Source organism: Cnephaeus nilssonii, assembly GCF_951640355.1.
Source record: "Cnephaeus nilssonii genome assembly, chromosome: X".
NCBI lineage: Eukaryota > Metazoa > Chordata > Mammalia > Chiroptera > Vespertilionidae > Cnephaeus > Cnephaeus nilssonii.
Window position 1 is genome coordinate 109,034,625 of NC_137071.1, and position 144,179 is coordinate 109,178,803.

Consider the following 144,179-nt stretch of genomic DNA (forward strand, 5'->3'; position numbering starts at 1 on the left):
CCCAGACCCAGGATTCAGCTTCACCTGGACCCAGGGGCGCATGGCCTCACCCGGACCCAGGGGTGCGTGGCCTCTCCCGGGCCTGGGACCCAGCCTCACCCAGATCCAGGGGCACATGGCCTCGCCCAGACCCAGGATCTAGCTTCCCCCGGACCCAGGGGCACGTGGCCTCTTCCAGACCCAGGGTCGCGTGGCCTCACCCGGATCCAGGAGCCCACGGCCTCACCCGGACCCGGGGCCAGGCTCACCCGGATCCAGGGGCCCACGTCCTCACTTGGACCCGGGACCCAGGCTCACCTGGATCCAGGGGCCCACGGCCTCACCTGGACTCGGGACCAAGGCTCACCCGGATCCAGGGGCCCACGGCCTCACCCGGACCCGGGAGCCAGGCTCACCCGGATCCAGGGGCCCACGGCCTCACCCGGACCCGGGACCCAGCCACACCCGGATCCAGGGGCACATGGCCTTGCCCGGACCCGGGATCTAGCTTCCCCCGGACCCAGGGGCACGTGGCCTCTCCCAGACCCAGGGTCGCGTGGCCTCACCTGGATCCAGGGGACCACGGCCTCACCCGGACCCGGGACCCAGCCTCACCCGGATCCAGGGGCACACGGCCTCGCCCAGACCCAGGATTCAGCTTCACCTGGACCCAGGGGAGCATGGCCTCGCCAGGACCCAGGGGCGCATGGCCTCACCCGGACCCGGAACCCAGCCTCACCCTGACCCAGTTCCCAGCCTCACCCGGACCCAGGGGCGCGTGGCTTCACCCGGATCCGTGACCCAGCGGGGTTTCGTCTTCTTGATCCCAATTCCTGTTGGTCAATTCCCTCTCAGCAATTCCTTCGGCCATTTTCTCAGAGCTCCAGGGCAGCCACCACAGAACTCGTTGGGCGGCGGGCTCGGTGAAGCTCCAGTGTGCCCGGTGCGGGGCGGCGGGCTGGTCCGGGGTGGCTGCGTCGGCCCTTGGGTCTGCAGCGGTGGCCGGTCGCTGAGCGTGCGCACCTGGCCGCTTCCGGGGCGTTGAGATTCTTGAAGGAATCGGAGGTCAGCAAGCGCGGAGTCTCCCACCCCATGTCTCCCAGGGGCTCGTCTGTCCGTGCTCGGCAGCGAGTGGAGCCTTCCCCTCAGCCGGAAACCGCTGGGGGAACTGCGCCGAGCACGTTCCAGGCCGCCATTGTGTCGCCTGAGCCATAGTTTTTAAAGTGTGGTCTTTGGGTCACCGGCATCAGCTTCATCCCGCGTACCCCTCTCTTTTATTCTAGTTGTAGAGCATCTGCTCAGTCAGCCCTCCGGTGGTTCTGGATGGTGTCTGCTCTGCTCTCCCGTCGTAGTCTCAAAATTGTTGTGGTAGGCAGCAATCAGGCTTCTGCCCTATGCCTCCATCTTGGTCCTTGTTTGTATAGTTAAGTCTTGATTGTTGTTGGTGTCACTGGGAGGAATTGTCCTCCAGGCCACTTGGCTGTGCGGACCCTCTGTGTCTATAAAGGAAGAGTTGCTGTGCGGGAGACACGTTTATGTGCCAGGTCTTGGTGCAGCAAGGCTTTGGCGCTCACTGCGTCTGCCTCTTGAATGTGTCCCTTATGCGAGTGGTTGAAATCTGGTGTCATCTCACACCGACCACTCGATGCCCTCACTTCTGGGTCTCCAATGGAGTGTAGGTCAGCTACTGCCTGAGGCCCCTCAGCAGGAATTACAGCATCCCTTATATTCGTGACCTGTTTCGGTGTCTTCCCCTTTTGGCTGCCTCCCTATCGCTCAGCTTCCCCAATCTCCCTAGGTGGTCGCTCTTGATACCCCCCTTTGTGGGCTGAGTGCAAAGTTTTGGTGTTGTTAAGCCTTGATTGCTGTTAGTACACTGGGAGGATGTGACCTCCAGTCCAATTGGCTGTGAGGATCAGCTGTGTCTATGCCGGGAGACAGCCCCATTCAACTAGATTTGCAAAATTGTAAAAGCCTCTGTGTTCAGCTTGGATGGGGCGGAGTTACAGGGCGGAGCCTACCGCCTTGGCTTCCCGTCAGCCCCGCCCTATGAGGTTCCTGTGTCTCAGTGTCCCTCTGTACTCCCAGCAAACACCTCTGAGAGAAAAGCGCCCTGGAGTTTCGCGCGCTGCCAAACAGTCTAGTCTCTCCCCCAATGAATCTGGATTCCCAGATTCTCGCCCGGAACTGGGTTTCCGTGTAGTCAGAACTGGGACTCACTGCAGTCTGGCGCTTTTGTCTCCTTCCCACCAGGGCGACTCAGCGGCACAGTCAACAGCCCCTCCTCCGCGCACAATCCCGTGCGCGCCTCCGGTGCTCTACTCTTCACCGCCTCTCTGCACCTCTGCCCCACAGCCCAGCTTTCCCAGCATGAGCCTGGCTTCCCCGGGTCTCTCCCAGAACTGGGGTTCAGTGCAGTTGGAACTGGGGTTCAGCACGGTCAGGAGCTTTTGTCTCCCTCCCGCTAGGGCAATCCAGTGGCACAGGCAACAGTCCCTCCTCTGCGCACATTCCCGTGCACGGCTCTGGGGCAACTCCTCTGTGCCTCCGCCCCACAGCCCAGACTCCCCCAGCCTGAGCCTGGCTTCCCAGGGTTTCGCCCGGAACTGGGGTTCAGTGCAGTCGGAGCTGGGGTTCAGCACAATCTGGTGCTTTTATCTCCTTCCCGCCAGAGAACGCCAGCTAGGCTGTCAGCAGCCCCTTCCTCTCTGGCTCCTTCTTCCCCGCACGCGCGCGGGCTCGTGTCTCCGCCCGTGTCTCCATACCTCAAGCTTTTACGGCTTCTCTGATTTTCCTTGTGGATTTCTCTTTCCTTATGGTTGTGGGCATTTCAGTCAGCCAGCTTTCCTGTGGTTCTGGATGATGTCCGTTTTGACTTTTAGTTGTGTTTTTGAAATTGTTGTGCCAGGCTGTAGGTTAGGTGTTTAACCTATGCCGCCATCTTGGTTTCTCCCCAGGCAGATGTTTTGATAAATTCTCTGAGTGATGAACATTGGCAGCCTTTCAGACTATAACTTCAGCCATCAAAGATCAAACTGTATACCCCAAAAGCTTTTTCTTGGATGGTCCAGGTGGTAGTGGAAAAACATATCTGTATAAATTTTTAATACATTATATTAGAGGTCGTGGTGGTACTGTTTTACCCACAGCATCTACAGGAATTGCTGCAAATTTACTTCTTGGTGGAAGAACCTTTCATTCCCAATATAAATTACCAATTCCATTAAATGAAACTTCAATTTCTAGACTCGATATAAAGAGCGAAGTTGCTAAAACCATTAAAAAGGTCCAACTTCTTATTATTGATGAATGCACTATGACATTCAGTCATGCTATAAACACCATAGACAGATTACTAAGATAAATTATGAATTTGAATGTTGCATTTGGTGGGAAAGTTATCCTTCTCGGAGGGGATTTTCGACAATGTCTCAGTATTGTACCGCATGCTATGTGATCGGCCATAGTACAAATGAGTTTAAAGTACTATGATGTTTGGGGATGTTTCAGAAAGTTGTCTCTTAAAACAAATATGAGATCAGAGGATTCTGCTTATAGTGAATGGTTAGTAAAACTTGGAGATGGCAAACTTAATAGCAGTTTTCATTTAGGAATGGATATTATTGAAATCCCCCATGAAATGATTTGTAATGGATCTATTATTGAAGCCACCTTTGGAAATAGTGTATCTATAGATAATATTAAAAATATATATCTAATCTTGTGATTCTTTGTCTAAAAAATAAGCATGTTCAAAAATTAAATGAAGAAATTTTGGATATACTTGATGGAGATTTTCACACATATTTGAGTGATAGATTCCATTGACTCAACAGATGATGCTGAAAAGGAAAATTTTCCCATTGAATTTCTTAATAGTATTACTCCTTCAGGAATACCATGTCATAAATTAAAATTGAAAGTGGTGCAATCATCATGCTATTGAGAAATATTAATAGTAAATCGAGTTTTTGTAATGGTACTAGATTTATAATCAAAAGATCATAACCTAACATTATCAAAGTATTAACTGGATCTGCAGAGGGAGGGTTGTTCTGATTTCAAGAATTGATTTGTCCCCATCTAACACTGGCCTCCCATTTAAAGTAATTCGAGGACAGTTTCCCGTGATGCCAGCATTTGCAATGACTATTACTAAATCACAAGGACAAACTCTAGACAGACTAGGAATAGTCCTACCTGAACCCGTTTTCACACATGGTCAGTTATATGTTGCTTTCTCTCGATTTTGAAGAGCGTGTGATGTTAAAGTTAAAGGTGTAAATACTTTATGCTAAGGGAAATTAGTCAAGCACTCTGAAAGTGTTTTCACTCTTAATGTGGCATACAGGGAGATATTAGAATAAGTTTAATCACTTTATCAGTCATTATTTGCATCAATGTTGTTTTTATATCATGAGTTTGTTGTTGTTATATCATTTTGTTATTGTTTATTTATTAATAAAATTATGTATTATTTTCATATACATTGTACTCATTTCCTTTTATCTCTCACACTTTTATTACAGAGAAAGGGCAAATAGCAATATTAAAATATTTCCTCTAATTAATTCCCTTTCAATGTGCACGAATTTTGTGCACCAGGCCACTAGTGTGTGTGTGTGTGTGTGTGTGTGTGTGTGTGTGTGTGTGTGTATATATATATATATATATATATATATATATATATATATATTAATAATTCAATGTTTTAGCACTGTATAGGCCAGAGTCTTTCTAAAGGGACTTTAAATAAATGAGACATATGAGGAAATACACACCATATATTTCCAGGATTTTACCTTTAAGAAATATAAATATTTTGGACACACCTCAAGGGTTTTCTTCACTCAATTTACCAAAGAGGGTCTTCCTGGTTCCACCTACCATGTAAGAGCATGCTTACCAGGAGGATTAATTTCCTTCTTGATACTAAAATTAAGGGACAAATCAAGCTCTTCAGAAAGCTCCCAAGAGCTCAAAATATACTTAATGGAATGGATAGTTCTTATAGATAAGAAATGCTATTATACATATCAGACATTGTACAGTGGTGGACATTGTACACAGCATGGACTTGGATTCAAAATTTTAATCTGGGATCTATCACTGATTCATTGTGTGACACTGGTAATTTTCTTAACTTGTTTATACCTTAGTTTTCTCAATTATAAAATCAAGATAATTATAGTATCTACTAGAGGCCTGGTGCATGAAAATTCATGCACTGGAGGAGGGGGTCCCTGAGCCCAGCCTTCCCCCTCTCACAGTCTGGGAGGTCTCATGGGTGGGAGGTGGCCCAGCGATCAGGGGAAGGCGATGTCTCCATCACACCTCAGCTGCTGCCACTGCTGGCAGCACTAGCCTTGGATGGCCCTGGTTACCTGAGCCTCAACCGGCTCTGTGGGGCTGGGTAGCCGCCATACAAGGCTTGCCTGTACCTTGGGCTGGCCCTGGGCAGCTGGGCAGCTGACAGCCAAGGCTTGCCTACACCTCGGGCCGGCCCTGGGCAGCTGGGGGCTGAGGGGACTGGGGGACTCCAGAGACAGGTGCAGGCCAAGGCCGGGCCTGCCTTTCCACGTGCCTGCCACCCCAGCGGGGCTGAGGGGACTGGGCGCCACCATCTTGTGGCTGTGGGCACTGCCCTCTTTGAGGGAATGACAGTCAATTAGCATATTCCCTCCTTATTGGCTGTGGATGCCACCATCTTTGAGGGTGGGGCAGTCAATTAGCATATTCCCTCCTTATTGGCTGTGGGCACCACCATCTTTGCAATGGCATGAGGGTCAATTAGCATATTCCCTCTTTATTAGATAAGATCTCATAGGGTTTTGTGCTATGTTCATATTAACTATTATTATTTTTAAACAAGGCCTCACTTGGGAAACATCACCCATGACAATGTGACCATATTGGTTGTCTTTCTTGTCTGCAGGGTGGAAGGGTTAATAAATGAGGACAGGGAAGAGGGAATGTAGTGAGATTATACTGTGAGCCTTCTGAAAGCAGAATTTGCATTTTATTTTTTTATAACTCCAAAACTTGGCTCAGTTTCTCACACATGGCAGGAACTCAATGAATATTTTTTGAATAAAATTGATTTTACTCACCTGAATAGCATAAAACTCCCCAAACACTAAGGTGTCAAAGAGTGGTATTGTTATAGTCCCTTATGTGTTGTAGGATCATCAGCTCACTAAAGGGTTGGAGTCTTTCCAGCAGAGTGAGTTACAGGTGCATCCGGAGATCCATGTCAAAACAGACCATTCTACATGTAAATGCTGATTTGTTCTAAAAGAGAAAAACGGCTTCTTTTCTTCTTGCCAGATTATACTTTTTTCACTCGCTCTTACAATGGGTTATATCTTAATTATGCTAAACATTTTAGAAACCAGAACTTCAAATGGTCCAAAGTATGAACAGAAAAGAAGAATCTTAAACATCCTCTGCTGCTACCTTCTGAGTTTATTCATTCTGGTTCAAAAGAAGTGATTTAACTGAAGAGACTTCAAGGACCAGGTCCCTAAAAGACAACTAAATCCTGCTACTGAGTTAAGTTGTATATTCATTTGGGAATGTTATTTCTAAGTTATTAAAATAAAAGTAGCTTTTGTCCACTAATTCCAATACTTATGGTATTAGTTACAATAAAATAAAACTTTGACCAACACCATTAACTCCATTTCCCCTCTTCAGTTATCAGAGTAGAGTCTTCCCTAGGATGATTATTCATAGTCCTGTGTTTCTTGAGAAGATTTCCAATACAGTAACTGAAGAAGATAATGAATGAATAGAAAGGAGAAGTGGCCGCCATCTATTGGGACTCTATGAAAGCTTTAAGTCAAGCATTCATGTAAATAAAATTCTGTAAACAGTGTTTACTAGAGGTATCTTCTTCCTCTTTACTTTTCTCTAACTTCCCCATGCTCATCCCAGCCATGTTTCATTTGAACAGTTTTTGGAAATCCTATTTTTTTTCTAAAACTTTAACTTTCCTCCATTAGTTTTGAGGTATCATACAAACTGCTGCTGTCTAAAAATAATTCTGCATCCTCTCATTCACTGCCTTTTTTTATTTACTTCGTCTGCATGTGCCTAATAGTTCTATTTTATTGATTATTTGCCCAGTGTGCTCTGAATATATGATGTACTTTTTAAATATTTTTACATGTATCCTTGTTAAAAATTCCAACTTAGATATCAATATTTTAGGGGATAGGAATGAGCCATCTTTAAAAATACTAGAGCTGGTGCTAATCAAAATGTTTGCAATGTTAATATTGAATGTGAACTGTAATTGAAAAAATGTTTGCTATGATATAAGAATAGAATAATAGAATTTAGAGTAAATATTTAGTATTGGTTGGGAATTTATTCAAACCAGCTCTTATTGTGCATGTACTCTGTGTCGGGATCTATGCTAGGGAGATGGGGATGAGTGAAACAAATTTCCTGCTCTCAATAAGGTTCTGATCTATTTGGGGATAACACTGCAAAATAACTATTCCATCAAACAACATGAAATATGTTAAATTTAGGGTTGAACAAAATGCTATTAAGCAAAAGAAATGGGATATAAGTCACCCATCTGGGGTTAAAGAGAATGGGATGAGCACTAGGAAGAGCTTCACTGAAGAAATGGCATTAGATCTGGTCATTATTTTATTTTATTTTTTTATTGAGGTATTATATGTGTACATATCTTGCCATTGCCCCCCCCCCCCACCCCACACCCATACATGCCCTCACCCCTCAGAGTTTTGCGTCCATTGGTTAAGATCTGGTCCTTGAAGGATAAACGGTACTGCAGGCAGAGAGAACAGGATATACAGTGGCATATATGCATAAAAGGTCCTCAGAAATAAAGTACAGTTTATCCTTGAACAATTCAGGGGTTAGGAGCACTGACCTCTGTACAGAAAAATATCTATGAATAACTTTTGACTCACCCAAAACTTAATTTCCTTGTTGTCTCTCAGTATTTACAGGCACTTGGTTCCAAGATTCTCCACAGATTCAAAAATCCACAGATGCTCAAATCCTTTATATAAAATGGGTCAGAGCAATGTACACTATTGTCTTTCTGGAGCATGGGGTTTGTGGAGATGGGGTAGACAATGAGGATAAAAAAGGTTATCAGTGATCTCAATTAATTTTTCATATCCTATAGACAATAGAGAGCTACTGGGTGTTTCTAATCTTGCAGAGGGAGGATTAACATGATGGTATTTTTCCTTTAGCATAATCACTCTGGAGACACTGATTGGATGGTCAGTTTAGAGAGAAATAAGACTGGACTAGAGACAATTAGGTAGACCTTTGTGACATTTATCCTGTTAAGGGATGATGAGCCTATGAACTAGGACAGATGCACCGAGAACAAATAATAGGGGATGGATTTGGAAGACATTTAAAAGCAAGAATCAAGATTTACTGAGTGAGTGGTTGTCTAGGATAAATCAGAAGATGTAGAGACTAACTTTGAGGATAATGAACATACTATCATGTAGCATTTGAAATGTGCTTTTAACTTTTTAACATATAACATCTATGATCTCATTTGATCTTTCAAACATTCTGAGGTAGGTTAAGGGATATACCATATTTTCCCCTGTTTAATAGAAGCAGTCCAGAGAGGTTAACTGATTCAGCCAGTTTCATAACTCATTCATGGAAGAACCCAGACTAGAATCCAGACTTTCTAGTGCGTAATCATGTGCTTTTTCCACTCCATCATGATGTTATACTGAAAAAGTGCTTGACCTGATGCTCATACTTAACCAGAAGTAGTTACTATGCATATTACTAGTGTGGAAAAAATAGGAGAGAAGACACCTAGTGAGATGAGCACCACCTACATTTGAGTCATTGAGAGTTTAATAATAAGAATGACTCTAAATAACAATAATAAAAATAGGGACTGTTTACTGAAGATATGCTATGTCCCAACCATAGTTCTCAGCATTTTATGTAAATAAACTGATTTAATCATCTTAACAACCCTCTGAGGTCAGTCTTGTGATTATCTTCCTGTTATAGAAGAGGAAATTGAGGCAGAAAGTTGCCCAAGGTCATCTATATAATAAAAGCCTAAGCGACCATTATGGCAGAAAGACCAGAACGACCATTCGCTATGATGCACACTGGCCACCAGGGGGCACACGCTCAATGCAGGAGCTGTCCCCTGGTGGTCAGTGTAATCCCCAGCTCATGGCTGGTGAGCACAGCAGCGGTGACAGGAGCCTCTCCTGCCTCCGCGGCAGCGCTAAGGAGCAGTGAGTCTGGCAGTAAGGAGCAGCGAGCAGGCGGGTGGGTGGTAAGGAGCAAGGGGTCCTGGACTGCAAGAGGGTGCAGGCCAGGCTGAGGGACCCCCCAAGTGCATGCAGTTTGTGCACCAGGCCTCTAGTATAACTATAAAGTGTCAGTGTGAGATTTTTAATCTAGACAATCTGAAAACAGTGTTTTGTCCGTTCTCCCCTCAACAACCATCTTGCCTTCTCCTTATTCCACTTTTCCAAGTATTTCCTGAACCCATCAGGCTTCCATCAGAAAAAGCATGTAAGCATCAGAATTGTAATATTTTAAATTTTTTAAATTTAATTTAAAGTTAAATTGAAGTGTAATTGACATAAAACATTATATTGGTTTCAGGTTTACAACATTATGATTCGATATTTACATACACTTCAAAATGATCACAATAACTCTAGGAGAATTATATTTCTAATCCCAGTCCTGTCAATAACTGTTGATTTTAACAATATTACAGCCTCCTTAAATCTTTTCATCATCAGTAAATGTCAGTTTTATATTATTGATAAATAATACCTGTTTGCTTATCTCATTATTTGATGATTTGAGATAATATATGTTAAAGAATAAGAAAAATTGTAAAATGGGTAAAGTACTTTATAAATTCACACAGTAATGTTGCCTATGTACATCTTTCTTCCCCCAGGGATAGTTAATTCTTTAAGGGTAGAAAATAAATATGCTTCCATTGCCACATGCTGTATGGCATGAGATTATTAAATAAGTAATGAATGAGTGATATATGTATGGATGTTTGAATGCACCAATGAAAGAGCAACCTTGGGATCTTATATTAAGGAAGCAAGTAGGCACTTCAATTTTTGGCATTTTAGGCTCATTTGGTCCAGACATTATAATGACAGATAAAGTTTATCATTCTCTAACTATAGGATAGGCACTTTTCTAAATTCTTTACATGAACTGAACCATATACTTTTCATAACCAAGCTATGAAGCCATATCAATACCTTTTCAGCTCTCACCTGTACAACTTAGAAACTACTTTTTTCACACTCCCTTAACAGTAAAAATCAGTTTTGGATTTCACCCATAAGAGATATTTACAGGAAACTTGGCTAGCATAACAGAAGTGGACACCAGCATTGCTCCTCCGGACATCATATTTAGATGTGTAGACTTTGGCAAACAGAGTTTAAAGCAGTTTCAGAGAATTCTCAGTAGCATGGGGTTTGTGGATTTCTGCAATTCCTGCAACTGAATGAGGTTGTTGGCAATATTCTCTTACCCTCCCTCCCACAGCCCTTCCAAAAATTTTTGTAGGCCTCTAATTTCTGTCTGAATAAATAACTAGAATGGTTTCTATCAACACGATCAAACTGTTCAGCACAGGTAAGTGCTATTATTAGCTTACTTAGGTATAGAGATGAAAGCATAGAGAGTGACTATTTATACTTCACTGCCTTTCCTCAAATGAAATACTAAATTCTGTGAATGGGACATGGTGTCTTTTTCTTAAATCCCCTTTGGAGAGTATCATTTGAAGCTGTTTTATAGTTGCAAACTTTCACCTCAATTTCTGACATAATTATCTTAGTTTCAAACCAATCTTTATTTGCTTTCCAGAGTGAAGCAAGGTACACTTCATTCCCCAGCTGCCTGAGATGTGGGTTGCATAGTGGAATGTTATGTTGGCTGTGATTGATCATGTGGAAAAATGATATTCAACCTTAGGTGTTTTCAACAATCCAGAATTGATTTTATTTCAAAACACCCATATAAAGTTTATTTTTATTTTTGAAATAACTTAATATCAATGTTAAATTAGATGACCTTTGGGCTTTAGATGCTTAGAAACAGAATGTTAGTACTGGAAGGGTCATAGCTGTGCTAACTAGCTGCTATGTATGCCTACTTTTACAGTCAAAACTCACATTTAAAGTCAGGCAGATAGATCTATAAATATTGATTTGGAGGAATTTCCATAATATATTGTCAAGTGGGAAAAAGAAAGTTGCAGAGTAAATTGATGATATTATTTTATTTTTTTAAGAAAAGATATATAAAATAAAACCTAGACATAGAAATTTAGAACTAGAGAGGTTCTTAGGTTACAAAACTCAACCTTCTTATTATATTGATGAGTAAATTTGAGGCTCATGGAGTGATATAACTAAGGGCCTATACATAGTTCGTTGCAGAATCAATTCCACAGCCTCCATCTTTAGACTCTCACTATGTCACTCTGTTTGTAGGCTGTGCCTGCACCAAGTCAATAAAGAGATAAAACACTTACCAACAGAGCTACTGTTTTGTGATAGGGGCACCATTAATGAAAACATGATTCTCATTTCAAGCTGTAAACAGAACTATAATAGAGAGTGCAATATTTTGCCCCCAAATGTGGAGTCATTAAAATGAGTACTCTTAATATTCCTTCTAATTTCTGAATTTCTCTCTACTTGAAGGCTTTAATGCTTTTTTCTCTACAATTTTATTAATTTTACCAATTTCACTTTATATCACAACTAGAGGCCTGGTGCACAAAAATTCATGCACTCTGGGGGTGGGGGGAGTCCCTCAGCCCAGCCTGCACCCTCTCACAGTCTGGGAGCCCTCAGGGGATGTCTGACTGACAGCTTAGGCCCACGCCCCACGAGGAGTGGGCCTAAGCCACAGTCTGCCCTCCCTCTGTGGGAGGTGACCTGGCAGGCTGATCAGCGGAGGCCCCCATTGTCTTGCCACTGCTGCTACCAGTGGCCTCCCTCTGCAGGAGGGACCCCTGATCGCCCCTCCACCAGGCCCCTCCGCAACCACTGGTCACCACACCCCCATAGCAGTCCCCTCCCTCTGCCCGCTGGCATGTGCCTTGGCTGGCCTGGCGCTGCCTTTTCATGAACCCCACCTCCCATTGACCAGTCCTTCTGCCATTAGGTCTATTTGCATATTACACTTTTATTATATAGGATATTACTTTTTCCTGTGAAGTTATTTTTTACTGAACTTATTGGGGTGGCACTGGTTAACAATATTACATAGATTTTGGGTGTATAATTCTATATTACATTATCTGTACACTGTATTGTGTGTTCACCACCCCAAGTTAAGTCTCTGTCCATCACCATTTATTCCCCCTATACCCTCCTCCATCTCACTCCACCAACCTCCCCTCTCCCCAGAAATCACCACACTGTTGTCCATATCCATGAGTTTTTTCTCTTTTATTTCTTTCACAATGTAAATTTGAAATTTTTATTTTAATAGTAAGAACTATTTTGCATAAAGTCTAAAACTTGCCCTAGCAACTAGCACAGTGCCTGGCTGAAAGTAGAAAGTTAATATTTGTTGAATAAATACTAGTAAATCAAAGATGGAAGTCATTTAGCTTTTTCCTAAATATATATATATATATATATATATATATATATATATATATATATATATATATATTTCTTGATATTAAAGCATGGTTTCAGCATCTGAGAACACCATAAGCTTTAAAAAATGTATAATAGATAGAACTTGAACAAATGTTACATTTCTTTGAAAATCAGGCTATTTTGATAAGTGATTTATTCATTATCACTTTTCTTTAATTTAGTTAGTAAACATGTGAGACAAGTTCCTTGTATGTCTGGCATTCCCTTTGCTGCACCACAAAATGTCACATCTATTCCCAGCAGTCAGCGTCTGAGTAATGAACTGGATATGTGTTTGCTCAGTAGTGCCTTGCTTCACATCTAGGTGCTGTGCATCATAGATTTTTCCTGCTAATCTGTCTCTGTTTCTCCATCAAGCTGTTTGGCAGATGACTTCATTATGTTTGTTGGAATTAACCAAAGTAAAGCGAGACCAGGAGGAAGGATATCTGAAACTTAGCCCTAGACTGCTTCCAAAAATATTCATGATCCTGGGAAATTTACACTCCGTTTACTGAGCCTCTGTTACCTCATTTAAGATGAGAGATATGTAGTAGATCATTGTTTGCCAAAACCTTTTCTTTTATTTTTAGGACTTTGTTTTCAAATGAAATTGTTCACAGAAAACTTTACCTTCATTGACAGGTTCATGGTACCATAACTGAACCCAAAAGACTATGTGAACTAAAGTTTAAAAATAACTGCATTATGTACATGAACAATAGATTTTTTAATGAGATAAATTTGTACAACGGATTATTATTCAGCAATAAAAAGGAACAAACCACTGATACATGCAATGACATGGACGAATCGCAAATGCATGCTAACAGAAAACATACACAAAAAGTACATACTGCATGATTCCATTTATAGTCAATTCTAGAAAATCAAAAGTAACATACAGAAAAAGAAATCAGATCAGTGGTTGCCAGGGATCTGGAATGAAAGGAGAGGGTGAACTACAAAAGGGGACAAGGAAACTTTTGGCGATGATGGAATTATCAGGCAGTTTGATTGTGGTGCTGATGCTGTGGGCATCTGTCAAAATGTGTAAAAGTGCACACTGGTGACATTGGTTAACAGCATTATATAGGTTTCAGGTGCACACTTTTACACATTGTCTGTACATTGTATTGTGTGTTCACCACCCCAAGTCAAGTCTCTGTCCATCATATTTTATTCCCCCTGTACCCTCTTCCACCTCCCTCCACCAACTCCCCCCCCTCCCTGGCAATCACCATATTGTTGGATAAAGTTTATTGTATATAAATTATATCATGAAAAAGTTGATTACAATCACTGCATTAAGTAATCTCTGATGTCTCTATAGTTTAGATACAGTGAATGCGACCTGGAATCAGCCAGACCTAGATTTAAATACTGGTTCTGCTGTTTACTGGCTTTGTGGCTATGGGAAAATCACTTAACCTTTAGGATCCTCAGTTTCCACACACCTAATATTGATAATAGTACTACTTCATCTAATTGTTGTAAGAGTTATATGTGATAAGTACTCAATAAATATTAACTGCATTAATTATTCTGTGATTCCAATCTGAAAAAGCTCAATGTGATCTGCATTATAATTTTGATTCCACTACCAATTATGTATAACTTTAGAAAAGTCTGAACTCCTCTGAGTCTCAATTTTGTCATCATTAACATGAGGAGCATTATGGAATATCTCTTAGCAATGTCATAGATTTATTAGAAATATAAAACAAAATAATAGATTTGAAATAAGTTTAGAAAAAGAAAAACACTCCACACAAATGTACAAAATGGTTGTGATACAATTTTCTTATGATTCTGAGGTTAAGTGGAACAAAAAAATTATGCTTTCACAACAGGACTTGCCCTCAGTAAAGTTGGACAATTTCTGACATTTGTCGTCTGACTTTTTATTATACCATTTTGTCCTATTTTGAAATTTCAGTTATGTCTTTGCCTCCTGATAATAGTCATAATAGATTCTCTTGTTCCTTACGTCTCTTCTGTCTATGAGAAAATGATTCTGATAAGATTAGTTACCTGTAGTTGAGTAGCTTAATGGGTGACCACTAATGTGTTATATGTAAAGAAAGAGTAAAAATAATGTCTATAACAGAAATTCAAGTCTCATGAGATATAATATTTGGAATAGGAATACTTCCTAAAGCCTTTTATGACAATCACCTGCTCTATCAAGGGTAAAGTCAGACACTTTAAGCATTTTTTTTTATCATCAGTGGAGATATAGCTAAGTGTTATTTTAGAAGTTTAGGAGCAAAAAAGGCTTATTTTCTTTTTACCATAACTTTTCTTAGTGCCTCTTTAACATCTTTGTTTCTCAGGCTATATACTAGAGGGTTCAGCATGGGTGTCAAAGCCCCATAAAACACTGATATAAACTTGTCTAGGTCAGGGGATAACTTGGATTGCTGTTTCATATACATGGAGATGGCTGCCCCATAGAAGATTGTCACCACAGTCAAATGAGAACCACAGGTAGACAAGCCTTGAGCCTACCCTGGGCTGAGTGAATTTTTAAGACAGCAGTGGCAATTTGGCAATTTGGACATAGGAGAGGAGAATAAACCAAAAGGGTAGCAGCAGGGTGAAGATACCTGTGATGAGGATCATAAGTTCATCGAGATTGGTATCAGAACAGGCCAACTTGAAGAGGGAGAGAATCTCACAGACAAAATGATTAATGACAGTGCCACAGAAGTGAAGATGTAGAGATAAGGTGACCACGGCAGTGAGCACAAGTGATGCCCCCCATGAGGTAGCAGCCAGCCAGACACACTGGGCCATTCATGACCATAGAGTAGCGCAGGGGATTGCTGATAGCAACCACACGATCATAGGCCATCACAGCAAGTAGGAGGCACTCTTCTGTAGCCAAGAACAAAGAGACACTCTTTTGGGTCAAACATCTTGGGTAAGAGAGTTATAGATGTGTAGAAAAACAATGCAACAAGGCCTGGGGCATGGAGACTGTTCCATAGCAAAGGTCTGAGAAAGACAGGTTACTAAGGAAGAAGTACATTGGAGTGTGGAGGTGTGGGTCAAAATGGATAAGAATGATAATAAGTCCATTCCCAAACAATGTACTGAGGTAAGTTATTAGAACCAACATGAAAAATGGGACTCACCACTCAGGATAGTTAGAGATTCCAATAAGGAGAAACTCAAGCACTGCTGTAGCATTGTTCATGGCCATTCTTCCCCCTTGCCTAATTTTACCTGAAAGAATGAGAATAAAGATGGAGGGATGCTGTGAGAAAGGGGGAAATAATTAGGATATATAAGAACATTCTCTTCTTCCTTTCTGAAGATATAAAATACAAATGGGACAGGAAAATGAGAACAGAAGTAAAGCTAAAAATATCCCCCTCCTCTGCAAAATATCAAATCCTCCATCCTTTGAAAAGAGTTGTATGAAAAGTTCTCCATCTTCTACTAACAGATGCCTTCTTGGATCATTTTCTGAAAGAAGAAAAGAGGAAAAGGAGATCATCTTCTTGTTTCTCTCACTTGTTCATTTTATAAGACAAATCTGATTCATAAGTCACTTTGAGTTACTAATCTCCACCAAGGGGTGACCTCTAACAGGCTTAGCTAAAATATTGACTATTCTTGTGTTTGTCTGTCACTTCTAGATTTTCATGCCTCCATTTTCCCATTGTGTTAGTATCTACCATGGTGCTTGACACATAGTGCTGCAAAGTACTTCTTTGATTTGAATGAATATTCTGTAAATGGAGTATTTCATGGTACCCTTGAGGTATGTGAAAACTTTCTGCTAATATCCGAGGTTGAAGTTATGTTTCCAGCCTCCATGTTTTCTGTTCTGTGTTTGCTGAGCCCCAGTTTGAACTGTGAAAATCTAATGTGATGTTTCTAAAAGTATGGGTGATAAGGAGAGGGCTTGAGTAACCAGCCTACTTTTAAAAACTTTCTGTTTTCACCTCCTTTCTCCTCAGTCTGCTTTATTTTTATAGCATATTCCAAGATCTGAAATTACATTAATGATTTGATTACTTGTTTATTTTTTCTCACACTCAAATGTAAATTATTAATTAATGAATATATAAAGTCCTAGGCTGTCACATATATGAAAAAATATAACTTCTTCTTGCCATTTGGACTGCTATCCTTTATTTTAATCATTACTCATCTCTCATCTCACTTTTTTTAGTAACTTCCTTATTGATTTCTTTGTTTCTATCTTTGCCGCCATTCAGCTTAAATGATTCAGTTAAATTGCAAGTCAGATCAGGTCACTCTTCTATTACAAAATGTCAGTAGCTTACCATTTTAACCTGATTAAACACTAATCTTCTTATAATGACCTGTTAGGCCCTATGTGCTTTGTGTTCCTACAACTCCATTCCTACCACTCTTTTTCTTGCTCACTTTGCTCCAGTCACACTGGCCTCCTTAAATACTCAGCTCATCTCTGTCTCAAAGTCTTTGATCTTTTTATCTTGCTGCTCTATATTTATGAAACCCAGATCCTTGCATGACTTACCTTCTCATTTACCTCAGGCCTTTACTCACAAGGCATCTTTTTAGTGAGTCCTTCTTTGGCCACGCTGCCTAAAAGTTCATCTCTAGCCCCTGAAATTTTGTATCTTCATTTCTTACATTATTTTACTCCTTAGAATTATTACTTCTAGCACATTGTATATTTTTATTTATTACATTTATTGATTGTTTAAGCTAAAATGTATGCTCACTGAAGTCAGGGATTTCTGTCTGTTTAACTTGCTAGTGTATGCCCAAAACCCAAAATATTGTCTGAAAGGTGCATGAAAGGTGCTCAAGAATTATTTGTTGAATGAATGTATGAATGGATCTCTTTGATTCATGATAAAGAACAACCTCTCTTTTTTCTACCTGTTTCTTCTCTAGCCATTACTGTTTATATGCCAAGCACCCCTTAATGTATATGTGCTCCTTCATGAAACTGCCTCTGTTTCCCCCAGCCCCGTAATTTCTTCCTTGAAACTTCTGCTACTCACTGGCTATTTCTGAATAAGTTTCTTCCCCTCACTGACCAAAATTTTCATTTGAAATCTTGCTGAACTAAGTGATCAATATGTGTCCTCCTAGCTTTAACATGCTAGGATTCTTTGATTTCTCTCAAAATAACTACAAAAACAACAACATCACAACCCAAACAAATGTTAACACTCCTCAGAGTATGAGGAATCGATTACATTTTCCTCCATTGTTGGAAAAGCTAGAGAAGGGATTTTCTAAGGGATGGAGTTCCGCTAACCATCTCTGAAACAGGAGAACCATTTGTCCTGAAAAGTCTTTAGCAAAGAAGATTCCACAATTCCCCCATACAAGTTGCCTATCCTTGTTTCTTCTCTACCCTGTTCAGCATCTCAGGCTAAGTACACAAGAACTGTAAAGCCATAGATATGAAATCAAATGCCACTTGTGAAGTGATAAACACGTGTAAGAGATGGACAAGATAGTTACTTGCCTTCACAGGAGTGTCCTCAGAGCTTAAGAGATCTAATACTAGTTCTGCTTTCATTTATCCTGAGACCCTGAGAAAGAGGTTTACCCTTGGATTGCCTCCACCTTTCCTAGTGAAAATTGAGATAATTGTCTCCACAGACAAAAAATGCAGGAAGATGAGAGATATATGGCTATATGAAACAATGCCCTGAAGACGGTTATATTTTAAGTTAGTACAATAATCCCTTACATTTCTTTAAATGGTGTGTATTTAACTCTCAATTATTTATACATGGGTCACTCACAATTAATATCTAGAAAGATGATAGGCAGGCTGCAGCTGGGAGAATAAACTGGTTTTTCATTAGAGTAGACAGGTGATTATTATGCCATTTAAAGGTTTCTGTTGTTCCTAGAACTCTATAAAACACACTGATTGTGCTGGTAAACATTAAATATTGATGACTAAATGTTTTCTCTCCTTTTATGAATCTATTATTACTAATGAGCTATAGGATGCATTTTCTTTCTCTATATTGTGGGAATATTAATAATAAAAACATAGTATATCTATCAGTCTCTCATGAGCCAGTAGAATAAATTGATGAGCTATTTGAATAAAAATTGATCACTCTTTGGCTATGGGAATACTTATTTTTATTTATTTAAATAAATCTTTATTGTTCAGATTATTAAAATTGTTCCTCCTCCCCCATGGCTCCCCTCCACCCGGTTCCCACCCCACCCTCTGCCCTTACCTCCCCCACTGTCCTCATCCATAGGTGTACAATTTTTGTCCAGTCTCTTCCCGCAACCCCGTCACCCCTTTCCCCCTGAGAATTGTCAGTCAACTCCCTTTCTATGCCCCTGATTCTATTATATTCACCAGTTTATTCTGTTCATCAGATTTTTTATTCACTTGATTTTAGATTCACTTGTTGATAGATATGTATTTGTTGTTCATAATTTTTATCTTTACCTTTTTCTTTTTCTTCCTCTTCTTAAAGAATACCTTTCAGCATTTCATATAATACTGGTTTGACAGTGATGAACCCCTTTAAATTTTTCTTATCTGTGAAGCTCTTTATCTGACCTTCAATTCTGAATGATAGCTTTGCTGGGTAGAGTAATCTTAGTTGTAGGTTCTTGCTATTCATCACTTTGAATATTTCTTGCCACTCCCTTCTGGCCTGCATAGTTTCTGTTGAAAAATCAGCTGACAATCGTATGGGTGCTCCCTTGTAGGTAACTGTTTTTCTCTTGCTGCTTTTAATATTCTCTCTTTGTCTTTTGTTCTTTGCATTTTAATTATGATGTGTCTTCATGTGGTCCTCTTTGGATTCCTTTTGTTTGGGGTTCTCTGTACTTCCTGGACTTATAAGTCTATTTCTTTCACCAGGTGGGGCAAGTTTTCTGTCATTATTTCTTCAAATAGGTTTTCAGTATCTTGCTCTCTCTCTTCTTTTGGCACCCCAATAATTTGGATGTTGGTACCCTTGAGGTTGTCCCAGAGGCTCCTTACACTATCTTCATATTTTTGGATTCTTTTTTTCTTTTTTCTTTTCCGGTTAGGTGTTTTTTGCTTCTTTGTACTTCAAATCTTTGACTTGATTCTTACGATCCTCTAGTCTGCTGTTGGATCTCTGTATATTATTTTTTATTTCAGTCAGTGTATGCTTAATTTCTAGTTGGTCTTTTTTCATATCCTCAAGGGTCTCATTAAATTTATTGGCCTTTTCTAGAAGATTCTTGAGTAACCTTATAACTGTGGTTTTGAACTCTATATCCAGTTGTTTGCTTTCCTCCATTTCTTTAATTTGTGACCTGTTTCTTTGTCTCTGCATTTTGGCTGCTTCCCTGTGTTGATAGAGTGGCTTTGTGTGCTAGGTGTCCTATAGGGCCCAGTGGCTCAGCCTCCCCAGTTACCTGAGGTGGACACTCTTGGTGCACCCCTTTGCGGGCTGTGTGCACAGTCTTGTTGTAGTTAAGCCTTGATTGCTTTTGGTATCACTGGGAGGAATTGACCTCCAGGCCAATTGGCTGTGAGGATCAGCTGTGTCTATGATGGGAGAACTTCTGTGCTGGAGGCACCCTTATGATGCAAGGCTTGCTTCAGTGGGGCTTTGGTGCTCACTGAGTCTGCCCCCTGAGTGTGTCCCTTATGGATCTGAGGAGTTGTAATCTGGATGGTCCTACTCTGACCACTGTGTACACTGGCTCTTGAATCTCCAAGGAGGTGCTAATTTAGCCTCTGCCTGAGGCTACCCAGCAGGACCTACGGAGAGATCTGCAGATTCCTCTTCTTTGGATTTTGGAGGTGCCTAGATGAGGCCCAGCTGTGAAGCAATGCAAGCTGCTGCGGGGCCTTCGGCCTTCTTTTGGATGTTCTGGGTCTCACTGACTCAGCTGCAGTGTGTTAGGTAAGTTTAGTTTTCAAAGGATCAGGCCATTTATATGCAAAAGCCTCTGCACACAGTTTGGATGGGGTGGTGTCTCAGCGCAGAGCAAACAGCAATGGCTTCCTGTCAGCCCTGCCCTAAGAGGCCCCCGTGTCTCAGTGTCCTGCAGTAGTCGCTGCAAGCACCTCTGAGAGAAAGCCGCCCTCGTGTTCTGCCCACTACCAGGCAGTCCAGTTTCTCCCCGTATGAGTCTGGGTCCCCAGATTCTCGCCCACAACTGGAGTTCAGAGCAGTTGGGAGCTTTTGTCTCCCTCCTGCTTGAAAAAGACAGACGCGTACTCAGTTGCCAGCCCTCTCCGTGCGAGCCTCTGTACCTCTGCCTTTACTTCCGCAGCTCCTCTGAGTCTCAGTGTGCTTTTCTCTTCCCTTCTAGTTGTAGAATTTCCACTTAGCCAGCCTTCCTGTGGTTCTGGATGATGTCCGTTTTGCCTTTTAGTTTTAGTTTTGAAGTTGTTGTGCGAGGCAGCAATTTCAGGTGTTTACCTATGCCGCCATCTTGATTTCTCCTGATTTGGGCATACTTATTTTTAAATGGTATTAAGCTTACTGATAGATATTGGGATCAAACTCATGTTCTTGCTTCCATTAGTACTGTGTTTAGACTTATGGAACTAAAATTGATGACAATTTTTCTTCACACTTGAAGGCTACTCAACATCTAAATTGAATGGCCTGTTTTTCAACCTAGTCTGGGCTCTGCCCTGAAAAAACAGTGCTGATTGTCTCATCCTAGAATAATCATGAAAAAATTCCTGGCAAACTGAGCCTAGTATGTTTCCCATCTTTCTCTTAGTCTTGTCACCTACAATAATTTATACAACCTAGCTTTCCTTTCAACTAATTACTGCCCCTTACCTTACTGGAGGTTTCCCATGTCTGATAAATGGTTAGAGATTGAATAAAAAGGGGAACATGAAGAAAACAATTTGAACCTTTTTCTGTTACTGACTCACCATTGGAGGTCCCTCTCAAGTACCAGTAGATGGAACAGAATGAGAATGCACAAAAGAACAACTTTCCAAAAGTTTTCAGGTTTGGAACAGTGATGATCTCCCAGCAAACTCTTCTGTCCAGATTTCAAAAACCTTTCCAGCATCTCAAACTCTGAACATACTTTTCTCTGAACAAATGACTAGAAACCTCTGAAGAAAGAAGATTCTTTTGGATTAGGTCAAATTGCAATTGCTAAACCTTTTTAAAAAAATATATTTTATTGATTTTCTACAGAGAGGAAGGGAGTGAGATAGAGAGTTAGAAACATCGACGAGAGAGAAACATCGATCAGCTCCCTCCTGCACCCCCCCCACTGGGGACGTGCCCCCAACCAAGGTACATGCCCTTGACCGGAATTGAACCCGGGGCCCTACAGTCCCCAGGCTGACGCTGTATCCACTGAGCCAAACCGGTCAGGGCATCAATTGCTAAACCTTTTGATGTGCAGCCCTTGGTGATGGCATCTAATTAAATTATTTAATTTCTTAGGTAAACATTTCTTTCACTGACATTTAACCCACATACATCCTTGTTCAGTCTCCCCTAGAAAACTTAAAAGGAGGATTGATGATTTGAATGATTTGCATCAAGACCCTTAGGTTATTTCAATTTTCAACCTGCTAGATAAGACATATTTTGCCTCTTGGGAATATTTATCTATCTATTTTCTTATCTTGGTAAACTGGAACACAATTAAACCAAATTTTCACTTTCTTTAAAAAGAGGGAAATGATTACAAAGCCAGGGTTTAAAATAAATTGGAGGATTTCTAGTAGATGTCCTGGGCTCTGCACATATCTTACACAGTTTCTTGCTCTTTCACCACCATCTATTTTCAGTGCCAGAGAGTGGACATATACTACCTAAAGACTCTAAGGTCCTGTGCATCCCTCTGTCAACAAAAATATCTAATGGCGCTTACTCTACCCATGCAGGCTGGAAAATAGACCCAGGCATTTCAAAAGCATATCCTGGAGTTGAAGCCTAAAAGTCTTTAGGTTACCTCTCACTTATCCAGAAAATATAACTACCACAACCTGCCTTTAATTGAGCGGTTTGATTTATTGAAATTGTTCCATTTCTCCTTTTCTCTCCATCTCGGTTCAAAATCCATCAATCTATCTGTTTATCTGGAAGCAGCCACCAGAGCTATATCTCTGGGAACATACTTTGCTCTGAACTAATTCTATAAATCCTACATCCTCAGCCTAATCATAATGTCTGGGGTCCAATTCTCTTCAGATTCAATTCTAAATGCAGGGAGTAAGTTGGTGAGCTACTCAGTTAACTTCAATAAGATGAAGTTCCAAAGTGCCACCAGACTATTTATCTCATGAGTAGAGTTCAAAGTTTCTGATCTTAACCAGAAAGAAATTATTAACTTCCAAGAGCTTCAGGAACCTCATCCCAAATAGGCAATTAAAATTTGCCAAACCAGAGCGATTGGGGAAAACCGATAAAAAGTAGCATTTTTGTGGAGGGGAAACAAATAAAAAAAGAGAGAAAGGAGACTTTTGAGACCATGAGACTTTCATATACCACTCATGGCTTTCCAGAGAACTAAGAAATAATTCTTTCTTTAACATTTTGGTCCATAGTCTCTTCACATTCTTTCTGATTCAACTGGTGTCATGACAGAGCCTGCAGCTGGTAGAGAACTGTCTATAAGGGGAGCTGAGAGAGGGTGAGCACAGCAGGGAGTGCATGTGTTATTGATTTCAACAATGAAATAACCCTTACGTCTGCCTTTCCATTCCTACTTCCACCTCCCCGGTCTGTGCAAACAGCCTCCGTGGGCCCTTTTTTCAACTGCATAAAGTCTGTATTTCTTCATCTGACATGCAAAGTAAACTATAGCAGTTCCTCATCTATCATTTAACATGCATTCATTCATTACATAGTTCCCACCTTCATGAAACTTATTGTCTAGTGGAGGAAACTGACTTTAAACAAGCAATCAAGAATGTAAACATGCACCTGTAGTAAGTGCTATGCAGATAAACTACACAGTGATATATGTTATTGATTCCCACATCCACCTCTGTCTCCCATGACTCCTCAGCAGATTTTATCCACTTGATTCAGGTTAGTTTCTTCATTATTTCATGAATACCTCATACGAACTCCCACTCTTTCTTCACAGATGGTCCTGATGTATCTAACAGTTATAATACACTTAATTCTAGATAAACTTTCCCTAACCAAAGCATTCTTTTTTCAATAGTGAGTCAAAAATATCTTTCTTGTATATGGAAGACAACTATAGAAATTATCTTAAGGCCTACTAAAAGGGTGGCAGGAAAGATTCGGTCTAAGGTAAAAAGGGAAATATTTGTGGATTCTGTAGCTTAGGATAGGGATGTATCTTAACAGTCTAATGAAGGCCCTAGAACAATAAATACCAGGAACTAATGTGGGCCAAGAAAAAAGGCAGTGACTAAGCTAATAAGAATATGTTTCTCTGCTTTAGAAAGATTGTGACTAGTATAAGACCACTTCAGTAATTCTGTTTCTGGTACACTCTTGAAAAACCCTTAATCAGAAGATGAGCTAAAAAAAGTGTGTAGTGGATTCCAAAGAGCTAACTATAGTACAGGCAGTTCCTAGTCACAGTCTCTAGGTGCCTGTCTGGAGTTATACATAAATACATAATCCTAATTTGGAAAGTGACAACTCTGCTTTCTCCCTTCCCCTAATATTATGAAGTAGGCCTCAGCCATGAATTAAGATCCATGGATTAGCAGAAAAAAAAGGGAGATGAGGTTTTCGAGAGGAATGACCTACCAAACATCTCATAATAGTCTTGAAACAGATTTGTAAGGAAATTTATCTCAACATTGGAAAATTATGTGCCCATCTTAAATTGGAAAAATGTTCTTTTCACCTGTGATGCTTTGGATTGGTCTCAAACAGAACACTTCTAATAGCTTTGAATGTCAGAGATCCCTCAAAGCTCTGGGGGCATTATTAGCCTTTGGGTACTGCTCAATAATTAAAAACTCTTTCTTGAAAACCCCAAAAGATGCCACACTGGGCATTGTTAAGAAGTTGGAAGACTTGGAAGTTAACTTCACCTGAAACTTTCAGCCCCATAGTAACATACTAATTGTAAATAATGCAAAAAATGTAGAATGCTTTCACAAGGTGAGAGTGAAGAAACTTAGAACACTTAACAAGAATGAAAAAAAAAATTCTGTACAAACAGAAGCCAAGCAGTGGGTTATTTCAAAAACTTTCTATAAGATTGACACAAGAGAGTTGTACTAAATGCACTCATATAAATGACACCCAATTTAGCATATGATACTTTATAATAAATTATGCCAGTATAAAAATGCAAATAATCTGTGGGAAAATCTGGGTTCTAATCTTGGCTTTGTTACAAAGTTGCTTTATTATGTAGTAAGTCTATTAACCTCTTCCCATTTGTGAAATGGTGAAAAATAACTCCTACCCTGGGTACTTCATATGGGTGTTACCAGGACCAAATTAAATACTGAGTGAAAAGGACACTTTAATATAAAGAAATATGCATGTTCATGGAATTATTTTAAACCGAGGGTCTGAAAGAAATAAAAGCAAGTCTATTGACCTCAGGATAAGGTCTAAATTTCATGTAGAAGACACTGTGCCTTATTTGATTTTGGGAGGAGATGTATTTCCATACAGATATAGATTATCTCATTTAATTTCACAATAGACCTACAAAATACATAATAACACCTTATTTTTATAGATTAAGAAACAGGTTCAAATAAATGAAATGATTTAAGTGGAAAGCAATAAGCAATGTGCCTAGAATATAATAGCCACTCAATAAATGGCAAATAGTGTTATGGACATTATTTATCACACAGTCATTTGATGTATTCAGGTCAGAAATATAGATCACTGATGAGGAATGTGAAAATGAAAGTCTTATTAATTCATCATAGCTGGTAGAAGGGTAGGGATATAATCGCTATGCAGAAGTCATGTTTCCAGAAAATTCATATTTCTTGATCTATTGATTGATTAATTGATTGACTTTGTCATGAAATTTTAAATTACTTGATCTAATAACTGACTTATTGGTTCAGTCATTCACTCATGTATTTACTTATTAGATAAACATATTAACTATGTACTATGGCTTCAGACAATATGTCAGAAACTCAATGTACAAAAATAATTAAGTCTAGTTCCCTTAACTTCAATGATTTTATCCTTTAGTAAGGAATACATATATCTAAAATGGTTCATGCAAAAAAAAAGTATTACAGGTGCTTTAATAGGAATAAAAGCTATAACGAGAAAGAGAAGAGGGACTAGTCACTTCTGCTGGGATGAAGATTGTCAGGAAAGGTTAATTGGTAAGGCAAAGCTTGAGTGAGTCTTTAAGATAAGTATATGCTTGCCAGAAAGCATGTTGGAAGGTATAAAGGAAAACCAGAGAAAACTATAAACATGTACCAAGGCCCAGGGATATAACACCTCCTTCCTAGTTTGGAAACAAAAAGCAGCTCAGCATGGCTAGAGCAGACCTTGTAAAATAAAATGGGGCTAGCAGAGTTAGGCATAGGTCAGGTAATGACTGGTATTGTTCACCATGTTAAGAACTTGGACTTTGTTTAAAGATAATGGAAACCCACTGAAGAGTTAAAAGAGTATGTGTCTGGTTTTTGCTTTTAGAAAAATCACCCTGGCAGTATTGTAGAAGATGGAATAGGGGGGCAAGTTTGGAGACAGCAAGACTCATTGGAAATTTGAAAAAGTAGTTCAGATGAAGCTTGAATCAAAGCTTTAGTTGTATCTACATGTGTAAAATGGGAATAATAATAATTCATAGGGTTTAGTAAAGTTAAAATAGAAAAGTGCCTGACACTTAGGATGCAATCTATAAGTTTTTGATAACAACAAAAGAAGGTAAGCTCCTTGAAAGTGGAATTTTGACTGTCTTATTTACTAATTTTCTATCTGGTACACATCCTCAATATGTTTTTTGAAATATTAATGAATTAATGTTAATTTGTTACTTCTCTCTCTCTCTATTTTTTACTTCAAGTAAAGGGTAATTCTTGGAGAGATTATGCAGAATTTGCACCCTTTTTTACTTTATTTTTACTGTTTACACTATTACAGATGTCCCCATCCCCTCCCCTTTACCATCTTCCCAACCCCGCCCTCATTCCCCCTTTCCTCTGGTCATCACCACACTGTTGTCTATGGGTTATGCATAAATATTATTTGGCTAATCTCTTCACCTTCTTTCATCTAGTCGGAGTTTTTTTGTTTTGTTTTGTTTTTCAAATAATTTTATTGAGATATAACTTACTATCATACAATTCACCCATTTAAAATGTACAATTCAATGATTGTTAGTATATATTCATAGAAATGTTAAACTGTCACAACAGTCAGTTTCAGAATTTTGTGTCACCTCAAAAAGAAACCCCATTTTCTACTCATTCCTTCATCTACCTCTCAGACCTAATAGTTCCTGTCTGCAGATTTACTCATTCTGGATTTTCATATGAATGGAGTCATATACTATGTAGACTTCTGTGATTGTATTCTTTTACAAAGCATAAGGTTTTGGTGGTTTACCCAAGTTGCAGCACATATTAGTACTCCATTCTTTTATGGACAAATAATATATACATGCAACCATTTTATTTATCCATTTGTTCAATGATGAACATTTTGGTTGTTTCCAGCTTTTGGTTACTATAAATAATGGTGCTATAAAATAGTGTACAAGGTTTTGTGTGACACATATTTTAATTTCTTTTGGGTACATACCTAGAATAGAATTGCTGGGTCACATGGTAACTCTATGTAAAATTGTTTGTTGTACTTCCAAATTGTTTTCTAAAGTGACCACCTTATTTTACATTCACACAAGCAGTGTATGAGGGTTCTGATTTCTCCACATCCTCATCAACATTTGTTATTTTCTGCCTTTTTTATTCCAGCCATCCTGGTGAGTGTGAAGTGGTATCTCATCATTGTTTTGATTTGTATTTTCCTGATGAATAATGATGTAGAGCATCTTTTCATGTGCTTACTTATTGTTTTGGACATTTGTATATCTTCATTGGAGAGTTGTCTATTCACATTCTTTGCCAATTTTTAAATTGGCAAATTTGTTGTGGAAATGGCTATCTCTCTGGAGGTTCTTTTTATTATTATTAAGGTATTATATATGTGTCTTTTTTCCCCCATTGTCCCTCACCCCCTTCTCGTGCCTTCACCCCCTAGTGTCTGTGTCCATTGGTTATGCTAATATGCATACATACAAGTCCTTTGGTTGCTCTTTTCCCCTTCCCCCTACCCTCCCCTGCCTTCCCTCTGAGGTTTGACAATCTGATTGATGCTTCTCTGTCTATGGATCTGTTTTTGTTCATCAGTTTATGTTGTTCATTATATTCCACAAATGAGTGAGATCATGTGATACTTATTTTTCTTCAACTGACTTATTTCGCTTAGCATAATGCTCTCCAGGTCCATCCATGCAGTTGCAAATGGTAGGAATTCCTTCCTTTATACAGTAGCATAGTACTCCATTGTGTAGATGTACCACAGTTTTCTAATTCACTCATCTGCTGATGGGCACTTAGGCTGTTTCAAAATGTTAGCTATTTAGGGCAATGGAAACTAAAGTGAAAATAAACAAATGGCACTACCTCAAAATAAAAAACTTCTGCATAGAAAAAGAAATATCCTTTCTGATTGGTGTTTCTAGTTTCTTGGGATATAATTCCTAAAAGTGGGATCACTGGATCAAATGGGAGTTCCATTTTTAGTTTTGTTTTAGGAAATTCCATACTGTTCTCCACAGTGGCTGCACCAGTATGCATTCCCACCAGCAGTGCACGAGGGTTCCTTTCTCTCTGCAAACTCACCAGCACTTGTAATTTGTTGATTTGTTGATGATAGCCATTCTGACAGGTGCAAAATGGTACCTCATTGTTATTTTGATTTGCATCTTTCAGATGATTAGTGACTTTGAGCATGTTTTCATATGTCTCTTGGCTTTCTGAATGTCCTCTTTCAAAAAGTGTCTATTTAGGTCCTTTGCCCATTTTTTTATTGAATTGTTTATCTTCCTTTTGTTAAGTTGTATGAGTTCCTTGTGAATGTTGGAGATTAAAGCCTTATCGGAGATAACATTGGCAAATATGTTCTCCCATGCAGTGGGCTTTCTTGCTGTTTTGTTGATGGTTTCTTTTGCTGTGCAGAAGCTTTTGTTTTGATGTAGTTCCATTTGTTTATTTTAACTTTAGTTTCTGTTGCCCTAGGAGCTCTATCGGTGAATATATTGCTTTGGCATATGTCTGAGATTTTGCTGCCTGTGGATTCCTCTAAGATTTTTATGGTTTCCCATCTTACATTTAAGTCCTTTATCCATTTTTGAGTTTATTTTTGTGTATGGTGTAAGTTGGTGGTCTAGTTTCATTTTTTTGTATGTATCTGTCCAATTTTTCCAACGCCATTTATTGAAGAGACTGTTTTGACTCCATTGTATGCTCTTGCCTACTTTGTCAAATATTAATTGAGCATAGTGGTTTGGGTCAATTTCTGGGTTCTCTATTCTATTCCATTGATCTATATGTCTCTTCTTGTGCCAGTAATAGGCAGTTTTGAGAACAGTGGCTTTGTAATATAGCTTGATATCTGGTATTGAGATCCCTCCTACTTTGTTCTTCTTTCTCAGTATTGCTGAAGCTATTCTGGGTCTTTTTTTATTCCAGATGAATTTTTGGAGAGTTTGTTCTAGGTTTGTGAAATATGTCATTGGTATTTTAATGTGGATTGTATTGAATCTATAGATTGCTTTGGGTAGTATGGACATTTTAATGATGTTTATTCTACCAATCCATGAACATGGTATGTTCTTCCATCTGTTTATGTCTTCTTCTATCTCTTTTTTCAGTGTCCTGTAGTTTTCTGAGTATAGGTCTTTTACCTCAGTAGTTAAGTTTATTCCTAGGTATTTTAATTTTTTTTGGTGTAATGGTAAATAGGATTGTTTTTTTTTTAAATCTCTCTTCCTGTAAGTTCACTATTGGTGTATAAAAATGCCATAGATTTCAGGTCATTAATTTTGTATCCTGCTACCTTGCTGAATTCATTTATTAAGTTTAATAATTTTTTGATGGAGTCTTTAGTGTTTTCTATGTACAGTATCATGTCATCTGCGAATAATGACAGTTTTACGTCTTCTTTTCCAATTTGGATACCTTTTATTCCTTTTTCTTTTCAAATTGTTATGGCTAGCACTTTCCGTATTATGTCAAACAGGAGAGGTGATAGTGGGTATCCCTGTCTTGTTCCTGTTCTTAGGTGAAATTGTTTTAGTTTTTGCCCATTGAGTATGATGTTAGCTGTAGGTTTGTCATATAAGAATTTTATTATGTTGAGGTATGATCCCTCTATTCCCACTTAGCTGAGGGTTTATATCAAGAAAGGGTGTTGGATTTTGTCAAATGCCTTTTCTGAATCAATTGATATGATTATGTGATTTTTATCTCTCAATTTGTTTATGTGATGTATGACATTTGTTGATTTGTGGATATTGTACCAGCCTTGCATCCCCAGTATAAATCCTACTTGGTCATAGTGTATGATGTTTCTGATGTACTGCTGGATCCGATTAGCTTGAATTTTGTTGAGGATTTTGGCATCTATGTTCATGAGGGATATTGGCCTGTAATTCTCTTTCTTTGTGTTGTCTTTATCTGGTTTTGGTATTACGGAAATGCTGGCTTCATAGAATGAGCTTGGAAGTGTTCCCTTACTTCCTCTTGAATTTTTTGGAATAGTCTGAGGAGGATAGGTTTTAGTTCTTTGAATGTTTGGTAAAACTCCCCTATGAAACCTTCTGGCCTGGGCTTTTGTTTGTTGGAAGCTTTTTGAAGACTGCTTCAATTTCCTCCATAGTTATTGGCCTATTGAGATTTTTAGATTCTTCCTGATTGAGTTTTCGAAGTTTGTCTTTTTCTAGGAATATGTCCATTTCCTCTAGGTTGTCTAGTTTGTTGGAGTAGAGTTGTTCATACATATTTCTTTTTTAAAAAAATATATATTTTATTGATTTTTTACAGAGAGGAAGGGAGAGGGATAGAGAGCTAGAAACATCGATGAGAGAGAAACATCGACCAGCTGCCTCCTGCACAGCCCCCACCAGGGATGTGCCCGCAACCAATGTACATGCCCTTGACCGGAATCGAACCTGGGACCCCTCAGTCCGCAGCCCGACGCTCTATCCACTGAGCCAAACCGGTTTCGGCAGTTCATACATATTTCTTACAATCCTTTATATGTCTGTGGATCTGTTGTTACTTCACCTCTTTCATTTATTATTCGGTTTATTTGGGTCCTATATCTTTGCTTCTTGGTGAGCCTGGCTAGAAGTTCATCAATCTTGTTTATCCTTTCAAAGAACCAGCTCTTAGTTTCCTTGATCTTTGTATTTTTTTGTCTCTATGTCATTTATTTCTGCTCTGATCTTCATTATCTCCTTTCTTCTGCTCATTCTGAGCTTTTCTTATTGCTCTCCTTCTAATTCTTTAAGTTTTAGGGTTAAATAATTGATTATCATTTTTTCTTGTTTTTGAGGTAGGCCTGTGGAGCTATAAACTTCCCTCTCAGGACTGCTTTCACTGTGTCCCATAGATTTTGGATTGTTGTGTTTTCATTGTCATTCGTTTCCAGGGTGTTTTTAATTTCTTCTTTGATATCTTTGGCAACCCAGTCATTGTTTAATAGCATGCTATTCAGCTTCCAAGTGTTTGAATTTTTTTATTGTTTTATTGTAGTTTATTAATATTATGCCATTGTGATCTGAGAAAATGCTTGATATGATGTCCATCTTCTTGAATTTGGAGAGACTTTGTCTGTGACCCAATATTTGGTCTATCTTTTAAAATGTCCCATGTGCACTTGAGAAGAATGTATATTCCATGGCTTTGGGGTAAAATGTTTTAAAGATGTAATTAAGTCCATCTGATCTAGTGAGTCATTTAGGACTGCTGTTTCTTTGCTGTGTTTTGTTGTTGTTGTTGTTGTTGTCTAGAGTATTTATGCAGTGATGTCAGTTGGGTATTAGAGTCCCCTACTATGATTGTATTGTTGCTGATCTCTCCCTTGATATATTCCAGAAGATTTTTTATGTATTTGGGTGTTCCTAAATGGGTGCATATATGTTTATCAGGGTTATATCTTCTTGTTGTATTGATCCTTTCAGTATTATGAAGTGGACTTCCTTATCTATTGTTATAGCCTTCACTTTGAGGCCTATTTTATCAGATATAAGTATTGCTAACCCAGCTTATTGTTCATTTCCATTTGCCTGGAAGATATTTTTCCATCCATTCACTTTCAGTCTGTGTGAGTCCCTTGTTCTAAAGTCGGTCTCTTTAGACAGCCTATATATGGATCCTGTTTTCTTTTCCATTCAGCTATTCTATGTCTTTTGATTGGAGCATTTAGTCCATTTACATTGAAAGTTATTATTGATAGGTACTTGTTTGTAGCCATTTTTATTTTTTGTGCCTGTGCTCCTTCTTCCATTTTTATTTCTTCTTTTTACACCAGCCCCTCTAGCATTTCTTGCATTGTTTTCTTGGTAGTGATAAATCGCTTAGCCCCCCCTCCCCCCCTTTTTTGTCTGTGAAGCTCCTTATTTCCCCTTCAATTTTTAATGACAGCCTTGCTGGATAGAGTATTGTTGGATTCAGTCCTTTGCTTTGCATCACTTTGTAAGCTTCCTTCCATTGTTTTCTGGCCTGCTGTGTTTATGTTGATAAATCATTGGATAATCTAATGGGTGATCCCTTGTACGTAACTTTCTGTCTCTCTCTTGCAGCCTTTAAGATTCTCTCTTTTCCTCAACATTTGCCATCATAATTACAACATGTATTGGTGTGAGTCTTTTCAGGTATTTTGCTTGGGACTCTCTGTGCTTGTGTGACTTTTTTCTTCCCCAAATCAGGGAAGTTTTCTGACATTATTTCTTTAAATAGGTTTTCTAACCCTTTTTCCTCCACTTGTCATTCTGTTACCCCTATTATTCGTATGTTGCTTCATTTCATGTTGTCACAAAGCTCCCTTAGGCTCTCTTCCTGTCTTTTAATTTTTTTCTCCAATTGCAGTTCTGTTTGGGTGTTTTGCTTCCCTGTCTTCTAGTTTGCTATTTCGGTATTCTGCTTCTCCTAGTATATGGTTGAAACATTCCATAGTGGTTTTGTTTTGTTTTTATTGTAGCTATATCAGCCTTTATTTCCTCTTGATTCTTACATAACTTGTTGATTTTTTTTCATTCATCTGGTTTATGAACTGTATGACCCTTATTCTGAATTCTTTTTCTGACATGTTGCATGCCCCTGTTTCACCTAGCTCCTTTTCTGGCGATTCCTCTTCTTTCCTCTGGGTATTTGTCTCCCCATTTTTGCTCTCAACAAAGGATATAGGTGTTGAGTTGTGCGGAGGCTGCTCCTCAGGTGGCAGCAGCTACTCGGGCTGCAGTTTCTTCTCAGGTGGTTGTGGCAGCAGCTACTCCTCAGTTTTCTGTGGCTCCTCTGGTGGGTGCTGCTCGCACAGCTTGCAGCAGTGGTGGCTCCTCCAGCTGGCAGGGGTGAGTTGCTTGCGTGACTGCTGCTCCTAAGATGGGGGTGGGCTACGCGTGGCTGCTGTTCCTCAAATGGTGGTGGGCTACACACAGTTACTGCTCCTCAGAAGGGAGCGGGCTGCTTGTGGTCTGCTCCTTGCCTGCCGGCAGCCCAGACTATACTGCTACTCCTCAGATGGGTGTGGGCTGCTCACAGGGCTGCTGCTCCTTGGATGGGGGCGGGCTGCTTGCACAGCTATGGCTCCCCAATGAGGGCATCTGAGTCAGCAGGTCCCTTGCAGGGGTTGCTGTAGAGTCCTGGGTGGTGTCTGAGGGCAACCTGGGTAGAGGTGAGGTTTGACTCCCAGTCACAGCAGCTCTCCCCTTCAATATGGTGTGACATCTTCAGTAGAGCCAGCCACCCCAGGACTGTTTGCAATGGTGGTAGAGGCTGCCTGGCAAGGCGAGCCCGTTCCACCAGCCTCCGATGGTCCTGCGGGATCTAACTGTCCCTCACTCATGTACATAGACATACACACACACCACACGTCCATACACTCCCCTTTTTCTCCCTCACTCACTCACACTCTCTTCCTCACTGCCGCCATCTTCTTGCCTCTATAGTTGGGTATGGAGTGTTATTGACCCATTCGTTGATGGAGTCTCCTCTCTGGGTGTCTGGTTATGTGTCTCGCTCTCTACCACATTACCAAATCTGCCCTTAGCCTATTTACCCACTGTCAATCTTAATCTCTCAAGCAGCTGTTTCTAACAAGGCTATAGTTGGGCAGGTTGCCATATCGCTTTCAGGGACTGAAAGGTCTCTCTTCAGGCCAGTCTCTGAGAGCTCTCAGGGACTATTCAGACTTTTTTTTTGTATCCTTTGTAACACTCAGGGTGTAGTCTGGATGTGGCTGTATTGGTTGACTGGAGATTGCAGGGAGGGGCTATCTTTTAAGGAGAAAATGGCTGCTTAGGTCCAGAGTGTCAGGTATGTTCCAGTGCCAAACTCCTGGCCACCTCTCCCAGACCTGCTCTTCTCCCCAGCCTCTCCCCAGATTCCACAAATCTTCACCTCCACCTGCACTTCAGCCATGGGTGAGTGTATTTGAAAGGTCCTATGAACTGGGTTTAGCAAATAAAAGCAAAGACCAAAAAGAGGGGAAACCACTGCAAGTTTCTCTCCCCCTGGCATTGCATGGTTTGGGAAGTTGTTAAGGCTGCCCCCTCCAGGCTCAGCCTCTCATGGATGTGGGATGAGATCTAGAATCCCCTGCCTCCAGCAGCCCTGTGGACTTCCTTTCCACAGTCATATGTTATGCCTGTCCCTAATGGACACAGCTTTGTTGCCATGTGGCTTCCTTCTGACCCTCTGGGCTTGGAGATCTCCAAATTCTCTCCAGCCCAGATCCCAGATTTTACTGTTCTCCAGGTGTCCTCTGTCCTTCCCAGCTGTGAATTGTCTCAACAGCTGTGTCTACTTTGCTAATTCTGGGTGGATGTTATTCTATTTACTTGCTCTTTCTATCTGTTCTGGATTAAGGCTCAGGACGCATCTGCCTATTCCACTGCTATTTTGTCTCACTTGGTTCTTTTTTTTTTTTTTTAAGAAATGTTTTTATTGATTTCAGAGAGAGGAAGGGAGAGGGCTAGAGATAGAAATATCAATGATGAGAGATAATCATTTATTGACTGCCTTCTGCACATCCCCTACTGGGGATTGAATCTGCATCCTGGGCATATGCCCTGGCCTGGGAATCAAACCATGAACACTTGGTTCATGAGTCAATGCTCAACCACTGAGTCACACTGGCCAGGCTCTGTAGCCTCTTTTATAAGGCACTAGTTCCATTAATATGGGCTCCTCCCTCATGACCTAAGCACCTCTCAAGTCTTCACCTCCTAATACCATCATTTTTGATGAACAGGATTTCAACATATGACTTTTGGGGGAATATATTCAGACCATAGAAAGCACTTGCATTTAGGTCATTAATACATTTCAAGTTACTTTTTGTATATAGTATGAGGTGTGTTCAAGTACATTTTTTTGGTTGACTTTTCTTTTAAAAAATATTTATTGTTGAGAGTATTACAGATAGCCCCCTTTCTTTACTTCATTGCCCCTTTTCACCCAGTTCTTGCCCTGGCCCAAGGCTTCACCACTCTATTGTCTGTACCCACGAGTAATGAATATATGCATATAAGTTCTTTGGCTATTCTCTTCCTGCCCTTCCTCCTCCTTTCCCTCTGAGATTTGTCTGTCTGTTTCATGTTTCTATGCCTCTGGTCCAATTTTATTCATTAGTTTACTTTGTTCATTAGATTCAACATATAAATGAGATCATGTGATATTTGCTTCTCTCTCACTGGATTGCTTCACTTAGCATAATAATCTCCAGGTCCATACATGGTGTTGCAAAAGATGAGATTCCTTTTTATTTTTTACAGGTGCATAGCATTCCATTGTGCAAATATACCACAGTTTTTTTATCCACTCATCTACTGATGGACACCTGGGGCATTTCCAGAACTTAGCTATTATAAATAACACTGATATGAACATAGGGGTGCAAATATTCTTTCTGATTGGTGTTTCTGGATTCTTAGGATATATTGCTAGAAGTGGGATCAATGGATCAAATGGCAGTTCCATTTTTAATTTTTTGAAACAACTCCATACCGTTTTCCATAGTGGAGCACCAGTTTGCATTCCCACCAGCAGTGTACTAGGGTTCCTTTTTCTCCACATCTTTGCCAGCACTTGTCATTTGTTGATTTATTAAAGGTAGTCATTCTGGCAGGTGTGAAGTGATACCTCATTGTCATTTTAATTTACATCTCCCGTGATGATTAGTGACATTGAGAATTTTTTCATATGTCTCTTGGCTATTTGTATGTCCTCCTTGGAGAAGTGTCTATTCATGTCCTCTGCCATTTTTTTTAATTGGATGGTTTGCCTTCCTTTTGTTGAGTCATAGTAGTACTTCATATATTTTAGAAATTATCAGCTAATCAGATGTATCATTTGCAAATATATTCTCCCATACAGTGGGTTCCCTTTTCATTTTGATGCTGGTTTCTTCTGTACATCCTTTTTTATTAAAATTTTGGGGGTGACATTGTTTAAGAAGGTTATATAGGTTTCAAGTCTACATTTATATTATATGATACATAATCTGTATATTGCATAGTGTACCCACCACCAAATTCAAATTATCTTCCGTCACCACATATTTGGCCCCCTTTACCCTTTACTACCCTCCAAGTCTCCCTTCCTTAGTAACTATTATTGTCTATGTCTATGAATTTGTGATTTTTTGTTCATTTGCTACTTTCAGTTTTATATCCCACATATGAGTGAAATCCATCCCCTCTGCTCTCAGCTACATTCTTTTCATATGGATATGCTCGAGACTTTCCAGCAATGTTTGTTGAAAAGACTATTCTTCCCTCATTCATCAATCTTGGTACCCTTGTTAAAAATCAGTTCAGCATAGTTGCATGGGTTTATTTTATACTCTGGGTTCTATTCATTTATCTATAAAGTATATCTTTATGTCAGTAACACAGTGTCTTGATTACCTCAGCTTTGTAGTGAGTCTTAAAATTAGGAAGTGTGAGTCCTGCCATTTTGTTTTTCTTAGAATTGTTTTGGCTATTCTGAGTACCTTGAAATTATATATGAATTCCAGGATTAGCTTGTAAATTTTTACAAAGAAGTAAACTGGGATTCTGACAGGAATTGTATATAATCTATAGACAAGTTTGGGGAGTATAGCAATCTTAACAATTTTAAGTCTTCTGATCCATGAACATTTTGTGTGTGTGTGTGTGTGTGTGTGTGTGTGTGTGTGTTTACTTTTTTAGATTTTCTTTAATCCATGTTATAGTTATCACAATATAAGTTTTGCATGTTTTGTAGTTGCATATTCCTAAGTATCTTATATATTGTGATCCTATTGTTAATGGCATTATTTTTTAAATTTCATTTACAGATTGTTTATTGTGAGTTATTTTTGTATATTAATCTTATAGCGTTCAAACTTGCTGAATTTGTTTATTTATAGTGTATTTCCCAATGGCCTTTTTAGAATTTTCTATATTAAGATTTGAGAATACAGATAAATTTACTTATTCTTTTCCAGTATGTATGCCTTTTATTTATTTTAATAGCCTGATTTCCCTATCAAAAATCTCCAATACAATGTTGTATAGAAATAGCAGGAGTTGACATCCTTACATTGCTCCTGATTTAGGGGGAAAGCATCCACACTTTCCCCATTAATTATGATGTCATCTTTTAAGTTTTTCATAGATTCCCTTTATGAGACAGAGAAAGTTCCCATCTGTTCCTAGTTTGTTGGATTTTTTATCATGGAATGGAATGTTGAGTTTTCAATAAAGAAATATTACAGGCTTTTAATTAGATTCTTCTCATTATTCCTGTTTGCAAATAGATTGGATGAGTACATTTTATGACTTTTTTCTTTGTATGGGATATTAGATAACATTATTTTTTAGTCTCACAATAATGAACTTTAAGGGACTGTGCCATATCCTAGTTTTGTTAAGAATATTGTATTAGCTATTACTAAAATTATTGGGCTCCTAGTTGGACACTGACAAACATTTGATGTATAACACTTTTCATTACAATATTTTCTCCAGTAGATTTTGGCCTGTGATACACTCCACAGAAAAGTCCATAACATGATTAAACATTTGTGTAAATGTTCTCATCAGTTCCTGATCTTCCATGTTTACTGGGAAATAGAAACAGGGATAAATTGAGTTAGGGGTCAAATGACTTAAATTGAATTAATCCCTCTGTTCCAGGAAGCTGGGAGACCTTTTCTTATCCTGTCCTTCTTGACAGGATTACTGGAAAGAAAAAGAAATCAGGAGTCAATATTATCCTTCCTAAGGTGAAAACAGAGATGGGTCAAGGAACTTAGTCACCCTGTCTATCATTTTATTATTGAGTTCTCATCACTTCAGTTGGAAAAAAAAAAAGGAAGCACTTAAGCTAAAGCTCCCAAAAATTGTTTGAACTGTGTCTTAGTCAGTTTAGGTTGTCATAATAAATGCCATAGACTGTGTGGTTTAAACAATAAATACATATATTTCATAGTTCTGGATTCAGGAAAATCCAAGGTTAAGGTGCCAAATGAGTGTGTTAATGGTGAGGACCCTCTTTCATCTTTGTATACAGACTCCTTTTTTGCTATTAACTTCACTTGGTGGAGAGAAATAGATCATCTTGCTCATGTCTCTTATAAGGGTACTAATCTCATTCATGAAGGCTTCGCCCTTACAACCTAATTATTTTTAAAAAATTTTGGAATATATTTTATTTAACCCATAGATCCAAAAGTTATATTTTTAACTTTTGAAAGGCTCTATCTCCACATAACATAGTTATTAGGTTTCAACATATGACTTTTTGGAAAGCATAAACAAGCTGAATGTTTAAAAAGAAAGAAATCTGTAATTAATACATCATTTCCCTCAAAGATGTACGTTATGGCTAATGTGAGAAGGGTTGAGGCAAAAAGATTTTAATTCTTCTTTACTTGACTTTTAATTACACTTGATATCTGAGCATAACACTAGCAATAAGAACAATTAATATTTACATAACCTTGTTCAATTGATAAAGCATTTTTGTATTTACCTAAATTCCCTTAATGTCAAAGCCAAGAAACATCTATTTCATAATGTGGTGGGAGGGACAACTTGAGGTGTGCTTATAGAAAATGATGGAAGTTCCCCATATTAGGGATTGAGATTAAATATTTTAAAAATTTATCTTTATTGTTGAAAGTATTGCAGATGTCCCCTTTTCCCCCCATTGACACTTTCACTCTACACCCGACCCCCCCAGAACTTCACCATATTATTGTCTGCGTCATGGGTTATGCATATATGCATATAAATTCTTTGGTTAATCTCTTCCTGCTCCTCTCTCCCCTTCCCTCTGAGATTGGACAGTCTGTTCCATGCTTCTCTGTATTTGTATCTATTTTGTTCGCCAGTTTATTTTGTTCATTAGATTCCACATATGAGTGAGATCATGTGATACTTGTCTTTCTTTGACTGACTTATTTTACTTAGCATAATACTCTCCAGGTTTATCGATACCACTTCAAAGGGTAAGAGATCTTTCTTTTTTTACAGCTGCATAGTATTACATGATATAAATGTACCACAGCTTTTTTATCCACTCATCTACTGATGGGCTATTTCCAAGTTTTAGGTATTGTAAATAGTGCTGCTATAAACACAGGGGTGCATATATTCTTTCTGATTGGTGTTTTGTAATTTTTAGGATATATTCCTAGGAGTGGGATCACTGAAATGACAGTTCTATTTTTAATTTTTGAGGAAACTCCATACTGTTTTCCACAGTGGCTGCACCACTCTGCATTCCCACCAGCAGTGCACGAGGGTTCCTTTCTCTCCACATCCTCACCAACATTTGTCGTTTGTTGATTTGTTGATGGCAGCCATTCTGACAGGTGTGAGTTGATACCTCATTGTAACCTTAGTTAGTTTGTATCTCTCTGATTATGAGTGATGTTGAGCATTTTTTCACATGTCTATTGGCCATCTGTACATCCTCTTTAGAGAAGTGTCTATTCATGTCCTCTGCCCATTTTTTAAATTGGATTGTTTGTATTCCTTTTGTTAAGCTGTATTAGTTCTCTATATATTTTGGAAATTAACCCCTTATCAGATGTGTCATTGGCAAATATATTCTCCCATGCAGTGGGCCCCCTTTTACATTTTTATAGCTTCTTAGCCTTTTATTTTGATGTTTACTCACAGCATCCTTAGATTTCCATAATAACCCTTAAGGACCTTATAGTCAGTATACTTAAGCATATTTAATGTCTAAACACTAGTTATTGTTGCTGTTTTAATATCTATATAAAGTTTTTACTAACTCATAGCAAAATAATCAAACTCTGCCATTTAGGGAAGCCATATATTTGCCCTTTGTCTGAGGTTGTAGATCTTGGCTTCTTCCAGTCATCTCAGTGAAAAGTGAAAGAACTAATTTACTTTCCTGTTTGGTCCCCATCAAGTTCACCTGGGGTTTATGCTTTTTAATGGAACAGACCAAGTCTATTGCAGCGAAAACTTCCTTGAGTGGATGCAATACTAGATAAAAGTCTGCACTAAACATTTGAACCAAACAAATTCAAGGGCTCAGCCTGAAGCATAAACAAGTTAGTTTGCACTTTTTCTAAGAATTGGTTTTAGGTTTTGTCTGGAAAAACTATTTTTATGAACCCAAGTCCATCAGATTGGACAATACATTATATAGACTGTCTGAGGTCACAAATTAGTATTTTAAAATTGAGATGAAATAGTTCCCTCAGGAAAAATACCTTTCTGATTCTTTACAGATGTAGACTCTGGGGTTTGTAGGCTTTTCATTTACCCTTTCACACATTCATTCAAGCATTTATCAAGGGCCTATTGTTTTCTCAGCCTGCCTCCAATTGTTTCTTTAAAAGGTGACCCATTTAGAAGGCTCCTAAAAATACTGGTGCATTGATTGATATTTCTAAGTGCAGTGTGAATGGGTGAAATCAGAAGGTTATTTGAAAGGACTTTGGAAATAGACTCATCACTGTTGCCATTTCCTCTGTTGAGAATTTGCAGTGAACATCCTAAAAACTAGGGGCCATGAGAAATGCCACCTGTGATGCCCTGCACTTTCTCTCACAAATTCACAATATATGCCAAGAATGGTGTTCACAATTCCCAAGCTTGCTTATCCACATGGTGCCTATTCTTGCCCTCTGGTTTTAGCGTTTTTTGTCACATAGGTTCTTGGCAGTTAACCTTGCTGCTTCCCAGGAGTCTGCGTATGGAAGGTTTTATACTTCTTATAAAAGTCAGCATGGAATTTCAGAGACCAGTGAAGGAGAAATGTCCACAGCAGGTGTTTTGGCTCTTCTCTTCTTCTTCTTCTTATTTTTTTTTTGTGGGGAGGGGGGTATCAGAGATGACAACTTTTTGTTTAAAAGAAAATCCTTGATTTCTTTGAGAATTTGTGCACATTTAAGTATTTATTTTATGTGAATTTATCTTTCCTGCCCATTAAGTAGAACCTATTTCTGTCTCCACATATACTAGTATATCAAGCTACCACATTTTTAATTAAAATATTTAAATATATTGGATAATGTTTTAATCCAGTGTGGGCAGTTGCATTCTTGATGTCACTTCACCATATTTTCCAAATATGATAAAAATGTCAGAATAACTGTAAAAGTGAGAACACACTTGCAGTAGCAATGATAAATAGAGAATAAAACTATATAAGTGAAAACTATTAGAGGACCAAATAAATTGATGGTAATTTGGGAAAATAAATAGCACATGGTCTGGTGTTTATGATTAAAGTGGATTGAGGCAAGGATCCTGCAATCTAAGTTAGAAAAAGAAGAGGGTAACTGGCAAAGCAATTATTATTTTCTTCCTATGAAACCATGGAAAAAGCTAATGCTCAGAACTAACAGAAACTTGCATTGTAAAAAAAAACATGGGGCAGAACATGGATGTTGTGTACATTTATTCATTTACTTGCAATATACCCTGTGGCTCTTCATCTTGGTCAATGGAAGAGAAGTAAATATGACTGTGACCTGTGGAGATTTACTACTTCCTCAGAACACATACATATCTCCAGGGTAGAATATTGGAGAGAAATGCTTCTTAGAGAATAAAATAAAATTTCTGGTTATTCAAGCTCACTATTTTATCACCAATATTAACAGTATATTTTAACATAAAATTGGTCCTTATTGAGAATAAGTAACAATCAAAATGCAATCAGCAAGACATATCTGCTGAAATATTATAATGGAGATGAGGGAAAAAAACATAACAAATGAGAGGCAATTGAATCATCTATAATAAGAAATATGCCACAAAGCAGAAGAAAATTTGAACAAATACATCTCTCTAAAACCAAATAAATTAAAGATTTTTAAATATAGACCTCAAAGATAAGATACACAATTTTAAAAAAAATATAATAATCAGAAAACAAGAAATGATAAGTGGACTGGTAGAGCTTCAGAAAGATATATAACATGAAAAAAATAACAAGAGAACTGAAAAGCACAATAGCAGTAACAGATATTAGAGGTTAGAGACTGCTGAACATAAAATCTGAATCACTGCATACACATCCACATCACTGGCTTGAAACAGATCAAGTTAAAATGAAAAAGTGAAAGGAACTGAGATATGGACCAAAAATTATAAGTACAAAAAATATTAGAGATCAAACAATGAATAATTGTTACTTCTGAAAAAGAGAACGGAAAAAATAAAAAAATATAGTAGTAATCAAATAAGATCATAACCTGCATAATTAAAATGAATATCCTGTCCCCGCTGATAATTTGCAAGGGGATTCCTGAAAACTAAGGGCCATGGGAAACGCCACCTTGCTGGCTCTGTATGGGGTTCACACTGCCCATGTTTGCTTATTCACATGGAACCTCTTATTTCCATTCAGTTTCAACTTTTGTATCAGATAGTAAAATATCAAAACCAAGGTACAATCTGCTAAAGTTACATTACTTCAAGTGTAAAGAAAAGATGTCCTGGGTACCCAGGCTACTCTCCACTCTCAATCAAATTAACTGTAAGGCAAAAAGAATCAGGCTGGTATCAGACTTCTATGTAAAAGTAACCAATATTAGAAGATAGTGAATGAATGCCTAAGATGTCTTAAGGGGAGGAAAATGAGACCAAAAATCCATACACAGGCAAATTGTCACTCAAGTATCATGATTACAAATATTTTAAACATGCAGGAATGCAAGTGTAATAGTTTCCTATTGCAGCTATAACAAATTATGACAAACTATAAAATTTAAACAATATAAATTTATTACCCTATACATTCTGTATTTCAGAAGGCTAGGTGTAGCATACCTGCGTTGGTTTTTATGCTGAGAGTTTTACAAGTTCATGTGATTACTTTGGGCCCATCACAATAACTGAAAATATTTCCATATTAATATCAGCTGATTAGTAATTGTAATTCTATCAGCAAAGTCTCTCTTGGAACTTAACATAACAATTTATCAGAATCCCAGTATTAGGGCATAGATAACTTAAGAGGGGGGTCATTATTCATCCTACCAGAGTAGGTAATAAAATCCCCATAAATCTTTCTTTATGGAAGATTCAATCACAAGATACAAGTGAGGAAACTTTTTTAAAAGGATTGGTGATGAACATAGAATACATTAAAAATACAATGTGGCCTGGCTGGCATGGTTCAGTGGTTGAGTGTCAACCTATGAACCAGGAGGTCATGGTTCGATTCCCAGTCAGAGCACATGCCAAGGTTGCAGGCTCAATCCCCAGTAGGGGTCATGCAGGAGGCAGCTGATCAATGATTCTCTCTCATCATTGATGTTACTAACTCCCTCTCCCTTCCTCTCTAAAATCAATAAAATAAAATAAAAATACAATGTGTATATATGGTTCTAAACCAGGATATAAAAGCAATTGAAAAAAAACCTTAGGAAAAGGTTTTCAAAATATTTTTATTATCAAAATATTAGAGCTTTGACTCACTAAGGGGTTATTGCTTGTTTACATCACTTTGTGCTATAGGTTAAGTGACTCTTTTAATTGGCACTTCTCCACATAGTGACCTAGGAATTCAAGAATTCTCAATGTGTGGTTCTGCTGTCTTGGAGCCATTCACTTTCAAGTAAATGCATAGAGGAGGTGGGGGAGAGAGAGAGAAGAGAGAAGGAGAAACACACACACACACACACACACAGAGAGAGAGAGAGAGAGAGAGAGAGAGAGAGAGAGAGAGAGAGAGTTGCATAGGATATTTTAAAAGCCAGAATATGAAGTTGTAGAAATCATTTCTGCTCATATTTCTTTGATATAACTGGTATCATGGTCCAACCTAACTGTAAGGGAAACTAGGAAGTGTAGACTTTCTGTGTTCCTACGAAGAAGAGGTGAGATTGGTGTATATCCACTTTCTGCCACAATAATACTTAATTACTAGTATATAGAAATGATGTTAATATTCATTCTGATCTAAATCAGCAGGTACAAACTGGAAGAGCAGTTGGGAGCATAATAAGTATAATTATTCCTTTACCTTTCACAGTGACTGCTTAAAAAGCTGATAAAATAAAATTGTTTTTAATATATCATTTGTATATGTAATCTTTAGAACTAGTAATATGAACATAAACAACTGAAATCAGGAGGTGGAGGTAGATTTAGAGTTTGGAGAAGTATTATGTAGTTATTTTCTCATCTGCCATAGTGGATAGTCACAAATATATTCACTACAGTTGATAATTAAGGAAATCATGATTCAAGTTTATTGTATAAAACTAGTTATTAGAGTAGCATTTAAAACTAAAAAGTGTATAAACTTCAGAAGGTAAAACAAAATTAAAAGGAAAAAAGTAGATAATATAGAAAAAGACAAAACATAAACATTCTAAACAAAGAATAACAGAAAGAAACATACTGAAAATTAGCATATCAAAAAGGAGAAATCATGCAATACCTTAATCAATAAAGAAATTATTTTTAAAAAGTAGAAATTAGACAATAAGGGACAGCTTATTCCAGCTTTGAGCCAGGGAGAGATCAATAAAAGATCCCAGGCACCCTGAGGTCCACCTTCACCTGTTGGCTGCTCTGCTACCCTTTGGATTTGCCTGGTCTTCCTCGAGAGCCTTCTGTAGAAAGACTATCCTATATAATAAAGAGGTAATATGCATATTGACCCTCATGCCCTCACAAGATGGCTGCCTACAACCAGGTCATTGGGGGGGGAGGGGTTAGTGAGGGATGACCAAATGACTGAACAAGCAGGCTGTGTTGGGGAGACCAGGTCGGCAGGAGGAGCAGTTAGGGGCGACCAGGCTGGCAGGGAGGGATCAGTTGGGGGCAACCTGGCGGGTTTAATTTTATTTATTTATAGAGTAGGCCCAAGGTGCCCTCAACCAACAGACGCTTCCACAAGATATAAACTCTATACAGTGGGGGTCAGAAGGTTAGTACTAGTGGGTATCCTGCTTTTGGGCAGCCCAGTCAGGCACTCAATGAGGGGAGAAAGTGGCCCCTACTCCAGAGGTATACCACTCAGTCTCTGCCTAAGTCTTCAACCATTGCTTCCCCTGAAAGAGCAAACCACAGGTTCAGGTTGGGTGTTGCCAGCTACTGTCACTTCTGCAGGAGTAAACTCAGCAGGGCGGAGCCTTCTGGATTTGGAGGGGCAGGTCAAATGAATCTCCTGTTGAAGGAATGGCATTGGCTGTGCTCACTATCCTAATAAAAGGGTAATATGCTAATTAGACTGGATAGACCGGACGTCTTCCTACGTCATTCCGGACATCTTTCTTGACAAAGCTGGAGGCGGGACCAACCTGCAAATCACTAGAGGCCCCTTGCCCAGGCCAGTCCTGCCCCCTAGCAGGGACTCCCACCCCAATGGGGGACATGGTCAGCTGCAAAACCCAGCAGCCCCTCGCCCAGGCTGGTCCTGCCCCCCAGTTTGGACCCCCATCCCGATCGGGGAGGTGGCCAGCCTGCAAACCCCATGGCCCCTTGCCCTGGCTGGCCCTGCCCCCAATCGGGGACCCCCTACCCAATCTGAGGCCCCCTTCAGGGCAGGCCAGTTGGCCCCCACCTGTGCACCAGGCCTCTATCCTATATAATAAAAGGGTAATATGCAAATTGACCCTAACGGCAAAATGACCAGAATGACCTCTGGACCAGTCACTATGAGGCGCACTGACCACCTCTTGGTACCTTTCTCTGGCCAGCAGGATCTGATTGCCTGATGGTCACCTGCGGCAGGGACAGGGGTGGAGAGCGGACTGGAACAGCCGACCTCGGTCCCTTCCCCCGGCCATCAGGCACTGATCACCCGATAGTGAATGGAGAACCAGGGGTGGGTGGCAGCGGGGGGCGGGGCTGACTCAGGCAGCTGGGGAATATGGTCCTGATCACAGGCCAGGCCTAGGGACTGTACCCATATATGAATTTCCGGGCCTCTAGTCTATAATAATAAAAGTGTAATGTGCTAAATAGACCGGAAAGCCAAATGACCTTCTGGACATCCTTCTGGACGTCCTTCCAGACAACCTTACAGACAAAGCTGCAGTGGCGGGGGCCAAGGCAGAAGCAGTTAGGGGCAATCAGGCAGGCAGGTGAGCAGTTAAGAGCAATCAGACAGGCAGGCAGGTGAGCGGTTAGGAGCCAGAGGTCCTGGATTATGAGAGGGATGTCTGACTGCTGGACATCCCCCTAGGGGTCCTGGATTGTGATAGGGTGCAGGCCAGGCTGAGGGACCCCTGTGTATGAATTTCATGCACCGGGTCTCTATAGGGGGATAAGAATGGCACCCTACAGCCATAGTTACACCACCCAATGCCTGTCTAAGTCTCTGATGAGAACCTCCAGGGAGATGCACTCCAAAGTTAACAGCTCTTTGCAGCACTCTTATCCCCCCATGGAACTGAGCTCAGCAAGGCAAGGCCACCAGGAGTTGAAGGAGAGGCCAAGTGAATCAACAGGTGTGGTGGGTGTGCCAACTGTGCATGCGAGATGGGGAAGAATGGCCACCATTTCAAAGCTATACAGCTCAATTACTCTCTCAATCTCCACCAGGAGCTTCTCCAGAAAAAAGATCACACCAAAGGTCCCTATTGGGTGCAGCCAGTAGACCTTTCTACAGGCAGGGTGGTGTCCTCAGTAGTTAGAGGTCTGAACAGTGCACTCCCCAGGCTGGTACTTTAACAATAGGAGTGCTCAACACTGGGAAGATAGAAACTGCATTTATAGCAGAACCCCTTCTCTCCAAGGGAGACTGAATCGCCACTGATTTTCACCACCATATGTGATGTGGACTCCTCTTCCTGTCTCTGGTGCCCTGGGTTGAAGATCTCTCCCTGAGGGGAGGAAGTTTTGAAGCCAAGATATCCCTCAGGCTTCTTAGCTACCCCACGTGGGTGCAGGGGCCAGACCTTTCTGCATCTCTACCCTTCTTGCCAGTCTCTATGTGGATTATTCTATAAATCCTTAGTTATAATATTTCTGTTCAGCTAGCCTTCAGTTTATTATTCAGGTTGATTACTCTATAATTTATCTGTTAATTGAATTTGGCGCCAGGAGAAAGTTAGTGTTGCTTCTACATACTTTGCTGCCATCTAGGAATCTACAATGTTGTTTCTTAAAAAGTCTGACATATCTGATTCAAGAGCACCTGAATTTTTCAAAATTGTTTCTCTAACCCAGACATGTTGAAAATGAGGTCTAGGAATTTGTACTCTTATCAAGTTTCCAAAGTGATTCTCATGCACACAGAAATTTGAGAACCACTAACATAGACTAGAAAGAAAGGTTTTCAATGTCTTACTAAGTCCAAATATCACCAATACCAAAATCTGACAGATATTATAAAAGAAAAAAGCCCACATATCAATTTTACTCATAAATATTGATGTGAATATCCTACATAAAATTTAAGCAAATATAAATTTTAAAAATACAAATGGAGCTCATTCCAAGAAAGTAATGATAGTTCAATAGTAAGGAATCTATTAATATGATTCACTATATTAGCAGAATGAATTCTAAATTCTTCAATATTACCAATCAGGCCCTCCATGAATACTTCAGCAGATACAATTTTTTCCACTCAGTGTGTCACACATTGAACTCTAGCAATAATGAATAGCTTTATCACTTTGCCCTCATACTCACCATCTTGTTTCTCATTACATGGAATCTCTCATGCTGTTTCTCCCACCCCAAATCCACATGCATTTTGTTCCAAATTATTTCATTTTTTATGATTTACATGTAAATATCTGTACATGTTTAATGCATACAATACAATGAGTTTGGGGGTAAGTATACACCTGTGAAACTATCACACCTAGTAAGGCCATAGACATATTCATGACCTCCCACTACTATTATTATTGTTGTTGCTATTATTATTTGTGTGTCTGTGTAAAAATATTTAACATATGATCTTCTCTCTTAGCAAACTTTAAATATGCAATATAGTATTATTAGCTATGGGAACTATGCTGAATTGATCCCCAGAACTAATTTATCTTGCATAACTGAAACTTTGTACCATTTGGTCACAATCTCCCCAGTTTCCCTCTCCACATAACCCCTTGGCAACCATCATTCCACTCTCTGCTTCTATGAATTTGACTATTTTAAATTTTACATAAGTGAAATATTACAATATTTGTCTGTCTGTGTCAGGCTTATCTCACTTAGCATAATGTCTTCCAGATCCATCTGTGTTGTTGCAAATGGCAGGATTTCCTTCATTATTTTATTATTTTTTTATTGTCTAAAGTCTTACATATGTCTCCTTTTTTCCCAATTGAACCCCCCCAGCTATTCACACTCCAGGCAAGCCCCTACCAACCCAGTGTCTGTGTCCATTGGTTATGCTAATATGCATGCCTACATACAAGTCCTTTGATTGCTATATAGATATACAATATTTTCTTTATTCATTCATCTGCTGATTGATATTTATATTGTTTCCATATCTTGGCTATTGTCACCCGCATTCTTTAATCAGTTTAGGCACCACAAACTCAAACACAGCATCTTTTGTTCTGTTGCTTAGAATATTGTATGCATATCTCTAATATTCTATCTATAGCAATATATGTGTGTATATATATATATGTATACACACACACATATATCTATATATATCACATAGTACTGTAACAATACATTTAACTTAAGGTCTCTTAAAAAAATGAGTACTCTTTAAAGGCAGTCTGCATAAACCACTGTAACCACAGCACAATCCCTGCAATAGAGTCTATATATTTATTAAATATATATGAATGCTGAATAAATGAATGTTAATGAAAGGCAAATTCATTTCATATGGGGCCAAATGCACATTCAGTATGAATTTTTCATTTCTCATCTGATTGTCAATATGTTAATATACTTCATAATATTTATTGATTTTTAAGGGCCATTAACCCTTGACTTCTTGGGATAAATTCAGTTTGGTCATTGATTATTCATATTTTTATGTATTGTTTGACTCAACACTTTTTAATTATGAGATTTTTTAAATCTATCTCATCAGTTACAATGGCCTATGATTTTCTCATCTCACATTATCTTTTGTGGTTTGGAAAGCAAGATTATAATGACTTCATAGAATGACCTAGGGAATATTCCCTATCTTATTTTCTAGAAAATATTATTTAAGATGGGCATAATATGGTCCTTTATATTTTGGTAGAAAACACGAGCAAAAACATTTGGGTGTAATGTTTTCTTTATGAGAAAGTTCTTAATCACTGATTCAATTTTTAAATAGTTATTACATTATTAAGACTGAATATTTCTAACAAGTTTAGGTAATTTGTATTTGTTTAAAACTTTGTCTAAGTTTTTAATTTTTGGCATAAACTTGTTCATAATATCTGATTCAAGAGCACCTGAATTGTTCAAAATTGCATTTCTAACAGATTTTAAGTTTATCCTATCTAATAAAAGAGAAACATGCAAATTGACCATACTCCACTATGCCCACAAGCCACGCCCACAAGTCAATCAGGAGCAAGTATGCAAATTAACCCAACAAATATGGTGGCAGCCACAGAGCTGGAGCAATCAGGAGGCTTGGGTTGTCCCTGGTGATGGAGGAAGCCAAGCTTCCCGTCCGCCCTGGCCTGCCCTGGCCTTCACTCAAGGCTACAAAGTTTCAATTATAGAAGATAAATAAATCCCAGATACCAAGGCCTTCACTTGGGTTGACCGGGGGCATGGCTGGTCTGCAAACCACCACAGGCCCCTTGCCCAGGCCACCCCATATCCCAAAGGAACCCCCACCCTGATCCAGGACACCCATCAGGGCAAACCAGCCGGCCCCCACCTGTGCACTAGGCCTCTATCCTATCTAATCAAAGAGTAATATGCACATTGACTATCACTCCAACACACAAGATGGCTGCCCCCATGTGGACACAAGATGGCCACCACAAGATGGCCAGCAGGGGAGGGCAGTTGGGAGGGACCAGGCTGGCAGAGGAGGGCAGTTGGGGGAGATCAAGCCTGCAGGGGAGGACAGTTAGGGGTGACCAGGCTGGCAGAGGAGGGAAGTTGGGGGCAACCAGGCCTGCAGGGGAGAGCAGTTGGGGGGGATCAGGCCTGCAGGGGAGGGAAGTTAGGGGTGACCAGGCCTGCAGGGGAGGGCAGTTAGGGGCAATCAGGCTGGCAGAAGAGCATTTAGGCATCAATCCGGCTGTTAGGGGAGTGGTTAGGGGGTGATTAGGCTGGCAGGCAGAAGCGGTTAGGGGCAATCAGGAAGGCAGGAAGGCGAACAGTTGGGAGCCAGCAGTCCTGCATCATGAGAGGGATGTCCGATTGCCCTTGAGGGGTCCCAGATTGGAGAGAGTGCAGGCTGGGCTGAAGAACACACATGCCCGTGCACAAATTTTGTGCACAGGGCCTCTAGTAATCTATAATAATAAAAGCGTAATATGCTAATTAGACCAGACGTCCTTCCAGACGACCTTCTGGACGAAGCCGGAGCTGCGAGGGAAGCCTGGGTAACAGGTGCCAGAGGGAAGCTGGTGCCAGCAGCCAGGGGAAGGAAGGCCTATTCTTGCACGAATTTTGTGCATTGTGATTCTAGTTATATAATAAGATAATTATATACTTAACATCATTATATACTTGAAATCAATATTGCATTTATAGTGATGCCTCACCTTTCATTTCTAAAATTGTAGTTTTTCCTTCTATCTTTTGTTTGGAAAAATTTTACCAAAGATTTGCCAATTTTATTAATCTTTCCAAAGAAGCAATGTTTGTTTTGTGTATTATTTTTTTCTCTCTTTGTTTTCTATTCAGTTGATTGTTATTCTTGTTCTCTTATATCTTTCCTTTTACTATATTTTGTATTCTTGTTCTTTATCCAAATTTCTTAAGTTATACCCTGAGCATATTAATTATGAGATAATTTAAGGAGATTAATTTATTTTATTTAATTTTCTAATAAAAACATATAAGGCATAACATTACTTCTAAGTATTACTATCTAAAACTAACAGATTTTATGTGAAAATGTTATTATTGTTTAGTTCTAAGTATTTTAAAACTTCCATTATTGTTCTTCCTTAATCCATGACTTATAAATTTGCTTTTCCATTTCCAAATGTAAGGGAATTAATTTTTTTCTTTTTGTTATTGACATCTAACTTAATTATGTTTTAGTCTGATACCAGTTCTCTGAAACTTGACTTCCTATACCCTTTAGTATAATCAATAGTAATTGTTCTGTGTATGTATGAGAGTTATTGGTATTTTTGTAATTGTTGGATACAGAATTCAATTTAGGTTGATTAGATTAAGCTTGTTAATTGCATTTTACAAATCATTAATGATTTTTATCTGAATTACTTGTCAAGAATAAGAAAATGTTGTGTTAAAATCACATTGATGTGATGTTAGCACTGGTCATTTCTCTGTATATCTATTAATTTTTGCTTTGTGCATTTGAAGTTAATTTACTAGTATATAGAAGCTCAGCATTGTTTATTGTGAAAGTAGCAAAATAGTTTATGTAGCAAATTTTTCCTTCTGTAGTGATGATATTTTAGTTTTTTATTCACAATATAGATACATAAGTATTTTGGTCAGTATTTGCCTGGAATATCTTTTCCCAACATTTTACTTTCAAAGTATCCATGCTGTTATGCTATAGGTGTATGACTTACAGCAGCATAGACATAAATTTTATTGTTTGCTTTAAAACTAATGTAAAAGATGTCTTTTAACTGATAATTTTGGTCCACTGGAGTCTTTTGTAATCCTATCTAATAAAAGAGTAATATGCAAATTGACCATACCTCTGCTACACCCACAAGCCACTCCCACCAGCCAATCAGGAGCAAGTATGCAAATTAACCCAGCCAAGATGGCTGCAGCCACGGAGAGAGCAGGAGGCTTGGGTTTCCCCAGCAATGGAGGAAGCCAAGCTTTCTGGCTGCCCTGGCAGGCCCAGGCCTCTGCTTAAGGCTACAAAGTTTCAATTATAGAAGATAAATAAATCCCAACAAAAATGGTGGCAGTCACATAGCTGGAGAGAGCAGGAGGCTTGAGTTGCCCCTGGCGATGGAGGAAGCCAAGTTTTCCAGCGGGCCCAGGCCTCCACTCAAGGCTACAAAGTTTCAATTATAGAAGATAAATAAATCCCAACAAAAATGGCTGCGGCCATGGAGCGAGCAGGAGGCTTGGTTCTGCTCAAGGCTACAAAATTTCAATTATAGAAGATAAATAAACCCCAGATACCAGGGCCTTCACTTGGGTCGCCGGGGGGCATGGCCAGCCTGCAAACCACCACAGGCCCCTCACCCAGGGTGCCCCACGCCCCAAGGGAACCCCCAACCTGATCCAGGACACCCTTCAGGGCAAACCAGCTGGCCCCCACCTGTGCACTAGGCCTCTATCCTATCTAATAAAAAAATAATATGCAAATTGACTGTCACTCCAACACACAAGATGGTTGACCCCATATGGTCAAAGGTGACTGCCCCCATGTGTACACAAGATGGCCACCACAAGATGGCCAGCAGGGGAGAACAGTTGGGAGGGACCAGGCCTGCAAGGGAGAGCAGTTGTGGGCAATCAAGCCTGCAGGGGAGGGTAGTTAGGGGTGACCAGGCCAGCAGAGGAGGGAAGTTGGGGGCGACCAGGCCTGCAGGGAAGGGCAGTTGGGAGGGACCCAGGCTTGCATGGGAGAGCAGTTGGGAGGGACCAGGCCTACAGGGGAGGGCAGTTAAGGGCAAGCAAGCTGGCAGTGGAGCAGTTAGGCATCAATCAGGCTGGCAGGGGAGTGGTTAGGGGGTAATCAAGCTGGCGGGCAGAAGTGGTTAAGGGCAATCAGGAAGGCAGGCAGGCAAGCAGTTGGGAGCCATCAGTCCTGGATTGTGATAGGGATGTCCGACTACCCGTTTAGGCCTGATCCTACCTGGATCCGGCCTAAACTGGCAGTCAGACATACCTTGAGGGGTCCCAGATTGGAGAGGGTACAGGCTGGGCTGAGGGACACACACACCCATGCACGAATTTCATGCACCAGACCTCTAGTTGTTATTATATTTGACAACAATTGTTTAGACAATCTCATTTTTTGCTTCAATTGTTTTTACTCTTTATAATTTATTTTTTTACTGCTATGTGTGCGTGTTTATTGAGTGCTTGTTTGTGTGTATCAGGCGTCCTCAAACTACAGCCCACAGGCCACATGTGGGTGTTTTTGCCGTTTTGTTTTTTTACTTCAAAATAAGATATGTGCAGTGTGCATAGGAATTTGTTCATAGTTTTTTTTTAAACTATAGTATATCCCTCCAATGGTCTGAGGGACAGTGAACTGGCCCCTGTTTAAAAAGTTTGAGGAACCCTGGTGTGTATATTTCCCCTTGTGCCATTTTTTGTATCTTCATTTTTTGGGAAGTTATGTTTATTCTCAACATTTTAGTACTTACCTTGAAAATTACCCATGCTTATTTACCTTGACAAAGCATGACATTAAAAAGGCCTTAATTTTCATTCTTACTGACCAGTATTTTATTACTTACCTTTTTATAACCCCACAAAGTACTACAATTCATTATCATTTATAAAGAAAATGATTGTATAAATTTTCAAAAATAGTTATCTTTTTATTTGGTCAGAATTTCTTCTTGCATCCTAGATGTTCCTTCTACTGTTGAACAGTAGGGAAGGCAGGGGAGGGTGGTGGGAAGAGATCAACTATGAACTTGTATGCATATATGCATGACCCATAGGCACAGACAATAGGGTGGTGAAGGCCTGGGGAGGTAGGCGGGAGTGGGCTAGAAGAGGTCAATGGGAGGGGGGGGAATTATGTAATACTTGCAAGGAAAAAGATTTTAAAAAAGAATACTCTTTTCTGAAATATATATTTTAGAAACCCCTATTTGATCCTTTTACTGGTAACTCTCTTAAAAAATATATATCAATACATGACCTATGAAAAAAATACTGAAGGAAAATCAAAGTAAGAAGATATGTGTGTAAGGAGAGAAGAACTCCTGATTCATCTATTCTGGATACCCCTCTTGGGTGGCGATGTGACTGTTTATGATTCCACATGGTATCAATGAGCTATTTTCAGAATGTTGATCCTGAATTTATGAGGACAAGTTTGGACTGAGATGTCCACACTATCTTATTGAGTTCTTCTTTGAAACAGAGAGGGAGAGGAAGTGAATCAGGGACTGAGACTGTGACTAGCACAGTGGCCAGAACAAAGCCCAGTGAATTGTTCAGGGATACAAATTGCCACCTGAGCCAATTTCACTCGACAGCCAAGCTAGCCAAGAGATCTGCCACAGAAAAGAATCTCTGGTTAGTGTAGGTGGAGCTATGGTTATCTCTCTTTCTCTGTGGTGGCAGGCAAGTGGGGAAGTAGCTGTGGCTAAGCAGATCCATGAGGACTCAAAGGGGAGCTCATTGGACATCTCCATGAGTAGACCACTGATAAAGCCTGCAGCAATCTGGTCTGAGTGGATTCTGGTATTGGTAAAAACGGATGGATTCTGCCTAAATTGTTTATTCTCTTTCTCCTATGAAAAGTTTCCTATTTCTCTGACTAGAATATGTGTTGCAGTGACTCAGCATGGTTTAATTACCTCTGTCCTTGGTGAACCTGCATCCCAAATGTTTAGAACTCAGGGGCCAGCCTCCCTACCTCCAGGTCAGGGAAGATCATTCACTGGCATTATTCAAAGGAAGACAAGGCCATTTGAATAGGAAATTCTCATCTCTAGGTGAGTGTAGAAACTGTGACAGAAAGGAAAATAATTGCATTTTCTCCCAAAGCTGCTGGAAATAATTTCTACTTTAATGGTGAAAACCGGACTCTTTTCATCTCTGGATGTTTTGCATTACAGACTGTAATGAATGAGAAAATGTCTTTCTTTTAATAGCTAATCCTCTGATGCTTCGTGCCTGGCAAGGTAAGTTGATGTGGCAAATTATCATTGTTGAAGAGAAACAGCCAGGAACAACATCCTTGCTTTGTCTACCGTGTCATTTAGCTTTTGTCGGTTTTGCAAGAACATTGGCACTTGTATGCAACAGTACATTATTTGAAAGAGTGGTGGTCACCAGGCATAGCTCTACCCAGATGCAGGAAGAGAGAGGAGATATCTTGCCTCAACTTCTCCCAGTTGTACCAGACTCTTTTAACTGAATCCATTGGTGTCACCTTTGTTAACAGTCCACCTCCCTCTTCTTCAGGCCATCTTCCCCCTCACCCCTCCCACACCCAGCAACTCACAGGAATCCTTTGGAGCTGGAATTAGTCTTTGTACTATAGTGAGCATGATCTAAGGATTTTTTCTCAAGGGCAGGGTTTCACTAGAGAGAAGGCCTGTGCATGAGTGGGCAGAGGAGATGACAGAGTTAAATGGGTACTCAGATGATCTGCCTAGAGTTGTGATGTTCTCTGGGATCAGTACTGAGCACTTGCATAATTTTACCTTGGTCTCTTCTTCCACCTCCTCTTCCCTTAGGGGCTGTGTTTTCCCTTTGTGGCATGGTATATTTCTTTCCGGTGTGTCAAAGTAAAGTTGAGGGGGTGCCCTTTGAGGTAAAATGTCTGCCATACTCTTCTTTCTTACATGAGCTGAAACTGCCCGTAACCTTTTTGGTTCACATTCCATACATGTGAGAAAGTTTTCATGTTTACAATGAATCTTTTATGATTTTTTATATGTTCATTTAATTGGGAAGTCTTATTTTACAAGTGTTTCTGAAAGTCCTTCATTTCATATATTTAACATTTTAATAAATTTAGATTTATACATATGCTACTATATTTATGACAGTTTTCAATGGAATCATATTTTCTTGATCTTTCAGCAAACATTATTTTTATTTTAATAGGGCTGTGATTCTTATCAGTATGGATATAGGTAATCTTTTTCATACCATCATCAATGTATAGTTTTTAGATTGTGACTTAAGCAAATACAGGTTTATTTTTTCTTTTCTTAAGCTAGCACATTCCCTAGATTGGCTCCTTATTTTGCTTTGAAAACACATCTCTGAGAAATGCTCTCTATAGAAAAGTACATTTTTGTGGGTTACATAGACTTTCTCTTGTATGTAAATTTCATGACCCATTGAATTTATGGATACTCTAGGAAGATCTGTATTAAGTTAACCTGAATTTATATTTCAAATGCCTATGCTGTGAGTGGCTCATTAAAGGAGAAGAAAGAAAAATGCTTTTGCTTATACACATTCAAAACTTGTAATTTATTTAATTCTGTGTACCTTTACTTTCTTGCCCAGTAAAAAAGGGAAAAAATGTAAAGCTAAAACAACTGCTTGATAGTATAATTTCTTCAAATAAAGTTTGGCATCTTGTTATAATTTCTACATGATTCCAAAAGTAATATTAGAAATAATAACCCTGGCTGGGTGGCTAAGTTGATTGGAGCATCATCCCATACACAAAAGATTAAGGGTTCAATTACCAGTCAGGGCACATAAACCTAGGTTGCATGGGGGCAACCAATCAATGTTTCTCACATCTATGTTTCTCTCTCTCTCTCTCTCTCTCTCCAAAATCAATAAATACATATCCTCAGGCGAGGATTAAAAAAACAGCACAGAATACATAACAAATATAAAACATAGTATTCAAATAACATATTTAGCTCCAATAATAGAGAACCCACGTTGAGGTCTTATCTCTGTCACAGTTGCTGTGGTCACCTTAGGAGCTGGAATAACCTGAACTTACAAACTCCTCCAATGAGATTTTTTTTTTGCTCCTTCTTACATACATTATAACCGAATATTAAGTATTGGTGGTAAGAAATATTTTGATAGGCGTTTTTAAATCAAGGATTTCAGTAAAAGAGAATCACAGAATGTTCAGGCCAGAAGCTACATTTGAAAACATCTTGTCTAATCTCATTTGTAATGGGAACATCTTGAGAATAAAGATGCAAAGGTACCCATGGAGACTGGCAGTATCCAGACCAATGCTCCATGACAACAGGTAATTGGTCTAGTGTACATACTATGGATCCATCTCATGACAGCAAGCTCTATTATGGTGCTCATGACTGAGTCTATTAAATTCTATCCTCAATCCCAGCCCTCGTTCTCCTTCCACACTATAGTGTAATACTACTAAGTAATGTGCTTTAGTACCTTGATGACTTCCTACTGAAGCAGAATTTTTTTAAAAACATTGAGAGGTTTTGCATTTGACAATGAATCTGAGAGAGATATATGTCACTTAGGTATGTCATATTTGACACATAATAAATTTTCAAAGTCTAATAATATAAATTTAGTCATAGTAAAGTTAAAGTTTACTATAAATGTAAAGTTAAATATAAATTTTAATTTCTGTCCAGTAATTCTGTATGGCCCTTAGTTTTGAACCATAGTAATTTTTAAGAATTATTTTTCATATCATAATTTAAGTAAACATATGCTTCTAGAATATAAACCCTTTGGTTTATATCCAACTCATACTGGTCATCTCTGACTCTATCCTTTATGGAAACCTCTGTATTAGTGGTTCCCATCATTGTCCATCAGAATCACTTATGAAAACTTTTAAAAATGGTATGTTCTAGGTACTGTATACATTCACTTATATAAAATTCGAAGACAAAAAAATACAGTGAAACCTAGGTATAATGGACTAATTTGGGTGAGGTGGTGTACATTAAAGTCGAAAGTCCATTATATAATAAAGTAGGTTTTCTTAATGCCTATGTTAAAAACTTGACAAATTAGTGAATTTACTCATTTTTACTTATGCAGGCACAGTTGTGTAATTAAAATTAAGTATGCATGAAAAGTTTAATTTAACAGAGAAGTTTTCTGTATGTATTACTGTAATTTTAAATTTATACTGAATAGGTCTAGTAAATGCATGCATTCACCAGTCACCACAAGTAAACAAATGCCCATGGCTGGGGCGTGACTCAGTGCAAGTGGAAACATTGGTCAGTGTGCATTAAAAATGCTGCAGAATGTCATGACACACAACAACAGAACCAATTACCGCACATGATGCGTTGTGATCACATGCTAATCATTGACTGAGCATTGTCTCTTGGATTTTAATATGTAGACTATAGTTGTAGATATGTAATATTTATTTATGTTAGTGAAACTACTACAGTGTTTTTTACAACATATGGCCTATTCACCAAAATGTGTTAAAAATAAAAATGAATTAATAACAAAAATAGCCTGTTAATTTAAATATAAGCAACTCTAGGTTAAAAGCATTTTAACATCAACAGGTTAATTTTCACATGTGAAAAAAGGACTAGAAATCTTGTCTGTTAGATCTGAAGTCCATTAAATTGGGGTCCACAAAATTGAGGGTTTACTATACATAGTAACAGAAAATAGATCAGTGATTGCCTGGTTCCAATGATGGGATAGACCAGTGATGGCGAACCTATGACACGCGTGTCAGCACTGACACGCGTAGCCATTTCTGAAGACACGCAGCTGCTGAGGCGGCCGCATGCTGAGGATGAAACATTTGCTGCTCCTGAGGATGAAACATTTGCGACTCTAGTCACAAATGTTTCATCCTCCCCTATTAGACACTCTGTGCCGGAGGTCTGTAGGCCAAAACAACAGAAGTCCAGCACAGAGCGTCTCGTTCTGGGACTTCCGGTTGAGCCAGGATCTTTGCCCTCACTTCCGCTGGCAGAGCAGAAAGCAGCAGAACGCAGCGGGGGACGCATCTCTGGGGGCCCTGCCATTACCAGTAACCAAATAACAGTTAACCACAGCAACCATTATCTACTGTTCTGGGGTGTCATGGATTTCTAATCCATCATTACTGAGATAAGTGAGTGGGAGGCTGGGAGAGGGGAGGGTTTGTGGCGTGCTATGGGTGCCGTTTCCCAGCATTAGGAATAGCGGCAGCCATTTTAATTCAAATAAGGAACACCATCTTGCTCCATAGTGCAGACTCCATTTCACCACTATTACTGTTGTGCATCCTTATTAACCCCTATTTCTGCTTATTAACCCTGCGTTTTCCTAAAAGACAGTTATATGCACCATTTTGTGGTTAGTTAGGCTAGTTAACCCCTAATTGCCTGCAGGCCTAACAAGCTATCTATAATTCTATCTTCTGTCACTGCTCCCCTGATGGAGAACCCAAAAAATAAAAAAAACTAAGGTTAAGTAAAGGAAGTGGTAGTAGCAGTGGCCGACCCTTTCAAGAGACATGGACCAAGATGTATGGCTTTATAGAAAAAAATGGCAGATCATTTTGCATTCTATGTACTGAAACGGTAGTAAGCAGAACGTGGAATATAAATAGACATTTTGAAACTAATCATTCCCAGCTCTTGGAAAAAAGTGAGGATGAAAGGAAGGAATACATTTCCAGGCAGCTACACCTTTAGAAGAGCCAATCTAATTCCAACCTTAAATTTATGAAAGGCTCTACAAATTTAACATCTGCAAGTTTGAGCATTGCTCACTCTATAGCTCAGCATGGAAAAGTGCTCAGTGAGGGAGAATTTATTAAAGAAACTCTCCTAAGATGTGCACCAGTTCTATTTCATGATATACAGAATAAAGATGCAATTACTAAGAGAATATCTGAGTTACCACTCAGTAGAAATATAATAAAAGACCGAATAATGAGACTGAACACAAACGTACAACATCAATTAAAGAGAGACATAAGGAAGTGTAAATATTTTTTGATCTCTCTTGATGAAACTACTGATGTCACATCACATGCTCAGTTGGCCATTATTGGTCGATATTCTGATGGTCTCACAATGAGAGAAGAGTTGATAAAGTTAGTATCAGTGTTAACAAGTAAATCAGGAAGCGAAATATGTATGGTTGTTATACAAACATTTCGTGACCTAAGCATTGATATCTCTAAAGTTGTGTCAGTGACGACAGATGGGGCACCAAATATGGTGGGGGAAAAATTTGGATTTGTCAAATTGTTTACAGAAGCTATTGGGCATCCGATTGTGCCTTTTCATTGTATTATCCATCAGGAGGTTTTATGTGCCAAGGCAGGATTCACCGACTTAAACAACTTAATGTCAGTTGTTACAAAAATAGTTAATTTAATAGCTGCTCGCCCCCTTCACAAGCGAGAATTTTCGGCACTTTTACTGGACGTTGATTCCACCTACAGTGGACTGCTGATGTACAATAATGTAAGATGGCTGAGCCGAGGCAAAGTTGTTGAGCGCTTTGTGGAGTGCTTTGAAGAAATTAAGGTATTTCTTGACGATAAGGATCTGGGAAACTTTCCTCAGCTTAATGATGATAAGTGGGTCAACACCCTGATGTTTTTTACAGATCTCTCTGTTCATATTAATGAACTGAACTTAAAGTTACAAGGTTTTGGCAAAAGTATTGATGTTATGTTTGGATACATAAAAGCTTTTGAAAGTAAAGTTAAAATTTTCAAGCGAGATGTAGAAACTAAAACTTATAAGTATTTTCCTCGAGTAACAAAGTATTTTGAGAAGGCCAGTGCAGCTGTACAAAATGAAATGGAACTCTTGCATATGAAGTACCAGCATGTTTTAGACTCGTTACTTGACCAGTTTAGTGATAGATTTAGTCAATTTATAAGTCTAGAACAGACCATGAAAATAATTAAGTATCCTGATGTAGTAGTCTACAGTAGTTTGGAATTAAATGGTTTCCAATGGATGCAAATTGATGATTTGGAGATGCAACTTGCAGAATTTCAAGACAGTATCTGGGCTCAGGTGTTTGTCGACTTGAGGTCAAAGCTTGAGAATCTGGAAAGGTGCCGCTTGGATAATCAAGAGGAGTGCCACTACGAACAGGAAAGTTGGAGTGCCTGGAACCGACTACCAGACACTTTTAGCACCCTGGAAAATATAGCAATGGCTTTACTCACAATTTTTCCCTCTACATACTTTTGTGAGGCCTTATTCTTAGCGTTAAATAATATCAAAACCAACAAAAGAAACAGATTGACAGATGAAGTTAGTAGCGCTTGCTTGGGCTTGAAGTGTACAAAATACCAACCTTCAATTGAAGATTTAGCCAATGAAATTCAGCAACAAAAAAGTCACTAATAAGCAGGTTAGTTAAAGAATTCCCCCTCCCCCTCACTTATCTTAGTTCCCGGCACCCCACACAAGCTAAATAATATCAAGACCAACAAAAGAAACCGACTGACAATGAACAAAGAAGTCACTAAGCAGGTAAGTTAAATATTTAGTTTTTGGTTTATTAAATACAATTGTATATAACAATTATACATTTATGTTATTTAAACTATAAATATCACGAAATAATGTTTTTTCCTCAGTGACACACTACCCGTGTTATGCTCAGTTTTTTGGCGAAGTTTGACACACCAAGCTCCAAAGTTTGCCCATCACTGGGATAGACTGACTGTGATGAGGCAAGATAGAACTTTCTGGAGTGATGTAAATGTTCTATATTTTGATTGTGAGGTGGTAGTCACACAACTATATACATTTGCCCCGCTCATTCAACTGTACACTTACATTGGGTACATTTTTGGATGAAACCTATACCTCAATGAAGTTCATTTTTCTTCAAACAAAAAAAAATGTGATAAGGATCCACATGCAGAGATTCAGATTAACTAGACCCAGTGTGGGGTTCTGGTATCAATACATGGAATTCTGATGAGCAGACATAATCCAGAACTTCTCTTCTAGATACTAGAGTGTAAGGTGTGCTTTCTTTTGTTAGCCTGCAAGATTTCAAATCAAGATTGCTTATATACTCCATTTAAAATAACAACATGAAACATCATTTTAGAGATGTGTTTCAATTAATTAAGCTCTGTTATAGTGTTAGCATATATTCTTTGACCTCTGGTGAAAGGCAAAACAGACACTTATTTTCCCTCTTAGCTTTTTGCTTCATCCACTCTCAAAAATGTAGGCTATTTCCCTTTCCTAGACTATTGGTTCATCTTTATTGTTTTGAGTATATACTGTTTCAATAATAAACAATGGAGTCAAGTTAATGCTGAATGCTTTAGAGGTCCTTTCTTTGGATGTACCAGAACTGCTCTCTCCAGCTGCTATGTACAAAGTTTGTTGAAACCAAGTAGTGTCTGCATGCTACACAGGTGGAGTTATCAATACTGTCTCTTTAGGATGTTTGACCTTTATATTTGACTTCTAAAAGTCTAAATTATGAGCAGGTTCTTTTGTGAAATTTCCCCACTCCTGATACTCTCCTGCTTAGACACCCACATAATGAATTATTTGTTCTCTTTCATCAAGGGCTTCATTCAAATGATCCTTGTCTCCTACATGTTCATTGTTGCCACCCTCCTGAGGATCCTCTTTGCTGCAGTCAAATCCAAATACCTTTCCACTTTTTCTTTACACTTGACAGCTGCCATATATATGTGCAATATTATTCCAACTATTCTCTGGACCAAGAAAGGGCCATATCCATTTTCTACATGATAGTAATTCTGTGTTAAATGCCATTATTTATTGCTTAAGAAAAATTCAAGTGAGGGATTTCTTGAAAAGGCTTCTTTTCTATAAGGTTCAAGGTCAGTATTGATACAAACTACACAAGAAGATGCTTAAGAAATGTCTTATTTTTCTTAATGTTTAAGGTGTAATTATATTACCTTGGACTAAATCTTTCCTCTGATTCTATATACTACTCTTCTCTTTTTCCATATTTACATTTTTTCAAGTTATCATCTTTCTTTTTTTGTAAAGCTTTTTAAATACCCTTATCTTTGAGGTAAGCTTAGATGTGACTTGGAACAGAGTTAATTTTCTTTTGGACCCTCAGTATCTAAATGTATAAGAAGGAATGAAGCCCTGGATAGTATTGTTCAATGGTTAGAGCATCATCCCATGCACCAAAGGGTCTCAGGTTTGATTCCTGGTCAAGGGCACATACCTGGGTTGCAGTTTTAATTCCAGCCCTGGTCTGGGCGCAAGTAGGAGGCAACCAATTAATGAATCTCTCTCATATTGAAGTTTTATCTCTCTGTCTAAAAATCAATGTAATAAACATCCTCAGGTGAGTATTAACAAAACAAAAAAAGAAAGAATAAAGAGAGGATATTTACATTTACTAAGCATGTATCAATGCCAGGCATTTTTTATAGAACATTTTATTAAACTTCTGAAAAAATAATTGAAATAAGTATTATTTACCTTATTTTTCACAAGAAGAAATTTGAAGACTAAATAAGCAAAGTGACTTACCCAAGGTCATACAGCTAAGAAACAAAAGCCAGATCCACTTGTTTCTGTTTTATTGATTTAGTTTTTAAAAAAATCTTTCCTTCACCATAATTTCCAGTAGATATTCTGTTCTGTGCTGGATCAGAGTGTAAAAACATCATTCATTTATCAGTATATTTAATTAATGTGTTTTTCCTTTTGTTGTTGAGTAGTCTGCATCAAGATTGCTTGTCTTAGACTACTGTACACTCCCAGTGATAGGAACCATTGTTGTTATCTCACATTAAGGTCATAGTGAGTAGATATATATGTAATAAAGGCATTAGTTTCTTCATTTCTTCATATAATATCCCATAAAGTTGTCACATGCCTTCTTGGGGGGTGAGGGATTTTTGAGGCATCTCAAATCATCTATCTAATAAAGAGGTAATATGTAAATTAGGCTGGAACTCCGTAACAGGTCACGACCAGACAGGAGGAGGTTGCGTGCGCAGGTGAGGCCCAGAGCAGACATGGAGACAGAGGCAGGGGGGGCCTGCCTGAACTGGCGCAGCAGCTCAGGCAGCCCTGGAGTGGACACAGGTAGGGGGTCTGGGGGACGCTGCGAGTCAGGTGTGGGTCCTGGCCCCCCGTGGCATCAGTCTTGCCTGACTCCCGTGACAGCTGGCGCAGTGCAAATCAGGAGTGTGTCCCGGTCCCCCACGGGGTGCCTCCTCACATGGCAGGAGGTGGGGCACCTCCTCGAGTGATTTCAATCATGCTGGGCCTCTAGTATCCTATGAGCCACTACAGTTTTTATCTATGAACTAGAGGCCCAGTGCACAAAAATTCATGCACTGGGGAGAGTTCCTCAGTCCAGCTTGCCCCCCCCATCACAGTCCAGGAGCCCTCAGGGGATGTCCTACTGATGGCCAATCAAGGGAAGGCACCACCCCCATCACCCTGCTGCTGCTGCTGCCACTGCCAGCCCCCTTGGTCCTCGCAGCTGCTGCAGCTTTGTCTGGAAGGATGTCGGGTCTATCTGGTCTAATTAGTATATTACCCTTTTATTAGTATAGATAAATTTGTTCTGGCTGTGAATACACATTCACATTTTTTAAAATATATTTTATTGATTTTTTACAGAGAGGAAGGGAGAGGGATAGAGAGCTAGAAACATCGATGAGAGAGAAACATCAATCAGTTGCCTCCTGCACACCCCCCACTGGGGATGTGCCCACAACCAAGGTACATGCCCTTGACCGGAATTGAACCTGGGACCCTTCAGTCTGCAGGCCGACGCTCTATCCACTGAACCAAACTGGTTTGGCACACATTCACATTTGTTGATGTGTAGGGATCATATGATTGATTTATCTAAAATTCCAGACTCAGGCATAGTCCTACCCAAAATCTTGCACCTATAGGCACATTTTTGTTTATTTAGTTTGCAAGCACTTTTAGCTTCTACTTTGTGAAAGGCATCAAGGTGGGCATTTGGGTCTCAGGGGTAAAAAAGACAGCTTCTGCTCTCTAGAAACCACATGTTCTAAGAGCTCCTTTTCCTCTAGAGTGGGAAGGTTAGCATCATGGAGACAGGGCCTTATCTTTGATAGCCCCACTTTCAATTCAGACACTACAGAATATTTTCTGTCATCTCAACAAACTTTTAGGTTAAACACTATTTGGTTTGGCCTCTTATGGCCTTAAGGTATGACCAGGGAACTGAAATATTTTCTTGGTATATCAATTATCCCATTCCATTACTTCCTTATCTGTATACTCCTGTTTTTGCTTGTCCCTCATCAACTTGTTAAGTGTGTTTAATGGGGTAGGGATAAATTATATATACCAGCAACAACAAACTTTGGTAGTTTAGAAAGGGCAAGGGAAGAGAAGTGATATTCTGTAGAACACAGGTCACCTGTAGTATCAACTGCTGTTATATATTCTTCCTTCCTAGTAGAGACTAACTTTCTATATATGAGCCAAGATAAGGTAAGCTGTGTATGAAAAGTAAGCCCTCAGGTCCCCTGAATCAATTTGAATCAGAGCAGCTTATATCTTTTAAATATACACTAACCTCTTTCTTAACTGATCTTGATGTAAATATATCTCTAGATTAAAGACACTCTCTATTCTCTGTGCACAACATTCTGGTTAATGGTCATGCCTTGATGAATATTTATAGCTAGTCAATTACTCTCTATATGCCTACATTGGTCCTGTACCACCAATTCTGTGTTACCTTACTGAGAGTCAGTTGTGTTTTCCAAAAGTTGTGTGTGTCAGTTGAACTTGTTTATGATTGGGGACAAAAATTAAAAGCTACCCAAAGAGATATATGCATTTAGCTTTCTTTGAGTTATCTTTAAGTTCTTGTTTCACCTTAAAGAAACTGAAACTGGAAGTCAAAGATGATTCATTATGGATGAGGTTTATGCAAGAATGATACACAGAACTCAATCAGTCAATCCATAGTCACAGAAAGGGTCATGGCCTTACATTAACAAATTAGGTAAGGAGTATATGGTTATGTTGAATATGTCAAAATAGAGTACTCTGAAAAGTAGTGGGTAAAGGGTATGTGTGTGTGTTTATTGACTCTGCTATAATTTATTTTAAATCTTAATTAACTAATATCAAACCTATTGCATTGGCCAAAAAGTTATTCACCATACAAAATCTTGTTTAAGATTTTTTAAAGAAGAAGATAAAGGAGGAAGAGGAGGAGCAGAAGAAGAAAAAGAAGAATCTAGTGCTTCCAGTTTTTTTTTCAATGTCCAAATTTTTGCAGACTGATACTTTTGTAAAATAATATAAAAATTTCATGGCAGCATAAAATTGCTCCATGCTTCTAAATGTTCATCTCAATTTCTTTTTTTAAATTTTATTTTTCAATTACAGTGTACATTAAATATTATTTTATATTAGTTTCAGATGTACATTACAGTGATTAGACATTTATAAAACTTACAAAGTGATCAACCCAATAAAACTAGTACCCATCTGACACCATACACAGTTATTACAATATTATTTACTATATTCTCTATGCTGTATTTTATATCCCCATGACTATTTTATAACTACCAATTTGTACTTTTCAATCCCTTCATCTTTTTCACCCAGCCCTCCAACACCCCTCCCCCTCTGATAACCATCGGTCTGGGTTCTGTATCTATGAGTCTGATTCTGTTTTGTTTATTTGTTTATTTTGTTCTTTAGGTTCCACATATAAGTGAAATCACATGGTATTTGTCTTTCTCTGTCTGACTTATTTGACAGTATAATACCGTACTGGTGCATTCATGCTGTCTCAAATGGTAAGCTTTTAATCTCAATTTCTAAACTTATTAATCAGTAACATATAGTTTTGTGATTAGCACAGGTCTGCAAACTACACTTTGAGTAGCACTGACTAGACTATTGTGGTGCCTGAGTAAGCACAAAATCATAAACTCTGAAGGTGTCATGGAATAAAGATGCTAGTTTCATCCAACATCCCATTATTTAACTCAATGCGATACATTTTAGCAGTACCAAATGCATGACAAGCCTGAAGTTTCATCCGTGATCAAACATTAGGATATTACACAGATACATCATAAAAGGGCCAAGATATCCTATATTAGCTCCCATACTCACACAAAAATCCTTATGTCTCAAGCTTTCAAATTCTTGTGTAACTTTCTTTTGCTATATTTTGGACTCCTGGCACCTACCTAATGTGGCACTTTCACAGACTTCTGTTTTAGAATATTTTAACCTCAAACATGTTTCATATTGTCAATGGAGGTAGCTAGGAGGCAAAAGTTAGTATACTGTTTCATGGATTGTTTCAATGTGACATTAAAACTCAGAGAGATTGGTTGATTCATCTAGTATTACTCAACAAGTTAGCAGAAGATAAACTAAAACTAAACTTTCTGTTTTGAAAGATGGCAACTTTTTAAATTCAATTTGGCTTACCGAACACCTTCTCTGTTCCAGGCATTATACCAGGCTAGGGCTGCAGAGATTAATTAAATGGTGCTGACTGTTAACTTCTTGGTTAACATCAATGAATATTCTGATAATTATAATTCATTGTGATAGGTGATAAAATAGCAACATAAAGTGCTTACAGGAGCCTAGAGGAGAGAAGGGAATGATTATGAAAGAATTCACAGAGAATGTAAGAAGAAAAAGTGTAACAGGTATTGCAGGGAGAAGATGTAACATGCACAAAGGCAAGAGTCATGTAAGTTAATAGACAGCTCAAAAAATTAAGTGTTCAATGTAGCTGGAAAATGGAGTGTTCTAAGGATAGTGGGGAAAGTGAACAATGGTTCATACTTCTGGAAATGTGGAGTTCAGGTGGTAGAGGATTTGAAATGCTGAAAATTTTTTAACTTTGGTGGAAAGCCTCTGTAGGACAGAGAACAGACCAAATGACATGATTGTTTTTGCCTTTGTTTTTCTTCTACAAGTATATCTTTTACCTTTCTTAGTACATGAAAGTGACATATTATTTACCTCAGAGTGTTATTGTGAAAATCAAGTTATTGTTTGGAAGTTGTGAATTTTAACAGGGTATTATCTATGATATTTTGAGCTATTATCATCAATTCTTTCCTTCCTACCTTTGTCCCTCCCTCTTTCACCCCTTCCATCCTCCCTTCCTTCCTTCCTTCCTTCCTTCCTTCCTTCCTTCCTTCCTTCCTTCCTCCCTTCCTTCCTTCCTTCTTCCTGTTTCCTTCCTTCCTCCTATCAATGATCTAACATGTAAGGTTCAGTAGAGAGGAAAAGGAAGAACACCCCAAAATTATAGAGAAACTATTAAGTCCTGACTATATAACCATTACCTTATTTAGAGAAAACTTTGCATGTAAGTGGTGAAGGACTGTGGAACAAAAGAACATTTTTGTTTTTTTATGTTTTTTTGTGGAGATGTAAGTCTGATCTATAGTCTTAGACCTGGATTTGGAGAAAGAAATGGATGGGTAAAAACTTCCAAGGTAAAAACTTCCACAGTAGCCTGAGGCTTTGTATCTTCTATGTGCTCAGTGAAGTCTAAAAAGTTGATAAAGGTGTCTTTAATGTCCAAAATACATTTTTCTGCTGAATAGTTTCCTCAGTGCTCCTTTCATGTCCTTGTTTCTTAGACTATAGATGAAGGGGTTCATCATGGGAGTTACAATTGTATACATGATGGCAGCCACCTTATCCCTTTCTGCTGAGTAGTGAGGAGAGGGGAGGAAGTAGACTGCAATGATGGACCCATAGAAGAGGGACACAGCTGAGAGATGGGAGCTACAAGTGGAGAATGTTTTCCACTTCCCCTTGGCTGAAGGAACCCGAAGAACAGTACAACCAATAAGGGCATAGGAGACAATAATAAAGGTGAAGGGTATAAAGATTACTGCTCCACCAATGACTAAGATTGTCAAGTGGTTGATTTGGGTGTCTGAGCAAGCAAGCTTTAAAATGGGTTCCAGGTCACAGAAGAAGTGTGGGATTTCTCTCTTATCACAGAAAGTCAAGAGGTTCAGCAAACTGAGATGCAGTATTGAGACAAGAATGGAGATGACCCATGGGGTCACTACCAACAGGGCACAATGCTTGGGACTCAGTAATGCAGCATAGTGTAATGGATAACAGATAGCAATGTACCGGTCATATGCCATGGCTGCCAAGAGGAAATTGTCTAGGTCCACCAACAACATAAAAAAGTACATTTGTGAAAGGCATCCTGAAAAGGAGATGGCTGAGCTCTGGCTTTGGATGTCTACCAACATTTTGGGGATTGTCGTGTTTGTGAAGCAGATATCAGTGAAGGATAAATTGGCAAGGAAGAAATACATGGGGCTTTGGAGGCGAGCATCATTGATAATGGCCAGGATGATAAGTAAGTTTCCTACCATAGTGACCAGATACATGCACAGTAACAGCATAAAGATGAGTTGCTGCTGTTCAGAATCTGCTGAGAGTCCCAGGAGGAAGAATTCAAAGACAGTTTGGTTTCCTTGATGCATGGTTCTACTGTGTCTAAAAATGAAAAAGTTCAACTTTACTATGAAATGGTAACATGACATTAAAGCCATTCAGAGTACATTGTACTACATTATAGAACTAAATAAGACCTTGGAACCACATAGTCCTGGGTCATATTCTCTGCCTACTAAAATACAAGTTCTACAAGGGTATACATTATACAGTTTACCTATTATGTTCAATCTGTACACCATTGCTAAAGACAGTGCCCAGCACATAGTAGGTGCTTAATAAAGATTGGCTGGATTTATAGAAGAATGACTTAATAAATGAATATTCTGAATTTACCACTCACTATCTTCATAACCTTGTTATTTGTACTTTTCTAAGTCTATTTCATCAATTTTAAAATGTGGAAAATGTATACTTTTTTTGTGAGGATTGCACAGACACATGTAAAATGCCCATGTCTGTATTTTAGTTATTGCTGCACAAATAGTAGCTGTTATCATCACTAATTTGGAAAAATCTCAGACTGACAGCAAAAAGAAACATTCAAAGAATATATAATCTAGCCTTATCTTTAGGAAGTTGAGCATTCAATATGCATGTGATTGTTTAGCTGATCATGTTTTAGTGTTCCAGAGACAAATATGTCAGTCTCCCTCCAACACCTGAACCAAAATTTAATCTTTTAGTAGTAGGTATTCCTCATAACTTCTTAAACTTTTCAGTTTTCACATCTCCACAAGGAGAAATTAGTTATGTGCATTAAATGCTGCTGAAAAGTCACATAGAAATGTTCACTGAATTAAGCAATACAGAGGTAAAGTTTAATTTCTTTAACAATGCCATTTATAGTAGAGTTTATTGGGCATAAGCCAAAATGAAGAAAGTTTAGGGGTAACACTTTAAAAGCTAGTGTTTAGTATTTGAAATTTGGAGGTTTCATGGTTATAAGATATCAGGTGAAAACTTTCAGGGAGAAAGCCTCACTGAAATAAAATATTATCCTAAGTCCAAAACAAAACAAAGTAAAAGAGCTAGAGTTTATTGAGGGCTTACTATGTTGCAGGCCCTCTGCTAAATGTTTTAGTGTGGATTTTCTTATTAAGTAGTCACTGCAATCCTTTGGGTTAAGTAGGACAACTAATAAGATGTTTCATTTACAAATGAAGAAATTGATATTAAGGAGATTAAATAAGGAGATCAATATTTAATTGATAAGATTTATCAATTAAATATTGATAAAATGATATATAGTAGTGTAGTAGAGTCAAAATTCTGAACTCAGTCTGATTTCAGAGCCTTGTTGTTTAACCTCTATGCTATATTGCCACTATACTGCTTATGCATTCGCATTTGTGAAGAGCATCATCTATGTTCTAGGCATATAAGAGCTTGCTCAAAGTCGCAAAGTTAGTAAGTGATGGAGCTGTATTTTGAATCTTTATGCCAAAGCATTTTTGCCACATATATGTAAGTCCAAATGAGAGCAAATGGGCTTATACAATGTGAAGCTTTGTCTTTGCTTATTCCAAATTGCCCCTTATCTATGTTGCTGAGGGATCCATTTTACATACTTGCTGCTTACTCAAAGATCTGCCACATCTTCATATCGTCTTTGCAGTCTAACACAACTGGACTGACATTGTATAAATTCATGAACTTCTGCTTGTTTTCAGTTTAACTTTGTACTCTGGGGGGAAAAAAAGAGGTTGGCAGCACTAATGAATAGTTGCAGCAAAATTGCAGGAGAAATGTTGCAGTTATTTAACAACACTTTTTTTTCTCAAATACTACAACAGTACTGATTTGTATACTAACAAATAAATACACTAATTATAAATCATGCAGGATCAGGTCTGGTAGGACCTCTGCTAGACAACATTTAACCATTTCATATATACAGGATTTACTGAAAATATAAACTGACTTATTATGCACATATAATCTATAGATTTTTCACTAACTCAGAATGTATTAGTAAAGTTTGACTGTCCAAGGACCATATTGACTACTTCCATTTAATTGCTTGTTCTCATATACTATCCCCAAGCTGGCACTATCTTTTAAAGTGAAGAAATTTATCTTCAGTGTTTAAACATTTATATTCAAGTTACTAATGCTCTTGAAGTGAATGTGGGGAGCAAATATTTGTTTATTTGACTTGAGGGCCCCCTTCTATGGAACTTACCCAGATGTTTTGTGGATATTTCCAAAGTTATTCCAGAAAGCAAGAGTTCCACTGCCTTAACTTCAAAAAAAATCAGTGATGTTTCCAGCCACAGATGTGAACAGTTCCTCCTCCTAAATTATAAAAAGACAGAGAAGAACGTAAGAATAGAACTGAAAACCTCAACTGGTGGTATTGTCTCTGCTGCTGGATTTAGAAAAAGATCACCCTAGGGCTCAGGACACAATCCTCTAGGCTCTTTATTAAAAACCACTCGCAATTCCATCCTCTATGGATTGAGTCCTCCCAACTGGGATATATTGATATTTACCAATTTCTTGGGAGTGTGTGTGTGTGTGTGTGTGTGTGTGTGTGTGTGTGTGTGTACACAAACCTATGCACCTATTGAAAATTTACTTCAGGTAGAAAACTAAAATTAAAATATCAGCTTTTTGGAGAAAAACATCATTACTAATAGTTGCCTTTTGCATCGCCACATACTATAATAACAAACTAACTCAGGTGATATTTGAAGAGTATTAATAATGAAAACAACACTACAGAATGCTTGTCAGGCACTGTCCTAAGTCCCTCATACATGTTAATTAACTTATTTTCATAATAAAGTTATGAGGTGAGTAAAAGTATGTTCCCCTTTTCACAGATGAAGAAACTAAAACTGAAAAAAAGGTAAGTGATTTGCCCAAGGTCATACAACCAGTTGACGTTAGAACCAAGGTTCATACCAGAAACTCTTGTTCTTGATCCCATTGTCTTAACCACTAAATTACACTATCCTTTAGTAACCATAGGGGAGCTCTAGAATAAAAAACAACATTCTGATAACTTGATTATAAATGGCCTCCTCAAACTTCTCTCCCATCATTCTCTCTCCCCAGAAATTTCAGCAAAGGTCCTCACCTTCTATACAGATCTACCTCCAAACCTAGAGACTGTAGAAATTTTGACTACCCTCTTCTTTCTTAATGTTACTATGGAGGAATATCCTTCCTTCCATTAAAGGCCAATCTCTTCACCTGTATCCTGGATCCCTTTCCCTTCTGTCTTCCCAGGAGACTTATGCCATCATTTAACTTCTTTCCTGTATCTTTAACCAACCCTTCCCTGGATTATTCTTTTGTGTTTGGTTTTTTTAAAACATGGTATAGTCTTTCCTATGTTCAAACAAACAGACAAGCAAACCCCTGTATCCCTTAGCCCCATCAGTTACTGAACAATCTCACTCATACCATTGAACACAAATTTCTTGAATTGTCTACATTTCTGACTCCATTTCTTCACCTCAACCCACTCCAATCTGTCTTCTGCCCCCACACAACTCCACTGAAATAGCTCTTGATAAGGTCACAATGACACTCATGTTGCTAATTCCACCCTTTTTGACAACAATATTCACCTCAGATGATCACTCTCTCTCTCTCTTAATGTTCTCTATTTCTTTAGGTTTTTAGAATCCTCACTCCCCTGGTTTTTCTTCTATCTTTCTGACCATTTATTTCTTCAGCTCCTCTCATGGCTCTTCCATATAACCTTTAAATGTTTATTGTGATGTCAAAGGGCTTATCTTTGCCCTCTGTACTGTTTGACTTAAATAAAATTATGCACTTCAGTCACTTCAGTTACCATATTAAAGCTGATGAATCTGTTTCCTATCTTTAATTTAGCTGCTGCTTCTGCACTCCACCAACTATTTGTTATATCCACTTGTATATCTTATAAGCACCTCAAAGTCAGTATTTCTAAAACCAAACTCATCATTTACCCACCCCAGTGCCTGAAACCAATATTGGCCCTTCTCTATTATTCCTTACCTCAAGCAAATAAAACATTATCAATTTTTGTCATTCTTGATATCTTCCATCTTTTTTTCATAGATCCCATTATTAAAGTCCTATAGATTCCCCTTTAAAATATTCTTCAAATGTATTTACTGCTTTCCATCACTGTATTCCAAACTACTGTCATGTTTCTGTATCTACTTTTGTTCCCTCCAAACATCTCCAGGTTAATAATTTTCAGTGACTTCTTATTCTCTTACTTTAGGGTCCAGATTTATTAATGTAGCCTATGATGCTTGGCCTTCTTAATCCTCTATTGTGCTACTCTCCCCTTCTTTCAGTTCCTTGTAAGCTCATGTTTTTTCATTCCTTCCTGTTTGATTGTTTTTATATGCTTACTAGAGGCCCGGTGCATAAAATTTGTGCACGGGGGTGTCCCTCAGCCCAGCCTGCACCCTCTCCAATCTGGGACCCCTCGAGGGATGTCCGACTGCCCAATTAGGCCCGATCCGGGATCGGGCCTAAACGGGCATTCGGACATCACTCTTACAATCCAGGACTGCTGGCTCCCAACTGCTCGCCTGCCTGCCTTCCTGATTGCCCCTCTCTGCTTCTGCCTGACAGCCTGATCACCCACTAACCACTGCCCTGCCAGCCTGATTGATGCATAACTGCTCCCCTGACAGCCTGTTTTCCCCTAACTGCCCTCCCCTGAAGGTCTGGTCAGCCCTAACTGCCCTCCCCTGCAGGCCTGGTCTCCCCCCAACTACGCTCCCCTGCAGGCCTGGTGGCCCCCAACTTCCCTCCTCTGCCAGCTTGGTCACCCCTAACTGCCCTCCCCTGCAGGCTTGATCGCCCCCTACTGCCTTCCCTTGCAGGCCTGGTCCCTCCCAACTGCCCTCCCCTGCTGGCCTGATCACCCACAACTGCCCTCCCTTGCAGGCCTGGTCACTCCCAACTGTCCTCCCCTGACGGCCATTTTGTGGTGGCCAACTTGTGTCCACATGGGGGCAGGATCTTTGACCACATGGTGGCAGCCATCTTGTGTGTTGGAGTGATGGTCAATCTGCATATTACTCTTTTATTAGATAGGATAGAGGCCTGGTGCACAGGTGGGGGCTGGCTGGTTTGCCCTGAAGGATATACAGGATCAAGGTGGAGTTTCCCTTGGGGCATGGGGCAGCCTGGCGAGGGGCCTGTGGTGGTTTTCAGGCCAGCCAAGACCCCTGGTGACGCAAGCAGAGACCCTGGTATCTGGGGTTTACTTATCTTCTACAACTGAAACTTTGTAGCCTGGAGCGGAGCCAAGCTTTCTGCTTGCTCCATGGCGGCAGCCATTTCTGTTGGGATTTATGTATCTTCTATAATTGAAACTTTGTAGCCTTAAGCGGAGGCCTGGGCTGGTCAGGGTGTGCGGAAAGCTTGGCTTCCTCCATTGCTGGGGGCAACCTTAGCCTCCTGCTCTTTCCAGCTCCATGGCTGCTGCCATTTCTGTTTGGATTTATGGGTCTTTTATCATTGAAACTTTGTAGCCTTGAGTGGAGGCTTAGGCTGGCAAGGGCAGGCAGAAAGCGTGGCTTCCTCCATTGCTAGGGAAACACAAACCTCCCTCCTGCTCTCTGTGGCTGTAGACATCTTGGTTGGGTTTATTTGCATATTCGCTCCTGATTGGCTGGTGGGTGTGGCTTGTGGGTATAGCGGAGTATGGTTAATTTGCATATTACTCTTTTATTAGATAGGATATTCTCTGTCTGGAAGGCAATAACCTCTGTATCAGGCTAACTAATATTCCTACTTTGGATCTCAATTGAAATGCTCCTTCTTCAGGTCAACCTTCTCTGACCTCTCTAGACTATGTCAGACCCTTGCAATGACATCTCATAGCCACTTGTACTTCTCCTATGATTACCATTTATTGTAACTACTTATCTTTCCTGTTGTCCTGTAAATTCTGTCAGCAACTAGGTCTATCTTTTACTGTGGGATCATGGAAGACTTTAAAGGGAAAATGACTTTTTAAATAAGCCTTGAGGAATTAAAAGGGAATGTAAGCATTTTAGCAATTTGAAACACCATTTGTAAAGATATAGAAGGGAAAATATGAGCCCTTTAAATACAAGATGTGTGTAGTAACTTAGAGTTGTCCAGTGTGCCTGTAGCACAGGAGAGACTGGTAGAAGATGAGACTAAAAGGTGTAGGTTGGGTATGATTGTAAATGTGTTTGTGTATACCCATCTGATTAATATTTGGCAGCATCTAAGAAAAACAGCGAGTATAATTTTTTTGTTGGAGAAAATTCAGAGTTCAGAGCAAACTAACAGGTACTAGGGAATGACTAGCATCAGAAATACAAAGCAAAATGGCTATATATAATTACTCCTTTTCTTTGTGGTTTCATTTCTCTGTTTGGAGGCTCTGTAGATACCTGATTTTCTATTTCTAGTGTCCATACTAGTAGAACATGCATGGGGTCTGCCTGAATTTCCAAGGCATTAGAAAAATGGCCGAGTATAAAGATAGAGGAATGAGGGGATGTGTCAAGCTCTTGCAGAACTTTCAACACAATTCTCCAGTTCAGTAGATAAATGACATCTCTTCATGCCCCTTGTGTATTCCTTTTTCAGTTTGATAAATACATCACAACTTTCATTGGATTTTCCATTTTCTCAGGAATCTTGGACTTTCCTAGAGGAGATTTAGAAGTCTTTAGGCAATTGGTATTCAATATTGTAATGTCTGATGTTTTTAAGGGGCATATTTAGAAACAGAGAATGTCGGCACTGACCTTTTCTTTGAGTGGCTGCCTATGCAAACGTCATAGCAAATGCATTTAGGAATTGCTCATTCGCGGGGGCTGTTCAGAGGCAGGAGAAGGAAAGTGTCATGGGAAATGACAACAGCAGCAAAACAGTACAGAAAAGAGCAGGGGCGTTCAAACATGATGAATGGGATCATTTTTGCTTGAAAAGACTGCTAGTTTACAGGAAGTACGAGGGACAGAAATACATTAAAAAAAGATTGATGCTTCTTGATGTGGAGGATAGATCCATGGATCCTTAAATTCTTAGTTGAATATTTGTTTATTTTGACACAGAGGACTGTAAACTCGGCCATGATTTTAGTTTCACTTCCATTCTCAACTAAGTGAATGATCTTCAGAAAGTTAAATAAGAGGATTAAATTATGTTATCTCTACACTCCCTTCTTACTCTGACATTTCACAATTCTATGATTTCTAATTGAGTATTTTTATACATCTTGTGGTGGAAAAGTGATCATATATGACTAGAAGATGGGTAGTAGAAATAGTACAATTTCTTTTCAACTAACAGTGGGTTTTGTGTATGTGTTCTGATGTATAATTCATGGTTTCACAATTTTCATTTTAGAAAGAGTTTGTGACAATAAAATTACATTCTGCCTAATTGGTTCACCAATACTATGTGTGTGGGTAGTGGCCCTAGTATAAAAGAGTGTTTTAGTTAAAAGAGACCATCTGGAGGTGGTAGTACAGGTAGGTTCCTGTTTGATATGGGGAAATGGAAAAGGGGAGATGAAGATTAAGCATAGTTTTAAATAATGTAATTAATAAAAGTTTTGGAAAAACACTATGAACAGTTATCAGCTTGTCAACTAAATCAGAGACACTCTCTACTTATACCCTCATTGACATCTTTTTCAAGGTGGGCTACCATACTATCCTTTTCTTTATTGTTTCACTAATGAGAGAAGGAGGCAGTATTAAAGTTCTTCTTCAGTAGTAGGAAAATGAAATAATGTGAAAGAAGCAGCCAGTTGGTCTCCTCTAATTCTCATTCAGTTGGCAGTAGAGGTCCAAGGATGCAAGGACTCCCCTTCTTACCTTATTCTTTTCCTCTCACATAAACATATTTAAAAGAAAAATTTAAAAATTGGAAAAAATGAAACACTGAAAGGAGTGGGAGAGGAAGGGCTAGTTTACTATTAGTGTCTTTGCTCCATCCAATTATTACCTTTTTTTTTTGCAGCTACAAAAGGGATACACTGAAACATAGTGGGTCTATTGAAGGGTGGTGTGGCTCAGTAGTTGAGCAATGACACATGCACCAAGAGGTTGCTGATTTGATTCCCAATCAGGGCACATGCCTGGGTGGCAGGCTCAATCCCCAGTAGGGGGCAGGAAAGAGGCAGCCAATCGAGGTTTCTCACTCATCAATGATTCTGTCTCCGTCTCCCTTCCTCTCTCTCTCTAAAATAAATTAAATATCTATATATTAAAGGGGGATACACTGGAACATAGAGTGTCTATTGAAGGAAGGCCAGGAGAGAGATATTTGGGCATCAAAATTAAACCACATAGCTTCTATTGTTGCAGAGAATCATTGCACCTGGTGTCGCATTTTACTATTCAGCATGCTATGTTTGATGTATAAGTGATATTTTGCCAACCGTAGCTCTTATGCTTCCCCATGACATTAAGTTATTGTGTCAGTGATAAGAAATGCAGGAAAATGAAATTTAGAAGACAAAGCACAGGTAATCAAATCTGTACTCAGAAGCAGCTATATGAAACAAACAAATAAGTTAGGGAGAGCACATACTTACTTGCACAATGACAACTGTGCATCTCAAAGTAGTGTTTTCAAAGCAGTAACTAAACAAAGGTAAACTATAGAATACAAAGTAAAGTAATTGATTAGTCAGAGTTGGATTTTTACCATAAAAGGTTTCTTGTGTAAAGCATAAGTTCTGGAAAATTGACAGTTCCCACACCCATAATTTCTTCATAATCAGTTGATCATTGAGACTTTTTTTCTAGTTGATGCTTTTATCTCCCCAGAAATCTTGATAATTTCAACTGTTTGAATTATTGGTCTATGTTCAGTAATATTTATTGTTATGTTGGTCTTAAGGAGCATGCTGTCCTTGAAGACAGCTGGCAAGAGAACAAGGTGCTTTCAAGCTCTTAATTGGCCTAGGAAAGGATAAAATTTGCCACCTGATGTACCAAGGGAACAAGTGTATGGTGTACTTCTTCCCTAAGAAGATGTAAAGTTGGTGGAGAATGGGGATATTCCTGATTTTCAGTTATTTAGACAGTGTCTGGAAATATAGAATTGAACTGGGAAATATAGAGTAAGGGTCACAGTGACCCAGATTTTTAGCAATCCTTAAATCTCTGTTGCAATCTCTCAGAACTAAACTAAGGTATAGGACTCTTGGAATAATAGTATTCAGATGAAAAAGTATATTGCTGGGGGACAAGATTTCTGTGTCCCAAAACTGGCTTGAAATCTTATTTTCAGTGTAACTTTCAACATATTACTTCCCTAATATGAATGTTGGATTTATTATCTATTAAAAACAAAGGAATTCTTTTCCTGGCTATGTAATTTGATCCCAGTAGTTGACTTGAGAGCACAAAAATCTTTATATTTACCACATGGAGGTTTAGAAAGATAGTAGGGAAGAACAAAGTTGGAGGGATCACAATACCAGATATCAAGCTATATTACAAAGCCACTGTTCTCAAAACTGCCTGGTACTGGCACAAGAAAAGACATATAGACAATGAAACAGAACAGAGAACCCAGAAATCGACCCAAGACATTATGCTCAATTAATATTTGACAAAGGAGGCAAGAGCATACAATGGAGTCAAGACAGTCTCTGCAATAAATGGTGCTGGGAAAATTGTTCAGATACATGCAAAAAAATGAAACTAGACCACAAACTTACACCATACACAAAAAGGAACTCAAAATGGTTGAAGGACTTAAATGTAACATGGGAAACCATAAAAATCTTAGAAGACTCCATAGGCAGCAAAATATCAGACATGTGTCATATTCACCGATACAGCTCCTAGGGCAATGGAAACTAAGGAGAAAATAAACAAATGGGACCACATCCAAATTAAAAGCTTCTGCACAGAAAAACAAAAACAAACAAACAAGCAAAAAAAATCAACAAAACAACAAGAAATCCTACTGCATTGGAGAACATATTTGCCAATGCTATCTCAGATAAGGGTTTAATCTATAAAATTTATAGGGAACTCATAGAACTTAACAAAAGGAAGATAAGCAATCAAATAAAAAAATGGGCAAAGGACCTAAATAGACACTTTTCAAAAGAGAACATACAGAAGGCTGAGAGACACAATAAAAAAATGCTCAAAGTCACTAATCTTCTGAGAGATGCAAATCCAAACAACAATAAGATACCATTCCACACCTGACAGAATGGCTACCATCAATAAATCAACAAAGGACAAGTGCTGGAGAGGATATGGAGAAAAAGTAACCCTTGTGCACTGCTGGTAGGAATGCAGACTGGTGCAGCTACTGTGGATAACAGTATGGAGATTCCTCAAAAAATTAAAAATGGAACTCCCATTTGACCCAGTAATCCCACTTTTGGGCATATATCCCAAGAAACCAGAAAGACCAGTCAGAAAGGACATATGCAGCCTATGTTCATAGCAGCACAATTTACAATAGCTAAGATTTGGAAACAGCCTAAGTGCCCACCAGCAGGTGAATGGATTAAAAAACTGTGGTACATCTAAACAATGGAATCCTATGCTGCTATAAAAAATAAGGAACTTTTACCATTTGCAACAGCATGGATGGACCTGGAGAGAATTATGCTAAGGGAAATAAGCCAGTCAGAGAAAGATAAATATCACATGATTTCACTCATATGTGTGATATAATGAGCAACATAAACTGATGAACAAAAATAGATCCAGAGACTAAGAAACACTGAACAGACAGTCCAACCTCAGAGAGAAGGCAGGGGAGGGGCGTAAGAGATCAACCAACCAAAGGACTTGTATGCATGCATGTTAGCATAACCAATGGACATGGACACTGGGGCGGTGGGGGCTAGTCCTGGGCGGGGGAGTGGCGGGCGGGGGGGGGTCAATCGGGAAAAAGGAAACATATGCAATACTTTAAACTATATTTAAAAAGATAGTAGAAAAACAAACAAAAAAGGTAGTAGGATGGAGAGGGGAGTGATGGGATTTGAATAATTGGAAATGTAGGAGTGTTTCAGTGAGTTCCAGTTAGGTAAATTTCAAGGGGAATGTCAATGTAGATTCTACTCACTCAATGGCATCATCTAGCCGGTCTGCCTGACGTTGCCTCTTTTCTCTATCAGTTTATTACATTTGTGGATTGAATTGTGTCATCTCCACCCCCCACCCACCCACACACACCAAATTCATATATTGAGGCCTAACTCCCAATGTGGTGGTATTTGTAGACTGAACCTATTAGGTTTATATGAGGTCATAAAGGTGGGATTTGATCTTGATGGCATTAATACCCTCATTACGAAGAGACACCAGAAGGCGCTCTTCTCTCTCTCTCTCTCTCTCTCTCTCTCTCTCTCTCTCTCTCTCTCTTTCTCTCTCTCTGCCATGTAAGGACACAGTGAGAAGATGATCATCTGTAAGCCAGGGAGAGAGCGCTCACTAGATACTGACCATGCTGGCACCCTGGTCTTAGACTTCCAGCCTCCAGAACTGTGGGAAAATAAATGTCTGTTGTTTAAGCCAGCCAGTGGTATTTTTTTATGGCAGACTGAGGTCCTAAACAGGACCTGTCATATAAAAAAGGGAATCTAATACTATCAATGTGAGTTTATGTACTTAAGAATCCATTACAGCCTGGTTTTTTTCAGTGGGGCAATACAAGTTATTTGTTCCATTGTTATAGTGAGGAACTGGGCTTGGTTACCTTCCTTTGGCAACCTCCCCCGCCTCCCCACACATACACATTCCCTCTCACACCAGTTGTGCATTTCTTCCTCACTAGTGTGTCTTTTCTTCATGTTTGCTATCCTCACTCATGGAAACAAAGAAACTGTAGGATTTTATGGCAGACTTCAAACTATTGTTTTCTCTTCAGGTGTGACTTAGTTGAGCCTAATTACCTTTTTTTCCTCCTCCATGGGTTATCTTTTGGATTCCATAATATATGGCCACCATGTAAAAATGTGTATTTGCAACTCCATTCTCTTACTCTGTTAAGGACTATGAGCTCTTGATGGTTAATTCATTCATAAATTACTTCAGGCAATATTCATTGAGCATTTATGGCATTCAAGTTTGTCTTATAGGTGCTATAAATAAGAAAGACAAATTTATTTATTTATTGCCATATAGTACTTATATTTCAGTGGGTGAAGATGGATAGTAAGTATATAGAGAAATGAATTTAAAACATAATCTTAGTTGGTAATAACTTCTATGAATAAAATGAAATAGAGAATTGCTAGGTCAGTGACTGCTTTTAGAGAGATGATTAGGGAATTTTTCTCTGAGGAGGTGACAAATGAGCTGAGACCTAATTGATGAGTGATGAAAAAAAGATAGTGAATTAGAGGTAGATACTAGTGCAAAAACCCTAAGTTGGAATTGTACTGGGCATATACACAGAACATGAAGAAAAATCAGTGTGGTTGAAAATAGTGAGAGAGACAGATGACGATGTCAAAAGATATTCAGGGTCCAGAATGCTATGGTGAAGAATTTGGATATAATTTTAAATATAGTGGAAAGCCACTGAGGGGATTAAAAATGGAAGAAAAGGTATCTGATTTGTACTTTGCAAAGATGCTTCTGGCTGCTATCTAGAGGATGAGCTTTAGGGGACTGAAGTGAAGTCAGAGAGCCCAGTTATAGGCTATTGTAGTTCTCCACAAGAAAGAGAATAGTGGATTATGCTAAGATGGTACAGTGGAGGTAGATAAAAGTACTTGGATGTCCTTTTAGAATAGAATAAGCATAGTTTTGTGGATCAGATACAGTGGTTGTATGCAATGCCTGACTATGGTCATCTCTCTCTTTGGCCTTTACTCATCTTTGCCTCCCTACTCAACTTCTGTTCTTCAAATATAATCTTTTATTGGTTTTCAGTGTACTTATATTTCAACTAGAGGCCTGGTGCACGAATTCGTGCATGGGTGAGGTCCCTCAGGGTGGTCTGCGGGGATCGGGCCCCAGCTGACGCCCCCAGGCTCAAAGCCCCACCTAGGGCCCCCAGCCTCGTAGCCCTGCAGCCCGCTGTGGCCTGGCACTCAGCCATGGTCTGGTGCCCTACCCTCACCTGCTCTACCACCCCACCTGCAGGGAAATCAATAGGGGCTGCCCCCCCCCACCACCCCTAGTCACCATCTGCCAGATGATTGGTCGGGGCCAGGCCCCGCGCCTGGCTCTCTCGGCTCCTGGGAGCCAGGCGATGGTCCTGCCCCCCAACCACTGCCACTGGTTGCCATCTGCCAGGGAGATCAGGCCCCCACTAGCACCTGCCTTGGCCTGGAGCCACCCAATCACCTGCTTTACCATCCCGCCGTGGTCCTGCTCTCATTGGGGCCCATCAGGGCTGGCAGCACCTCCACTGCCACCCACTGCCAGCGCCAAGATGCCAATGCCCACCATGTTCCGCACTGCCCCCTGGTGGTCAGCGAATGTCATAGGGAGTGGTCGAACTCCCAGTCGAAGAATTTGCATATTAGGCTTTTATTATATAGGACATGGCGTGCTTTAATGTGTGTCTACTTTTATTAATCGTGCTGAGTACTGAGTTGTTCATTTAAATCGAAACTATTTAGTTCTAGGAATTTTCCTTAAATTATTATTATTTTATTGATTTGAAAGACAGGGAGAGAGAGAAACATTACTTTATTGTTTCACTTATTTATGCATTCATTGCTTGTATCTCGTATACACCCTAATTGGGGATTAAACCCACAACCTTGGCATAGCAGGATGATGCTTTAACCAACTGAGTTAGCTGGCCAGGGCCTAAATAATTGTGTGTGTGTGTGTGTGTGTGTGTGTGTGTGTGTGTGTGTTTTAATAATTTTCTCTGCTTTCTTTCATGAAAACCTATCTTTCTTACATTGGACTTCCTAGTTTGATTTTCTAAATATATATTTTAAAATGTTCTATCTGTTTTTTTATTGGTCTTATTTTTGTGAGACTCTCTCAACAGCATGTTTATTTCTGTTGTCATTTAAAATATCTGCAGCTCTTTTTTTAAAAAAATATTGACTTTTTTGAGGTGATATTGGTTAATAAAATTACACAGATTTTGGTTGTACATGTCTATTATACATCTTCTGTATATTGTCTTGAGTGTTCACCACACAAGTCAAGTCTCCTTCCATCACCATTTATCCCCCCTACACCCTCTTTTCCCTCTCTCCACACCCTTTTTCTATGGCAATCACCATACTGTTGTCTGTGTCTATGAGTTTTTATTTAATGTTTATTTTTATAGTATACTGTTCTTACTTATCTTTTTTTTACAAAGGATTCTTTTATTGTTTTTTATTGCACAACTATGAAACATGTTCTTGGCACAAGTTGTTGGACGTTATGAGACACTGAGATACCTTTTAATCTCCCTTTCTTGGCCCTATTGGTACCTATTTAAACCCTTATAGAAATGATGTCTAATATTTATACTATTTACCAACATTGTTTAAGGATAGTAGTCATAAATCCCTTAGTACATTTCAGTTCCAAGAAATATGATGCCTTTAACAAGATAGCATAAACTGTATTGATTTAGTTTAGCCTCAAAGATCAATTAATAAATAATAGATGATACAAAAAAAATTTAAAAAAATAAATAAATAATAGATGATAAAAATCTATTTGAGAGTAGGTGAAAGGGTCAGGTCATAATTTTTTATACTGTTCTTATTTAATGACTACAATATATTTTCTCATTTCTGAAGAATTAATGATTTTTTAAAGTTCTCATCTACCTGAAATACATTTCCCCTAATTTGCGCCCCCCCCCTATTTGTTTTGATCTTTTCTTTTCATTATATATATACTAGGGGCCCAGTGCATGAAATTCGTGCACTGGGGAGGGGTCCCTCAGCCCAGCCTGCCCCCTCTCACATACTGGGAGCCCTCAGGGGATGTCCTACAGATGGCTTAAGCCCGCTCCCCATAAGGAGCGGGCCTAAGCCGAAGTCTGGCCTCCCGCTGCCCCCACCTCCAATCCCAGGCTCAGCCCCTTCCCAAGCCAAAAGCCTCTACCCCAGGCTTTAGGCTTGGGAAGTGGTTCCTCCACGCACCTCCAATAGTAGGCTTGGCCCCTTCCTAAACCTAAAACCTACACCCCAGGCTTTAGGCTTGGAAAGGGGTTCCCCCTGGCACCTCTGATAGTAGGCTTGGCCCCTTCCTAAGCCTAAAGCCTCTGCCCCAGGCTTTAGGCTTGGGAAGGGGTTCCCCCCCAGCACCTCCCCAAACTTAAAGCCTCCGCCCCAGGCTTTAGGCTTGGGAAGGGGTCCCACCCCCCAGAACCTCCAATCACAGGCTTAGCCCCTTCCCAAGCCTAAAGCCTCCGCCCTAGGCTTTAGGCTTGGGAAGGCGATCCCCACCCACACCTCCGATCGCAGGCTCGGCCCCTTCCCAAGCTTAAAACCTCTGACTGATGGCCAGCTGGGAGTGACCTGGGTGCCAATGAGATTCCCCAGACCCAGGTATGTATGCAAATTAACCGCCATTTTTGTTGGGTTAATTTGTATACTCACTCTGATTGGTTGTGGGTGTAGCAAAGGTACGGTCAATTTACATGTTTCTCTATTATTAGGTAATATATATATGTATACTAGAGGCCCAGTGCACGAAATTCATGCATGGGGGGTGTCCCTCAGGCCAGCCTGCACCCTCTCCTATCTGGGACCCCGAGAGGGATGTCCAACTGGCTGTTTAGGCCCGATCCTACTGGGATCAGACCTAAACGGGCAGTTGGACATCCCTCTCACAATCCAGGACTGCTGGCTCCCAACCGCCCACTTGCCTCTGCCTGATTGCCCCTAACTGCTTCTGCCTGCCAGCGTGATAACCCCCTAACTACTCCCCTGCCAGCCTGATTGCCCCTAACTGCCCTCCCCTGCCAGTCTGGTCACCCATAAAGGCCCTTCCTTGCCAGCCTGGTCTCACCCAACTGCCCTCCCCTGCAGGCCTGGTCTCCCCCAACTGTCCTCCCCTGCCAGTCCGGTCACCCCTAACTGCCCTCCCTGCTGGCCTGGTCACCCCTAACTGCCCTCCCTTGCCAGCCTAGTCCCCCCCCCAATTGCCCCCTACTGCAGGCCTGGTCCCCCCCAACTGCCTTCCCCTGCAGGCCTGGTCCCCCCCCAACTACTCTCCCCTGCAGGCCTGGCCCACCCCCCCAACTGCCCCTCCCTTCAGGCCTGGTCCCCCCAACTACTCTCCCCTGCAGGCCTGATCCCCCTCCAAGTGCCCTCCCCTGCTGGCCCAGTCACCCCTAACTGCCCTTCCTGCTTGCTTGATCGCCCACAACTGCCCTCCTCTGCAGGCCTTGGTCCCCCCCCAACTGCCCTCTTCTGCCGGCCTGGTCACCCCCAACTGCCCTCCTCTGCTGGCCTGGTCACCCCTAACTGCCCACAACTGCCCTCCCCTGCAGGCCATCTTGTGGCATCCATCTTGTGTCCACATGGGGGCAGCCATCTTTGACCACATGGGGCAGCCATCTTGTGTCTTGGAGTGACCATCAATTTGCATATTACTATTTTATTAGATAGGATATATATATAATAATTTATGTCTTGAGTTCCTTAAATATTTGGCTATATTTGAATGGGACACAAAAAGATTGATTAAAAGTTTTTGTCATGGTAGGCCTTACTCTCAAATAATGTGGCTGGATCCTTTTCATTGGTGAACTTCTAATTCTTTTTAGGTCACTTTCCACACATCTGGTCAGATTCTCTCAGAAAATAATCTTCCAATATTCTATCTGGGGATTACAAGCCTCGGCTATAGGTTTCTGGGAACCAAGTAGGAAAAGAGGTCTGATGGTCTCAACATACTGTATATAGCTAGATTTTCACCTAATCTCACCCTCATTTCTATCTGAGACAGCTTGTCCAAACACCTTCTATTTTAATTATCAGAGAATAAGTCTCTGGTCTTCTGTGAGAGGGAAGTATATAGGAGAATCACCCAGCTGTGAAGAATAAAAGAGTGGATTCGGATACCTAATTACTTCAGAAACCACCTTTCAAAAAGTTCACATGATTTTGGCTCCACTTTCAATCTCAGTTACAGAAGTACTTGATGCTGACTTGATGTTGCCAATTTCAGAGCCTCTTGCTAGATCACTGGTACAAATTATAGTGTTCATTTTTTCACTGCTGATTTAGGATTTAGGTTTCTTGGGTCTGCTAATCAGTATTTGCTCTTTTGCTTTTCTTTTCCTAAAATGCTGTTGTTTTCATATTCTTTCCTGTTTTTCTTTTACCTTATGACTTATGTCTCTAAAATAGTCCTTTTATGTAATGTATAGATAAACATGAGTGTCTAATCCACTACATCTAGCTAGAAACCCTTTTTAATTAGTCATCATGGCATTTAACATACTTGTAATATTTTACAATATATTATATATGTATATATGCTTCTTGAAAATAGGGATATTGTCTATCTTGATCACTATGTATTCCTAGTGCTTAGGACATAATAGACATTCTGTAAATATTTTTTAGTAAGTTAATCTGACATATTTTATTATATGGAGGAAATTATATTTGTTGTCATATCATCTAACAGTGTTTGTGCCAAAAAATGAAAATAATTATATAGCAAATTGGTCAAATCAAAATGAAATAATTAGTGATTCAAGGGGAAAAAGTTATATAAGATAAGATACATGATAATGGTACATAAATTTTCCCTTTTTAATTTAAAAATATCAACTGGCTATACATAATATATTTAATTAATAGGAATAAAAAAAGCCAAATGGAGATCAGTTAGCAGATTGTTGTAGTAGTCCAGGTGAGAAAAGATTATGACCTAGCAGAGGGGGTAGAAAGAATTGAACAGAGTGAAGAGGAATTTATAAGATAGAATTCAAGGACTTGGTTACCTTTGGAGAAAGGAGGAGTGGAGAAAGGTGGAAGTATAAAGGTATTAAAGGTGGATTTTAAAACTGTGGTACATTTACACAATGGAATACTACACTGCAGTAAAAAAGAAGGAACTCTTGCTATTTGCAACAGCATGGGTGGACCTGGAGAGCATAATTCTAAGAGATAATCCAGATGGAGAAAGATAAATATCACATGATCTCACGCATTTGTGGGATATAATGAACAATGTAAACTGAGGAACAAAACTAGAGCAAGAGACATGGAAGCATTGAACAGACCATCCAATCTAAGAGGGAAGGCAGGGGAGGCGGGGTAGGAGATCAAAGGAATCATATGCATGCATATGAACATGACCAATGGACACAGACAATAGGGGGGTAAGGGCATGTGCTGGGGGGTGGGAGCAGCCGGGAAGAGGTCAATGGGGGAAAATGAGATATATGTAATACTTTAAACAATAAAGAATTTAGAAAAAAATAAATTATAGGTTTCAGTCTTGATAGAGAGTGGCACCCACTCTTCAGGTGGTCCTACTAACGGGAAGAGAACAAGGGTAGATATGGGGTGGCAAGCATTGATATTAACCTGCCCTGCTTTTCTGCAACTACCCAAGTGTTTTTATTTGGCTATTTTGCCTCAGAATTTAGCAAAACATGTTTTAGCTTGAATTACTCAGATTTGTAATAATCTGTTTTGCTTTCTTGCCCAGATGAGCTAAGTAATAGAATGAATGAAAATTATTATTATTATTATTATTATTATTATTATTATTATTGCCTTACCCTGCAAACTGTTAGTAGCAGTACAGCCTAGTCTAAAGAGTATCAGTTGGGTGTGTAAAATCTACTGATCTGAGGATGAGTTGACCTGGGTTCTAGATTCAATTCTGTCATTAACTCATTGTGCAACTTTGGACTGGTCATATAATTTTGGTTTCCTTATATGTAAAATCAGGTTTCTAAAATAGCAATTACACTCTTGGTAATGTAGTCTTTGACTGGGGAAGTAGAGAAGATCCATGATTATTTTATTTTATGTACTAGAGGCCCGGTGATTGAATTCGTGCATGGGTGGGGTCCAGCTGGCCCACCCCAATCAGGGCCGATTGGTCCAGGCCTGCCAGGGGCAAGGGCCATGGGCAGTTGGCTGGCCAGCCCCACCCCCTGGTTGAACTCCTGGTCGAACTCCCAGTCGAATTCCCAGTTGAGGAGACAATTTGCATATTAGCTTTTTATTATATAGGATTTTTATTTAAAAGCGTATCTACTAGATAAAATATTTACATGTTTATTTTGAAAGCTAGAAATATATTTATAAATAGGTAATGTACAAATATTGTCTAAAGAGAATTTTACAGTGTGCTAGCCTATATAGCTGCTAATAATGGTTACCATTTATTGAGAGGCTATCATGTGTCATGTGCTTTACCTATGTGTTCTTATTTAATTATCACCATAACCATATGAGGTTAGTATTACTACTTCCTTTTTACAAGGAAGGTAAGGATTGGAGAGGTCAACTAGGTGAAAGTAACACTGATAGTGGTAAATCCAAATTCAGACTGAAGTTTGTTTTACTGAAAACCAATATATTTCCAACTTGATGATACATTTTGTAGAGTCAGCTGCCTTTGAAACATGTCTGTGAGCCTAAACTCACTGAATCTTAGAAGTGGTGAAAAACCTGTAAATTGTTCAGTCCAGTATCTTGTTTTACAGAAAAAAAAACTGAGGGCCAGAAATGGAGAGTTATTAGCTAAAGTTTGGATGCCTAGTTAGGGGCAAAGCTGAGGCCAGAGCTCATCTCTTTAGATAATCTGCTCATTGTTCTTTCTAATTTGGGGCCTCAAGATAGGGTCTGATCTTAATCAGCCCAGATATGTAAGTGTATACCAAAAGTGGCCTACTAATCTCACTGGGTATTAGAAAAATAAAAGTCTAGTAATAGATTTGAGTGGAATTTGAATTTAAAATATTAGTGGCATGAGTTTTTCTAACATTTGCACAAACATAAGATTTTATTAAGGAAGGAGAGCCTTTTTACCTAGTAACCTTCCAATTAGCTTCAGATTCTCTCAGGGGAGAATGATTCTGTATTACATGATGTATATTGTTTGCATTATACCACACAGTTGGCCCATGTGTAGCTATTTATATGGATGGCATTCCAAGAAGCTAAAGGCCGCAGTCCTTCCAGAAGAAACAATTGGGGAAGATGGGTGAAATGATGATGGGATCCTTGATAAACGTAACAAGACATTGTAGGTAAGTTTAGTGGCATTTTGCATTTTTTTGAAAGCCTCCATTTGCAGTAGAGGGGAGCAAGCCATGGTGTGGGCCCTTTCAAGAGCTGCTGATTTCAGTCATTCAGTAAAACTGATACCTGCTTGGGACCTACAACTTGAAAAACTACAGGCAGGAAGACAAGATTTTCTTTGAGTAACTCTAAATTCCTTTTCACATTTCTATTTTATGTCTGCAGAGGAAACACAATAAATTTGGGTAAGAATGTAGCAGGCAGAAATCAGAGCTGATGAATTCCAAGCTTATATAAACTAAGGTTCCCAATCCTGGGGGCTTTTCTTTTCCCCTGTCAGTAAACTTAGTAAAACAAGACAGATGTTCTGAGTCCTGCTAATTCACATTCCATTACTCAGGGATTTGGAGACTAGGCATTTAAATTTCTTTGGTAAAAAAAAAAAAAGATTTAGTGGGAAAGCATGTAAGTGGGAAAGAGGATGCAGTGGCAGTGGCACATCAAGCAGATAACCTGTGTTCATTGGAGATGTGAAAGTGGAAGAAGCAACTACCACTCTTACTTTCCTGAAGATACTGCAGGAACCCAATGTCTAAAACTCCACTAACTCTTAAAGCTTAATCCCAGATTAGGATCAGAGCAAATAAGTGTTGGTTTGCCTTAGCACTCATATTTATATAGTTGTTGACTTTTTAAAATTATGGAACATGAGCAACTTTACTGAAACAAACATTGTGGATATCCAGCAGTCTGAGTGCCTATCTGACTTTTTTCAGGTACAGTAATGGTTTTATGTGGCTCAAGGTCATATCACAAATATATTTCTTTTGGTTGTTTCTAATGATTAGATATTCACTCTGTTACCATCCAAGACTGTGTTTGGCCATCTCACAGTTGTTGGGCACTTGGAATCTTTCATGAAATGTCTTTTAACCACTCCTATCTTGTACCAAACTCTACTCACCTTTCAAGGTGCATAGCCAATACTACCTCCTCCATAATACTTTTCTTCTTCCCACCCCCACCCTGCTTCACCCACATGGGATTTGAAATGAAATCTATTTTTCTTTGTTCCTGTTGCTCTTTGTGTTTATATCTATGATAGAACATATTATATATACAGTTGCCTTCCCTACTACTGTATATTGTTGACTTCTTGAGGGCATAGATTGGATCTAAGACATAATTAAATCACCCTAAACATATAACATGGTGATTTACAGATATACATATCTTGCAAATGGAATTAGTGGGGCAAAGAGCAGTTACACATTGTCATAGTGGGTTCCAGATATTTCCCCAACAATTTACATGATGACCTGTTTCCTGACAGTGGTCTTAATCATACACATACTAGAAGCTGAGGAAACTGTGTTTTAAGTTGTTTTTTTCTGAGGTCACATGTTTTGTTATCCTATCGAATAAAAGAGTAATATGCAAATTGACCATCATTCCAACATATAAGATGGCCGCCCCCATGTGGTCAAAGATGGCTGCCCCCATGTGGACACAAGATGGCCGCCCAAAGATGGCCGGCAGGGGAGGGCAGTTGTGGGCGATCAGGCCTGCAGAGGAGGGCAGTTAGAGGTGACTGGGCCAGCAGAGGAGGGCAATTGGGAGCTACCAGGCCTGCAGGGGAGGGCAGTTTGGGGAACCAGGCCTGCAGGGGAGAGAAGTTAGGGGCGACCAGGCTGGTAAGGAAGGGCAGCTAGGGGTGACCGGGCCAACAGGGAAGGGCAGTTAGGGGTGACCAGGCTGGCAGGGGAGGGCAGTTAGGCACAATCGGGCCAGCAGGGGAACAGTTAAGCATTGATCAGGCTGGCAGGGGAGTGATTAGGGGGTGATCAGGCTATCAGGTAGAAGCAGTTAGGGGCAATCAGGCAGGTAGGCAGGCAGGTGAGCAGTTGGGAGCCAGCAGTTCTGGATTGTGAGAGGGATGTCCGACTTTCCGTTTGGGATCAGGCCTAAACAGGCAGTCGGACATCCCTTAAGGGGTCCCAGATAGGAGAAGGTGCAGGCTGGGCTGAGGGACACACACACCCCTGTACAAATTTCATGCACCGGGCCTCTAGTGTGATTATATACTCAGTGTGTTCCCTACTATGCATGTTGTTTGTGTTTTTTTGTACCACAAGTTCATCTAGTGAACTTTATATATTGACCTCATATATTTTGTTATTTATTTATATGCTATCACTGGTGTGTTTTAAAATTTCTACTCAATTGTATATATTTTCACTTTTGGTTATTACTTTTTTATCTTAATTTTATTACAGTACATTATTCAAAGATTTTTAGCCATCTATTTGAACACATCATCCTGGCTTTGATGATACCTTCCATTTTTTAATGGCTAGATAAACAATGCTACTTTGCCTTTTCCCTAGTTTAATAGTTTAGATTTTTATGAATAATTTTTGACCACCTGGAATTTATTAAAGCATATGATGTGAGGTACATATCCAAATTCAGTTTTATTCTTACAAATACAGTTTTTCCAACAATATTTATTTGTTAGTGCTCCTTCAGTGTCTGTGTGGGTGTGTTCTTTTTAACCAATTAGAAATGTTTTATGAGTTTGAATCTTTTCTCTCTGACATATGCTATTTCATTGATAAATATTTGTTTTTAACCTAATGCTAAATGGTGTCTTTCATATGTATGACTTTGTAGTAAGGTTTAAAATTTGAGAGACTATCTACCATCATTACTTAAAATAGTATATTTTGGCATTTTTGTCTACTTATTCTTCCAGTTAAATTTTACTACAAATTTGTCATGGTCTATAAAACATCCTATAGACTTTTATCTAATATTTTAATAAATCTATGTATTAACTTAAAGAGTCTCATCTTTCTTATATTTTTAACGTTGACAGTAGGAATCAAGGTATCTCTTTGCATTATTCATGTCTTTATTTCTCCAATTACAATTTTATTATTTCCTTTGAATAAATTTTTTTGTCATTGTTAAATTTTTTAAAGTAATTTTAAATTGATGATCTCATCCAGTGCTTACCAGGACTCTCTGCTATAGGTCAGTAGAGGATTTAGATTCAGCGAAGGATGATCAATCTATAATGAACTTATTTTTGCCACTATTCATCAGGATTACTTTATTTTGGTAACAGCTTTATTAATAAATAATTCACATTCCATATAACTCACACATATAGATATGTTTACATTCAGTAATTTTTAGTATATTCAGAATTGTGCAACCTTCACCTCAAACAATTTTAGAACTTTTTAATCAAACAATTTTAGAACTTTTTCATCACCAAAAAAAAAAGAAAGAAAAAAAGAGTGAGAAACTTGTAAACACATGAGAATATCAAGATATCAAGTCAGGGTAGATATTGAAATAAAGGAAAGATAAGATACTTGGTAGCATAAGTGTCAGGAGTTTTAGACATAGTAAAAGTATACCCAGCAATTCCACTTCTGAGAATATATCCAAAGAAACCTGAACATTAATTTGAAAGAATAAGTGCATCCCAATATTCACTACAGCATTTACAATAGCCAGGATTTGGAAGCAGCCCAAGTGCCCATCAGTAGATGAGTGAATAAAAATGCTGTGGTATATTTACATGATGGAGTACTATGCAGCTGTAAAAAAGAAGAATATTTTACCCTTTGAGACAGCATGGATGCACCTGGAGAGTATTATGCTTAGCAGAATAAGCCAGTCAGAGAAAGACAAAAGTCACATAATCTCATTTATATGTTGAATCTAATGAACAAAATAAATTGACAAACAAAACAGACAAAACAGATCCAGAGACATGGAAGCATGCAACACACTGAGGAATCTTAAAGGGAAGGGGTGGGGAAAGAGATTAACCAAAGAACTTATATGCATATTTTCATAGACCATATACAAGGACAATAGTGTGGTGAAGGGAGGAGCTGGGTGGAGGCGGGCAAAGGGGGGAAAATGGGAGACATCTGTAACACTCTCAACAATAAAAATAAAATTTAATAAATAATTGATGAGATATTTTACATTAAAAAATAAGCAAACAAACCAATAAACAACCCATAACTATCATTCTTGCACTGCTCTTCAAGGCACTGGCAACAACTGATCTACTTTTTGTCTCTTTAGATTTGCGTATTCTGGGAAATTCATATACATGAAATCATAAAATTTTAAAACTGGACTTTTAATGAGAGAAAAAAGCAACATTTATCAAGAACCTAAATATCTGTTAAGCACTTTATGAATTTTTACTAGAGGCCCGGTACACAAAATTCATGCATGGGCAGGGGGTGTCCCTCAGCCCAGCCTGCACCCTCTCCAATCTGGGACCCTTTGAGAGATGTCTGACTGCCCGTTTAGGCCCAATCCCACTGAATTGGTGTTTGGTCTCTGGGCAAGGCATTAAGGACCATTGAGACAATGGTCTCTTAAATTCCAGATGGTCAAAAAAACGGGCAGTTGGACATCCCTCTCACAATCCAGGACTGTTGGCTCCCAACCGCTCGCCTGCCTGCCTGCCTGATTGCCCTTAACCGCTTCTGCCTTCCAGCCTGATCACCCCCTAACCACTCCCCTGCCAGCCTGATCGATGCCTAACTGCTCCCCTGCCAGCCCGATTGCCCTAACTGCCCTCCCCTGCTGGCTTGGTCACCCCTAACTGCCCTCCCCTGCAGGCCTGGTCACCCCTAACTGCTCTCCCCTGCAGGCCTGGGTCCCCCCCAACTGCTCTCCCCTGTAGGCCTGGTCCCCCCCAACTGCCTCCCCTGCCAGCCCAGTTGCCCCTAACTGCCCCCCCTGCCAGCCTGGTCACCCCTAACTGCTCTCCCCTGCTGGCCTGTTCCCCCCCAACTGCCCTCCTCTGCAGGCCTGATTGCCCCCAACTGCCCTCCCTTGCAGGCCTGGTCCCTCCCAACTGTCCTCCCCTGCTGGCCTGATTGCCCACAGCTGCCATCCCCTGCTGGCCATCTTGTGGCAGCCATCTAGTGTCCACATGGGGGCAGCCATTTTTGACCACATGGGGGCAGCCATCTTGTGTGTTGGAGTGAGGGTCAATTTGCATATTACTCTTTTATTAGATAGGATTATTTAATCTAGAAAATATTCAAATTAGGTAATATTATTTCCATTTTAGATAAAGGAGTTGATGACAGAAATTTTTAGCAATTTTTCCAAGATCATAGAGTTAGATTGTGACATAACCTGGATACTTCGACAAGGTCTTTGACCAACCTTTTTCTGCTTTAGGATAGTTAGGAAATTTTGAAAATATCCCTCCCATGTTTTTGTCTCAATGGTCCTTAGTGCCTTGCCAAGAGACCAAACACCAATATGATATTGCTGACACTCTGGGACTGAAAGAGCAGTGTAGGGTATAGTGGTTTGTATATCATAGACTCATGGAACTACAGAGACTCACTCTCTTTCAGCTTTCTGCCATCAGATATTGAGAACAACCAATGATCTGTGTACAATTTGACTCACAGAGCCATGGTAAATTAGAGCTCAAAATTGGAAAGAACCTCAGAGACCACCTAATCTAACAGCTTTACATTATTGATAAAGAAACTAAGACCAAAAAAGAGCAAAGTATTTACTCAAGATTATATACTTCAAATATAGTGAAAGAGGATGACCTTTCATATGTTGTTAGAAGAATTAATGTATCAAAGGCAAAACTGCCATCCCACAATAACTTCAGAAAAATATTAAGGAGAAAGAAAGAAAGTGATGTGGAAAGGTCACTGAATTAGGTCAGGAGATCTGTGTTCAAACTGTAGCTCTGTCACTAATTCATGGTGAGATGTCACTTAAACTCTTTGTTTTTTGTTTGTTTTGCTAGCCATGTTTTATTTGTCCTTTTTCTTCAAACAGAACAACTAGAGATACAGACAGTATTCAATAAAATAAAATGGATGAAACAAATTTTAAGACTGATTTCACACGCTACATTTAACCTAATTTTATTCATGCTCACTTTGGGATGGGAAATAGATCATTCAGTAAAAAAAATACAGTAAAAATAAAACATGTCTTATAAACTACGATAATTATGCACTTTAATTACTTCCATGCACACAAGTCTAACATTACAATTTACTTTGACCCAGTAATTCCACCTCTGGGAATATATCCTAAGATATATAAATACCAAGATAAATACCATGAATATATATATATATTCCAATTAGAATGAATATATGCACCCCTATATTCATAGCAGTGTTATTTACAATAACCAAGACCTGGAAACAACTCAAAGCCCAAGTGCCCATCAGCAGATAAAAGGAAGGAACTTTTACCCTTTGCAACAGCATGGATGGACCAGGAAAATATTATGCTAAGTGAAATAAGCCAGTCAGAGAAAGACAAATACCATATGATCTCACTCATATGTAGAATCTAGTGAACAAATAAACTGACAAAATGGAATCAGAAGCATGGATACTTGGAAAGGACTGGCCTGTGACTGAGGGAAGTGGGGTGAGGGGATAAAGAAGGTGAAGGGATTAGCTAAAGAACATATGCACACACCATCGGCATGAACAATAGTTTGGTTAAGGTCAAGGGAGGGGAGGTGGGTATAGGTGAAGGTGGGTAAAAGGTGCAGAAAAAGGGTATGCAATTATGTCAATATTAAAAATTTTAAATATATCGCTTCTCGGCCTTTTGGCTAAGAAGAAGATCTGTTCTTATCAGTTTAATATCTGATATGTCCTCTATCCGAGGACAATATATTAAATGGATTTTTGAAGCTGGGAGTTGGGATAGGAGCTTTCTCTGTACACTCCATGCATCGACCCGGTATTGCAGTACCTCCGGGAATGGTGCACAAAAAAATAAAATAAAATAATAAATAAAAAATAAAATAAACACAATTGAGAATTCTAGGAGGTGGAGGGCAGACCCTCAACAGAGGTGGGGCACAGACCCTCACTCCCCCAACATTGCAGGGGCCTGAACTCTAGCCTCTTCTGAGGGAGGTCTCCTGCCCCCATGGCTGCTTCGTGCTTCCCATGCCCAGCTCAGATCAGGACCCAGGTGACCGACAGAGACTTGGCCGACAGCAGCTGCCCTCTCACTCCAACAAGAATTGTTTGTGTTGTCTTGTACCCATGGTGTGGGGAAGTGGGTTTATGATATCTAAATCCAGCCTACCACCAGGAATGCTCAGGACCTACTCAAGAAGGCAAATAATCCCTTCCACTAATATTTACAGGGTAAAATAAGGTTGTTGTTAGAGTAATAAATTTGACAATAAAATAGTAGTCAAGTTTTCAGGCAAATTTAAATTGGCTAGTTGAAACAAGTGAATATTATAGAAAAATTAATTGTACTGGACAAAAAGGTATTCCTAAAGTGTTAACTAAAATTTTTATTGGTACTTCATCTCATGATAAAATTGTGCACCATGTAATGAACCTGAAACAGTAATATTATAGTGCAAAAAATTAAAAATTAAAAGCCATCAAGACTACATTATAAAATTTTCAAAAGCCTCATAACATTTAAATCAAAAAGGAGGGCATAGTAGAGGAATATCATGTAAGGAAAAATATCCTGTAAGTAAATTACATCTAGAAAATTAATACTTTAGAAAATTAATTGTAAGGCTAAAAGCAAGACACCCATGAAAAACACACAAGGTGTCAAAACAAGCCAGAGGAAAATCATTTGGGGAAAAAATGAAATAGGATCCCAAGTCAAATTTATAGAAAATATTCCTTTATTAACTTTTGGTCGAGAATATGTTTGTATATTTACAGAAAACAACTCCGAGACCATGTGGATTCCAGCAACAGAGAGGAATCAGCAGGACCACTCCAGCCATGAAGACAGAAGAGAAGCAGTCCAGAGATGGAAGATGCTGATGTGGCCTTCCCATACTAGCAGTTAGCAGCTGTGCATCACTGCAAGTTGCCCAGGACCAAACCAGAGAGAGTCGGACCTGCATTACCACCATTTGTCCACCATCCAGAACTGTAATGTCAGTGCTGACATGTACACATAAGGAACTGTTGGACATTGAAATTGGGTCTCAAAAGAACTGTTGGCCCAGAAAGAAACTCACTACAGACTGATTCATTTGCCTGTCAGCATAACCATTACTGCTTGTCTCATTTTAGGTTCTTATAAGTGTATTTCTAATAGCACATGATCTCACTCATCTAGGGGAAATAATGAACAACATAGACGGATGAACAAGAACAGACCCAGAAACAAGAAGGCATGGGTCAGACTGTCGGGCCTCAGAGGGAGGGTAGGGGAGGGTGGGGGTAAAGGGGAAAGATCAACCAAAGGACTTGTGTGCAAGTATATGAGCCTAACCAGGGGTTAAGGACAACAGGGGGTTGGGGGCATGTGTGGGGAGGGGTGTGGGATGGGGATGGGGGAATGAGGATAAATATGTGATACCTTAATCAATAAAGAAATTAAAATAAATAAATAAATAAATAATTAAAAAAAATAAAATTAAGGAATTTCTAACTCTAAAAAATAAATAAAATAAAATAAAATAAAATAAAATAAAATAAAATAGAAAATAAACACAATTGAGAATTCTAGGAGCATTTCATAATAAAGTAATCCTATATAATACAAGAGTAATATGCAAATTAACCATCACTCTGCTACACCCACAAGCCACACCCACAAGGCACGCCAACCAGCCAATCAAGAGCGAATATGCAAATAAACCCAACCAAGATGGCTACAGCCACAGAGAGCAGGAGGGAGGCTTGAGTTTCCCTGGCAATGGAGGAAGCCAAGCTTTCTGCCTGCCCTTGCCAGCCTAGGCCTCCACTCAAGACTACAAAATTTCAATGATAGAAGATACATAAATCCAAACAGAAATGGCGGCAGCCACGGAGCTGGAAAGAGCAGGAGGCTAGGGTTGCCCCCAGCGATGGAGGAAGCCAAGCTTTCCACACATCCTGGCCAGCCCAGACCTCTACTTAAGGCTACAAAGTTTCAATTATAGAAGATACATAAGTCCCAACAGAAATGGCTGCCACCACGGAGCGAGCAGAAGGCTTGGCTCTGCTCCAGGCTACAAAGTTTCAATTGAAGAGGATAAATCAACCGCAGATACCAGGGCCTCCACTTGGGTTGCCAAGGGGCATGGCCGGCCTGCAAACCACCACAGGCCCCTCGCCCTGGGCACCCCACACCTCAAGGGAACCCCCACCCTGATCCAGGACACCCTTCAGGGCAAACCAGCTGGCCCCCACCCGTGCACCAGATCTCTATCCTATCTAATAAAAGAGTAATATGCAGATTGACCATCACTCCAACACACAAGATGGCTGCCCCCATGTGGTCAAAGATCCTGCCCCCATGTGGACACAAGATGACCACCACAAGATGTCCAACAGGGGAGGGCAGTTGGGAGGGACCAGGCCTGCAAGGAAGGGCAGTTGTGGGCGATCAGCTCAGCAGGGGAGGGCAGTTGGGAGGGACCAGGCCTGCAAGGGAGGGCAGTTGGGGGTGACCAGGCCTTCAGGGGAGGGCAGTTAGGGGCAAAGAGGGTGGCAGGGGAGCAGTTAGGCATCAATCAGGCTGGCAGGGGAGTGGTTAGGGGGTGATCAGGCTGTCAGGCAGAAGTGGTTAGGGGCAATCAAGAATCGGGCCTAAACGGGCAGTCAGACATCCCTTGAGGGGTCCCAGATTGGAGAGGTTGTAGGCTGGGCTAAGGGATACCCCCCCTGCCCCGTGCACAAATTTCGTGCCCGGGGCCTCTAGTTTCTAATATTCTCTTTGGATTTCTGTTTCTTTATCTAGAAATGGGTGGATTGGAAGATATGATATATTGGAAGAGTCCATTTATTAAACACTCAAGAAATTCTATTGAATAAATAAGTGTGCCTTTATTTAAATTCTAAATGCTATGCTATTTTTGAAAGATTATCAGTGAACTATGTAACTAAAGATCTTAAAAGAGAAGTAACCAAATTTTTTTAAAGAACCAGTACTATAAATATACATGCCTTTAGGGATAAATGCATGAATTAATCTTTTAAACATGAATGGTTACTTATTCAACAAATAGCAGAGGTGCCTCATTATTCCCAAGAAGTTAATATCCAAGACACATTACCCATGTTAATATTACACCACTTCTGGCTGCTATATTGATACTAGTTAATGCAGTGCCATGTGTGGTTGGGGTGTATCAAATAATTTTCTTAATAAAGTCTTAATTTTTAAATGTTTATTTCCTTTGGCAAGAAAAAGCAACTCAATCTTATTTTAATAAAGAGAGATTTCACAGTGTTCTACAGACTAATAGAAAGTCACTTATTCATTTAACTTAAATTTATTGAATGCCTACAATGTATGCAGACGTCAAGGAATAGAGTTATTTTAAAATGTGAAATTTTAAAAATATACAAGTGCGTAAAACTAACATTAAAAACATGTTTTTTAATGATTCAAGATATGTGAACAGCTAAGAACTATTTGTTTAAAACTTCAAAGGTTGAAACTTTTACTGTGGAGAGACAGAACAGATGATGTGTGTGTAGGGGGTGAGTGGGAGGGCACTGAGTGCAGCTCTGTAAGCAGGAGCTGAAAGAGGCAGCAGAAAATGATCACATTGACGCATTTCTCCTCCTTCTCCCACTCTCCATGATAGAACAATAATAGGGATCCGTTCCATGTGTATTGTATCACCCTTCAGAATTTATAAAGTACTTTTGCATTCATTATCTTATTTGATCCTCATGCGAACCCTAAAAGAGGAGTGTAGCAAGAATTGTTTATTCTGTTTAAGAGATGAGAAAATATGGTGCTCAAAGAAGTTAAGTGGTCTTTTCACAGAAAGACAATATAAATTAGTGCCAGGAGTAAGATCCCATGTCTTTTGTCTCTGAAAACAGTGTTCTTTCCATTATCGCTAGTCAGCCCAATATTTTCTCCTCCAATCTCCCCATTTAGAGGTATAAGTTGTTGAGTGTTCCTCTGGGCAGCAGCAGGAGTTAACTCCAACAGTTTGGGTGGAGCAATAAGGAGTGAATTACTAACACAAGTAAAAAACTCTTCTTTTATTTACTCTGGCCAAACTGTGTGTGTGTGTGTTTGTGTGTGTGTATATGTGTGTGTGTATATATATATATATGTGTGTGTGTGTGTGTGTGTGTGTGTGTGTGTGTGTGTGTGTGATGGTTAAAGATTATAGAGATTATACTTCAGCCAATTTCTCTAAAGTTCACTTCTATTGGTAAAAAATAATAGTGTGTGCACACCATACCTCCACTTCTATTTGGTAAAATGGAGAGAAAAAGTAATAAATACATAAGTAGGAGTGGCCATGAAGGAACAAAGAAAGTAGAATTCATTGAGCACCTTATATGTACTTAATGCTTTACTTAACCACACCAGCTGAGCCCAACAGGCTATTCATAAAAAAAATACAATCCTATATCTGAGGAATATAAAACCTTAATATATTATTTTTATAGATGAGGAAACCTAGGCCTAGAGAAGAGAAAGTGACCAACTAGTTGGGGGGAATAATCTAATTGGCTCAAGCTGGAAGAAAAAACAGAAAGTAGTAACATTTATCTATATTTAGGTCAGACATAATTTTGGGGCCCCAAGAATGGTTTTGCTTCTGTTTCTATTGTCAGAAACTGTCTAGCCTTAGCAGCCATCAGCCAAAAACTCCTAAGCCCCAGTTGTGAGATGTGAAAACCAGTTTTCTTAGAGCTCCAAATACTTATTTCAGCTGCCACCACTTGGAAGTTCCTCAGGTTCTTCAAATTTAACCTTCAAAAACTAAGATCTTCTAAACCTGCTCTTCCTCTTCCCTTGTTCCTTATCTAAGTGAATGACACCATCCAGTTTCTTAAGCCCCAAACCTGTGTCACTCTTTGACATTTCCCTTCCCCTGAACTTCCTATTTATACTAATAACAGAGGAATATGCAAATTTTCCAGGATGCTGTCATGTAACGACCAATCAGGATGGGGGCGGGGCTGCAGCAGAGAGCTCTCAGCATGCCTGCGCCAAGGTCCGAAGGGCACAGAGAGGAAGGGAGAGTAAATGGGCAGTTAGGGGGATCAGTCCAGGAGGGGAGAGCAGATAGGCAGTTAGTGAAATCAGGCCAGGAGGGGAGAGCAGATAGGCAGTTAGGACGATCAGGCCAGGAGGGGAGAGCAGATAGGCAGTTAGGGGGATCATGCCAGGAGGGGAGGGCAGTTAAGGGGTTCATGCCAGCAGGGGGAGCAGTTAGGCAGTTAGGACGATCAGGCCAGGAGGGGAGAGCAGTTAGGGGCATCAGGCAGGCAAGCAGGTGAGCAGTTAGGAGCCAGTGGTTCCAGATTGCAAGAGGGATCCCGGATTGGAGAGGGTGCAGGCTGGGCTGAGGGAACCCCCCCTCCCATGCATGAATTTCATGCACTGGGCCTCTAGACTATATATATAGAACCCTAATATGCAAATAGACCAAACAGTAGAACAACCACGGCGGGATGGTGGAGCAGGTGAGTGGGGGCGCCAGACCAAGGCGGGCCACTGGTTGCTGTCATCGGGGTGAGCCTCTGGTGGTTACTGAAAATTCTTTGCTCCCGCACACTGCAGTCCTGCCGGGCGCTCACACTGCTGCCGGTACTGGCCCCGATTGCACCCGCTGCTTGTGCCCAGTGAGAGCGGGGCCAGTGCCATCAGCATGTGGGAGCGGCGGAGGAAGGAGTGGGGCTGCCAGCAGACAGGGGACCAGGGGCTGCAGTGAGAGGGCTGGGCAGGGGCACGGAAGATGGCCAGAGACCCGCTCCTGTGCCCACTGCAGCCTCGTGGCCCACAGACTCGCGGCCCACGAATTCATGCACTGGGCCCCTAATATTCAATAATTACCAAATCCTGTCAGTTCCCCCCTCCCAAATGCCTCTTGAATTAGTTTCTTCTCCACTGCTATTGTCACTGTCCCAGATCATGGCACACTCCTTTTTTTTTTCCTGGATTAGCAAAATGGTCTTTTATTTCTTCTCTCTGAATCCAACCTTAATCCTATTAGATCTACTTTTCACATAACAGCCACAGTGGTTTAAATGTAAATCCGACTAGATCATCCTTTTCCTATCTTGCACACTGCTTAAAACGTTTTCATGTCTCTCTTTGTGTATAAGATAAATTCCCAAACTCCTAAATTTGGCATGCAAATCTCTCCATGTCCTGTCTCTCCAAGTCCTATTGATTTTTTAAAGTCCAAATTTAAATCCCATCTTCTTTTACAGATAGCTTTTCCTGACGTTTCAGATGGAAGTGAGATTCATACAGTTTTCCCATTGTACTTTGCACATTTATTGTAGCATTATGACACTTGGCCTTATAGAACACTGTGTATTTTTTTTCAGAATTTCTATTTTGTTCATCTTATACTGAAATACTTTGGAAGGATGGTGACATATTTGGTTACTTTTTTTAATCTCCCACCCTAGGTCTAGCATAGGGCCTAGAAATTGGTAAAGGCTCAAAAAAATTAGTGGTTAAAATTTACCCTCAACTAACGTTTTTCCTTATAAAGTTCATTTTGTCCACCAGGCATTGCTATATTCTATCATGTAATGGAGGAAACCTCCTGAGGCATGAGCTTCTAGCTGAATCTCCTGGTTTTGAAGATATTTCTTATCTCAATCCACTGTAGGGATCCTGAACCTCTTCTTCATTGTTCTTATCTTTCAGCTCTATACCAACCAGCTGTTCAACCTGCAACTCCTTATACTGTCTGGATTTCTGTTCTTCTCTGGTCACTGGTCCAGGCTCATGGAAGATTTCTTTCTGGAATGAAGACCATCCTCTTTGTAGAAATCAATATTAAAGACTTTCAGAGTCAGAAGTTAGAAGTAGAATGTTCCATAGAGATCATCATGATGGGTTTTAATTTTTTAAGCTTTATTTCTTTAAGTGAATTCCAATGCAGAATGAAAATATATAAAACACTAGAGGCCCCGTACATGGATTCATGCACTGGTGGGGGGCATGGCCTGTGGGGATCGGCCTGCTGTGGGAGCATGGCTCATCTTGGTCAGCCAAGTAGCACTCCCACTGTGGCAGCGCACTGACCTAGTTAGTGGCAGAGGCAGATTTAGACTTCAGGTCTCCTAATTCATATCTCAGAATATCATCTGCTACCTCATTTTTCAGTCCCCTTTCATGTGAGATACTTAATACAGCTGGGAGGGTGGGACAAAATTGGCCTCATTGGATTGAACTGAAAATACAGATTTAGTATGTATCTCCTTGACAAGTAGAAGTGTCCCCTATCCTCTAAATAACCCCAGTAAGGCTAGAGATAGCTACAACCACATCAGCTTTCATTATTTCTATGCAGGAAGTGGGGGATATCAAGGGTATACCAAAATAATTTAGTAATACACAATGCTTACAGTAAAGATTGGCTATGTAATTTGTAGGCCCAGTGCAATATATAAATGAGAAGTCCTTTATTCAAAAGGCAGGAAAAAGTGCCATTAAATATAGTTGTTTTTTTCCTTTCTACTGCAGTATTGCTATCAACTTAGCATGGTGTTTTAAATTTTCTATTTTATGTCACACCCTCTCAAGCACAGGAATACTTTCAGGGCAAGTGCAGGCCCTCTCAAGTGCCCAGTGATGCCACCATGTGACACAATGTATGTGTAGTAGTCTACCAACTGCTGGACAGATGCATTGTATCCTGATCAAGAGTGAGTAACTTGAAACAGGCATATATCCCTTTCCCATGGGCCAGTTGTCGCAACCCATACTAAACAAGTGACTACTAAGGGTATTACAACCTCTGCACTAGGATGCACTAGGTACCTGGATCAGAGTGGGAAATAAGCCCTGCTGAGTCATCTGCCTAATGAACTATGACACTATTACCCTGGGGCAAGGATGCTGTCATCACTTCTAACCCTGGAATGTTGCAGGGCATGTGTACCACCAGACCCCAATCCTCCCTGTGTCCATGATCAGGCCTCTTAGGGCAAATGGTATAGCAGCTACTGTGTGAGACAAAGAGGAAGAAGCTGTGTACAAAGGTACTAAGGGGCAGGAGAGTGGGCAGCCAAGAATCTGTCTTAGGGAGGTAGAGAGACATTGAAAAATTGAATTATGTGCTAGCAAAGACTTCAAGTTCCCAGTGCATATTCAATTGTTCCATCACATTTTAGATTTCACTTACAAAGCAGGAATTCAAATTATTAAAAAGCCAAGGCAGTGGTATTAAAACCCAAGTTCAAGGCCCTTCTGAGCTCAGGGCCCTGTGCCACTGCACTGATCATATGACCACAAAACTAGTTCTGCTTAGAGAGAAGGATTTCTTTTATCTTTTCCTGGCAGTATAGTGTAGTGATTAAGAGTACAAGCTCTGAATCAGACTGCCAGACTTTGATACCAACCTCTCTTATTTCCAAATTATTTGACCTTAGACAAGCTACTTAACTTTTCTATGTCTCAGTTTCTTTATCTGTAAAATAAGGATAATAAGATTTAAATGAGGTGATATGGACACATTCATTAGAATAGTGTCCAGACATAATATATGCTCAATATCTTATCTTTTTTTTTTGCTTTTAGAATTCTACATTTTTCAGATATCCAATAAAAGCATCAGGTTTTGTTTACTCTGAATCTGCTGCAGGACTGTGTTCTAAATGGTACATACCCAGCTTTTACAATGTATAACCAGACCTTAGTCTCCAGTGATCTCTCAGGCTTAAGGGGGACTCCACTATATCTGCACAAACTGACTGAGCCCAGATAGTTATCACTGGTAGAATTCAGAGTGTACGTAGTGTACACAAATTTACGCTAGGAAGTATAGAGAAGAGAATGGGGAGAGAGGTGGAAGATGACAAAGGATGTAGAAGAGATGGCCCTTTCTCTTAGGGAACATAAAATATGGGCCCCAGAGAAGAAAAATTTTAAGCACTTGAAGAAAAGTCAAATAAAAATTGGTTTTAATTTATGCTTTTCTAGAAAATGATATAAAAATGACTATTTCAAACTCAATAAGTTACCCCTGACTTCCATTTTAATTTTAGAGATATGTTCCTACTTTTTAAAGTAACCTCTATTCAAATTAACAAGAATGTTATTTTTTCTATAGTAAGAAGTGCCACCTTTTGCACACATGCTAGTTGACCCTGATAACTGAATTATCTAAAATTACTCTTTTTTTGATTATAAAAGAATGACATGCTCATTATTACAAAATTGGAAAATATAGAGAAATAAAAGAAATATATAAATCAGCACCTAGAGACAACTGCTAAGGATTTGGTGTATGTTCTTTTAATCTTCTGCTTTTTAATACATGCATACATATGTGTCTATATATAAGTGTGCTTTTGGTAAAATAATGTAATACTATTTTATACTATGTTATTTTCACTTAAAATAGAAAAATATACACATGGATAAACATTCTTCCACTTGAGTTTAATAGTTGTGTAATACCACTGTGTATGGATGAACTCTCATGACTACATGAATAATTGTTAACAAAGAACTTTAAAAAGACTTATGGGAAGGACATATATTTAACAATAGCTTCTATCAATGTTCTCAAAGCAAAAAAAAAATGAAACACACAATTTAGAATGTGACTGCATTTTGTTAACTGCATAAATAGGAACCTAGGCTAAATAAAGTTACTAGGAAGAAGAATTATCTTCTATGATAAAATCTCATGTGAACTCAAAGGATTTCATTTGAACAGGTAAAAAAGAGAAAAGGCTGATATTCTAAAATATTTTATCAGACATTTTCTCTCAGATTATGGAGTTGAATGTCCATATTATTTCTGTGTAGAGCACTAAAACCACAAATGCCAACCCAGTGAGTGTTCATTCCAAGGATGGAGATGTGGAAAGAAGGCAAATGCCTAGGTTTTACAACTTAGGCTGAAAGTAGTCAGGTGGATGCCCAGGGCAAGAGGACTTATGCTTGACCTGGAGCTGAGAGCCTTCTGAAGATGGTAAGGATGATGGATGTTTATGGGTGCAGTGTACAGGGAATTAAAGGTTTCCAAGTTACAGAGAAGAAGGAAGAAAACATATCAGCATGATTAAAGGAGTATCACAGTAGCAGAAGTTGCAGAATAGAAGGTAGAACACTGGAGTTGATGAACTCTGTGATGTTTGGAAAACAAGTTGTCAGGACCCTGGCCATAGGTACAGCGAATGGAGAAATATAAGCAGGACAGAGAGATAAATGGGGACTGACCCCAATGCAGATGATCAGCTAGTTTCCCTACTATAGTGATAGCATAGAGGAAAATGAGTAGACTAAAGAGAGTGATTAAAATAAGGGCAAGTCTGAGGAGAATCAGTTATCCCTATGAGAAGGAACTTTTCTATCACACTTGAATTTCCAGAGTTCCAAAAATGCATCTAGGACAGACCTCCTAAGACACAAATTCAGAGATCCGACAGATATTCTGGATCAGTCCTCTAATTTTAGTTCTTAATACTCCAAGTTGTTACAAAATCAGGATAGGCAATTTGCAGTTATCCCAAGAGGTAAAACCAATTCACATCATTTAAAATTCATTTAAAGCCATGTTTAATTAACATAATATTTAATTCGACTTTAATTACTTTTAAGAACCCACATATTGCTTTGGGGAATTAGTGAAATTAGACAAAATTAGTTTGTCATAACATTGAACATGTTTGGAATTATTAGTTTAAACCATCTGGATACTTGATAATTGCCAGCATTGAAAAACCTTTGCCTACCCATCCCCCTATCACCCACCGCCAATAGCTATTCTCTTGAGATTCAGGAGTTCTTTTGTTTGTCCAACAATATTCAGTTAATTATCTTTAACTTGAGCCTCTGACCAAGCTAAAGTCAATATATCCTCAGTTTTCTCATATATAACCTGGAGGAAATAACAATTTCTTTCTCTCTGTATTATTGTGGGAACTCAATAAGATAATGTACACAAAAGATATTTATCAAAAAGTTGCCCTTACTAGTAAAACTCATACATAAAGGAGTGCCAGGCAGTAGGTATTCATTTACACAGTAGGGGAAAAAACAACAGAAAGCTTTAACAATAATGGCCACTAACAGAAGAAAATTTTGGAGAGCTTTGCAACTCAGTTCTATGAAAAAAGACACCTAGTGGGTAATGGAATTAAAATTCTTCTTTTCAAATTTGTTTGTTTGTTTATTTATTTATTTAGTTATTATCAATTACAGTTTACAATCAATATCATTTTGTATGAGTTTTAGGTGTACATTATAGTAGCTAGACAATCAAACTTCTTCTTAACTGAAAGGTATGATCTCCAATTCCTTACAAGACACAAATACCACCTGTAATGTCTAACAACATCCGCAGAGCCTGTGACTTGGTGTTCTGGTCTCAGCCTCCATGAATACAATCAAGGCATTTTCCAAACCCTGAGTTAGACATCCTAAACAGGGAAAAGCAACCATCCATACCCTTTTCCAGAAATCAAACCCAAGACCCTTCAGTGCATAGGCCAATGCTCTACCACTGAGCTACAATGACCAGGGAAGTTTTCCTATCCTCTTAATGGATTTCTTTGTCTATGTCCTGATTCCCTCGCCACTTCTCTTTTTCATGAGTTCCCTCTGTGTCTGGGTCCTTGTTACTTCTTTTAAGAATCAGTTTATTGACAAATTAAAAGTAGAACTGCCTCATGACCCAACCATTCCACTTCTGGGTATATATCTGAAGAAAGACAAAACACTAATTTGAAATAATATATGCACCCCTATGTTCATTGCAATATTATTTACAATAGCCGAGATATGAAAGTAACCCAAATGCCCAAGTGCCCATCAATATATGAGTGTATAAAAAAGTTGTATTACATATATACAATGAAATATTACTTGGCCATTAAAAAGAATTATATCTTGCTAGGCCGGTGTAGCTCAGTGGTTGAGCATAGACCTATGAACCAGGAGGTCAGGATTCAATTCCTGGTCAGGATACAGGCTCAATTCCCAGTAGGGGGCATGCAGGATGTAACCAATCAATGATTCTCATCATTGATGTTTCTATCTCTCCCTCCCTCTCCTTTCCTTTCTCTGAAATTAATAAAAACATATTTTTAAATCCCTGTTACTGTTTTAATAAGATCATGCTAGTAGTATAGATAAATTTAATGAACAAATTATGTCATTTTATTCATTTAAATCTACTTTTATGACCCAACAAATGTTTTACATTTTTTAATATTCTGTCTATACATTTCTGGTTAGGTCTATTTTTAGAATCTGTTTTTTTTCCCCTGTTTATGTGTTCTTATAATTGCAATTACAAATGTTATATCTTCTTTCATGACATCTAAAATGTGTTTATATATGAACACTTGCATTTTTTAATTTTTATTTTATGTCACCCATTTTATTGATTTCTACTATTTTTAAAGGATAAAATCTATTTTTCCTAGGCAAATAAACTATAAGTTGGAATTTATCTTGAATGATACTATAAATCTTAATACAGAATACTTGAGAACACTTTTTCTGATATAGAAAAGATTATTTTGCAATATTTTTCCTATCTTACAATATATTTATTTTAATGGTCTTCTTAGGTCTAAACTACAGAATTGTGTGTTAGGTTTATTTTTTCATAAAACAATTTGGGCCTGGTGCTTTTAGGGGAGAATAGTTCATTGACAATTTTCTCCATTTCTTATATGGTTATTGATTTGGTTGTATATTCTATATATGTGTTCTGGAGTCAGTTTTGGTAAGTTTATTGTTATAAAAAATAAAATATAAAATGACAGTTTTTTAAGTTTTTTGTATAGAACACAATAGGATTTTGAGGAATGCCCCATAAGCTCCCATCTTAATTCCCGGACTTCTTTCAGCTCCTCTAGCAGAGGGATCTAACTACCCTCCCCACCTGTAAGCTGTGCTTCACTTTTTCCTGAACTGTTGCTATTGGAGCAGAAATCCTAGCAGCAATTTCAGTTCTTTCATTCTAGACTTGCTTTGCTCTACATTCTCACCCATTAAGGCCTGGTGTTCCAAGTTCCTATATTGACTCTCTATCAATACTTTCACCTTCCCTGGGAATATATCAGTACCTGGGACTAGACTGGCATTTTCTGTTCTCTGCTGGATTAATTTGCCTAGACATAGCTGGAGCTCCATGTAGACAACCACACACTCAATGCTAACTGATTTTGTTATCTCAAGACACTCCCTGTTCCGCAATGGTTTCAGCCTGTTTCCTAGATCTCCTCTCTGACACCTGCTTCATTTGCTTCAAGGGAACAATTATTTGGAGCCTTCTCCATATCTTTCCGATAGTTAAGTGGTTCCCCCTGGAGTGATGAAACATGCCAGACACCATCTCCTTTCTCTCCCCAAGGAACCCTTTCTGGCTCTCATGATTTTTTAATTCAATCCTGATAATGAATTATTATTTTATACCAGTTTAAGTCAAAGTCATGCCTGATGACGTTTGCAAGTAAAAATGGGGAATTCTTTCCGTCCACAAAATTTTCTATTTTCTGTTCCCCCATTTGATGTTAATTTATGCTTTCAAGGGTCTGTGCTAGACAGGTGTTTATTGGGTTTTACATGCATAAGTTTCCCTTTCAACAGAAGGTGCCTTACAGCAACTAGCAAAGAAGAACAATTTGAGAAAATGCTGCTAAAGCGCAGAGGTTAAGCAGATTGATTTCAGTTTCTAAGCTGCCCTCTGTAGCTGACCACCAATATATCTGTCTGTCCAAAGATGCTGGAAGGGATTTAGCATTTTGTTTGGCCTTTTGTGGCAAGGATTCTGAGATTATTGCCAAAATAGAAGACGCACACCCAGGGGAATGAATGACTACAAACTACTTTAGCAAAAGAATGTCTACAAACAGTTTTCTGTAAGAGACAGCATCACTTTCAAGACAAAGTAGTTTTAAACGGAAAATTTGCAAATATTTTAAACAGTTTTTGTTGAAATGTTACCAATTTTTTCCCAGTGGATTCAGGCTATAACATGGGAAGATTTGAGATCAGTGGGATGGAAGAGATATTTTTGGCTACCAGGGTTGTTTATATAGGTTACTAGAGGCCCGATGCACGAAGATTCATGCAAGAATGGGCTTTCCTTCCCCTCGCTGCAGGCACTGCCTTCGCTCCAGCTGGAGCCACCTTTTTGCTCTCCCGGGAGCCACCTTCCCGCCTTCCCACCTTCCCAGGCTTCCCATAGGCCTGGAGTGGCTGGGGCGGTGCAAAACACCTGTGTCATCGCCATGGCGATGCAAGCATCCCACCCGGCCCCCAGCCGCTCTGCGCCTGCATATGCAAATTAACCCACCAGCTTTGTTGGGTTAATTTGCATACTCACTCCTGATTGGCTGGTGGGTGTCACGAAGGTATGGTCAATTTGCATCTTACTCTTTTATTAGTGTAGATAGGGGTTGGAATGGCTGCCTGGTGAAATGGTGGGTTCTACCTTATTTGAAGTATGGTGAGGGGTGGTCAGGCAGTTATTAGATTGGCATATATTGGAGTCCTGTGAAGGGGATTTCTGCTTCAGGTAACCATTTACTGATTGGTTTCTGGAGTCTTTTAAAAGCCCACAACCCTTAATCATCTATTATACAAATTCAAAAAGACTAGATCGATTAAGACTGATAAAACTGGGTAAAATTCTGATAGACGGTAGAACTGGAAGTACTGGGGTAAAATTCAATCCAGGGTCTTGTCTGAATCAGAACAAACTGGATGGGTATTGTTAAGATTCCTGAGCCTTACTCCTTCATACTCTACCCCTGTAACCTAGGAGGAACCTAGAACCGTGGTCGCCAAACTGTGGCTCGCGAGCCACATGTGGCTCTTTGGCCCCTTGAGTGTGGCTCTTCCACAAATTACCATGGCCTGGGTGAGTCTATTTTGAAGAAGTGGCGTTAGAAAAAGTTTAAGTTTAAAAAATTTGGCTCTCAAAAGAAATTTCAATTGTTATACTGTTGATATTTGGCTCTGTTGACTAACGAGTTTGCGGACCACTGACCTAGAAGATCCACTTTGAAATCTGTGTTTTCACTACAAGTTGTGTTTTAGAAATTGGCTGAATACCAGCGACACAGCAGGAGGGTCACAGGTGCTCACTGGCTGTCCCAGAGATGGGTGTCAAGAGAAGTATGGGCATGACCAGGAAGCTGTGGCCTGAAGAAAAATGATGTGGGGGTGGGATATATGGGGTGAGCAAACATTTTTGCCTCCAGTAGAGCTGCATGTATCCATGGAAGAAAAAAAGGTTGTGAAGTCTGGAGAGTATTTTTAAGGATCTAGTACTCCAAATATGCATGCAGCAGCCCAAAGCCTATACCTGCAGGTCAGTGAGCTTGGTGAAACTTTCCCTTAGGATGAGCTCTTAAACTCACCTCTATCTGAATTACAGAAGTTCTGATTCATCCTGGACATTTTGGGCTCAGTACTTGTTTCCACATCTCTGGCACTGAGGGGTGTGGCTACTCTAATTCCTAATGCAAAATAGTCCTAATTGGGAATTGCCAGACCTGTATTTTGGCCCACCTGCAGCTTTTTTAGCTTTGGATCCTCAGAATGAAAGGTGCTTAACCTAGCAGGCATTTGGATATGTGAGTTTGGAGCTAAGATCTGTGTCACTCTGATGAAGTTGAGTAATTACTTTATCAAATTATTTTATTTATAGGGGGGGGGAACCATGTTGCTGCTGGATTTCATTATGTCCTCTTGTCCTTCTGGTCACAGTTCTACCTGGGATTTTCTTCCTCACCTTCCTGTGGCTTTGTCTCATGTGGCACATCTCTTGAATAGATCTTTCAACAGCATGAGTCAGTAGGGAGAGAGTTAATCTCACCTACCGAGATATCTAAATATTGTTGTGTTTCCTGTAGGGCCTGGTGCTCTTACAATCTGCTGTTAATCAAAAGTTTTATTATTGTCTTACTTAGCCATTATTCAAAGCACTCACTCTCCCTTCCCCAGACACATCACTGTCCCTAACTGAGGGCCTCTCACAAAGCCGGTGCTCAGTTGTTAAATAATTTCATGGCTTCAGTGCTTCAGTGACCACTTGTAAAGGCAACATCTTCCTTTCTCAGAAAAACAAACTGCAATTTAGGTACACTATCACTAGGTGGAACTAGTCTGTTGAAACAACTTGAGGCCAGGTCCTAAAATTTGAGCTCTGGGTATGTTGCTGATAAATAACATACCCAGAGCTCAGACTTTTTCTAGAATCATAAATAAATCTGTTTATTAAAGTTGAACTCCAATTTAGACAGAAGAGTAAATATTTCTTTTAAATGCAATAGATGCCCGAGATAGAGCCTGTTACCTATTCTTACTGACCTCTTCCTTTCCCTTCATCAGCCCAACTGGATTTTAACTTAGTTAAAAGTATCTTCTGACAGTTACTTTTCATTCAGACTTGGAGTTGCTTTGACGTCAAAGCCCTCCCCCCTCCAGATGCTTATCCCTCAATGGTTAGCAAAGACTAAACTGTTAATCTTAGTCACTGGCTGTCTATTCACATTGCCTCCACTATTTGAGCTAATTATGGGGAACAAACTCTTTGACCACTAACAAAAATAAATAAGCTTCACAGAGGTGTGATGGGGCTGAAAGTGTACAAGCTACCCCCTCCCTTAAGTCTCCTTCCCTCAAATCAGAAAAGATATTTTCTTATTTGACACCTTACAGATTCCCTCCTCCCATCAGCTCTCTGAAACCGCTGGAGGCTGCTGGCTTAATTTCCACAATAGCTGCATTTAATTAGTATCCCAGGGTAACTGGCTTCCCTTAGCAACAGAGGTAACAATGGCTTCAGCTCAAAAATTACCTAAGCTACAGTTTTCTTCCACTGATAAAAACATATTCAACAATACTCAAACACGTGTTTTAAACAGAAAATTAATCTGATGTCCTCTCATCCACAAATATTTATTAAGCTTTTTCTGTGTGCAAATCACAAAACTGGTATCTAGATTGAATAAACTATGATTCTTTCCCTTGGGGAACTCAAAAAGGAATTGGAAAGAGAAGATACGAACTAAAATAAGTCTACTACAAAATATTATTAAATGTGTAATTTGGTTTGAATACCCGAGAGTGTCCAAGAAAGGTGAAGGTTTTGGGGGCTAGGAGAAGTGGGTCTTGAACTTGAAAGCACAACTATGCAGATTAACAGATTTTAACTCAAATGCTAACTTTGCCACTAGCTGTGTTATCTCAGGCATGTTACTTATATTTTCTGAGCTTCAGTTAAGATTCCTGTAAATTGAGAAGAGTAAAGCTCACCCCAAAAGGCTTATATAAGGGTTAAAAATTACATAGATAGAGCACCTATTATATGTATTGTCTGGTTAGTAGTCCCTCATTTCATCATTGGTAATGCAATCTCAAAAGCTCCATGGGTTTTAGCTAGGTTAAAAGGAAGGGGATGGAATTTCCATTTGTAGGAAGTGCATTAAAATGCCCAGGGCAACTGAAACAGGTTGGGAAGGGAAGGCAAAGGAAAATAATTAGTTTACAATGAGAAGCTCAGAGTAGGGGGAGATTGAATTGGAAAGATAGCTGAGTTTTTGTCACAAAGACTCTAGGTTAAAACATCAGAGCTGAAAGAGACCTTTAGAAATGATCTGATGGTCCAAGTTCTTCATTTGACTGATGACATGGCTTACCTTTCATTAGTCATAAGTTTTTTCATGATGAAGTAGAGTTTTATTTTCAAATTAAATAAAATAGTTAATTGTTTTAAACTTCTAAAATGTTCCTTCTCAGCAGAGCATTTGTATACACCTGGCTATTGCTATGAGGTAAAGTATGCCCTTATCAAAGACACTAATAGAGAGACTCCTTGACCAGATCTGGGCCATGAGCTTACTGGAGAAAAGCTGGTAAAGAATAGGTGATAATAGTTTGCTGCTCCTTCAGTTTCCCAGGAAATCCAAAGTTTGGATGCTCCCCAAGTTCACCTTTACTGTCTATTTAAATCAAGAGAACATCAGACTGTTCATGACTGTTCATAATTATCATTGCTATCACTATAAATAATGATAAATAATATTTGCACTTGTATTTATATAGCACTTCTTGACATTTAAAGGGACACTCAAGTCTCTTTCTTCTCACATCAGACCTAGGGATAGTTAAGCCATCTCTCCCCAAATCCCACCCCAAGCACACACACCATCTCAGTTCTACAGATGAAGAAACTGAGGCCCAGCAATTTGAAATTACTTTCTCCAGAATACGTAGAGAGTTTATGACTAGAGCCCAGGTCTTCTAACTTCTTACCCAGGGCCAGTATCTATAACTGGGAGTAGGGCTTATGTAGGAGAAAGTTACAAGGGATAATCTATGGAACATTCAAATTCCTGTCTCTAGGAAGCCTTGTTCCTCATTGCGCTTCCCTGGATGTCTCATACATTCTCATCAGCAACCTTCTTACTCTTACAGAACATCAACACTTATCCAAAAAACCTGGGACCAGACATGATGCTTGGGCTCTTTTCTCATATCTAACCATTCCACAGCATATAACAAATACTTGACAAATTTCCAATGAGAAAAAAAATAGCAGAAACCAAATGCCTTCCATCTGTGACTTGATGTGACCAATCATAGGTTCATTTCAAAGGGTGCATCATAAAACAGTCATGATGTTCAACCCCTCTCCATAAGTAGAGCTGGTGTTTTGCCCCCCACATAGTTAAGAGGATAATTTTTTTTTTTTACAAAACAAAGGCAAGTATCATTATTAAAATTCAGTACATTTACAGAAGGAACCCCACTGATACATGTTGTATATTTTATTTTTTTGCTTGTTTCCTACTGAGCATATTAATATTAGATCATTATATTTATATGCCCCCCATTTATGGGAATATGGTACATCAATCAGTTGACTCCTGTAGGTACCCTGATCAGGGATCGAACCTGCAACCTAGGTATGTGCCCTGACCATAATCAAACCTGTGATCTTCCAGTGCATGGGACAATGCTCCAATCAATTGAACCACATCAGCCAGGGCGTCCTTTAATTCTTAATCCTGATGAAATAAGAACCATTGTGCCTATTTTACAGAAAAGGAAACTGAGGTTCAAAGATGTTAAGCTATTTAATGCACATTTATAGCAAAGAGATAGTAAGAGATCAATCTGGAACTTTAATCCAGTTCTTATAACTCCAGAGCCAGTGACTTTCTTAATATACTCCAGCAGCAAGTACAGGATCTTGTTTCAAAAGTAAAGTTAATTTTTAGGAAATAACTAGTTAAGAAAATATTCATAAATTAGAGAACATCTAAATTTCAGATCCAAATCACCTGGCCACTTTAAAAATAAAAGACTTAATCAGCCACAAAAAATTCCAATTAAACTTGATATCTGAAGTGATTAATAAGAATGACATTTCCCCACCTACTCCAAATGATAAAATCAACTTGGGAACTTTCCCAACAATTTGGATACAAAACACCAATCTTAAGAGAAAGCCTATGTATCAAGAGACTTTATAGTATGACACAGATGTAAACAGAATCTTAAATTTCAATTTCTATTTAACTGACTTTTCTTTTAAAGCAGAGCTAGAAAGCCAAAAACCCTTCAAATCCATTGAGCCCCTTGCATTTTATTTAAGAGGTTTCATTTTTCAAGCCAAAGCCCAGAAGACAAAACAAGCTCATTTAATTTGCGCCCCAGAATTGTAATTGCTTGGCTTTAGCCAATGTCTAAGTGTCTGTATTAAGGGCTTCCCACTGACAAGAAAGTGTTAATTCATCAATCCATACAACTTTATTTTGTACTTTAAAGCTACTCCTCATTTTCCTGTAGGTTAGACTTACCTATGAAACAGAAGATGCCCAGTAAAATTTAATTCTCAAATAAACACCAAATAGTTTTTAGATAGGTATGTCCTGTGCAACAATTAGAACATATGCATACTAAAAAATCATTGATTATCTGAAATTCAAATTTAACAGGGCATCCTCTGTTTTTATTGTCAAATCTAGCAACTCTTCTTTTGATTTATTATAATTATCCCAAGGATTTCATCTCTATTATAATTTTAAATGCATTATTTATATGTATTTGTGGTGTGGCGTGTGTGTGTGTGTGTGTGTGTGTGTGTGTGTGTGTGTGTGTGTGTGTGAATGCCTCCCAAAATGAAGTTTCTGAAGCACACTTGCAATATTGAGACAATAGCTATCAATCTCTTTGCTTAACAATGAATAATCTATATATATACATATATTTTCTGTATCTCTATCTGTCATCTATCTATCTATCTATCTATCTATCTATCTATCTATCTATCATCTAAAATTGAGTGTAAGAGTAGACAGGAAAATTTTACAAGAGAAAAGTGGCAGAAGGTAGGGGGAGTGTTGAGAGAAACTTCCCTTACCATATATTAAAAGATGGCCAGCCCTAGCTGGTTTGGCTCAGTGGATAGAGCATTGACCCACAGACTGAAGGGTCCTGGGTTCGATTTAGGTCCAGGGCACATACCTCAGTTGCAGGCTCAATCCCTGGCCCTGGTCAGGATGTATGTGGGAGGAAACCAATCGATGTGGTTCTCTCACATGGATGTTTCTCTCCCACGCCTTCCATTCTCTCTAAAAGTCAATGGAAAAATATTCTAGGGTGAGGATTAAAAAAAAAGATGCCTAGCTGGTGTGGCTGAGTGGTTGACTGTTGACTCATCAACCAAGGAGGTCACAGTTTGATTCCTGGCCAGGGCACCTGCCCCGGTTGTGGGCTCAATCCCCAGTGTGGGGGGGGGGGGTGTGCAGGAGGCAGCTGATCAGTGATTCTCTCTCATCATTGATGTCTCTATCACTCCCTTCCTCTCCCTTCTCTGAAATCAATAAAAATGTATATATTTAAAAGATATTATAAATGTATACTGATTAAAATTGTTTGACTCTGGTACATGAGTAAATACATGATTGCTATAGAATAGAGATTGCCCTAAAATAAATTCCAAAAGTATGAAGGAGTCAAGTGAAAAAGGCAATAATAAAAATACTTTGAGAAAAATGGAAAAAATTATGGGCAATCTTGATGTGTAAAATATCTATCTAAAGAAGATGCAAAGCCCATAAAACAAAAATGAAAAAGTTTGAGAAAAAGTAACTAAATACAAAATTTTTAAATTTTATTTTTCTTTTATTTATTTATTTAATTAATAATAAATCTTTATTGTTCAGATTATTACAGGTGTTCCTCTTTTTTCCCCCATCATAGCTCCCCTCCACCTGATTCCCCACCCCACCCCATGCCCTTACCCCCCGCCACTGTCTTCATCCATAGGTGTAAGATTTTTATCCAATCTCTTCCTGCACCCCTCAGACCCCCTTCCCCCTGAGAATTGTCCGTCCCCTCCCTTTCTATGTCCCTGATTCTATTATATTCTCCAGTCCATTCTGTTCTTCAGATTTTTTTATTCACTTGATTTTTAGATTCACTTGTTGGTAGGTATGTATTTGATGTCTTTTTGTTGTTCATAATTTTTACCTTTACCTTTTTTTTTCTTCTTCCTCTTCTTAAAGAATACCCCTCAGCATTTCATGTAATCCTGGCTTGGTGGTGATGAACTCCTTTAGCTTTTTCTTGTCTTTGAAGCTCTTGGTCTGACCTTCAATTCTGAATGATAGCTTTGCTGTATAGAGTAATCTTGGTTGTAGGTTCTTGCTGTTCATCACTTTGAATATTTCTTGCCACTCCCTTCTGGCCTGCATAGTTTCTGTTGAGAAATAAGCTGACAGTCGTATGGGTACTCCCTTGTAGGTAACTAACTGTTTTTCTCTTGCTGCTTTCAAGATTCTCTCTTTGTCTTTTGCCCTTGGCATTTTAATTATGATGTGTCTTGGTGTGGTCCTCTTTGGATTCCTCTTGTTTGGGGTTCTGTGTGCTTCCTGAACTTGTAAGTCTATTTCTTTCACCAGGTGGGGGAAGTTTTCTGTCATTATTTCTTCAAATAGGTTTTCAGTATCTTGCTCTCTCTCTTCTTCTGGCACCCCAAAACTTCGGATGTTGGCACACTTAAAGCTGTCCCAGAGGCTCCTTACGCTATCCTTACACTTTTGGATTCTTCTTTCTTTCCACCTCTCTGGTTGGGTGTTTTTGGCTTCCTCATGTTCCAGATCTTTGGTTTGACTCTTGGGGTATGGTGATCTACAGTTGAGTTTCTGTATATTCTTTATTTCAGACAGTGTATGCATAATTTCTGACTGATCCTTTTCTATTTTTTTGGTATTCTCATTAAGATCCTTGAAGGTCTCTGCAAGTTTCTCAGCGGTTTTTAAAAGATTCTTGAGTAACCTTATAAATGTGGTTCTGAACACTGTGTCGTCCATTAGTTTACTTTCCTCCATCTCTCCTGTTCGTGACATACTTTGGTGTCTCTGCATTTTGGCTGCCTCCCTGTGTTGATGGAGTGGCTTTGTGTGGTCAGTGACCTATAGGGGCCGGTAGCTCACCTTCCCCAATCTCCCTAGGTGGTCGCTCTTGGTACACCTCCTTGTGGGCTGAGTGCAAAGTCTTGGTGTTGTTAAGCCTTGATTGCTGTTGGTACACTGGGAGGATTTGACCTCCAGGCCAATTGGCTGTGAGGATCAGCTGTGTCTATGCCGGGAGACAGCCTTATTCGACTAGACTTGCAAAATTGTAAAAGCCTCTGTGCTCAGCTTGGATGGGGTGAAGTTTCAGGGTGGAGCCTACAGCCTTGTCTTCCCGTCAGCCCCACCCTATGAGGTTCCTGGGTCTCAGTGTCCCTCAGTGCCCCTCAGTACTCCCTGCAAGCACCTCTGAGAGAAAGGCGCCCTGGAGATTTGTCCGCTGCCTAGTCTAGTCTCTCCCCCAATGAATCAGGATTCCCAGATTCTCGCCCAGAACTGGGGTTCAGTGCAATCAGAACTGGGGCTCAGCGCAGTCCAGAGCTTTTGTCTCCTTCCCTCTAGGGCAATTCAGCGGCACAGTCAACAGTCCGTCCTCTGTGCGCATTCACGTGTGCGCCTCCGGAGCTCCGCCTTTCGCCGCTCCCCTGAGTTTCCGCCTTAAAGCCCAGATTCCCCCAGTATGAGCCTGGGTCCCCAGGGTCTCGCCCGGAACTGGGGTTCAATGCAGTCGGAGCTGGGGTTCAGCACAATCTGGAGCTTTTATCTCCTTCATGCTAGAGAATGCCGGCCAGGCACTCAGCTGCCCTGTCTTCTCGGGCTCCATCCTCCCCGCACGCGCACACGCGCCCATGTCTCCACCCGTGTCTCCGTACCTCAGGCTTTTACAGCTCCTCTGATTTTCCTTGGTGTTTTCTCTTTCCTTCTAGTTGTAGGCGTTTCAGTCAGCCAGCTTTCCTGTGGTTCTGGATGATGTCCGTTTTATCTTTTAGTTGTATTTTTGAAATTGTTGTGTGAGGCTGCAGTTTAGGTGTTTACCTATGCCGCCATCTTGGTTTCTCTCTCTTATTTTTCTTTCTTTAAAGAACTTCATTATTAAACTATTGTGTTTATTTTTTTTCAATTACAGTTGACATACAATATTATTTTCAGGTGTACAACAAAAATTTTTAATATTTTTGCATAAAAATATAAAAAACACAGTTAAAAACAATTTAGAAAAACATCTTCAATAGATTTGACCCACAGTGGACTATTATTTAATATGCAAAGATCTGTTACAAATCAATAGGTAGACGACCAAAAGTATAAATAGGAAAATGAATAAAGGCCATAAATACTTCACTGTAAACAACTACACAAGACCAATAAACACAAACAAAAAATGTTTAACCTCACTAATAATTAAAGCAATATAAGTAAAATCAATAGTGAAATATCATTTCAAACCTCCATCAGGTAGGAAAAGATCAAAAGTTAAACAATGCCTAATGTTGGTGAGGATAGAGAGGTGGGCATGTCATAACTTGTAGGTAGGATTATAAATTGTTACAACCTCTTTGGAGGTCATAATATCAATATACCTATGTATATGAAAAATGCATTTATCGTTGACTCAGAAAGTCTCAAATTAGAAATTATTTTTATAAAAACTTTTGCACAAGAATACAAAAGTATACATATGCAAGGATACTCATTGCAATATTGTTTGTACCAATGATAAATTAGGATAAAGCTAAATGTCCATTATTAGAGAATGGAATAAATAAATTAGTGTATATTCATATAATGAGATAATAATTAGATTATAGAGATGGAGAAAAAAATGGTGACTGAATAGGCAGATGTGTGTCAAACCTTATCGCAGAGCAGATAGAATGAGCATTGAATTCGAATAACATCCACCTGGAATTAGCTAAGTTGACACACATGGTGGTACAATTCACAGCCAGGAAGGGCAGAGGCTGCCTGGAGAATGGTAGGATCAGGGGTCTAGGCTGGAGAGAGCCACGAGACCAGTGAGCCAAGAGGGTCAGAAGGAAGCTGCATGGCACCAAGTCTGCATCCCTTGTGGACAGGCATAATACCCAACTGTGGAAAGGAAGTCCATAGGGCTGTTGGCAGCAGGGAATTCTAGATCTAAGTCCACAGCTGCAGACGCTGAGTCCAGAGGGACGGCCTAAAGAACTGCCTGAGCTGCATGGTGATGGGGAGAGAGAAACTAGCAGTCATGCAGCTGTTTTGCCTGTTTGGTCTTTGCTTTTATTGGTTAATACCAGCTCATAGGACCTTTCAAATACAAACACTCACTGTGGCTGAGGTACAGGTGGAGGTGCGGATTTGTGGAGTTTGGGGAGAGGCTGTGAAGGAGAGTGGATTGGGGAGAGGTGACCAGGAGTCACCTCTGGACCTAAGCAGCCATTTTTCTCCTGAAAAGCCAGCCCCCGCCCCCCCCGCCCCGCCCCAGCAGCCTCAAGATACCTAGTAAGCCACACCCAAACTACACACTGAGAAGTACAAAGGACACAAAAAATCTGAATAGCCCCAAAGAGTCCTCAGGGACTGGGTTGAAGAGAGGCTGTTCAGTTCCAGAAAGCAATATAGAACTCTCCCTACCTATAGCCATGTCATAAACAGCTGCTTGAGAGATTAAGATTGACAGCAGGCAGACAGGCTCAGTGGGCAGATTGGTCCCACCTTCTTGCAGTCAAGGCTGTGGAGATAGACACAAACAGAGGAGTGGTGGATCGCTTAGAACCGTGGTCGGTAAACTGCGGCTCGTGAGCCACATGCAGCTCTTTGGCCCCTTGAGTGTGACTCTTCCACAAAATACCATGGCCTGGGCGAGTCTATTTTGAAGAAGTGGCATTAGAATAAGTTAAGTTTTAAAAATTTGGCTCTCGCCGAAACCGGTTTGGCTCAGTGGATAGAGCATCGGCCTGCGGACTCAAGGGTCCCAGGTTCGATTCCGGTCAAGGGCATGTACCTTGGTTGCGGGCACATCCCCGGTAGGGGGTGTGCAGGAGGCAGCTGATCGATGTTTCTCTCTCATCGATGTTTCTGACTCTCTATCCCTCTCTCTTCCTCTCTGTAAAAAATCAATAAAATATATTTAAAAAAAATTAAATGAAGAAATTAAAAAAAATAAAATAAAATAAAAAATAAATAAATAAAAATTTAGCTCTCAAAAGAAATTTCAATTGTACTATTGATATTTGGCTCTGTTGACTAATGAGTTTGCGACCACTGGCTTAGGACTTCAACATGATGCTGACTAGCTAACAGGAAACTGAGAAGTGGCAGACAGTACTGAAGAATGGGATCTTAAACCATCCCCAATGTGGCATTAAAACTCAGCTGAAATGAAAGACACTTAACTTATTTATTTTATTTTATCATTGCTTTTTATATTTTATTAAAAACAACTAGGGGCCCAGTGCATGAAGATTCGTGCATGAGGGGTGGGTCCCTCAACCTGACCTACACCCCCTCCAATCTGGGAGGCCTCAGGGGAACCCTCTCCATTCCGGGAGTTTCTGTCTGTCTTTGCAATCATATGAGGGAATTGTCTGAGACCCCAACCCAGTTTGGTTTGTTGCTCACAGAATAATAGAGGCTTTTTTTCCTCTTTGCTTCATTGGTGGAAATTTCCTGGAAGTTTTAAGATATCTTCCCTTTAATTTTTCCTAGACACTCTGATTTTACTTGTCTCTCACCTTTACTTTCCCTCCATCCCCCACCACAACAGTAACTTGCTCCAGGCTCACTTTGCTCTAGTACAGTGGTTCTCAACCTTTCTAATGCCGTGACCCTTTAATACAGTTCCTCATGTTGTGGTGACCCCCAACCATGAAATTATTTTTGTTGCTACTTCATAACTGTAATTTTGCTACTGTTATGAATCATAATGTAAATATCTGTGTTTTCCGATGGTCTTAGGCGACCCTGCTAATGGTTCTCAACCTGTGGGTCATGACTCACAGATTGAAAACCGCTGCTGTAGAGCCTAAGACCATCGGAAAACACAGATATTTACATTATGATTCATAACAGTAGCAAAATTACAGTTATGAAGTAGCAACGAAAATAATTTTATGGTTGGGGGTCACCACAACATGAGGAACTGTATTAAAGGGTCACGGCATTAGAAAGGTTGAGAACCACTGCTCTAGTGTCTAGGAGATCTGTCTGCCACCAGAACTACTATTCCCAGAATTCCTGGTGCTCCCCGCGCTCTTGGTTTTCCCTTCCTGTTCTGTCTCCATCCCATGGCCTCCCGCTCTGCCAATTTCTCCAAGCCACCAGCTCTCCCTCTCTACTCTCCTTCTGGTGGCTTGGGGAGCAAAGTTCCCCAAGCCACTCCACTCTCTGCCGGTTCTCCTGCTCTGCTATCTGCCCAGTGCCTGTGTATACAAATTAACCCACCATCTTTGTTGGGTTAATTTGCATACTCACTCCTGATTGGTGGGTGGGCGTGGCAGAGGTATGAACAATTTACATGTTTCTCTTTTATTATATAGGATTTTTTCATTATTTCTGTGTTTCGTGTGTTTCTATTTTTTTCACATTATTTTTTCTTAATTCTATTATTTTTATTGTTATTTTATCTTATTTTTATTTTTAAATTTGTTTCTTTCCTTTCTTCTTATCCACTCGCTCTCTTTCTACCTCCTTTATCCTGAACCGAGGTCCTCCTCCTATTCATTTAATTCCTTGACCTTACTTTCTGTATATAAACTCTGCCTCTACAGATTCTGCCCCCCTCCCTTTTTTTCTGAGTGTTTTTTTGTTTGCATTTTTTTTGTTTATCTGTTTGTTCTTTGGTGTTTCCCTCCATATATATATATACTAGAGACCCAGTGCATGATTCAATCATGCACCTGGTGCACCAGCGGGCTGGCTGTCCGCGGGTGCCCCAGGCCTTCCGAAAGCCTCCGGCGCTGCGGAGGCTTTTGAAAGGCCTTGCGCCGGAGTAGACAGCCGGCCGGGTCCCCCGCTTTGGCCTTTGATCGCGGGGGACCCGGCCGGCTGTCCGCGAGTGCCCCAGGCCTTCCGAAAGCCTCCGGCGCTGCGGAGGCTTTCGAAAGGCCTTGCGCCGGAGCAGACAGCCAGCCGGGTCCCCCGCTTTGGCCTTTGATCGCGGGGGACCCGGCCGGCTGTCCGCCGGTGCCCCAGGCCTTCCGAAAGCCTCCGGCAGCCATGGCACAGACGCTGAGCTCGCGGCGCCAGTGGCGAGCTCAGCGTCCTGCTGGCCCAATCAGCTACCCCGGCCACCCTGAGTCCCGCCCCCTGCGCCTCCTGCTGGCCCAATCGTGGGCGTAGCGGAGTGATGGTAATTTATATATTACCATTTTATTATGTAGGATATATATATATATATATATATATATATATATATATATATATATTATTTTTTTTAACTTTTTCTGTTTTCCTACATTTTTTTCTTTCCTCAATATCACTTTTGCTCTCTTTTCTCTCTCCTAATCCTCTTTTCTCTGGTGGTCACTTATATCGGGGTTATTGGTGTCATAAGTACATTTGTGTTTTGTTGCCTTGTGTTATGTCTTGTCGAGTTGTATTTTGTGATATGGAGTCAATGCAGTAGAGAGAGAGAGCCACATAACCAGACACCCTGAGAGGAGACTCCATCCATGAATGAGACAATAACACTCAGTACCCAACTACATCAAAAGAACCCACATATCCCAAGTTGGGGGCATCCCTAGATTACCCAGCCCAGAAGACCAGAGAGATTGCACCACTGAGTCCCACAAAACTTCTACTATATAAGACAAACTCAAAAAATCTGGGTAGCATAGCAGTTTGATCTAATACATAGAAACAATCACAAAGGAACTGCAAAAATGGGGAGACAAAGAAACAGCACCCATTCAAATGAAAAGGAATGCCCTAAAAAGGAAATAAATGAAATGGAGGCAAGCAATTTGTCAGGTAAAGAATTCAGAGCATTGGTTAAAAGGACACTGAAAAGGATGGAAGACAAATTTGACAACATGTGTACCAATCAAGAGGAAATGAAGAAGAATCAAGGGGAAATGAAGAATGACATAGCGGCAAAAAAGAAAATGATGGAAAGTTCCAACAGTAGACTAGAAGAAACTGAGGACCACATCAGCTAGTTAGAAGACAAGGTAGAAGAAACACCCAAGCATAAGGGCAACTGGAAAGAAGACTTAAAAAGCAGGAGGAGAGCCTAAAGGAATTTTGGGACAACACAAAACAAAACAACATCCACATAATAGGGGTGCGGCAAGGAGAGGAAGTGGACCAAGAAAGACAAAACTTGTTTGAATAAATAATGACAGAAAACTTCCCTGATGTTGGGAAGAAAAAAGCCACAAAAGCCCAAGAAGAACACACAGTCCCTAATAAGATGAACCCAAAAAGACCTATACCAAGTCACATCATAATTAAATTGGCAAATATCAACGACCAAGTAAGAATCTAAAAGGCTACCAAAGAGAGACAGAAAGTTACCTATAAGAGATCTCCCATTAGACTATCAATTGATTTCTCAACAGAAACACACCAGGCCAGAAGGGAATGGGATGAAATATACAAAGTGATACAAAGCAAGGGACTGAATCCAACAATACTATACCTAGCAAGGCTATCATTCAAAATGGAAGGTGAAATAAGGAGCTTTGCAGACAAAAAAAAAAGGCTAAGGGAGTTTACCACCAAGCCGGCAATGCAATAAATGCTAAAGGACTGCTGTAAAAAGAAGAAATAGGAAGGGAAGAAGGAACACAAGCATAAAGAACAAAAATAGCAACAAACAAGTACCTATCAATAATAACCTTAAACGTAAATGGATTAAATGCTCCAATCAAAAGACATAAGGTAGCTGAATGGATAAGAAAATATGACCCGTATATTTTCTGTCTACAAGAGACCCACCTCAGAACAAAGGACTCACACAGTCTGATAGTGAAGGGTGGAAAAAAATTTCAGGCAAATGGAAATGAGAAAAAAGCTGGGGTAACAATACTTATATCTAACAAATTACACCTCAAAGTGAAGGCCATACCAAGAGATAAGGAGGGTACTTCATAATACTAAAGGGAATAATTTAACAAGAGGCTATAACTCTGGTAAGCATATATGCACCCAATACAGGAACACCCAAATACATACAAAAGCTTCTGGAAGATATAAAGGGAAAGATTGACAGCAATACAATCATAATAGGGGACTTAAGTACCCCATGGGCACACTGGATAAATCGTCTAAACAAAAAATCAGTAAAGAAACAGCAATCTTAAATGACTCACTAGATCCGATGGAATTAATTGACATCTTCAGATCATTTCACCCCAAAGCTATAGAATATACATTATTCTCAAGTGCACATGGGACATTTTCAAAGATAGACCACATTTTAGGACACAAGCAAAGTATCTTCAAATACAAGAAGATAGAAATCATACCAAGCATCTTCTCAGATCACAGTGGCATAAAATTAGAAATCAAGTACAATAAACACAATGAAAAAAATTAGAAACTTGGAAGCTAAATAGCATGCTTTTAAATAATGATTGTGTTACCAAAAAGATCAAAAAAGAAAAAAAAAGCATCCTGGAAAAAAATGATAATGAAAAAACAACAATCCAAAACCTATGGGACACAGAGAAAGTAGTCCTGAGAAAGAAATCCATAGCTATACAGGCCTACCTGAAAGAAGAAGAAGAAGAAGAAGAAGAAGAAGAAGAAGAAGAAGAAGAAGAAGAAGGAGGAGGAGGAGGAGGAGGAGGAGGAGGAGGAGGAGGAGGAGGAGGAGGAGGAGAAGGAGAAGGAGACGGAGAGGGAGAGGGAGAGGGAGAGGGAGAGGGAGAGGGAGAGGGAGAAGGAGAAGGAGAAGGAGAAGGAGAAGGAGAAGGAGGAGGAGGAGGAGGAGGAGGAGGAGGAGGAGGAGGAGAAGGAGAGGGAGAGGGAGAGGGAGAGGGAGAGGGAGAGGGAGAGGGAGAGGGAGAGGGAGAGGGAGAGGGAGAGGGAGAGGAGAAGGAGGAGGAGGAGGAGGAGGAGGAGGAGGAGGAGAAGGAGAGGGAGAGGGAGAGGGAGAGGGAGAGGGAGAGGAGAAGGAGAAGGAGGAGGAGGAGGAGGAGGAGGAGGAGGAGGAGGAGGAGGAGGAGGAGGAGTAATAAATTATCTAACCCTACAACTTAAAGAATTAGGAAGAGAGCAATAAGAAAAGCCCAGAGTAAGCAGAAGGAAGGAAATAATAGAGATCAGAGTGGAAATAAATGACATAGAGACAAAAAGCAAACAAACAAACAAAAACCCAACAACACAAAAGATCAATAAAATCAAGAGCTGGTTCTTTGAAAGGATAAACAAGATTGATAAACCTCTAGCCAGAATCACTAAGAAACAAAGAGAGAGGATCCAAATAAACAAAACCAGAAATGAAAGAGGTGAAGTAATGACAGACCCCATGGAAATACAAAGGATTGTAAAAATATACTATGGAAAACTCTACTCCAACAAATTGGACAACCTAGATGAAATGAACATATTCCTAGGAAAATAAAAGCTTCCAAAACTCAATTAGAAAGAATAAAAAAACCTGAATAGGCCAATAACTACTGATAAAATTGAAACAGTAATCAAAAAAACTTCCAGCAAACAAAAGCCCTGGACCAGACGACTTCACAGGGGAGTTTTATCAAACCTTCAGAGAAGAACCAAAACCTATCCTCCTTAGACTATTCCAAAAAGTTCAAGAGGAAGGCAGACTTCCAAACTTTTTCTATGAACACAGCATTACCCTAATATCAAAACAAGATAAAGACACTACAAAGAAAGAGAATTGCAGGCCAATATCCCTCATGAACATAGATGCTAAAATCCTAGCAAATCCGAACCAGCATTATAATAGAAAGATCATACACCATGACCAAGTGGGATTAATTCTGGGGATGCAAAGCTGGTACAATATCCACAAATCAATAAATGTGATACATAACATAAACAAATTGAGAGACAAAAATCACATAATCATATCAATTGATGCAGAAAAGGCATTTGACAATATCCAACACCCTTTCCTGATAAAAACTCTCAGCAAAGGGGGAATAGAAGGATCATACATCAATAAAAGACTTATATGAAAACCTACAGCCAACATCATACTCAATGGGAAAAACTAAACCCATTTCCCCTAAGAATAGGAACAAGACAGGGATGCCCAATTTCACCACTCCTATTTGACACAGTACTGGATGTGCTAGCCATAGCAATTAGACAACAAGAAGAAATAAAAGGCATCTAAATTGGAAAAGAAGAAGTAAAACTGTCATTATACACAGATGGCATGATATTGTACAAAGAAAACCACAAAGACTCCTTCAAAAAAACTACTAGACTTAATTCGTTTATTTGGCAATGTAGCAGGATACAAAATTAACACCCAGAAATCTATGGCTTTTTTATCCACCAATAATGAACTCACAGAAAGAGAAACTTTAAAAATCAATCCCATTTACCATTGCAACAAAAAATTAAGGTACCTAGGAATAAACTTATCTGAGTAGGTAAAAGACCTGTACTCAGAAAACTACAGATGTTGAAAAAAGAGATAGAGGAAGACATAAACAAATGGAAGAATATACTGTATTCATGGATTGGTAGAATCAACATCATTAAAATGTCCATACTCCCAAAGCAATCTATAAATTCAATGCAATCCCCATTAAGATACCAAAAGAATATTTCATAAACCTAGAACAAACTTTCTAAAAATTCATCTGGAACAAATAAAGACCCTGAATAGCTGCAGCAACCCTGAGAAAGAAGAACAAAGTTGGACGGATCATAATACCAGATATCAAGCTATATTACCAAGCCACGGTTCTCAAAACTACCTGGTACTGGCACAAGAACAGACATATAGACCAATGGAACAGAACAGAGAACCCACAAATCAACCTAAGCCATTACAGTCAATTAATATTTCACAAAGAAGGCAAGAGCATACAATGGAGTCAAGACAGTCTCTTCAATAAACCGTGTTGGGAAAATTGGACAGATACATGTAAAAAAAATGAAACTAGACCACCAACGAACACTATACACAAAAATAAACTCAAAATGTACAAAGGACGTAAATGTAAGATGGGAAACCATAAAAATCTTAAAATAATCCATAGGCAGCAAAATATCAGACATAGGTTGTAGCAATATCTTTACTGATACAGCTCCTAGGGCAAGGGGAACTAAGGAGAAAATAAACAAATGGGACTACATCAAAATAAAAAGTTTCTGCACAGCAAAATAAACCATCAACAAAACAAAAAGAAAGCCCACTGCATGGGAGAACATATTTGCCAAAGTTATCTCTGATAAGGGTTTAATCTCCAAAATTTACAGGGAACTCATACAACTTAACAAAAAGACGATAAACAATCCAATCAAAAAATGGGCAAAGGACCTAAATAGACACTTTTTGAAAGAAGATATACAGATGGCCAAGAGACATATGAAAACATACTCAAAGTTCCTAATCATCTGAGAGATGCAAATCAAAATGACAATGAGGTACCATCTCACACCTGTCAGAATGGCTATCATCAACAAATCAACAAATGATACAAACCCTGTGAGGATGCAGAGAAAATGGAACCCTCTTGCACTGCTGGTGGAAATGCAGACAGTATACCCATTATGGAAAAACAGTATGGAGTTTCCTCAAAAAATTAAAAATGGAATTTCCATTTAACCCAATACTGTGGTCGGCAAACTGCGGCTCACAAGCCACATGTGGCTCTTTGTCCCCTTGAGTGTGGCTCTTCCACAAAATACCATGGCCTGGGTGAGTCTATTTTGAAGAAATGGTGTTAGAAGGAGTTTAAGTTTAAAAAATTTGGCTCTCCAATGAAATTTCAATCATTGTACTGTTGATATTTGGCTCTGTTGACTAATAAGTTTGCCGACCACTGACCCAGTAATCCCACTTCTAGGAATATATCCCAAGAAATCAGAAACACAAATCAGAAAGGATATATGCACCCCTAAGTTCATAGCAGCACAATTTACAATAGCTAAAATTTGGAAACAGCCTAAATGCCCACCAGCAGATGAGTGGATTAGAAAACTGTGGTACATCTACACATTGGAATACTATGCTGCTATAAAAAAGAAGGAACTCTTAACATTTGCAACAGCATGAATGGACCTAGAGACCATTATGCTAAGTGAAATAAGCCAGTCAGAGAAAGATAAATATCACATGATCTCACTCATTTGTGGAATATAATGAACAACACATACTGATGAATAAAAACAAAGCCAAAGTCATAGAAGCATGGAACAGACCGTCCAACCTAAGAGGGAAGGCAGGGGGAGGGGGTTGTTAAGATATCAACCAAAGGACTTGTATGCATGCATATGAGAATAACCCGTGGACACAGACAGTAGGGGGGTGAGAGCATGTGCTGGGGGTGGGAGCAGCTGGGGAGAGGACAATGGGGGTAAAAGGACACTTATGTAATAATTTAAGCAATATAGAATTTAAATAAAAAAGAAAACAGAAAACACTCAGATATTTAACCCAAGTGAAATTTAAAAAATATTTAGTCAAAGAATAAAATCAATTTATATGTGCTAAAATGTAATAATTTTGAAGTTTAATCTGTGGAGATTAAAGAAGAAGATTCACAATGGAGGATATGTTGTTCAGCCTTTTATGATAAAGAACTAGTGGCCCAGTGCACGAAATTCATGCACATTAAAAGGGAATTAGAGGAAATATTTTAATATTGCTATTTGTCCTTTCTCTATAATAGAAGTGTCAGAGATGAAAGAAAATTAGTAAAATCTATATGAAAATCTCCCTCCTGTCAGAGTCGGGCACGTTGCAGGACCTGGAGTCAAGTCCCCGCCCACCCCTGCACGTGCTTCAAAAATGCAGGAGACCCAGACCCGGCCAGCCCCACTCCCTTCAAGCCCCCTAAGCAGGGGGCACAGCTTCAGGTCCCCCGGCCCAGCACTGGGGTGGAGGGGGCACAGCCTGAGGTCCCCTGGCTGGCACTGGGGCGGGGGAGAGCATGGCCAGAGGTCCCCTGTCAAGCCCCACTGGGACAGGGGCATGGACTGAGGTCCCCATCAAGCCCCACCAGGCAGGGGTGCAGCTTGGGGTCCCCCAGCCCAGCACTGGGGCGGGGTCATGGCCTGAGGTCTCCCGGCCTGGTGACGGGGCAGAGGGCACGGCCTGAGGTCCCTCACCCCATCCAGGAGCCATGCAGCCTCAGGTCCCTGCTGTTCAGTCGTGATGTTACAGTGTCCCGGCTAATTTGCATATTCCTCTATTTAATTAGATATATATGTATATACTTTTGTTTGTATGTGAAAAGTAGACTGGCTTTCATTGTTACACACTTTTGTACTCTGAAATTTTTATAAGAACTACATGCATTACTTTTTCAATAAAACCTAGTCCATAAAAGATACCAATTTAGGGTCTCTTTTGAAAGCTTGCTTATCTCATTTCTCATTTTTTCTCTTGTTCTTATCTCAAGGTCTCTTTGCCATTTATCACGGTTGTGCAAGTGGGGTCCTGCAGGGAACTGATGATAATCAGTGGTTTGCTCCCTTTCATGACACAGTCCAGCAATCAGCAATTCAATTTCCTTGTACCAGAAAGGCCCTCATTTAATGTTAGCATTCAGGAATGCAAATTCCCCAAACTCAAAAATTTCAAGGGGCAAATGTACTTCTCAAATGATGAAGTCTAGGGCATACTGAATTTCTTAGATGATAGCAGTCTATAACACTCACAATTCTTGGTTTCTTTACTGACTCTCCAACAGATGCTACTCTCTTGAGTACCTTTATCCATGTTGTTATCCCTTCATGGAATGCCCTTTCTTGCCTAGCTGGTGCTACAAATTTTACCCTTCCCTTAACACTCAAGTCCCACTTTTACTCCAAGTTGACTTTCATGATTACTTCTGCCATGCTCAGAACACTGTTTTCTTCTTTCCCTTACTTAGTGCCTTACTTTAACAATGTAGTGATTGAGGGAGGGAGAGGGTGAGTGAAGGGGGAAGAGGGCATAGAATTGATAGTGATGGAAAAATTAAAATAAATGAAATCACTATATAAATAATAAAAAATAATAGACATTCCAAATAATACTTTCTTAAAATAGTTTTCTTAAACGTAACCAACATTTAGGGATTAACTATGTTATCTAAATAGCATTGATTTTAGAGTCAAACAGAACATGATTCAAAGTTTTTTCCCCCCAGCTTTTGCAGACCTTTAGGCTAATTACTTAAACTTTCTGTGTCTCAATTTCTCCATTTTTAAACTGTAGATAATAGTATAATCTGCCATATAGGGATATTATTGGTATTAAATATAAAGTGTCTTATACTACATATGGTACAACACTGAGGGTCAATTACTCTTAGCTAGGAGCATCCCCCTTCTCTGACCCAATCTTTATCACTGAGAAAAGACCAACTGACTTGAAGTTATAGACCCCAGAATAGAATTAAAGTATATATTGTGGATTTCTTTCTTTACTTTCTCCCTTTTTTATCTTATTTCTTCTCCCTTTATTATCTCAAGGTTCATTTATGTTCTAAGTCTACCTCTCATTATTTTCATGACCTTGGGCTAGTTACTGAATTTTTTAAAGCCTCAGTTTTTCCGTCCTAAAACAGGGTTGATAATGCTATCTTCAATGCTGTTTTTGAGAAGTTTAAATGAGATTATATATGTGAATGTTTAAAGTGTAAAGTGGTAATGTGTTATAACAACTTGAGGTGTTCTTGTTAAATATTTGTGTAGAGTGAGATTTTAAAGTGAACAAAAGCCTTTGGAGTCCCAATGATTTATTTTGCAGCTCAGATTGATGTATCATTTTTGGTTCACAAGCCATATTTCCAGCTGTCATCCATCAACACTTTGGCCACAGCCTGTTCTTGGCTGCCTGTCCATATGGAATTAGCTATCCTTTCTAGCACAGGCTAGTTTTCCCCAGACAAAATCCATTCTTCCCAATGGCAGAGATTCTCTCACTGAGTGCCTTCAATTGACATACCCCTTCTTTTGAATCTGTCTCATTTTTTCTTCCTCATTTTCCTGTCTTAAGGATGTTGAAATATTTTAACAATGTATTTACTCATTCATTAATTCAGTCCACAAATATGTAAGCACTAAGTGCCATATCTAGTGGCTACGTTTTGGTGATACAGAGGTAAATAAGGCACATGCCTAGTTCTAAATGACTTCACAGTTGAGTAGGGGGGATGTGTGTAAATAAATGTTTACAATTCATTTTTATACTAAGTAACAATATTTTTTTACCAGCTACAGAGACAGAAATTTCAGAATAAACTTCCTGGAGAAGAAGGCGTCATTTAACTTTTGAAGAATGAATACTATTTTGACAGATTTTAAAAAAGGAAGGATATTCCATGCAAATAATACAGTGCATGAAAAGATACAAAGTCATAAAGCAATGCTGCTTATTTAGAAAATATATTCATAGGATTACGAAGAGTGACATAAAGAGTGTTAGAAGATGAATCCCAGGCCAGGTCATAGAAGTCATTGTGACCATGGAAAGGGACTTGGTGGAGGAGACCACAAGCTGGTAGAGTTTCATATAGAGAAGTGGCATAATTAATTAGTCTACAGCAGTTGTTGTCAACTCCAACCATACATCTGAACCATCTGGGGATCTTAAAAAATATGGATATCCAGGCCCTACCCTACTTAATTGACCCGTGTTGAAGCTAAGATTTTGGCATTTTGATTGTCCCTACATGTCTTTAAGGTGGATCCAGGTTTGAGAACATGAGTGCAGAGTTTAAAAAAGATAATTTTATGATAGTATAGAGAATGCATTGTGGTTTCAGGAAGGCCAAGGCCAGATGTGAGAAGACCATTGAGGAGCACAGACTACTGTAATAGTCTGGGTGAACTGAAACCCAGTAATGTGGTGATATGTTAAAAGATAAATTGTCACCTTCCCAAAACACATTATGAACTGCATAAAGACTCAAACCATGTTTCATTTTTTTCAGTGTTGGGCATATGTAAGTGCAGATTACATGGATGAAAAAAAGACAAATGGTCAAATGGGCAGATGACTCAAAACTGTGTATAAAAAGAGGAGTCTGTAGAAGGGAGCTGAAGGGGTGCATAAGAGAATCTTGATACTTATCGAGAGGATTGAACAATGAGTGGTAATTAATAATTTCATAATTTTCTTTCAAAATTCAGAATGCCAACTAAACAAATACAGGATGATTTGTCATGATAGCAATTGGTATGAAAATACCCTGGAGTTTTTCACTTGCTTATGTGTTGATGTGAGGCAAGGGTGTGACCGAGTTGCTAAATAAAATCATATAAGTTGAGTTACCAAGAACAGAATATTGTCCAAAAAACCCAGAGTTTCAAGTTTACCAGGTTTTTTTTTATATAGGTCAAGCTATACCTGGAGTATTGTATTAGCTGAATGAGAGAAGTCACACTGAGTTCTATGATCTGGCCTGGGATTCATCTTCTAACACTCAAGAGAGCCACCAAGCTTAAGTAGTCATTTCATCTGAGATATAGATGAGTTTGTGATGTCTAATCAGTAGTCTACTTGAGAAAGTTTGCCTAGAAAAGATGAAGCAGGTTGGTAGATGAATAATCTGTGTTGGTTACCCAGAAACCAAGAAGCTACAAGTTAGAGGTGAATAATTCATAAGGTTCTCAAGAGCTAGATCCAAAGGGTTAGCAATGCAAAGTTGCCAAGAGCCTGGACAGCAGCTGGGAGGCAGGCCCACTGCAGCTGCTGCTCAGTGTTTGGCTTCATAGCCCTCTCCTTTTGCTTCTGACACTGTCTGCCAAAACTAGAGTAAAGCTTTAATCTAGAGATTAAAGGACATAAAGGGGACACGAGAACTCCCTTCAAAATCTGTAGAACTGAGTGGCAATTATTACTATACCCAGCTGACAGATGAGTAAACTAAGGCTCAGAAAGCTTTAAGTAACAGGGCAAAAGTCACATTGCTAAGGAATGGAGAAAATGGAACTCAAATCCAGGTTATCATTTATTCATGAGTTTATGTGATATTTGTTGAGGTCTACTTATAGCAAGCACTGGGACTACAAGATGCTTATAAATATCTTTTAAAAATGCAAGCAGGAATAAAAGAGAGAATTTCACATTATGTTTTAATTTCATGTGCTGGAGAACTGTGGCATACTAGTAAGTGGAGCTGGAGTGTAGGGCACATGGAGTAAGTGATGGAAAGTAGTCCTGGAAAATTGATTTTGGCCTAGATTGTGTTGGCCTGAAAATAATATGCCAAATTTGGTATACTTTATAATGCATACAGTGGAGAATTCTAAACATTCCCAAAACAGAGGATTTATCTTGTTAAATTTGTTTAGCAAGGTACCTCTAGGAGCAAGTGGAGGATGTATTGGAGGAAGGGTTGCTGGGAAGAAAGATAATTAAAGTTGCTATTGTAATAGCCCATATAAGAAATAATGAAGGCCAGAACTAAGGCAATAAAGGTAGAGACATGTATGGATCGGTTACACAAATGTGAGAACTTTTTGGAAGTTTAAATCAGTATGACTTTGTGACTGACCTAACATGGGGCATAAACACAAGGAAGAAAATAATGCTGCTGAATTATAAATCATTAGGTGATTAATTGAAATGGCAGATACAGTAAGAAGACCATATCAAAGGTAGTAGAAGATATTTGGTTTGGTATACATTGGTCTTAAGGTGAGTCTATGATATCCAAGAAAGAATGAGAATTGGGTATGGTACATTTTTAAGGTCTCTAGTGATTTGAATGTGAGACTAGTGTTAAGAATCATTAGTTTTAAGGAAGGGTGTTGAAATGATTAGCAAATAAGTTTTTTTAAGATGATTTCAATGTGCAATGGCAGAAACAACAAAGATTGATGGATTGTAGAGTCAAAGGAACCTGGGCAGCATTCCTGCCTTAGTTACATATCATCTATGCGATCCTATGAAAATTATTACTTCCTCTGTGCTTCATTTTATTCACCTGTAAAATAAAATTATAGTACCTACCTCATAGGGCTGTTGTAAAATTAACCTAAAATTTTGTGATTGAATTTAGCACAGTTCCTGACTGACTCTATAAATTTCTTAAAAATATGTAGCATGAAACTATAACTTCTAAGATGCGCAGTACACATTCAGAAGCCAGTGAGAAGTTAAAGAAAATTTCATTTGGAAAAGCAAATGGCTAGGATGACATCATAACTAAGGGAGGACACTCATTTCCAGGAGAATAATTAAAACCTCCATGTTTCAGGCTCCATGAAGATGGATCCCCTGCACTCATTCACTGCAGACAGGTGATATGACATCCCCCATTATCTGTCACCATGATAGGTCACTCTCCCCCAGGTCATTAATACAATAGTACAAAAAGAGGAAACACATTTGGGTATCATCAAGCCTATTCCTCATGTCCTCCTGAAATGCATGGCACAGATGGAGAATCAAATTTAACGTCAGAAAGGTCACCTGCTTCGACATTATGAGGACAGAAAAGCTCTAAGTGAGGCATAAATCCACAGATTTCATAATTTGGAGGGCTAATTTACTCCATTGCCACCACCAAATAGTTAGGGATGGTGCAGCGCTCACTAATAAACACATATGAGAAAAACTGCAGAGACTGACTGCACTGATGCCATCGTTTGAATATTTATAAATTAGGCACTTTATGGAACAATCAGAATTTTGCTTCCTAGTCACTGAGAGATCTTTGGAATTTGAGAAATTGATAGTGCACAGGGCTGAGTACACACAAAGTATTTCATCCACATTATTCAAATGTCTACAGGCAGTGAAAATGGATAAAGACATTCCCATTAATATATCACGAGAAAGAGACACGAATGTCTAGATGAAAGCATTTGGGCACCAATTTGGTCTACTGAAACATTACCTCATTTATCCATGAGCATTAATGAGTTAGCCTTTAAGTTGTTATTCTATAACCTCCATTTCAGCAAAGGCTGCAGTCGTGATGAACAAAATGGCTCATTTTATCCTTTGAGGTGGTGATGCCCCAAGATAATTAAATCTGGGACAGTGTTTTTCAATATGTGGAGTCAGCCCATCATGCCATAGCAGAAGCTCATAAACTAGTTCAAATATCACCTAATGTACCACAATTTAACTTGGAAAAAGAATTAATTTCTCTATTTAAAATAACTACAAAATTCTGCATAGTCAAGCAACAGAATTAAATTAATCTCCCCACAAGACACTTGTCTATAAAGTCTACTTTTTAAATAATCTCCTTGCTTTAAAATCAATACTTTTGCCCTTTAAATGAATAATAGCTTAATATTTTCTATAAAAACTGCTAATGAGCCAGCACCAACGGAGATTGAGGCTACTATTGCCTCCCAAATAAAAGATTGTGTATGTATGTGTGTGTGTGTGAGCACACTCACATATGCGCATGTATTAGAGAGTGGGATTGAAGTATAAATAGGGAATATTATTAATTTATTATTGAATTTCTATCCCTAGTTCCTAGACAATGATAGGTGCATGATATATGTTTAATAAACATTTATTGAATGGAAAAAATAAAACAAATATATAGGAACAAGTCTTCCACTACTCAAACCTGGATTTTTTAAAAAGGAAAAGTATAGTACAAGGCAGCTGGCCACCACATATGTCTCAGGTATGAGAGTATTTTATTATAACACTGAGTGGCACTCAGATACCACATAAAACTAATTAAAGAATTATTTGCTGTTTAAAAGTAATTTATATTTTATAATCAGAGTAAATAGTTGAGTAAATAAGGTGATATGACACATCATAAAATGAGGAATAAATACATGGGAGTGTGGAGTCAGAGTCACAGTCCCAAAAATGGCGATGGGGGTTTCCTCTGGTTGCCAAACAATGTTCTTCTCTGGTTTTGTCCAGATAAGCTGCTTTTTTATCTTTAATATCAGTAAGTCCTTCCTCCTGGACTCCATGACCTATAACTGCTATGTGGCCAACTGCACCCCATTGCTCTACCATCTTATAATGTCCCCAAGGCTCTGTTTGCAGCTAGTGGCTGCCATCTTTGCAGTGGGCTTGATGAACATGGTGCACCTCACTAGCAAAACCTCTCATCTGACCTTTTATAAGTTCCATGTCATCATTCACTACTTCTGTGATATTCCTCCCTTTTTAAAACTCTCCTGTTCTGCCACACAGATTCCCCAGCTTATCCTCTTTGATTGTGGTGGCTTTAATATATCTGTGTCAATCACAATTATCCTGGTCTCCTACACATATGTCTTCTTGGCTATCATCAGAATCCCCTCAGCCCAGGGCAAACACGAAACATTCTCTACTTGTGCTTCCCGCATGTCTGCTGTCAGCCTGTACTGTAGAACCACAGTGTTCATTTACTTGCGTCCATCTTCTGAATATTTACCAGGCCAGGACAGGCTGTTCTCTGTTGTATTCTACACAGTGGTCCTTCTCATGTTCAACCCCATTATCTATAGTCTCAGGAACAAAGATATAAAGGAAACATTTGGGAACATTATTAAGAAGGCTCCACATTTGTTCTCCTTCTCTGCACTTAGAGTTCCATGAGATTAAATGTAGTAAAAAAAAAAAGGGGGGGGATAGAGAAGGGAAGGAGAAGGAGGTGACGTATTTTTGGCCACCCACCATGTCTCAGGTACTATTTTTAAAAATTTAAATAAATTATGCCTTACCTCCTTCTCTTCAGAACTCTAAAAATAGAATATTATTATTTTCATTTTGTAGATAAAGAAACTGAGGCCCTGAGAGGTTTAGTGATTTGCTCAAGGTCACATAGCTTATATTCAGTAGAACTTGGATCAATTCAGGACTGTGTGACTGAAACTCCCTTTCAACTATATTACACTGTTTCAAAGAAGGTAAGATACCATACTCTCTCTTCACCCACAGAGTCCAATGTTTTCAATTTGTTTTTCCCTTTCTGGTAAATCTGGTCTCTTATATTTATAGTAGATTTAGCTACTTGAAACCCACTTTCTTTCCCATAGCCAATTCTGTAACTGTGGATCATGCCTAATTACATCACTAAATTAATTGAAAATCTGTTGTATGCACAGCCCTGTACCAGAAACTGGGGTGTAGATGGACCACAAGGCAAAAAGAAAGCTATGATCACTACCTTTTGGCAGCTTCCAACTTATTTAGGGAAGACAAAAGATCCCACCCAAATTGCAAATGAACTATGACTTTTTATTTAAATTGACATTTATTTAGTTATTTATATGTGCTAAATCAGTTATCTCATAACCCTCCCAATAACTCTGTAGCATAGTTACTATTGTTGCTCCCATTTTACAGATGAGAATGCTATAGCTAAGATGGGTTAAATAACTCACTCAAAATCACACAATGAATGATGATAAATCCAGGTTTTGAATCCAGGTTTGTTTGTCTAAAGAGTTTATGCCCTTTCCACTCTGCTATATCACCTCCTAGATTACTGGGGTGCCTATGCCTATCAACAAGCATTGGGAATATAAATTGTGAGATTGGGACTCAAAGCAAGGGAAGCAGGATGGACTGGGTTTATATGAGAATCTCTAGGAAGAGGTGGGTGATTTGAATGAAGTCTATAAAGAGTGGGGATTGGTAGGAATGGATGAGTACGGAATATAACTGGGGATCAGAGACTGAGATAGAAAAATCTGGTATATAGAGGGCTGGTTTGGCTGGAGCAGGATACAAGGCAAATTAAAAAGCAAAAGATATTGAAAAAATGGGGAGATGGTTCTGTAGAAACAAAAGATATTAAGGAAATGGAGAAATAGTTGGGTAGGGTTCATATACCTTTTCCTGTGGGTTTTACTAACACTGAAACAATCCATTACAACTATATGTAGAAAATTTCACATAGATTTCTGATTTTCCTAATTTGATGCAGATGGCTCTGAGTGTGTGGCTGCTTAAGGGTTATGTTTTATGGAGGCCAAGACCTCCATAAAAATTTACTCTTTTTTTCATATAGTCCACATTCCTCAGATTAGTCAGATGACCAAAAAATTTGAGCCCTTAGTCACAAGGAATTAATTCTTGACTCAAAACATGTGGCCAAGTTAGGCTTAGGCAAAGTCTAAAAAAGTGTGACCTAGGGAAGTTGCTTCGAATCTAAAGGCAGCAAGACCCTGAGGAGGAGCTTGCTTCCTGAAACTTTCCTTACTAGGAAGTCCTTTGTCTTAGAGCTGGCTTTTCTCTATTTTATCATTTGCCAGGACTTTTGCAGTAGCCTCCTAACCAGTCTCACCACCATCAAGCTTGCCCTGACTGCTTTATCCTCCATACTGCTACCTTATAATTATTCTGACCACATGACTGTTTGTTCAATGGATCTTCACTAACCTCAAAATAAAGTCCAAATCCCTTAACTTATAAGACTCATCTCTCAAATCTTATCTTTCACAACCACTCTTCCCTTCTTCACATATTATGTCCTCTGCTTTGCACTTAATATTCTCCTCATTCACAATGCCCTCACTTTTCATCAGTGAAAAATCCTCCCCATGTCCCTAATCATTGCCCTCCTCTTGGGTTGACCAAAAGTGTCCACTCCTTCCTTGAGACTCTAGAACCAATAATTGCAGCATAAAGTCATCCTATAATAGTATACTACCTTATTCTATTCTAATTTTCATGTACCTATACCTATATTGTATACTTCATAGGGGAGAACCATGTTGTCTCAGAGATATGCAACCAACTCACTGCTTGGAACCAAGTTGCATTTAATAATGTTCATGGGAAGAATGATATATATACTACATCTTTGGGCTCCACCCTGGGCATTTTTGTTTAGTTTTGAACCCTCTAAAAATTCAAGAAGTATGTTATTAATTCACACCCTTTCTTTTTTTCAATATTCTACCTCCGCTCCAATATTTACTTTCTTTTTTAATTGAATTTATTAGGGTGACATTGGTTCACAAAACCATACTCCTTTCAAGTGTACAACTCAATAAAACATCATCTGCACACTGCATCGTGCACCCATTGCCCAAAGGAAAGTCTATTTCCCTCCCCATTTATGCCCCCTTTGCCCACCTCCAACTACCCCCAACCCTCTTTCCCTCTGGATATCACCACATTGTTGTCTATGTCTATGTGGTATATATCTATATATCTATGCCTATGCCTATGCCTATCTATATCTACATCTATATCATTTATATCTATATCTATATCATCTATATCTATATCTATCTAAATCATCGATCTATATCTAAGTTTTTGCTTAAGCCCTTTCACTGCACTGTATCCCATAGAGTTTGGGTTGTTGTATATTCATTTTCATTTGTTTCCAGGTAACTTGATTTCTTTCTGGATTTTATTGTTAACCCATTCATTGTTTAATAACGTTATTTAGCCTACATGTGTTTGAATGTTTTTCAATTTTTTTTATTGTAATTGATTTCTCATTTTATACCATTGTGGTCAGAGAAGATGCTTGCATGATTTCAATCTTTTTGAATTAAGACTTGATTTGTGTACTAACATGCTGTCTACCTTTGAGAATGTTCCATGTGAACTTGAGAAAAATGTGTATTCTGCTGCTTTAAGATGATGTTCCGTATACTTTAATTAAATCTAACTGATCTAGTGTGTTGTTTAAGGTCGCTGTTGTCTTGTTGATTTTCTGTGTCTAAGATTTATCCACTAATATCACTGTGGTGTTAAAATCTCCTACTATGTCTATATTGCTCTCATTTTATCTCTTAATAGTCCAACCAGGTTTCCTTTATATATTTAAGTGCTCCTATGTTGGGTGCATATATGTTTACAAGAGTTATATCCTCTTAGTGTTATAGTGACCTTCTCTGTCTCTTGTTATGGAATTTGTTTTAAAGTCTACTTTGCCTGATGTAAATATAGCTACCACAGCTATTTTTCCCTTTATATTTCATTGAAATATTTTTTCCAAGTTCTTCACTTACAGTCTGTTTATTTTTATTTTTTTGAGGTAAGTCTTGCTGTATATATATGACTCATGTTTTCTTATTCATTCAGCTACCCTATCTCTTGATTAAATACATCAATCCATTTGCATTTAAGATTATTACTGATATATATATATTATATTATTGATAATATATATATATATATATATATATATATATATATATTATTGATATATATATATAATTTCTTCTTCTTAAAGCAGGCACACTTTAACATTTTTTGCAATATTTCTTGCAATACTGGTATGGTGGTAATAAATTCCTTTAGGTATTTTGTGGGTTTTGTCTGTTTATTTGTTTGTCTAGGAAGCTTTTTATTTTGCTTTCAACTTTAAATGATAGCCTTGCTGGACAGGGTAGTCTTGGTTGTGTGTCCTTGCTTTTCATCTCTTTGTATATTTCAAGCCTGAAGTGTTTCTGTTGAGAAATCAGCTGGCAGTCTTATTGGAGCTCCCTTGCATAACTAATTGATTTTCTCTTGCTGCTTTAAGATTTACTCTTTGTCTTAACTCTTTCCATTTTAATTATCTTAGTGTGGGCCTCTGTGGGTTCATCTTGTTTGGCACTCTTTTTGCTTCATGAACTTGAATGCCTTTTTCTTTCATCAGGTTAGGAAAGTATTTTTTAAATATATTTTATTGATTTTTTTACAGAGAGGAAGGGAGAAGGATAGAGAGTTAGAAACATTGATGAGAGAGAAACATCAATCAGCTGCCTCCTGCACACCTCCTACTAGGGATGTGCCCGCAACCAAGGTACATGCCCTTGACTGGAATTGCTTTATCCACTGAGCCAAACAGGTTAGGGTAGGAAAGTTTGTGTGTTTTTTTTACCATTATTTCTTCAAACTGGTTCTTGACCCCTTGCTCAATATTTTCTCCTTCCAGTATCCCTATGGTGCAGATGTTTTGCTTTATGTTGTCCCAGAGTTCCTTTAGACTTTCCCATTTTTTAAAGTTCTCTTTTCTGCCCTAACTGGCTTGGCTCAGTGGACTGAAAGGTCCTGGGTTCGATTCTGGTCAAGGACACATGCCTGGGTTGCAGGCTAGATCCCCAGTGTGGGGCACGCAGGAGGCAGCCGATCAATGATTCTCTTTCATCATTGATGTTTCTATCACTCTCTTCTTCTCCCTTCCTCTCTGAAATCAACAAAAATATATTTTTAAAAAAGGTAAAGCAACAATATATTTTTTTAAATCTCTTTTCTTTTTAATGTTCTGCTTGGGTGTTTACTGTTATCTTGTCCTCTAATTTGCTGATTCAGTCCTTAGTGTCACCTAACCTGCTCTTGATTCTTCTCATGTATTCTTCATTTCAGATATTGTATTCTTCATTTCTGACTGGTTCTTTTTTTGGTTTCTATGTCCTTTGAATGCTTACTACCTCTTTGTAAGTTCTCACTGAGAGCATCCATTCTTCCTCTAAGGTATTTTAGTATCCTTATAACCATTGTTTTAAACTCTGTGCCTGATATCTTGGTTGTTTCCATTTCATTTTACTTTTTTTCTGAGGATTTCTCTTGTTCTTTCATTTGGGGTATATTTTTTGTCTCCCCATTTTGTCCCTGTGCATTGGGCAGATTTGCTATGACTCCCAAACTTGTTATGATGGCTTTATGATGTAGGTATCTTGTTGGGCTTAATGGCATAATCTTTGAGATCACCTGAGCTTGATACTCCAGGAATGCTTCTTGTGGATTATGTGCACCCTCCTATTGTAGTTGAGTCTTGTATGCTGTTGACCCTTTCCTGGGTAGAATTAACCTTTCAGGCTTGCTGACTATAAGGATAAACCTTTATCACCATGCATGAGTCACTGTGCAGGAGCTGCCCCCAGAGGAAGAGTTGTTTCCATCAGGGTCTGGCGCCCGCTGGAATCCCCTTTTGGGCATGACACTTGTGTGTCTAGTTGGGTTGAGCTCTCATGTGGTCTGAATTCCACCACTGGTTGTGTTGATGCTGGGTTCACTTGGGAATGGTTCAGGTACAGGTTGATGTCAAATATAGTATGTAACTGATCTGGGCTACCTATAGAGCTACGCTATTAACAGATTGTGGCTGAGTCTACTGGGCCTAGATGTGCATGGGAGGAGCCAATCTGTGTATAGGGTTGGTTTCCTTCAGGTTAAAGCTGGGGGCAGATTTATAAAAGGTCCAAGATTATCTGAGGTCTGACTCTACGT

The 144,179-nt window shown here is 39.3% G+C and overlaps 1 protein-coding gene across 1 annotated transcript; it reads right to left on the bottom strand.

Annotated features, from left to right (window-relative positions):
• Positions 1-14,947: 14,947 nt before the first annotated feature.
• Positions 14,948-69,556, bottom strand: OR13H1 (olfactory receptor family 13 subfamily H member 1; the record flags this gene model as incomplete). The annotated part of the gene is given in 8 exon segments (XM_079764611.1): positions 14,948-15,165; positions 15,168-15,216; positions 15,219-15,450; positions 15,452-15,603; positions 15,607-15,804; positions 15,808-15,930; positions 55,775-55,937; positions 68,579-69,556. Coding segments are annotated over 8 exon segments (2,058 nt in total). The 5' UTR covers positions 69,502-69,556.
• Positions 69,557-144,179: the final 74,623 nt, after the last annotated feature.